Source organism: Bos javanicus, chromosome 15 (genome assembly GCF_032452875.1).
Source record: "Bos javanicus breed banteng chromosome 15, ARS-OSU_banteng_1.0, whole genome shotgun sequence".
Classification (NCBI taxonomy): Eukaryota; Metazoa; Chordata; class Mammalia; order Artiodactyla; family Bovidae; genus Bos; species Bos javanicus.
In genome coordinates, this window is record NC_083882.1 from 44,432,225 (window position 1) to 44,576,403 (window position 144,179).

The 144,179-nt window shown below is 45.4% G+C and overlaps 2 protein-coding genes and 1 non-coding gene across 8 annotated transcripts; 2 read left to right on the top strand and 1 right to left on the bottom strand.

The window, feature by feature from the left end:
* Positions 1-21,175: 21,175 nt before the first annotated feature.
* On the top strand, positions 21,176-82,985 carry RIC3 (RIC3 acetylcholine receptor chaperone). Of its 6 annotated transcripts, none has more exons than XM_061380499.1 (6): positions 21,176-21,384; positions 55,366-55,592; positions 56,769-56,844; positions 59,058-59,151; positions 69,413-69,561; positions 80,758-82,985. In XM_061380499.1, exons 1-6 carry the CDS (start codon positions 21,261-21,263, stop codon positions 81,153-81,155), a joined length of 1,068 nt encoding a protein of 355 aa, XP_061236483.1. In that variant the 5' UTR covers positions 21,176-21,260; the 3' UTR covers positions 81,156-82,985. The 6 variants fall into 6 exon arrangements, with proteins under 6 accessions (XP_061236483.1, XP_061236481.1, XP_061236484.1 ...); XM_061380497.1 differs by having other exon boundaries at positions 21,181-21,384; positions 80,719-82,985; XM_061380500.1 differs by having other exon boundaries at positions 21,181-21,384; positions 69,416-69,561.
* A 2,792-nt stretch (positions 82,986-85,777) lies between these two features.
* TUB (TUB bipartite transcription factor) lies at positions 85,778-111,355 on the bottom strand. Its single transcript, XM_061380494.1, has 12 exons — positions 110,998-111,355; positions 101,948-101,999; positions 101,335-101,491; positions 98,205-98,348; positions 96,852-97,019; positions 95,492-95,619; positions 94,858-95,055; positions 94,484-94,596; positions 93,507-93,624; positions 91,175-91,273; positions 90,790-90,961; positions 85,778-90,343 (listed from the first exon to the last, which is right to left on the bottom strand). The coding sequence occupies exons 1-12, from the start codon at positions 111,033-111,035 to the stop codon at positions 90,210-90,212; spliced, it is 1,521 nt and encodes a 506-aa protein (XP_061236478.1). The 5' UTR covers positions 111,036-111,355; the 3' UTR covers positions 85,778-90,209.
* A 30,709-nt stretch (positions 111,356-142,064) lies between these two features.
* Positions 142,065-142,137, top strand: TRNAE-UUC (transfer RNA glutamic acid (anticodon UUC)). Its single transcript has one exon. It is a non-coding gene; the product is annotated as a tRNA-Glu (tRNA).
* Positions 142,138-144,179: the final 2,042 nt, after the last annotated feature.

Here is a 144,179-nt window from a genome sequence, read left to right on the forward strand (position 1 = left end):
CGGTCTGTCCTGGGTTTCTCTCCCCTCACTCCTTACTTTATATAGTTGCTGCCTGAGGATGGATTCACACTCAAGCATGGAGGCAGAGGCTCAGAGTAGGAGCTTCGGGGCACGTGGCCCCTGGGGCAGAAGATGATGTCTGTCCCTCTGTCATGCCAGACCAGGCCAGGCAAGGGGCAGGGAGCCACAGGGTTTGACCTATCACAGGTCTGGAGGGAAGCCTACAAGGATGTGCTGCCTCCAGTCAGCCCACGGGCTGCCAGGCCACAGGTCCAGGCCCGTTCCAGAGCCAACTGCAGCTGAAGCTGGGAGGGGTGAAGCAGAGTGTGCCCCCGATTGTGAACTCTGCCAGGAAGTCAGGGGGGTCAGAGCCACACAGTAGAGCAGGAAAGAGAGGGAAGAGACCTCTGAGACTTCCCACAGCCCCCACTTTATGGATGGGAAAACTGAGGCCCAGAAATAGGGTACATCACACTAAGCTTTTGGATAAGAAGAGCTAGGAAACCACGTTCCTGAAGGATTCAGAGGACATCTAGTCTAATCCTTTCCTCTATGGATGTGAAAGTGAGGCCTGGAGGGGAGCAGAGGAGAGGGTTGCTGACCCACTCCAGGTTGCCCTGCTAGTTTGTGTCTGTCCTGGGCTTTTCTGTGCCCCAGCCTGCCCCAGGTGGAAGAGGTCAGCTCCTATTGTAGAAACTGCCTGAAGACAGGGGTCTCGGGGACAGGAGGTGGAAGGCCTCCTAGCCTACTGGGGAGGAAGAATGCTGAGGCAGCAGCCACCGCCGGCTGCCCTGTCCTGCTGTGAGTTCCTAGTGGTTTCCTTGCTGCTCAGAGCAAGGCCAAGGTGGGAGGTTTATTTATTCCTGTGCTTTTATTTATTCATCTTTTATTCATTCCCATCCTGTCAGTGTATATTGTTTACATTATAAATCATATGTATTCTCACACTCCCTCTTAAGGAAACGGCCCAAGAATACAGATTGTTGAAAAGCTGTGAAAATGGTGGCAGCTGCAGCACTCTGTCTGCATCCCCCTTAGGGGCTCCCTACAGGGCTGCGGAAAGCCGTCAGTATACCAGACTGAGGGCTGGGACCATCTAGGCCTCCCCAAGCACCCACTCAGTGCAGCATGCTCCCAACAGAGAATGCACGAGAAGGAAGAGGGATGAGAGTAGATGGTGGTCTGCAGGGAAACCCAAGGATGGCATTTTTCCCCATGCCTCCTTCCTGAGCTGGCCGGGTTGGGCTGGGGCACCGGCTGCTTGAAGCCATCTGGAGGAGTGAGCCACATCCAAGGTTGTCTATAGAAAAGCCTCAAGTCACCAGAGACATAGATTGCAAATGCCAAGGCCAAAGGAGAAGTAGATTTGTGAAGAAGAGATGGGCCTAGAACTGGTAACCTGGCAGGGCATGGCATTCAAGCAGAAGCAAGTAGGCACAGAAGCAGCAGGCTAGGGAGGGGTCTGCTCGGCTATCACACTTTGCATTTACAGACTGACTTGAGTGGAGGGACGACCTAAAGTTCTGGCCAGACTGGGATTTGAAGAACTAAGCTGAGCAAATGTGTCTTGCAGCTGTGAGACTGAGCAAATGGGACCTGTATCTCTGAGCAGGAAAAAATTCAGTATTTTAATTGCATATCAAAACATTTGAATATGTCTAAAGCTATACTCAGAGGAAGAGTCATAGCCTCAAATACATTTCTAGACAAGTAACTAAAAGCTATCACTACAGGCAAACCCTCAAATTGCAGTGGTTTAACACAATAAAGGTTATTTCTTGTTCACACTACACGCCTGTTTCAGTTACTTGGGGATGCAGGCTTTTTACAGGACCTTTTGTCTTGTTGCTGAGCCATCCAGAATACAAGGCCTTCAAGACTATGATAAAAAGCATAAGGAAGAGGAGGGAGAAAACATACTGGCTCAGTTCAAATAAAACATATATCACTTGTGCTCACAGTCCATTGGCTAGAGCTGCAAATCAAGTGGCTGAAACCAAACTTCAAGGGCTCTGTGATAGATGAATAGCATATATGTATCCAGCGAGCACTGTCTCAGCTACATGTTAAACAGTAGACAAGAAACAATTAAAATAAATGACTTAGGCATCCAACTAAACAAACCAAGAAAAAATATCCTAAGAAAAGTTGCAAGAAGAAATTAATAATAAAAGTAGAAATTAATTCATTAAGAATGATTTATTAACTGCCCAATTGACAAAAAGACTAAAATAAAATAATCAGGTTTAAAAAGAAATATTATACAAAACAGGGAAATAACCACAAATAAGTATAAAATTAAAGTAATTCTAATTTTTAAATGTTATAATTATATGCTATTATATTTTTAAAGTTGTGAAATTACTTCTAGAAACTATTATAAAAATTGACTAGCAATATAATAATCATAGAAAGTATTGAGAAAATTGTCAAAAAAGAGATTCTCCTGTATGTATACACACACTTGCATGTACACAGCTTCAGAAGTGAATTTTTTCCAACCTCTGAGGAACAAATAATTCTGGAGTTGAACTGTTCCACTGCATAAAAAAAAAAAGGAAGCTCCAGGTTATTTGTAACAAAGCTAATAAATTATTGATAGCAAAATAGGACAAGGCACAAAAACAACTATAAATTAATCTCACTTTTGAATAACAAAGCAAAAATCTTAAATAAAATATGAGCAAATAGAACTTAGCATATACTACACGATTATCAAGTGAAAGGCATGCCAAAAATGCAAGTGTGATTTTAAATTAGAAAATACAATTTACCATATTAACACATCCAGATATATGTTCTCAAACTAAAAGTTAGCATCATTTTTAATGTTGCTTACTGTTTGACAATAGAATAATTTCTATCAAATTAAAACTAAGACCAGAATATACTCTAATACTACTACTTTTTAGCACTGTTGTGCAGTTATTGACTAATAGAAACAGATTGCCCATCTCCACTTCACTTAGTGGCTCTTCTGGGGTTTTATCTTATTCCTTCATCTGAAGCATATTCCTCTGCCACCTCATTCTAAGTTGTTATTTGTATTTTTATGTCTGTGGTAGGTCAGCTCTATTTCTCGTCCTTGGAAAACTGGCCCTCTGTAGGAGGCATCCTACACATCCCAGCAGTGCACTCCCCTCTTATCCCCCAAGCTATATGCTCTTGGGCTCCCCCTAAGAGGGCGATGTGGGTCCTTCTCTTGTGCTGGGCAGACTATGTGATGTGGGTGGTCTGGTGGGCTTGGTTGACCCCTAGTCTGGTTGGTTGCCAGGCTCTGCCTCCTATGCATGTGGCTGGCTGCTGTTTAGCAGGGCCTGGCCACAACGTGGCTTGTTGTGGAACGTTTGGGGACCCTGGGGCTAGTACGGGCTCACTGCTAGGCAGAGTCAGGGTCCTGGAAGACTTTGGGGCTGCTGCCCACCCACTGGCAGGTGAAACCAGGGCCCCGAGTTAGTGCAGGACTACTGGCAGGCAGAGCTGGTTCCTGGAGTCTGGCTACAAGCCAGGGATTGCTGTTGTTCAGTTGCTCAGTAGTGTCCAACTCTTTGTGACCCCATGGACTGCAACATGCCATGTTCATCATCTCTTGGAGCCTGCTCAAACTCGTGTCCATTGAGTCAGTGATGTCATCCAACCATCTCATCCTCTGTTGCCCCCCTCTCCTCCTGCCTTCAGTCTTTCCCAGCATCAGGGTCTTTTTCAATGAGTTGGCTCTTTGCATCAGGTGGCCAAAGTATTGGAGCTTCAGCTTTAGCATCAGTCCTTTCAACGAATATTTAGGGTCGATTGCCTTTAGGATTGACGGCTTTGATCTCGCTGCTGTCTGAAGGACTCTCAAGAGTCTCCTTCAGAACCACAATTCTAATTAGGCCCTCCTGGCCATCAAAGCCACGTGTCCTGGGGGTTCCTCCCCTCCCCGATGCCAGACCCGCAGGCTGGGGAGCATGACATAGGGCTCAGAACTCTTACTTCTATGGGAAAACTTCTGCAATATAACTATTCTCCAGTCTGTGTATTGCCTACCTAGGAGGTATGGGATTTGACCATATTGCAAGTGAACCCCTCCTACCATCCCACTGTGGTTTCTTCTTCATATTCTTGGATGCAGAACATCTTTGGGGGCAGGCTCCAGTCCTTCCATCAGTAGCTGTTCAGCAGTTAATTGTCTCCCTGGTGTGTTAGTGAGAAAAGATGAGCCCAAGTTCCCTTAACTCCACCATCTTTGGGGGCTAGAATTGACCAATACAAATAGCCAAGAGAAATTAATACAAGATAAAATTGGAAAGAAGAGGTAAAATTATGGTTATTTTTAAACAATATGAAAAATCCAGACAATTCAATGGAAACAAAAAATGGTAAATGACAATTAGAAAATTGACATATAAAATCAGATTTTTCCTATGTGAAAAACAACAAGTTAAAGAATAATACCAGGGAGTTCACATTCAAATAATAACAAAGAAATACATGTAAGAGAAAATATTCCGAACTATAAACTTCACCTAAGGAATTAAAAGACTAGAATGAATGATACAACTAGTATACTGGTATTTGGCTGGAAAAATTCAATTTTATAAAGATGATAATCATTAATAAATGAATTTATACATTAATTGTGATACCAATCTAACAATCAGTTTAGAAAATGATTCTAAAGTTAATCTGGAAAAATATAAGAATAGGCAGTAAAACTCTGGATAACAAGAGAAAAGAGAATTAATCAGCTCTACCAGAAAATAAAACATAAAGCTTTGGTAAATAAAACAGTACACTACTGGCATAATAGACGATCATTGGCCCAGAATGGAGAGTCCAGAGAGAAGTCAAAATATATATCTACATTTATAGTAAAGCATTTTGAATCAATGATTAAAATATTGTATTATTCAATAAAGAGTGCTCATCCACTAGCTAGTCTTTTCTTGGGAGTGGGTGGGGAGGAGGATGGGAAGAAGAAGCAGGATTCCTGCCTCATTCAATTAGCAAAGTAAATTCCAGGTGGATCTAACATAATTGTGGAGCATAGAATCATAAAAGTACCAAGAGGAGACATGGATGGATGCTTTTCAAATTCTTAAAGTGAGGAAAGCTTTCTTAAGCATATAACCCCAAAGCCTTAGATGAAAGTCTAATAAATCAGGCTATTAACAAGACAAAATCTATTCTTCAACAAAATCTGGTTATTTCCAAGTAGCATAGTTTGGAGTGGATATTAGCTTTCTTCTTTGTACCCTGCATTGTTTCTTAAAATAGACATATATCAGTTTTATAAAAACAAAATCCCTATCTTTAAAAAATGATTTACTTTTTTTTTTTTTTAAAGATCAGATCAGATTAGTTGCTCAGTCGTGTCCTACTCTTTGTGATCCCATGCTATGAGTTTATCTTTGTGTATGGTGTTAGGAAGTGTTCTAATTTCATTCTTTTACATTAGCTATCCAATTTTCCCAGCACCATTTATTGAAGAGGCTGTCTTTGCCCCATTTCTTGCCTCCTTTGTCAAAAATAAGGTACCCATAGGTGCATGGCTTTATTTCTGGGCTTTCTGTCTTGTTCCATTGGTCTGTATTTCTGTTTTTGTGCCAGTACCATACTGTCTTGATGACTGTAGCTTTGTAGTATAATCTAGAGTAATGGAAATAAAATCAAAAGTAAACAAGTGAGACCTGATTAAACTTAAAAGCTTTTGTACAGCAAAGGAAACTATAAGCAAGATGAAAAGACAACTCTCAAAATGGGAGAAAATAATTGCAAATGAAACAACTGACAAAGGATTAATTTCTAAAACTATACAAGCAGCTCATACAACTCAAAACCAGAAAAACAACCCAATCAAAAAGTGGGGAAAAGACCTAAACAGACATTTCTCCTAAGAAGACATACAGATGGCTAACAAACAAATGAAAAGATGCAAACATTGCTCATTATTAGAGAAATGAAAATCAAAGCTACAATGAGATATCACCTCACACTGGTCAGAATGGCCCTTATCAAAAAGTTTATAAATAATAAATGCTGGAGAGGGTGTGGAGAAAAGGAAATGCTCTTGCACTGCTGTTGGGAATGTAAATTGATACAGCCACTATGGAAGACAGTATGGAGACTCCTTAAAAAACTAGGAATAAAACCACCATAACCCAGCAATCCCACTCCTAGGCATATACCCCAAGGAAACCAAAATTGAAAGAGAAACATGTATCCTATTGTTCACTGCAGCACTATTTATGATATTTAGAACATGGAAGCAACCTAGATATCCATCGACAGGTGAATGGATAAAGAAGTTGTGGTACATATATACAATGGAATATTTCTCGCCCATAAAAAGAAACACATTTGAGTCAGTACTAATGAGGTGGATGAACCTAGAACCTATTATACAGAGTGAAGTGTGTCAGAAAGAGAAAGATAAATACCATATTCTAACGCATATATAAAGAATTTAGAAAAATGTTTACAGGGCAACAGTGGAGAAACAGACAAAGAGAATAGACTTATGGACATGGGGAAAGAGGAGAAGAGGGTGAGATATATGGAAAGAGTAACATGGAAACTTACATTACCATATGTAGAATAGATAGCCAACAGGAATTTGCTGTATGGCTCAGGAAACTCAAACAGGGGCTCTGTATCAATCTAGAGGGGTAGGATGGGGAGGGGATGAGAGGGAGGTTCAAAAGGGAGAGGATATATGTATACCTAAAGCTGATTCATGTTGAGGTTTCAGAGAAAAGAGCAAAATTCTGTAAAGCAATTATCCTTCAATAAAAAATAAATTTAAAAAATTAAAAAATAAAAACTACAAACAATTAAAACAAATGATCACTTTGAAATGTCAAGAATTAAAAGCAACCATATAAAAAATGAACTCAAAATAGGTAATATACATAAATGTAAAACTATAAAACATATAGAAGAAAACAAAATCTGCTTGACCTTGAGTTAGGCAAAGAGTTTCTGATATAAAATCCAAAGGACAACCCAGAAGAGAAAATATTGATAAGTTGGACCTTATCAAAATTAGAAACTTTTGCTCTGTAAAGGATACTTTTAAAAGAAGAAAAATATCAGCCACAGGTTGGCATAAAATATTTGCAAATCATATACCAGATAAATGGCTTGTACCCAGAATATGAAAAGAATTCTGAAAACTCAACAGTAAGAAAGCAATATAATTGTTTGTTTAAATGGCAAAAGTTTTAGAGAGACACTTTGCCAAATAATCACATGAAAGGATGTGCTTTCAATACCACTAGTCATTAGATAAATATAAATTCAAAATATCATGACACTCTAATATATACAGATTAGAGTGCATAAAGTTAAAAAAGAAAAACTGACACTACCAACTTATGATGAGGCTGTGGAGCAACTAGAATTCTCATACATTCCTGGTAGAAAAGCAAAATAATACAACCTTCTGGAAAACCTAGTGTAGCAGTTTCTCAGAATCCCATTTCTTTGTTTTTATCATAGAGAAATGAAAACCATGTTCATACAAAGACCTGTACAAAATTGCTTATAGCAACATTTCTTAATCACCAAAAACTGAAAATAACTCATGTCCTTCTATGGGTAAATAGCTAAACTGTGCTATATCCACATAAGAGAATACCACTTAGCAGCAAAAAGCTATGAACTATGATACACACACCAACTTGGACGAATCTCAAATGCATTTGGCTAAGTGAAAGAATTCAGTCTCAAAAGATTACTGCCTGGTTGCATTTATAAGACATTCTGAAAAAGGCGAAAGCATAGAAACAGAAAACAAATGAGTAGTTGCCAGGAGAAGGTACAGAGTGAGGATCTGAAGACAAAGATGCAGCACACGGGGATTCTCTGGAATGCTGGAGCTGTATCCCGAGGTGGCGGTTAGAAGAATCTACATTCCCTGGTAGCTCAGACAGTAAAAAATCACCTGCAATCTGGGAGATCTGGTTCAATCCCTGGTTTGGGAAGATTCCCTGGTGAAGGGAATGGTAACCCACTCCAGTATTCTTGCTTGGAGAATGACATGGACAGAGGAGCTCGGCAGGCTACAGTCCATGAGATCGCAAAGGCTCAGATACAGCTGAGTGACTAAACACACACACACACACACACACACACACACACACACCCCTGTAAAAACTCATAGGAACAAAAGTGAATTTTACATCTGTCAATTTTTAAAAACAAACAAACCAACCCAGTGATTCAGTTTTCCACATTCAAAGCCCTGATGGAAATGAACGGCTGTATCAACCCAGAAAGTGAGGGAGAGTATAAACATCTATAGGGTACCAAGACTTTATAAAAACACGAGACTGTCTCCTTGTGGTGGCAATAGCTTATCCATCCACATAGCTGCATCAGTTTTATAAGAAAAACAAAAACAAAAGAAGACCACCCAAATAATTACAATTTCAAAAAGTACGAAAGCAAGGGCTATTGAGAGTTTCTGCTACTTACCAGTTTTGGCACCCAATTTATTTCTTCCTTTTGTTTTGATCACATAGTAGTCAGAATATTCTGATGCTAGAGGAATGTAGTGAAAATGACAATATATTTTAAGTTCACCTTGCAACCTCAGGATAATCTTCAATTAACCCGTTTCAGAAGCTTGAAAGTAAACAGTAGAAAACTTTTTTCAATAGAGAATCACCAAAGTTATCTGTTTGCATTCCTTATTGAATAAAGTGTCACAAATGAAGAACTCCAAACTTATCATTTTTATGAACACATTTATAAGAAGTCCAAATATATTTATATCAGTGGCAGAAGAATGAAGAATCTTTATCCTCAGGCTATACTTCTTTAGAATGAGTTAACTTGACAGTGCTCATTAACACATCAGAAATTGTCATTGTATTCAAATTTAATGTATACTGCATTCAAGTCTGTTCTATTCTCAAATAGTCAAAAATATATTTAAAAATAAAATTCAGAACACACATCGAAGGAAGCCCTGCAGCACCTGAATTTCTACAGAACATCGTTATAAACCACCCAGCCACAGCACGAGGGCTTCCTAGGTGGCTCAGTGGTAAAGAATGTGCCTGCCAATGCAGGAGACACAGGTTTGATCCCTGGGTAGGGAAGATGCCCTGGAGAAGGAAATGGCAACCCACTCCCATATTCTTGCCTGGAGAATCCTATGGACAGAGGAGCTTGGCGGGCTACAGTCCATAGAGTTGCAAAGAGTCAGACACGACTGATCATGCACGCATGCCTCCCAACCCCCACCCCAGCCACAGCATGATACACACCATTTGAGTCAAACATGAGAATGTGGATAATCAATCATTCACTGTAAACCTGTTACCACTTTATTTACTCGGTTGTGGTTTTCAACTGGTATATAATAGGCATATAAACTGATTTCCAGTCAATTTAGGAGTTTTCCCAAAACACATCTTCATTCATTCATCCAAAGATTACTGAAGTTTACCATGTGCCAGGTACTGTTCTAGAAACTGGTTATGCAAAAGCAAACAAACTCCCTGCCCTCATGCAGCTTGTAGTCTAGAAGGGAGGGGCAGGAGACAGCTGAAAGTATTTATAATAAGCTGAAGAATGTGATAAGTTAATGTGATAGATTGAATGTGCTCACTGGCTTCAGTCATGTCCGACTCTATGCAATCCTATGGACTGTAGCCCGCTGGGCTCCTCTGTCTATGGGATTCTCCAGGCAAGAATACTGGAGTGGGTTGCTGTGCCCTTCTCATAGACTGAATGTGTCCCCCTGAGATTCATATGTTGAAACCTAACCCTCTATGTGATGGTATTTGGAGGTGGAGACTTTGGGAGGTAATTAAATCATGAGGGTGGTGAGTTTCATTAGTGAGATTAGTGCCTTTATAAAAGAGACCCCCAAAGAGCTCCCTTGCCTCTTCCTCCCTGTGAGAACACAGAAAAGACAGATATCCATGAACTAGGGAGCAGGCTCTCACTGGACACCACATCTGCCAAGGCCCTGTTCTCAGAGCTACAATCTCCAGAGCTGTGAGAAATAAAGTTCTGTTGTTTCTAAGTCTCTGGAACTTTCTTATAGCAGCCTGAAAAGACTAAGACAAGTGCCATAGAGGAAAATAAAGCAGAACAGGGGCTAAGGAGTGTTTTACTTTAAAAGGATTGGCCAGGGAAAGTCTTACTGATAAAAGTGACTTTTGAGCATAGACTTGAAGGAGGTGAGGGGTCAAGCCATGCAGATATCTGGGGCAAGACCATCCCAGCAGGGAGCATGGGGCAAGGGTTCAGGGTGACACTACCCAGGCACACGTGAGTGACAGCCCGGAGGCCAACGTAGCTGGTAGAGACTCTCAGGAGATGTGCTCAGAAAGGTGAGGATATTTATGAACCCGGGCTGCTTGGGACCCCTAAGCTCATAGCAGGATCCAGTCCCTCTCTTTGCCTCTTCCCTTGAGGGGTCACCATCTTCCCATGCATTTGGGAGAAGCAGAATTTGTCTTAAGTGCATTCTTGACCAGACACACTGCAGCCTGCTTCTCTGCATTCACCTGACTAGCCTGCAGCCCTGCAGGCTCATTGCTTCAGGTCACCTTGGCTGTTGTTGTTTAGTCACTAAGTTGTGACCAACTCTTTGCAATCCCATGGACTACAGCCTACCAGGCTCCTCTGTCCATGAGATTTCCCAGGCAAGAATACTGGAGTGGGTTGTCATTTCCTTTTCCAGGGGATCTTCCAGACCCAGGGGTCAAAATCACGTCTGTTGAGTCTCCTGCATTGGCAGGCAGATTCTTTACCACTGAGCCAACAGGGAAGCCCTTCCTGTCACCTTAGCTGTTGGGATTAGAATTCTCCCCTGATACAATGTTGCTACCTCTGCTCTGGCCTTACAAAATGACAGTCCCTGCTCAAAGTGGGGCACAGCATCAATGACACAGACATGGTGTGTCACAGACTTTTCTAAAGGCTTGAAGAAATCATAAGAGGAATCAGTGCAGGAGGAAAACTAGGATATCACCATACTAAATCCATAGTCTACCAGGCATCGCCCGTCCCAGGAGTTTTTTCCCAGCTAATTCTCTATTAACCCAAGCTCCTCCACAAATCACCAACCTTCAAATATTGTTTTCTTTTACCCAGACCTGAAGCTATAAAATTCCTGTCTTTGGGCCACTAGAAAGAGTCCCAAATTTTACAATATAGCAACCTCTCATTGAAAGAAAATACCACTTGAATTTATTCGGAGAAGCCGAATAAATAACCTGCTTGCAGGTTGGACTTTGAATAATAATTATAGGCTGCTGTTGCTAAGTCGCTTCAGTCGTGTCCGACTCTGGGCGACCCCATAGACGGCAGCCCACCAGGCTCCCCCATCCCTGGGATTCTCCGGGCAAGAACACTGGAGTGGGTTGCCATTTCCTTCTCCAATGCATGAATAACAATTCGTCTTTATTGTTTCAACTGAGTTCAGACTACTCTCTGGGCCTTGCCTGTGCCTAACTAAAAGTTTCATGGAAGCATTTTTCCTCTGCCAAGATCAAGTCTTCTGCCATGCCCAAAACACACACACATCTGCTGGCAACTTTTCTAAAAATGGCAACATTTTACTTCTAGGATGCTTGATACAATTAAAACCTGTTATATGTGATGGAAAAGAGAAAAAAAGTAGCAGCTGCATTACTAAACATTCAGAAAACTAAGATCATGGCATCCGGTTCGATCACTTCATGGCAAATAGATGGGGATACAGTGGAAACAGTGTCAGACTTTATTTTTGGGGCTCCAAAATCACTGCAGATGGTGACTGCAGCCATGAAATTAAAAGACGCTTACTCCTTGGAAGGAAAGTTATGACCACCTAGACAGCATATTAAAAAGCAGAGACATTACTTTGCCAACAAAGTTTCGTCTAGTCAAGGCTATGGTTTTTCCAGTGGTCATGTATGGATGTGAGAGTTAGACTATAAAGAAAGCTGAGCGCCAAAGAATTGATGCTTTTGAACTGTGGTGTTGGACAAAACTCTTGAGAGTCCCTTGGACTTCAAGGAGATCCAATCAGTCCATCCTAAATGAGATGTCCTGAGTGTTTATTGGAAGGACTGATGTTGAAGGTGAAGCTCCAATACTTTGGCCACCTGATGCAAAGAGCTGACTCATTTGAAAAAACTCTGATGCTGGGAAAGATTGAAGGCAGGAGGAGAAGGGGACGACAGAGGATGAGATGGTTGGATGGCACCACCGACTCAGTGGACATGAGTTTGGGTAAACTCCGGGAGTTGGTGATGGACAGGGAGGCCTGGTGTGCTGCAGTCCATGGGGTCGAAAAGAGTCGGACACGACTGAGCAACTGAACTGAACTGAACAGACCATTACTAAAATGTTTTAATTTCTCTTAGAAGGAAAGAAGAATTTTTAGGTAGAAAGTGTCTTTATATTTTTTTGGATGCACTGTTTGGCATGTAGGATCTTAGCTCGCCAACCAGGGAGCGTGGAGTCTTAACCACTGGACTGCCAGGGAAGTTCCCAAAGTGTCTTAATATATAATACTAATGTATTTGTCTTTATAGCAGTGCAATCATAAAACATAGTTTAAAAATTTTCTTTGGCAGATGGGGCTTTCAACAGTCCTGCTGTAACCATGCAGCCAGTCAGAGCTGCCATGACTTGAACCTTAACTGGGCATTCATGCTGAGAAGTTTGTCTAAACCATTCAGATCTGGTAACAAAATGACAGCAAAACCAATGTGATCCTTAAAAAAATAGAATAATATTTAATTGCTTGTTGTCAGTGATCAATAAGAAGACATTAAGGCTATAGTTATTGATTACATAAATATCTCCCAGTGAGAGAGAAAGTGCACATCAATCCAATCAAGTTATGAAAGAAGACAAAAGGGAGGGAATTAGCTAGAATTAAACTGACTTCTTTATGACTCCTTTCTAGGCTCTAGGTCATTGATCCATAGTCATTTCTGGAAGCAGGTTAGACTTTGAATAATAATTACAGGCTGCTGCTGCTAAGTTGCTTCAGTCGTGTCCAACTCTGTCTGACCCCATAGATGGCAGCCCACCAGGCTCCCCCATCCCTGGGATTCTCCAGGCAAGAACACTGGAGTGGGTTGCCATTTCCTTTTCCAATGCATGAAAGTGAAAAGTGAAAGTGAAGTTGCTCAGTCGTGTCTGACTCTTAGCGACCCCATGGACTGCAGCCTACCAGGCTCCTCCATCCATGGGATTTTCCAGGCAAGAATACTGGAGTGGGTTGCCATTGCCGTCTCTGAATAATTATAGGCACTTAATAATAATAGCAGCAGTCATGGTAGTAGCATTTAAACTGAGGCAAGCTCTATTCTAAATGTTTTGCATGCAAAGTCACTTGTTGGTTGCAAGAGTCATAGTACTTTCAGTTTCAAGAGATGGAAGTCCAACTCAAGCAAGCTGAACACACACTAAAATATTGGTTGATATTGAAGGAAGGGTTCAGGACAGACCAAGAAATCAAAGGAGGAGCAGAAGCAAGGAGAGTCCTGGGGCAGAAGCAAGCTCAACACCAGTAGGTTCACTTGCTATCCTCCCCATTTCTGCCCATTTCCTCTGGTTTCACTCTCCTCCTTCAGACAAGCCTATTCCACACAGTGGAGAATAGTTACCTGAAAACTCCAACTGTGCATCTATCTTAGTTTGGGCTCCCCCAAAGCAGACCCTGGGGCTTCCCTGGTGGCTCAGAGGTTAAAGCGTCTGCCCACAATGCGGGAGACCCAGGTTCAATCCCTGGGTCGGGAAGATCCCCTGGAGAAGGAAATGGCAACCCACTCCAGTATTGTTGCCTGGAGAATCCCATGGATGGAGGAGCCTGATAGGCTACAGTTCACGGGGTCGCAAAGAGTCGACTGAGCGACTTTACTTCACTAAAGCAGACCTCAAGGCAAGAGTTTGGATGCACTGTTCTACTGGGGAGATGATCTCAAGAAGTGTCATGAGGGAGTGGGGAGGTGAGACGAAGGAGGAGAGCCGCCACATGCATGTGTGGATGAGCAGTTACAGCTGGGGATGGGAGCTCTCTAGCAAACCTAGCTTGCTCCCCAAGCCAGAGAATGGCCTTATGCAGAGAGACGCAGAGATACCCAAATGGTGTATAGGAACTTCAGCAGGTGACCTCGAGTCACCGTATCAAGGGATATGGTGGCACACTTGTAAGAGCCACAACAACTCTTTCCAGTGCCATGGCCCCCAAAGCAGTGTGGAACTGCTTCTCTTCCAGGTCCAGGCCCAGCGAGCCCTGGAGGAACCCTGATCTAGCTGGCTTAGGTCACACGCCCACGATGGACCAGTCACAGGTCCAGCAGAGGGCTGCGTCCTAGGAAGGTGAGGAGCTTCAGCTGTTGGAATGGGAAAGGTTTCCTTGGTCCTCTCCTCCATCCTCTTCAGTTACCAAAAGCCATTCACTACCCAAGGACCAGGTCATGAGGAGAAAGTCAGACAGGCGCAAAACTGCCTGGTTCTCCAGGTTTCACCAACTTGATCTCCCTGTAGAAAGAAAACAGTCATTATCAAAAAGCCAATTGTCATTCTGCCTCTTTAGAGAAATTCCCATTAAAGATAAAGCAAATTTTAATTAGATTAAGTATCCAATTACTGTAATTACATTTTTTAAAAATTCACATCATGAAGATGACCCTTTTTAAAAGGGTTACAGGAATAATTAGTGTATTCATATTAACTAAAATGTATTGGATAATATTTATACCCAGAAGACAAAGTACATTACACACATTTCACCTTTGGGGAAAGCCTGCAAATGTTTTGGCAGTGGCATGAATATTTATAGGCGAGAGTGTGCTTTAGCAAGATTATGTGAGGAAGCATTTAAATGCTCACCAATTTTTACCCAGGGGTAAAGTATACAGAAAATGTAATGCACAGATTATGGATATGCAAAGTGTGACTTTAGTGGGGAATTTCTATCAGTTTGCTTAATTAGTTGGAGCCAAAGACTATTTCTTCTCATTGAAGGCAGAGAGGCCCAAGGTATCCAACTGTGACCTCTCTCTGCTCTGTGTCACCAGAGGCAGGGGCCAGTGAGGAGCACAGACGGCAAAGCAGTAAGGACATTCTCACCTCGACCCCTCGCCACCAGGAAGTACGGATCTTCATGTCCTTGACCTTGACCTGCGCAGTCCCATTTGGGTAAAGCTTCAGGGTGAGGAATATGGGCCTTCTAGAAGCTTCCTCTTATACATTTCCCTCCAAAACCATCTACGCTTTCCTGATTCCAATTTGTTTTCACTGGACTCACTCAGAGCTGTAGCTCCTACTGCTGTTTTTGTCTCACGCACAGTTGCCTTCCAGGCTCCATCACATTTGTTAGCTCACAGGAGGGAGGAAGACGAGGGTGATGGCATAGACTCCATTTCACAGGTGAGAAAACTGGGGCTCTGAAGCTTGGAATAACCCCCAGAAGTAGCTGGAAATAACCACAGAACTAACCTTGAAAGGGAGCTGCCACTGGCCCCAGACCTGTAGGGCCTCTGCTCTGCCTTTAGGAAGCTACTTAGGGCCTCCACCAACTGCAGGAATATCCACTCTGCTACCACTTACAGCCATCAGAAAAAACAAGACAGCCCAGAGACAACCCCAGTGGCCCAGTGGTTAAGAATCCACCTTCCAATGCAGGGGACTCAGGTTCAATCCCTGGTCAGGAAACTAAAATCAGCCATGGGGCAACTAAGCCCACGTGCAGCAACCTCTGAGTGCACGCTCTAGAGCCCTCATGCCACAATGAAAGATGCTGCATGCCACAAATAAGATCCGAAGCAGCCAAATAAGTAAATATATGTATATATATATATACACATACATACACACACACATACATATATATATATATACATACATACATATCGGAGAAGGCGATGGCATCCCACTCCAGGACTCTTGCCTGGAAAATCCCATGGACGGAGGAGCCTTGTAGGCTGCAGTCCATGGGGTCGCTAAGAGTCGGACATGACTGAGCAACTTCACTTTCACTTTTCACTTTCATGCATTGGAGAAGGAAATGGCAACCCACTCCAGTGTTCTTGCCTGGAGAATCCCAGGGATGGGGGAGCCTGGTGGGCTGTCGTCTATGGGGTCGCCCAGAGTCGGACACGACTGAAGCGACTTAGCAGCAGCAGCAGCAGCAGCATACATACATATTTTAAAAAGCAGCCCAGGCATTGATGTTTCCTCTCATAGATAACTTCCAAGCTGAAATCTGGGTTCATCTGACTGGGAAACAGAGTTATGTATCTACACCCCAGTGGCCAGGGGAAATACAGTTTGTTGGATTCAACATTGAGAAAGCGAGGTTCTCAATGTGGATAACATCTGACAAAGAAAGGGTATTCAAAAGGTGTTTATCAAATCTCCTTATCCCTGATAGAAATGTCACCCATCTCTAAATGCCCTGGTCCAGTAGAGCCTCTTGTGTGTGTCCTGTCCCATCTCTTGCCTGCCTCCATTAGCCTTTCCATTCTGTGCTGTGGAGTTACATGCTTTGCTCCCTTCTGCTCAGTGTTCTGGATATTTGGGTATCACTTCCCTGCTCACCACCCTGATTTCTGCCTTTAATAAGGTCTATGACTCTACAGTGGGGCTGCCATGGTTCCTTATAGGCTCTTTGAAATTGTTTTCAGAGGCCAAGGTATAGCCTTGGAATCTCCCCTGGGACAAAGAAGCCGCAAAAATAGAAGAATTACATTTTCAGAAGTAGCCAAAGTCACTGTATTAAAGTTCCCCAGAGAAACAGAGCTAACGGTATACTCCTCAGTACATATTTCACTCTGACTCCATCTCCTATCCTTAACTTCCCAAACTTGCTCCTTACTGTGCTTTCTGGATTCAAGATCTGTCATCAGAAAAAAACCAAGTTTGAAAATCACTAATATAAGTCATAGAAGTAAGTCAACAGCTTATTGACAGCAGGCTAAACATTAGGCTATGATCAACAACTATGAATATGACTTCAGGCTGAGTGACTTTTTGATGTCCCTCATGGAGGAACAGTTCAGGGTACCTAGGCGAGCTCAGTTGGAAGCAGCTGCAGTTAAGTGGCTCTAGCTGCAGGGCCTTGAGGGACTTATGTCAGGGAGCCCTGCCGGTCATCACAAAGCAGAAATGAAACAGATTCCAAGGAGGAGGCAAAGAGAGGTCCCCTCTTTTGTGGCCTAAGGCTGAGACAGCCCCTCTTAACCACTTACTGCACATCAGAGGAAGGCAGGTTCTCTTCCCTGGATCTTGTGGCCTATGAGCAGTTTGTTTCTCTTCTGAAATTGGGTGTTAAGAATGACGAAAGGAGATAAATCAGGAGTATTGGGAAGGTAGTTATCACGAAGGTAAGAATGCCAGCAACATAGGAGGAGCTGCTAGGGAACAATTTACAAGTTCCTCAGCAGTGAGATTGCAGGTGAAAGGGAAAAAAGTTTGTTCTCTGTGTAAAACCATGAACAATAGAATTAGTTACTGACAGTGCTTCCCAGGTGGCATTTGTGGTAAAGAACCCACCTGCTAATGGAGGAGACTTAAGAGATGTGGGTTCAGTCCCTGGGTGGGGAAGATTCCCTGGTGGAGGGCATGATAACCCACATCAGTATTCTTGCCTGGAGAATCCCATGGACAGAGGAGCCTCGGGGGCTACAGTCCACTGGGTTGCAAAGAGTTGGACACTTCTGAAATGACTTAGCATGCATGCATGCGGGTACTGATAAGAACTTGCATGTATTCAGGAAGTTCTGTATAAACGTCAATGTATTTTTGTACATAAAGCACGTAGAAGTATGCCTCTGAGTGGTTACTGCAGCCACTGCTTGTTGTTGTTTAGTTGCTAAGTCATGTCCAACTTTTTGTGACCCCATGGACTATAGCCCACCAAGTCTCTCTCTCCATGGGATTTTCCAGACAAGAATACTTGAGTGGGTTGCCACTTCCTTCTCCAGGGGATCGTCCTGACCTGGGGATCGAACCCACATCTCCTGCATTGCATCCTTCACCACTGAACCACCAGGAAAGCCCACCACCACTGCTACACGTCCTCTAAAAACCAACTGCAACTCCTTAAAAGAGAAGGTCATCTGACTGCTCATTATACTCTCTGTTCCTGTCACCTTCCAGTGTCTTCATTCATTCAAGACTTTAACACCTGAATCACTGTCTTCTTTTCCATCCCACTTTTGTCATAATACTTGGTAACTTCAATAAAAGGGTGTAACCCAAGTTTCCATTGTGGCTTATCATTTACATGAGCATTCTGGCTGATCTTATCTTCTCCCAGACTTCATTTACAATTGATAGACTGATCATTTCTATTTTTATTTCCAGTCCAAACATCTTTTCTGAGCTTCAGACCCATCTATCCAACTGGATAGCTACCTCCAGGCTCCTCTGTCCATGGGATTCTCCAGGCAAGGATACTGGAGTGGGTTGCCATGCCCATCTCCAGAGCATCTTCCTGGCACAGGGATTAGACCCACAAGTCTGCCTGCATTTGCAGGCAGATTCTTTACCACTTGTACCACCTGAGAAGCCCACCTGGACACTTCATGGACCCTCAAACTCAACTCATCAAAATCTGAACTCTCACAAATTTCTCACAAATCTGATTCTTCTGCTCTCAAAATCTTATTATATGAAGTCAATGTCTATCCAATCACCCAAGCAAGAATTTGGGGGTAATCTGAGATTCCTCTATGTCTCTTAGAAGCTATATCCTATCAGTCATCACCCTCCTAAGATGCATCTGCTCTCTGTGAGCCCAGAGCTTCTCTGGTTCCCGAAAGCAAAACTGGTAGTTAAGAGAGCAAGTCCTGGAGTAAGCATGCATGCCCAGTCATGTTCAATTCTCTGTGACCCCATGGAATGTAGCCCACCAGGCTCTGTCCATGGCAATTTCCAGGCAAGAATACTGGAGTGGGTTGCCATTTCCAGGAGTAAGCCTGCCTGGATTCAAATAAAAGCTTCCAATGTATATTGTGCAGTTGTGGGCAAGTTACTTCAGCTTTCTGTTCCTTAGTTTTCTCATGCGTAAAGTGGGTACATAATAATATTTCTTACTTCATAAAGTTAAGAGAATCAATTGTTATGATATGGAAAATACCTGGACAATAGGAAATGCTCAATAACTTTTAGTACTATTGATGACATCAATAACGATGATGCCCGAGTGATGATAGTAGGGGCATCCCCCTGGCTGCAATAATTGAGGATTCCGACTTGGAGGATATCAACTGCTTCTTCACAGACTTTCAATCAATCTTTCTTCATTCAATCCCACTCCACATCTTTGTCTTTAAAGGAACTCAGTGCTTTAAATTCCTAATACTTTATAGGTTCTGAAAGCCAAATTGGTTTGCTTCTTAGAGTCTTTCTCTCTGTAGGCACTTCACTTTTTATTCTCTAAACCTGCACTGTTCAATATGGTAGCCTCTAGGCATATGGCTACCAAGTCATTGAAATGTGACTGACTATTGTTACACATGTGGAAATAATAATATTTGGGATATTTTGGGTTAAATAAATTAATTTCACCTGTTTATTTTCACTTCTTAAATGTGTGGCTACTAGAAAATTTTAAATTATTGATTGAAAATTTTGTTCAGGTTTTTAATCCAAACAAAGTGTTTGACAAACCCAATACATAAGTAACTGGCATTTTATTTCTATTGGATAATGTTGCATCTTATAAATATTTTGACATCTTTATCTGCTGTCATGTTTTCTCCCATCCTCTTCAGTATTTTAGTTGATACAATAAACATTTTGACATCTTTATCTGCTGTCATGTTTTCTCCCATCCTCTTCAGTATTTTAGTTGATACACTTTTTTTTTTCATTTTTGAGGTGTCTGGAGAAAGCAAAGATAAATGGGTGTGTTCCATCTGCCATGCATGTGTGCACATGAAGTTGCTTCAGTCGTGTCTCTTTGCGACCCCACGGACTATAGGCTCCTCTATCCATGGGATTTTCCAGGCAAGAATACTGGAGTGGGTTGCCATTTCCTACTCAGGGGAGTTTCCTGACCCAGGGACCAAACCCGCATCTTTTGTATCTCCTGCATTGGCACGAGCACCATAGTGGCACTCCGGCACCACTAGGAGCACCTGGGAAGCCCTCCATCTGCCATGTTCAACTGGAAATTATGTCTAAGCTTCTCATAACCTAGTTCCTGCTTATATTGTCTTATCACTTTATGTCACTGACCCTAAATGAATTACAACCAAAATGAATTACTAATAGTTTTCACAGCACATAAGGAAGCTTCAAGCTTTCACGTCTTTGCTTTCTCTGCAACCTTTTCCTGGACTATCCTTCGAACTCCTCTCACCTGTCTGCCTAGTAACTTCCTCATTCTTTAAACACTCACTCAAATTTCACCTATTTTAAAAAGCTCTTTCCTTATTTCTCCTCCTTTCAGTTGAACTGAGTGATCTAGAGTCCAGAATATTTGCTGCATTTTCTTGTTTCTATGACTATCTACCCTATAGGGAACCTATTGTATTCGTAAGAACCAAAAGAATGTTTGTTAAAGAAATTTATAAGGACAGTAACAAGAACTGTGGGGACACAGAGGAAAGAGAAGCTGGCTAAAAATGTTTCATGAAGGCAGTACTTTTCAGCTGTTCTTCAGAGAAGTTTTTAGCAGTGGAGATGTGTTAGGAATTTTCCAGGCAGTGTGAACAGGATAAGCAAAGATTCCCGGAAAGCAAGAAATATGTTAGGGAAATAGCAAATGATATAATTTGAGCATTGGTAAAACCACATCAGGGAGGGCCTTGAAGTCACAGAAAGCAGTTGGACCTTTCTATGAGGATAAAGGGGAGTTTTTCAAAGATTTGAAGCTATGGAGAGCTTTAAACGCATTACACCTGAGTTTTAGTATTATCACCTTGGGCTTCAGATGGAGAATGGATGTGCGGGGTCTTCCAGAGGGGCTGGAAGCTTAACCAGTTAACTGATGGGCGGTTAAGGAGGGGAGTGAGCAGTGTGGTGATGAAGATGAAAAGAAGGGCGCGGCCATCCGTAGTTTAGGTGTAGAACGCCCCTGTGGGCGTGGGTTACAGGGAGGAGTTTCTAGCTGGAACGAATGAGAGGGCGCGGGTACCATTCAGCGCACCTGGAGACCGCGCGGGAGGAGCGAGTCAGCCCCACGCGCCGTGCTCGCGTGTCCCTCGCGCGGCGCCGTCCGCGCAACGCTCGGTGGGGTTGGCGGAGGCCGCGGGCGCTGCGGTTCCGGTTCCGGCGAGAGCCCGCACCTGCGGCGGGGGCGGGCGGTCATGGCGTACTCCACGGTGCAGAGGGTGGCCCTGGCCTCGGGACTCGTCCTGGCTGTGTCGCTGCTGCTGCCCAAGGCCTTCCTGTCCCGCGGAAAGCGGCAGGAGCCGCCGCCGGCGCCCGAAGGTAAGCGCAGGCCGGCTCCCCTACCCCGAGCCGCAGGGCGAGCACGAGCGCCTAGAGCCCTGCTGGAGGGAGGGCGGCCGCGGGGGTCCCCGGCCCCGCGGAGTTTGGGAGGTGCCAAGCGCCAGGGTTCTCTTGGCCCCAGCGGGCAGCGGCCGGACCAGGTCCCTTCAGGCCTCCCCTGCAGGAGCGCACGCAGACGAGCCTGGACGCACTGTCCGGTTGCTCTCACCTCTTCCCCTCGCTGGCCTAACTCGACTAGTCACTATCTGCCCAAGTGCTTTGAGTCAGGAGGGCTCCCACTTGAATTCCCCTTTTTAGGGTGTCCGTGTGCTTTCTCTCGTGCTTTCGAATGGAATAGTTGGACTGGGTATTGTTAACCTTAATTTGTTGTGAATTTTCAGTTTGGTGTCAAGTGCTCACTGCTTCAGGCTCTTTTGGTGCCTTAGTAAATATAACGTGAAGATTTTAATAATCCGAGTTTCAGTTACTGAGATGAACATGGTTCTGCCTTCCCGTTACGTGAACAAGTATTTGTTAATCCTTTGTTACTGGCATGATGTATGTGGTGGTTAAAAATCCACCCTGTGGTTTGCATTCTGGGGCTTTTGCATAATGGGTGAGTGTGACAGGGCAGGAATGCCAAAGGCTGGGAGAAGAACTACAACAGTTCTCTGTAGATTGTGAAGTTCTGGTAACTTTTTTTTGGAAATTGTCTGTGTAACATCCTTGAGACACGGTTTTACAGTTTTCGAGCTTCCACTAATATTCAACCTGTTGATGTTGGACAGCTCCTTGAACTGAAACTCATTTCCCTCTAATTTGTGCACATTGACTAACTCCACCCTCTTGTACATCATAGATTATAAATACAAGAAATGCAAAACACCAAGCTCTAGGGGTGAAGGGCAGATCCAGCCCAGCATTCTGTTCATAGACTTTGCTTGATAATCTTTATGTTTGTAAAACTATCTCCCTGGGAGAAACTTCTTCTTAAAAAAAAAAAAAAAGCAAACTACCTCATTTGTTGGGTTTTCTTTTCTTTTTTTTCCCCTTTCTGTCTTATTACAAAACTCCAAAGGTTTTACTCACTTTGTCTAATGGTGAGGAAGAGTAAATTCACGATGACCCTAAGCGGTTAAAGATTCGTCTACAATAGTGTCTTACCACGTAAAATTTTCATCATGCTGAATTGTCTTGAAAGTTCTCTTCAATTCGAGTGGGAGATACTCTTCTAAATGTTGTGTAGAGAGACGATCAGAGATGGCTTTTTCTCCTAAGAGCTCAAGTAATAATAATCAGTGTTCTTATCTTAGAAATTTTGCAGTTTCTGTTCTCTTCATTCCTGAAGTGTTAATTTCTTTAGCATCCTTCTCATTGCTCAGCTTAAATGTTATCTCCTCAGAGACTTTCCCTGATGACTCTAACTAAAGTCACTCTTTACACTCCCATCATTTCCTATTCCTGTGCTTTATTTTCTCAATTGAAGGTGTTATTGTATCATATGACATTTTCTTTTATATTTTATTAGGTTGTTTTTTTTTTTGTCTCCACTTTGTAGAGTGTAAGCTCCTGAGGGCAGGCAGTTTGTCTTGTTTACCGCTGTTTAGCAGTTGGCATATAATGGACAGTATTTTTAAATGAATAAGATGCTCTTTTTGCATTCATTATCAAAGTAGTACAATCTAGGTAAAAGTAAGTTAGTGTTAGTTTTTCAGTCATGTCCAATTCTTTGCAACCCCATGGACTGCAGCCTGCAGACAGCCCCTCTGTCCATGAAATTCTCCGGTCAAAAATACTGGAGTGGGTGGCCATTCCTTTCTCCAGGGGATCTTCCCCACCCTGGGATTGAATCCAGGTCTCCTGCATTGCAGGCAGATTCATTACTGTTTGAGTCACCATAATCTATGTAAAAACCTACCTTAACTGACGTATTCCAGTAACTGAAATTTGCTAACTAAAATCCTTGTCTTGGTACACTGATATTTTAAAAACGGTGACTTCTAACCATTATTGGGTTATATACCCATTTGAGAATCTAATGAAAATTATGGATTTTTCCCCCAGGAAAAATGCCTATACTTTTTGTACATACATCGAGAATTTGAGTATCAACTCAGAGAAACCACAGAATCCAGAAACCCCTGCTCTGAAGAAAAGGATAGCCCTGATTATTTGAAAATTAGTGTCATCCGTGTCTTAAAATTTGTGTCATTATAGCTTCCACCTCTGCCCATTGGGATATATGAAATGAGCATTGTCCCTTTCCCACATGACAGCCATTAAGGTAGTCTTTAGCAAATATTTATGATGTACCCTTTAACATAGCTTACACACAGTATAGAAATACTATTTAATTCTTTAAAAAAAAAAAAAAAAAAAGAGCCAAATCCCTGCCTTGAGGAACTCACAGTTTAGTAGAGGGGAAAAGACATTGAATAAGTGCAAAAAAGTATCAATTGCAGATACTCAAATCCTTGCAGGGAAAGGAGGAGACACATGTTAGAATGGTTAGTTTTATTGGTGTCTCAAGAAAGGTGTTATGGAAGAGAAGAGCCTTTTTTTTTTTGGTAATAGCTTTCTTGAGATACAGTTCACATACCATGCAGTTCATGTATTTAAACTGTATGACTGAATCAAAAGATACTCAACATCGATTATTATTAGAGAAATGCAGATCAAAACTACAATGAGGTATCAACTCACACTCGTCAGAATCAGTTCATTTCAGTCACTCAGTCGTGTCCGACTCTTTGCAACCCCAATGGACTGCAGCACTCCAGGCTTCTCTGTCCATCACCAACTCCCGGAGCTTGCTCAAACTCATGTCCATCAAGTCGGTGATGCCATCCAACCATCTCATTCTCTGTCATCCCCTTCTCCTGCCTTCAATCTTTCCCAGCATCAGGGTCTTTTCCAGTGAGTCAATTCTGGTCAGAATGTCCATCATCAAAAAATCTGCAAACAATAAATGCTGGAGAGGCTGTGGAGAAAAGGGACCCCTCTTGCATTGTTGGTGGGAGTGTAAACTGATACAGTCATTATGGAAAACAGTATGCTATGCTAAGTCACTTCAGTCGTGTCCGACTCTGTGCGACCCCATAGACGGAGCCCACCAGGCTCCCCCGTCCCTGGGATTCTCCAGGCAAGAACACTGGAGTGGGTTGCCATTTCCTTCTCCAATGCAAGAAAGTGAAAAGTGAAAGTGAAGTCGCTCAGTCGTGTCCGACTCAGCGACCCCATGGATTGCAGCCTACCAGGCTGCTCTGTCCATGGGATTTTCCAGGCAAGAGTACTGGAGTGGGGTGCCATTGCCTTCTCTGGGAAAACAGTATAGAGATTCCTTTAAAACTAAGAATAAAACTACCATATGCATAAGGATGCAAAGCAACTGAAACTCTCATATTGCTGTTATCGATGTAGAATGGTACAACCACATTGGAAAACAATTTGGTAAATGCATTTTAATAAAATTAAACATATGCTTCAGTTCAGTTCAGTTGCTCAGTTGTGTCCGACTCTTTGCAGCCCCATGAATTGCAGCACTCGAGGCCTCCCTGTCCATCACCAACTCCCAGAGTTCACTCAGACTCACGTCCATCAAGTCAGTGATGCCATCCAGCCATCTCATCCTCTGTTGTCCCCTTCTCCTCCTGCCCCCAATCCCTCCCAGCATCAGAGTCTTTTCCAATGAGTCAACTCTTCGCATGAGGTGGCCAAAGTACTGGAGTTTCAGCCTTAGCATCATTCCTTCCAAAGAACACCCAGGACTGATCTCCTTTAGGATGGACTGGTTGGATCTCCTTGCAGTCCAAGGGACTCTCAAGAGTCTTCTCCAATACCATAGTTCCACATTAAAAAAAAACAAAACTACCATATGACCCAACAATCCCACTACTGAGTGTATGCCCTGAGGAAATCATAATTGAAAAAGACACATGTACCCCAGTGTTCATTGTAGCACTATTTATAATAGGTAGGACATGGAAGCAACCTAGATGTCCATCAACATATGCTTGGGTAAAGAAGCTGTGGTACACATACACAATGGAATATTACTCAGCCATAAAAGGACACACAGTTGACTCAGTTCTGATGAGGTGGATGAACCTGGAGCCTATTATACAGAGTGAAGTAAGTCAGAGAAAAGCAAATATCATATATTAATGCATATGTATAGAATCTAGAAAATGGTACTGATGAACCTATTTGCAGAGCAGCACTGGAGACACAGACATAGAGAACAGACTTGTAGACACAGTGGGGGAAGGAGAGGGTGGGACACGTTGAGAGAATAGCATGGAAACATATACACACTACCATGTGTAAAATAGATTGCCAGTGGAGATTCACATGTGACACAGGGAACTCAAGCCCGTGCTCTGTGACAGCCTAGGGAGGTGGGATGGGTGGGCGGTGGGAGGAAGGTTCAAGAGGAAGGGGACATGTGTATACCTATGACCGATTCATGTTGATATATAGCAGAAACCAACACAATATTGTAAAGCAATTATGCTCCAATTAAAAATAAATAAATTTTAGAAAAAGCAGTAGCCATTTGCAGCAATATGAATGGACCTAAGAATATGCATAGTGAAAAAAGTCAGAGACAAATACTATGTGGTATCACTTATGTGTGAAATCTAAAAAATAACTCGAATGTGTATGCAAAATAGAAACAGAACCACAGATATGGAGAACAAACTTGTGGTTACCAAACAGGAGAGGAAAGGGGGGAGGGGTAAATTAAGGGTATGAGATTAACAGATAAAAACTGCTATGTATTAAATATAAAATAGATAAGCAACAAGGATATACTGTATAGCCTGGGGAATTATAGCCATTTTCTTGTAGAAAACCTATAATGGAGTATAATCTGCAAAATGTGGAATCTTGAGCTGTACACCTGAAATGAATATAATATTGTAAATCAACTATGCATCAATAAAAAAGTAAGCAAGAAAAGAAGTGTGTGAATGGTTTTCAGCATGGTCACAGAGTTGTGCAACCATCGTCACTATCAATTTTAGAACACTTTATCATTCCCGCTCCCCCCCCCCCCCGAAACCATCTTTAGCCATCTTTAACCTCTTTAGCCATCACCCATTAACAGTCCACCACCCTGAGCCCCTTCAGCCTTCAGTTCAGTTGAGTCATTCAGTTGTGTCTGACTCTTTGCGATCCCATGAACTGCAGCATACCAGGCATCCCTGTCCTTAGCTCAGAGCAATCTCCCTGAGTTTGCTCAAAGCCATATCCATCAAGTTGGTGATGCCATCCAACCATCTCATCCTCTCTCGTCCCCTCCTCCTCCTGTCTTCAATCTTTGCCAGCATCAGGGTCTTCTCTAATGAGTCAGTTCTTCACATCAGGTGGCCAAAGTATTAGAGCTTCTTAGGCAACCATTAATCTGTCTATAGATTGGCCTGCTATGGGCATTTCATGTAAATGGAATCATACAATATGTGGTCTCTTGTGACTGGTTTCTTTCACATAGCATGTTTTCAGGTTTCATCCATGTTGCAGCATGTATCAGTGCTTCATTACTTTTCATGGCTGAATAATAATCCATTATGTGGAATATTCCATCTACATTTTATTCATTTATTAGTTGGGCATTTGGGGTTTTGATGATTATGAGTAATGCTGCTATTAACATCCATGTACACATTTTCGTGTGGATATATGCTTTGATTTCTCTTGAATATATGCATTTGGGAAATGTGAACATTTTAGTGTGGCTGGAACTAAGAGTGGAATTTTGCTCATATTATTACTCTATGAGCAGTTTTGAGGAACTGCTAGATTGTTTTCCAAAGTATCTATCATTTTACATTCCCACCATTAATATGTGAGGGTCCCGGTTTCTCCATATTCTCTCTGATGTTTGTTATTGCCAGCCTTTTTATTATAGCCATCATAATGGGTGTGAAGTGCTATCTTTTTTTTTTGTATTTCCGTGATGACTAACAACTTTAATATATTTTCATGTGTTTATAGGTTGTTTGTGTAACAATTTAGAGAAATGTCAGTTCAGACTTTTGCCCATTTTTAAATTGGGTTTCTTGTCTTTATTGTTGAATTATAAAAATTCCTTATGCATTTTAGGTACAAGTTCATTATCAGATATGTGACTTGCAAATATTTTCTTCAACTCTTCACTTTCTTGATGGTGTCCTCTTAAGAAAAGTTTTTAATTTTGATGAAATCTAACTTATTTACCGCCTTCTCTTCTTGATGTCAGACCTAAAAAAATAATTGCCAGATCCAGGGTCATGAAGATTTATGTCCATGTATCCAAGTTTATAGTATTTACTCTTATATTTAATCCTTTGATCCATTTTGAGTTAATTTTTGCTTTTGATATGAGGAAAAGTCCAACTTCATATGGATATACAGTTATCCCAGCATCATTTGTTGAAAAGAATATTCTGTTTACAATGAATTGTTTTAACACCCTTGTTGAAATTCAGTTGACTAAGTGTGAGAGCTTATTTCTGGACTCTCAATTCTGTTCCATTGACAAACATCAGATATAGAATATATACCTGTCCTTATGTCAGTACCACACTGCCTTGATTACTGAAGCTTTGTAGTAAAATTTTGAGATCATGAAGTGTTAAGTCTCCAAACTGTGTTCTTTTATTATCAAGGTTGATTTCTGAGTGCTGTGGCTCAGGATTTCCATACACATTTAGGATTAGCTTGTCAGTTTCTGCAAAAACCAGCTGGGATTTTGATTGTGTGGAACCTGTAAATCATTTTGAAGAGTATTGCCATCTTAATAAGTCTTTTAATCTATGAATAGGATTTTTAAAATTTTATTTAGGTCTTTAATTGATTTCAGGCTTCCCTGATAACTCAGTTGGTAAAGAAATCCACCTGCAATGCAGGAGACCCCGGTTTGATTCCTGGATTGGAAAGATCTGCTGGAGAAGGTATAGGCTACCCATTTCAGTGTTCTTGGGCTTCCCTTGTGGCTCAGCTGGGAAAGAAACCCCTTGCAATGTGGGAGACCTGGGTTTGATCCCTGGGTTGGGAAGGTCCCCTGGAGAAGGGAAAGGCTACCCACTCCAGTATTCTGATCTAGAGAATTTCATGGACTGTATAGTCTGTGGGGTCGCAGAGAGTCAGACACGACTGAGTTGACTCTTGGTAGTTTTCAGTGTACAAGTCTTCTTTTGTTAAATATATCCGTAAGTATTTTATTCTTTTTGATGTTACTGTAAATTGAATTATTTTATTAATTTTAAGACTATTCATTACTCAGTTTTAGAAACACAATCTTTGTGTATTAATACTGTATTCTGTAGACTTGCTGAATTGTTTATTGGCTGCAATAAATGATCGTGTTGTCTGCTGCTGCTAAGTCGTGTCAGTCGTGTCCGATTCTGTGCGACCCCGTAGACGGCAGCCCACCAGGCTCCTACATCTCTGGGATTCTCCAGGCAAGAACACTGGAGTGGGTTGCCATTTCCTTCTCCAATGATCGTGTTGTCTCCAAACAGAGATTGTGTTACTTCTTTCTTTCCCATCTACATGCTTTTCTTTTTCTTGCCTAACTGCCTGGGCTAGAACCTCTAGTACAATGTCAAATAGAAATGGTGAAGAGTGAACATCCTTGATTGTTCCTAATCTTAAGAAAGCTTTCATACCATTAAGGATAGTGCTAGCTATGGATGCATTAATAGAACGAAAGAATTTTTAGAAGGGGGTCTGTTGAGTATTTTATTATGAAGGGATTGAATTGAATTTTGTCAAGTGCTTTTTCTGTCTATTAAGTGACCATGGGGTTTTTGTCCTTCATTCTATGGATATGATACATTACATAATTGATTTTTGGATGTTAAAACCTTGCTTTTTTTTTATTTTTTCTGTTTTATTTTTTTTTTTTTTTACTAAATTGAGGAGGTAACTCTAATGTGTTTTTATTAGCCAGATTAACAAGGATATTTCAGGCAGAGAGAACACAGCAAAATCAATACCCAGAGCTTTGAAATAGCTTTAGAGTTATAAGAGATGAGACAAGGGGCCAAACTGTAAAGATTTTTTTCACGCCATACTTAAGGAGTTTGGATCTTATTCTAAAGATCTGTGAGGCCATTATGAGTTTGTTAGTAGAAAAGAAACTTACAGTCTGAAAGGACATCTTGGCAACAGTGTAGGGGCTGTATCAGTGAGGGTTTCTTCAGGGAAAATGTTGCAGTAGTCCTTTTGAGACGTCATGAACATCATTGAGGCAGTGTGTTTGGGCTCATCAGTTTAGGATTCTCATGGTAAGTAACAGAAAATTCAGCTGAGTTGTCAAGTTGAAAGCAGGATGTATTGACTAGTGCACATGAAAAGACTTTGTGTGAGAATTGGCTTCCTGTGTGGTTTGATCCAGAGGTTCACAGTCCCATCAGGGCCTCTGTCTGAGTTTCTTTGTCCTTTTTACTTCTGGGTTCCTTATGTTGGCTCTGTCCCCTGGCTTCTCTCTCAGGCTAGCAACACTAGTTGCAACGATTCCAGATATCACTTCCCCACATTTAATTGTCCAGAGAAAGAATGCTTCTTTTCTTTTGAACTCTTCCTTCACTCCCATCTCACTTTTATCCGCCCACCCCCAGTTCTTTCCCAGTAGTTCCAGCTAACATATCCACCCATCTTACTGACTTGAGTAAAGTTATTTGCAGTGCTCTGGGTAGAAAGAATATGCTGATCCACTGTGGAGTTGAGAGTGGTTCCCAGAGGGAAATAGGGATACTGGAGGAAGAAGGAGTAAATGGAGCAGGGAAAGTGTCCACATTGAACAGGAGGGAAAAGAACAATTTTCACAGACATTTTAAACTAGAAGTGGAATGTGAGGCAGAGGGAGGCATCTTGAATTATTCTCAGCTTATTGGCTTAGGTGACTATACCATGTATACTTTTACCAATATAGTAATGAAGCAAAACAGATTAAAGGGGAAAGACAAGGAGTTCAGAAATTTGTAGAGTAGTATCACATCCCCTTTTTCCATCTTTTTTCATCTGTGACATCCCTAGGTCCCACATCCATTCCTCACGTGATGTAGTCACAAGTATGTAAGTTGGCCCTCTCAGAAGGCAAACAGTAGCAAGTGTGAGCCAGTTAGCTCATGGAAGAGCAGCCTATTGCATCCCCCATCCCCCTTTTTAGGGGGTTCCCTGGTGGCTCAGCAGTTAAGAATCTGCTTGCCAGTGCAGGAGACTCACTTCCCAACCTGGGGATAGATATTGGAGCAGGAGGAAGTGGCAACCTGCTCCAGTATTCTTGCCTGGAGAATCCCATGGACAGAGAAGCCTGGCAGACTACAGTCCATGGGGTTGCAGAGAGCTGGACTTGACTTAGTGACTAAATGCATATCCCCCTTTTAAAAATTCTTTAGTTCTATTAATGCATCCTGGGGATTGCTTTAGACTTTGGGTGTTTTACTTGCTGATTTTGCTGTGTATTAGAATTTTAACTTTTTTTTTTTTTTTTAAAGGAGGTACTCCTATAGGTTTGTCCATTTTGTACATTCACTTGGTGTTTTGGAACCAAATAGAGAAATATAGCTTTCCTTGTTGCATTTGATCAAATTCTGGATCAATTTGATCCAGAATTCTAGCCTCTTTTTTCCAGAACATTTATTGTTTCATTAATTGTATTTGTTTTTACCGTCTCTCTCAGCTATATATCATTCTTGATTTTTAAAAAACCTTTTTTGTTAAAGACATTTTCAAACGTAAGAAAAAGTGAAGAGAGTAGTATAATAAGATGAATCCACATCATTCTTCTTCAGCAGCCATCATCTTGTATCATGAATATCCCCACTTACTTTCCCCTCTATGCAAACACCAAATCCCAGACATTGGGATTTCATTTCATCCTTAAGTATTTTTGTATACATCTCTAAAGCATAAGAAAATAAAAATTATTTTAAAAATATAGCCGCAATATCATTATCACACCTGAAAGTCAGTAATTCCTTAATGTCATGAAATCAGTATTCAAATTTCTCTCAGTGCCTCATATTTTTTTTTCATGATTTCACCCTTGATTGTGATTCGCATATCTTCTTGATCATTCACATTATCCAAAAAAAAAAAAAATCTGTCCGTCTTTTGAAACTGCTCTTAAGATCACCCCATTCTCTTCATGGAAACCCATTTGTGTACAGTCATTAAACCAGTTGGTTTGATTGCTTTATTCCATCTTATTCTGCCCAATATAGGCTTATCTGCATGCTTCCTTTCTTCCCCCTTCATTGTATTTTCAACGTAGAATCCATACTAACCCTGTTAAAGCTTAAGTCTCCCTCCACAGAACCCTCCAATGGCTTCCTGACTCACTCAGATGAAAAGACACAGTCTGTACGTGACCTACTGCTGCTGCTGCTGCTAAGTCGCTTCAGTCGTGTCCGACTCTATGCGACGCCATAGATGGCAGCCCACAAGGCTCCCCCGTCCCTGGGATTCTCCAGGCGAGAACACTGGAGTGGGTTGCCATTTCCTTCTCCAATGCAGGAAAGTGAAAAGTGAAAGTGAAGTCGCTCAGTCGTGTCCAACCCTCAGCGACCCCATGAACTGCAGCCCACCAGGCTCCCCTGTCCATGGAATTTTCCAGGCAAGAGTACTGGAGTGGGGCGCCATTCCCTTCTCCGGTACGTGACCTGCAAGGCCTGCTTAATCCTCTTCCTGTTGCCCTTTTTCCCATTTTGCTTTGGCCGCACTGGCCACCGCCTCACTATGGTTTGAACGTTCCAGCTGTGCTCTCGCCTCAGGGCCTTTGCATTGGTTGTTTCCTCTGCCCGAAATGCTCTTCCTTAGATAGCTGTGTGCATTTCCTTTATCTGCTTTACATCTTAACTTAAAAGACATCTCCTGAGCCTTCTCTGGATACTCTTGCTAAATCTTTACTTTCCCCCAACACATCCTATCCCCTTTGCCTACTTCGTTTTTTCTCTTAGTATTTATCATTACCTTGTGTATCATCTCTTTTCTGGTTGAGATAGGAGGCTCCATGAGGGTCAGGATTTTTGTTTTGTTCATTGCAGTATCTCCAGCTTTAGATCAGGCCCACACGTAGTAGAAAATCAATTAAAGAATTTAATCAATAAATTAAAGAATTAGAATTAAGTGAATTAATGAATTCGCTCCCAAGGATCAGGGTTTCCTCTGTTAGCATTTATAAGCCATTATTGTTTAGTTGCTAAGTCATGTCCAGTTCTTTTGCAGCCCAGTGGACTGTAGCCTTCCAGCTTCATCTCTCCATGGGATTTCCCAGGCAAGAATACTGGAGTGGGTTCCCATTTATTATTATTTATGGCTGTGTGAATTATTGTGCATCCATATGACAGACTATTATGATTCTAGTACGTTATATTCATGAACTACTTTTTTGTGTGTGTGGCCAGGTTTTTTTTTCTTTGAAATCAAAATATCGATTTCTCTGGAATCACTAAACCAGTGGTATTGATTTATAAACAGGGTGGACAATACAAATACAGAATAAATTATACCCAAATTTGAAATCTGGTACTGTGCACCTATTTTTTGAGACTATTTTAAGTATAGTTGACTTACAGTATTGCACTAATTTCTGCTGTTCAAAGTGATTCAGTTATACCTGTATCAGTTCAGTCAATCATGAACTGCAGCACGCCAGGCCTCCCTGTCCATCGCCAGCTCCTGGAGTTCACCCAGACTCATGTCCATTGAGTCGGTAATGCCATCCAACCATCTCATCCTCTGTTGTCTCCTTCTCCCCCTCAATCTTTCTCAGCATCAGGGTTTTTTGAAATGAGTCAGCTCTTCGCATCAGGTGACCAAAGTATTGGAGTTTCAACCTCAACATCAGTCCTTCCAATGAACACCCAGGACTGATCTCATTTAGGATGGACTGGTTGGAGAGTCCAAGGGACTCTCAAGAGTCTTCTCCCAACACCACAGTTCAAAAGCATCAATTCTTTGCCACTCAGCTTTCTTTATAGTCCAACTCTCACATCTATACATGACCACTGGAAAAACCATAGCCTTGACTAGATGGAGCTTTGTTGGCAAAATAATGTCTCTGCTTTTTAATAGGCTGTCTGTGTTGGTCATAACTTTTCTCCCAAGGAGTAGGAGTCTTTTAATTTCATGGCTGCAATCACCATCTGCAGAGATTTTGGAGCCCCCCAAAATAAAGTCAGCCACTGTTTCCACATCTATTTGCCATGGATTGATGCGACTGGATGCCATGGTCTTAGTTTTCTGAATGTTGAGCTTTAAGCCGACTTTTTCACTCTCCTCTTTCACTTTCATCAAGAGGCTCTTTAGTTCTTCACTATCTGCCATAAGGGTGGTGTCATCTGCGTATCTCAGGTTATTGATATTTCTCCCGGCAGTCTTGATTCCTGTATATACATTTTTAAATATTCTTTTCCTTTTCAGTTTATCCTTGGATACTGAATATAGTTCTGTGTGCTGTAAAGTAGGACCTTGTTTATCTGTTCTGTGTGTAATAGCTTGCATCTGCTAGCCCCAGCCTCCCACTCCATCCTTCCCCCAACCCTCCCCCTCAGTAACCGCAAGTCCGTTCTCTATGTCTGTGAGTCTGTTTCTGTTTTGTAGATAGGTTCACTTGCATCATATTTTGGATTCCACATGTAAGTGATATCATATGGGGTTTGTCTTTCTCTTTCTGAATTCACCTAGTGTGATCATCTGTAGGTCCACTCACATTGCTACAAATGGCATTACTGAGTAGTATTCCGCTGTATATGTGTACCACGTCTTTATCCGTTAATCTATCAGTGGACATTTAACTGGTTTCCACGTCTTGGCTCTTGTGAATAGTGCTGCTATGAACATAGGGGTGCATGTATGTTTTTGGATTAGAGTTTTGTCAGGATATATGCCCAGAAGTGGGATTTCTATATTTCAGATATTTTCTCCCATTCTGTGGGTTGTCCTTTTTATTTATCATTTCCTTTGCTATGAAAAGGTTACAGGTTTGATTAGATCTCATTTGTTTATTTTTGTTTTTATTTGTGTTGCCTTGGGGGACTGACCTAAGGAAACATTGATACAGTTTATGTCAGAGAATGTTTTGCCTGTGATCTGTTCTAGGAATTTTATGGTGTCGTGTCTTATGTTAAGTATTTCAGACATATTGAGTTTATTTTTGTGTATGATAAGAGAATGTGTTCTAACTTCATTGATTTACATAAGGCTGTCCAGTTTTCCCAACACCACTTGCTGAAGAAACAGTCTTTTCCCCATTATTCTTGCCTCCTTTGTTGAGGATTATATATAGTGAAGTCGCTCAGTCGTGTCCAACTCTTTGCGACCCCATGGGCTGTAGCCTACCAGGCTCCTCTGTCCATGGGGTTTTCCAGGCAATAGTCCTGAAGTGGATTGCCATTTCCTTCTCCAGGGATCTTCCCAACCCAGGGATCGCATTGTAGACAGACGCTTTACCCCACCAGGGAAGTCTGTTGAGGATTAATTGACCATAAATGTGTGAGTTTCTTTCTGGGCTCTCTATTCTGTTCCATTGATCAATGTGTCTGCTGCTGCTGCTGCTGCTGCTAAGTTGCTTCAGTCGTGTCCGACTCTGTGCGACCCCATAGACGGCAGCCTACCAGGCACCACCATCCCTGGAATTCTCCAGGCAAGAACACTGGAGTGGGTTGCCATTTCCTTCTCCAATGCATGAAAGTAAAAGTGAAATCACTCAGTTGTGTCCGACTCTTAGCGACCCCATGGACCACAGCCCACCAGGCTCCTCCCTCCATGGGATTTTCCAGGCAAGAGTACTGGAGTGGGGTGCCATCGCCTTCTCCAATCAATGTGTCTGTTTTTGTGCGAATACTGTGATGTTTTGATTACTGTAGCTTTGTAGTATTGTTGGAAGTCTAGGAGAGTTACACCTTCTATTTTGTTCTTTTTCCTCAAGATTGCATTGGCAATTCTGAGTCTTTTATGGTTCTAAATAAATCTTAAGATTATTTGTTCTAGTTCTGTGAAAAATGTCATGGGTACTTTGTTAGGAATAACGTTAAATCTGTAGGTTACTTTGGGTAGTATGGCCATTTTAACAATATTAATTCTTCTATTTCCAAGAGCATGGGATATCTTTATGTTTCTTTGAGTCATCTTCAATTTCCTTTATTAATGTTTTATAGTTGTTAGTGGGTAAGTCTGTCACCTCCTTGCTCAGATTTATTCCTAAGTATTTTATTTTGGGGAGTACAGTTTTGAAAGTTATACATGGATATCACCAGATGGTCAACACCAAAATCAGATTGATTATATTCTTTGCAGCCAAAGATGGAGAAGCTCTATACAGTCAGCAAAAACAAGACCAGGAGCTGACTGTGGCTCAGACCATGAACTCCTTATTGCCAAATTCAGACTTAAATTAAAGAAAGTAGGGAAAACCACTAGACCATTCAGGTATGACCTAAATCAAATCCCTTATGATTATACAATGGAAGTGAGAAATAGATTTAAGGGCCTAGATCTGAAGATAGAGTGCCTGATGAACTATGGAATGAGGTTCGTGACATTGTACAGGAGACAGGGATCAAGACCATCCCCATGGAAAAGAAATGCAAAAAAGCAAAATGGCTGTCTGGGGAGGCCTACAAATAGCTGTGAAAAGAAGAGAAGCGAAAAGCAAAGGAGAAAAGGAAAGATATAAACATCTGAATGCAGAATTCCAAAGAATAGCAAGAAGAGATAAGAAAGCCTTCTTCAGTGATCAATGCAAAGAAATAGAGGAAAACAACAGAAGGGGAAAGACTAGGGATCTCTTCAAGAAAATCAGAGATACCAAAGGAACATTTCATGCAAAGATGGGCTCGATAAAGGACAGAAATGGTATGGACTTAACAGAAGCAGAAGATATTAAGAAGAGATGGCAAGAATACACAGAAGAACTGTACAAAAAAGATCTTCACGACCCAGATAATCACGATGGTGTGATCACTGACCTAGAGCCAGACATCCTGGAATGTGAAGTCAAGTGGGCCTTAGAAAGCATCACTACGAACAAAGCTAGTGGAGGTGATGGAATTCCAGTTGAGCTGTTCCAAATCCTGAAAGATGATGTTGTGAAAGTGCTGCACTCAATATGCCAGCAAATTTGGAAAACTCAGCAGTGGCCACAGGACTGGAAAAGGTCAGTTTTCATTCCAATCCCAAAGAAAGGCAATGCCAAAGAATGCTCAAACTACCGCACAGTTGCACTCATCTCACACGCTAGTAAAGTAATGCTCACAATTCTCCAAGCCAGGCTTCAGCAGTATGTGAACTGTGAACTTCCAGATGTTCAAGCTGGTTTTAGAAAAGGCAGAGGAACCAGACATCAAATTGCCAACATCCGCTGGATCATAGAAAAAGCAAGAGAGTTCCAGAAAAGCTTCTATTTCTGCTTTATTGACTATGCCAAAGCCTTTGACTGTGTGGATCACAATAAACTGTGGAAAATTCTGAAAGAGATGGGAATACCAGACCACCTGATCTGCTTCTTGAGAAATTTGTATGCAGGTCAGGAAGCAACAGTTAGAACTGGACATGGAACAACAGACTGGTTCCAAATAGGAAAAGGAGTTTGTCAAGGCTGTATATTGTCACCCTGCTTGTTTAACTTATATGCAGAGTACATCATGAGAAACGCTAGACTGGAAGAAACACAAGCTGGAATCAAGATTGCCGGGAGAAATATCAATAACCTCAGATATGCAGATGACACCGCCCTTATGGCAGAAAGTGAAGAGGAACTAAAACGGCTCTTGATGAAAGTGAAAGTGGAGAGTGAAAAAGTTGGCTTTAAAGCTCAACATTCAGAAAACGAAGATCCTGGCATCCGGTTCCATCATTTCATGGGAAATAGATGGGGAAACAGTGGAAACAGTGTCAGACTTTATTTTTCTGGGCTCCAAAATCACTGCAGATGGTGACTGCAGCCATGAAATTAAAAGACGCTTACTCCTTGGAAGGAAAGTTATGACCAACCTAGATAGCATATTCAAAAGCAGAGACATTACTTTGCCAACAAAGGTTCGTCTAGTCAAGGCTGTGGTTTTTCCTGTGGTCATGTATGGATGTGAGAGTTGGTCTGTGAAGAAGGCTGAGCGCTGAAGAATTGATGTTTTTGAACTGTGGTGTTGGAGAAGACTCTTGAGAGTCCCTTGGACTGCAAGGAGATGCAACCAGTCCATTCTGAAGGAGATCAGCCCTGGGATTTCTTAGGAAGGAATGATGCTAAAGCTGAAACTCCAGTACTTTGGCCACCTCATGCAAAGAGTTGACTCATTGGAAAAGACTTTGATGCTGGGAGGGATTGAGGGCAAGAGGAGAAGGGGACGACAGAGGATGAGATGGCTGGATGGCATCACTGAGTCAATGGATGTGAGTCTGAGTGAACTCCGGGAGTTGGTGATGGACAGAGAGGCCTGGCGTGCTGTGATTCATGGGGTCGCAAAGAGTCGGACACGACTGAGTGACTGATCTGATCCGATCTGATTATTATTTTTTACATTCCCTTTCTGATATTTCATTATTAAAAGAAGTACATCTGATTTCTGCATGTTAATCTTATGTCCTGCTACCTTGCTGAATTTCTCAGTTCCAGTTTTTGTATGGAGTCTTTAGGGTTTTCCATTAATATATATAGTATCATGACATCTGTATATAATGACAATTTTACCTCTTCCCTTCATTTGAATACCTTTTATTTCTTGTCTGATTGCCGTGGTAGGACTTCCAGTACTATATTGAATAGAAGAGGTGAAAGTGGGCATCCTTGTCTTGTTCTGGATTTTAGTGGGAAGGCTTTCTGCTTTTCACCGTTGAGCCTTGTATTGGCTGTGGGTTTATCATAAGTAGCTTTCATTATGTTGAGGTATGTTCCCTCTATACCCACTTTGGTAAGAGGTTTTTTTTTTTTTTTAATCATGAATGGATGTTAAATTTTGTGAAATGCTTTTTCTGCATCTGTTGAGATGATCATGTGGTTTTTGTCTTCTCATTTATTTGCTGTATCACATTGATTTGTGTATGTTGAACTATCCTTGTGAACGTGGAATGAATCCTACTTGGTTGTGGTATATGATCTTTTTATGTGTTGTTGAATTTGGTTTGCTAAAATTTTGTTGAACTTTTGCATCTATATTCATCAAAGATATTGGCCTATAATTTTCTTTTTTTGGTGGTGTCTTTGTCTGGTTTTGGTATAAGGGTGATGATAGTGGCTTCATAGAAAGAATATCTTTGGGAGTGTTCCTTCCTCTTCAGTTTTTTGGAAGAGTTTGAGAAGTTCTTATTCATATGTTTGGTAGAATTTGCCTGTGAAGCCATTTGGTCCCAGACTTTTGTTTTGCACAGAGTTTTTAAAGATTCTATTTTACTTCTAGCGATCAGTCAGCTCAAATTATCTATTTCTTCTTGATTCAATTTTGGTGAGCTATTTATTTCCAGAAACTTACCCATTTTTCCTAGGTTGTCAAATTTGTTGGCATATAATTTTTCAAAGTATTCTCTTAAGGGTTTTTGTATTTCTGCAGTATTATTTGTTAAGGCCCCTTATTTCTTGTTTTGTTCTTAGTGAGCCTGGGCAGAGGTTTGTCAGTCATGTTTACCCTTTCAAAGAACATGCTGTTGGTTTTACTGATTTTTTTTCTTTTGTTTTTTTTTTTTAATCCCTACTTTATTTATTTCCTCTGTGATCTTTATTTCCTTCCTTTTACTGACTTTAGATTTTGTTTGTTCTTTTTCTAATTCTTTTAGTGAAAGGTTAGGTTGTTTATTTGAGATTTTTTTGTTTCTTGAGGAAGGCCTGTATCACTATGAATTTCCTGATTATCACTATGACTTTCCTCTTAGAACTGCTTTTGCTACATCCCACAGATTTTGTATGGTTGTGTTTTCGTTGTCATTTGTCTCAAGGTATTTTTAAATTTCCTCTTTGGTTTCATTATTGGCCCGTTGGTTTTTTAGTAGCTTGTTTTTAGTCTCTGTGTAATTGTTTATTTTCTCATTTCTCTTTTCTGTGGTTGCTTTTTAGTTTCATGACACTGTGGTCAGAAAAGATGCTTGAGACAATTTCTATACTCTTTAATTTGTTGAGGCTTATTTTGTGCCCTACTATGTGGTCAGTCTTAATGAATGTTCCATGTGCACTTGGAAGAAATATGTGTTCTGGTTTTTTGGATATAATGTTTTGGAAATTTCAACTAAGTCTAACTAGTGTATTGCATAATCTAGGATCTCTGTTGCCTTATTGAATTTTTTGTCTAGAAGATCTATCCGTTGATGTGAATTGTGTTTTAAAACCTCCTACTATTATTGTATTCCTGTTATTTTCTCCCTTTATGTCTGTTAGAATTTGGTTTATGTATTTGATGCATATATGTTAACAAGTGTAAATTCCTCTTTTTGTATCGATCCTTTTATTATTGTATAATGTCCTTTATATTCCTCTGTGGCCTTTGTTTTAAAGTCTGTTGTGTCTGATATGAGTAGTGTAACTCCCACTTTCTTCTCATTTCTGTTTGCATGTAATATCTTTTTGTGTCCCCTCATTTTCATTTTGTCTGTGTCCTTTGCCCTAAAGTGGGTCTCTTATAGGCAGCATATTGTAGCTGTTGTTTTTTCAATCCAGTCTGCTACTCTGTGTCTTTTGATTGGAGCATTTAGTTCATTGACATTTAAGGTAATTACTGACAAATATGAATTTGTTGCATTTTAAGTTGTATTTTCCTGTTGATTTTATATTTATTCTTTTTCTTTTTTCTTTTCCTTTTGTGGTTTGATTTTCTTTTGCATTATACTTAAGTTTTCTCTCTCTCTTTTTTGTTTTTGTGAATGTGTTATGTGTTTTTGTAGTTATTCTGTTTTTCAAGTATGTTAATTCCATCCTTTATCTGTGTACTTTAGACTGGTCATATAGGCTCAGACACACTCTAGGAAATGAAAAAGAATCTACATTTTTTACTCTTCTCTTTCATTTTGTGATTTTGATATTTTCTTGTACATCTTCGTATTCATCCATTTGTTTTTCATTGTGGTTATCATCACTTTCACAGAAATTTTGAATTTTTAAAAATCTGTACACTGTCCTTATTTATCTTTTTTAAATTGTAATATTGAGGTTTTTTTAATTAAAAAAATTTTTTGACCATACTGCACGGCTTGCAGGACCTTAGTTCGCCAAACAGGAATCAAGCCCAGGTCCCAGGTGGTGGAAGCCTGAAGTCCTAACCACTGGCTCACCGGGGAGTTCCCCGTGTACTGCTTATTTATTAGGTGATTTGCTTTCCAAATGATGTAAATAAGTGATTTAGGTGATTTTGTCTTTCCTATATATTTATAACTTCATTTCTATTTAGAGAGGTTCTTTCAATATTTCCTTTAGGATAGGTTTAGTATTGCTGTGTTGTTTTTATCTTTTGCTTATCTGAGAAATTCTTTGTCTCTCCGATTCTAAATGATAATCTTGCTTGGTAGAGGATCCTAGTTTGCAGATTTTTCCCATTCAGAACTTTGAATATTTCTTGCCATTCCTTTTTGGCCTGCAACATTTCTGAAGAGAAATCAGGTGATAGCCTATGGGAGTTCCCTTGTAATTAACTCCTTGTTTTTTTCTTGCTACCTTTAGAATCCTATTTTTAACTTTTGAAATTTTTATTATTATATGTCTTTTTGTAGGTCTGTTGGGGTTTACCTTGTTTGAGACCTTTCTGTGTTTCCTGTACCTAGATATCTGTTTCCTTCTTTAAATTTGGGAAGTTTTCAGCCGTAATTTCTTTTAATACATTTTCATTCTCCTTTTTTCTTTCTTCTCATGACAAGTTCTAAATAATATGCAAAAATTGTATGCTATAAATAAAAAGTAAAGATGTGTTCACTCTGCATAGTCACTAGAAAGAAGCAGATCAACATTTTAACAGTGGTTATTTTAGGAATTATAGGTGGTCATTATTTATACTTTTCTGTATTTTTTCAGTTTTCCATAGGTATGCATTTCTTTTACAACCAGAAAAAAAAAGTTTCTTCCTTCTCATGTCCACTCCATAAAAAAGAAAAGAATCATTTTTAGCATTGAGCCCAAGAGCTACACAAGATGTTCACTTCTCTATTAGTTGAAAAGTCCACTGTCCAGCTTCTGCTTTTTGCAAACTGGAACAATAGTTTATCTATTGCCATTCGTTCAAAATTTTTCTTTACCAATTTAATTTCTAAATTTTTTTTTTTAGTTCAGTGACCTTATTTGCAAGTTTTACCAGTCTTCCTGGAGGAAATTATTTAGTGAATGCATTTGAACTTATTTTCCTCACCCATCTGGGACATTTTCCCCCTCTATAATTGTTAATTCTCTTCCATTTAACCCTAAATTCATATCCTTTGATAGAGAATATGGAAGTAAAATAGAGATTCTGCTTTCTCAGCATTACATTTTATCATCAGGTAAATTTGCTTTTTTTTATTGGAGGATAATTGCTTTACAGTGCGTCGGTTTCTGCCATACAACAACATGAATCGGTTTTGTGTATATGGGCTGGGCTCCCTGTGTTACGCAGCAGCTTCCCACTAGTCATGTATCTTACACATGACAGTGTGTATAGGTCAGCGCTACTTTCTCAGTTGGTCCTGCCCTCTCCTTCCCCTGCTGTGTCCATAAGTCCATTCTCGATGTCTGCATCTTCATTTCTTCCCTGTGAATAGGTTCATCCATATTATTTTTGTAGATTCCATGTATATGCATTAATATGTGATACTTGTTTTTCTTTTTCTGACTTATTTCACTCTGTATAACAGGCTCTAGGTTCATTTACCTCACTAAAACTGACTCAAATTTGTTCCTTTTCATGGCTGAGTAATATTCCATTGTATATATGTACTACATCTTATTTATCCATTCATTTGTCAGTGGACATTTAGGTTGCTTCTATGTCCTGGCTGTTGTAAATAGTGCTGCAGTGAACATTGGGGTACATATATCTTTTTGAATTGTGATTTTCTCAGAGTATATGCCCAGTAGTGGGATTGCTGAGTCATGTGGTAGTTTTAGTCCAAGTGTTTTAAGAGATCTCCATGGTATTCTCTGTAGTGGCTGTATCAGTTTCTATCCCCACCAACTGTATAGTAGGATTCCCTTTTCTCCACATCCTCTCCAGTGTTTATTGTTTGTGGTTTTATTTTGTTTTAAATCTTTTTATTTTGGGTTGGGATATAGCCAGGTAACAATATGGTGATAGTTTCAGGTGAACAGTGAAGGGACTCAGCCACATGTATAGAGGTATCCATTATTCCCCAAACCCACCCCCATCCAGGCTGCCACATAACATTGAGCAGAGTTATATGTGCTGTACAGTAGGTCCTTATTATCCATTTTAAATATAGCAGGGTGTACATGTCTATCCCAAGCTCCCTATAAATTTTGTATTTTCACTCTAAAAATACCCCTTTTGCTTTTGCTAGCCTTTTGTAAACTTATTTTGAACCTTGGCCTCCTTGTGTGGTTCTTCCAAGTCTTGCTACTCTTTCATTCTGATTTCTTGTGTGTTCTTCTATTCATCTTCTGTCTTTTCTTTTAGAAGAACTACCAGTACATGTTTCCCAGGAAAACAGTAGTTTTCTGTTTCTGTACCAGTTTCTATACCAGAAGTACTGGTAGCTCTTCTAAATATCCAAGCAAAAGTGCATTTCAAGAGCTTTCTTCTTAGAGTTTCATGCCATGGAACTATATGGCTTTATTTTTAGAACTTCTTAATTCTGCCTTACTAGAACCTGTGCCACATAACCCCTACATTATTGCCACAAATTCTAAGATGGGACGGTCTCTTTTTCCTATGGTTCTCCTTTCATTTCATCAACCAGTTTCTTCTTTGGCCAGAATAGCCATTCTCCTACTCATCTTAATCACCCGTGGAACATGAAAATGTCAGCATACTAGGTCGGGGGCTTGTCAGTTGCTCCCAGTTACCTGACTAAGACTTTGCACAGGTGCCAGAGTGTTTGACGTCTTCCACAGTGACAGAGTGCTGCTTCTGTGCTAGAGTTGACCCCAAGAGAGTCCTGCCCTCCGTCTCTGTTGGCTGGGGCCCATGGCGCTCAACAGTAATGTCACACCTGGCATCTCTCCTGCTGACCCTGCCTGCCTGTTTTCCATTGAGCATCTCACTTTGAATGCCTATAAACAGGGTTCCTCACCATCCCCTCCTCAGGAACCCTGTTTCTCTGGAATAGTTCAGACTCCTCTCATCCCCGGGTTCTCCTCAAGTGAGTCCTACTCACTGACTCTTAATCTCATGTATACATATGTTAGGTACGTATATAACATTGACATAGTCCTACTCACTGACTCTTAATCTCATGTATACATATGTTATGTACGTATATAACATCGACATAGTCCTACTCACTGACTCTTAATCTCATGTATACATATGTTAGGTACGTATATAACATCGACATAGTCCTACTCACTGACTCTTAATCTCATGTATACATATGTTATGTACGTATATAACATCGACATAGTCCTACTCACTGACTCTTAATCTCATGTATACATATGTTAGGTACGTATATAACATCGACATACATACATAATTGTAAGTGCCTGAAACAAATTATTTTGGTCCCTTACTTGTTCTTCTCCTAAGGAAACATCAGGCATCTACTCTGAAAGTGTACACAAAGAAGAGAGGAGACAATTTGAGAGACTGTGAGTGCATATGAATTAAACACTTTTTCAAATTCAAAAACTCAGAGGTGTGTGGGTGTGGAGCACCTTGATCAGTCACCCTGACAGCTGTTTTCTTTTCTCAAAACTGTGAAGTTGAAAACACTCAGGATAATGAAGTAAACGTTTAACCTTGAGAGTAACTGGGCTGGGTCTTGAGATTCCAGAAAGGGCCAACAGGCCTGTATAAGTCATTCAGATCAGTTCAACAAAGTGTATAGCATGTGAGACCCAGAGCATGCCCTGTAGGCATAAAGAAAATACTAGACTTTTATTCAAGAAGTTCATAGTTTATCCTCCAGCCAGGGTACCAGGAGTGCACCTGTAGTTGAGTAAATTGGATTTATTACCTGTTCAGCAAAGGAAGATGTGTACCATGATGAAGCATGCAGTATCTCAGCAAGAAGAGTGTTAGAAAAGTCTTACTGTAGAGATTGAGGCTTGTGGTAGGTGATTTTGAAGAAGGTTCAAGGACGTGGGGCTTTGCTATGAATTGGGTGCTGTCAGAAAGTTGGGTGAATTCTGTGACTGTGTGTCTTAGTAGAGTTTATGTAAAGAGAGATATACCTATAATTAACAAAGTGGCAGCAGTCAGCAGTCACTCATCATCTAGGAATAGGGGCTGTTTTATATATATATATATATATATATATTTCTTTGGGCAGTGTTTGTGTTTTATGTGTGTTCAGACATTACAGAATGTTATTATTTTTTTTTTTTTTTGCTTTGATCCATCATGGTCACAGAATGGGCTTGTCTGCTGTTGATGTCTGAAATTGCCTACAGTTAAGAGAACACCAAGCGCTAACTGTGAGTGCCAGGCCAGCTGGTAGCAACACCAGATCTTTTCTTGTTCTCAGATGTGGTTTGTAGGTTTCGATTAGCACTAACTAAAGTTGAGTAGAAATGGTACTTAGTGGGAGTTGTTACCCATTTCTGTTCCAGTCCATTCAAGTAGGACCTATAAGACACAAAATTTCAATATAACTCTTGATTAAGGCCAGGTGTGATAAGTGTAATTAAAGAAGTTCAGACAGTGTATTCTTAGCAATGGAGATGATAAGAGAAAATGCTTCAGGGACAAGGGCAGCATTTGGCCTGGGCTTAGAATAGGTTGGATTTAGGTATGTGAAGTTGGACGGAGAAGCAAAACCATTGGAATAAGCAGATTTTGGGGCTAAGAGGCAAGACATCAGAAGGCAGGCTCAAAGCATGGTGAGAAGTCTAGTTTGGCTGAATCGGGGGTATATAATGGGAAAGAAGTGTGAAGAGGTACTTTTGGGCTAGATTATGGAATTTGGTTGTTTAGGAGTTCAGGTTGTAAGGAGGGAAGATCAGAATTTGTTAAGTACCTACTGTGTGTGCTGGGTGCTTTGTATATGTTATCTTATTTAATCTGTAACCCTTGTAACAACTCCAAGAAGGAGGTCTCATGATAGCCATTCTACAGATGATGAAACGAGCTCTAGAAAGGTTGATTTAGCCTCCACTCAAATGTTGGGTGCACAGTGAGAATCTCTGACTAAAGTGGTGGTTCTCATTTTACTTCCCTCTGCCTCCTCCTGCATGATGCAGTCCCTTGTCGATAATGGGAACCATTGAAAGCTTTTGATCAAAGATATGGCAAGACTAGTTAGAATTTTGCTTCAGGAAGATTACTCTGATAACAAACAGTAATGGTTAACATCTATTGAGTATGTGGACCAGACCCTGTGCTAAGCAGCTTAGACCCACAAATATCTCCTTTAGTTACATGTAGTATGAATTGGGAATGGAGAGGTTGGTAAGAGATGAAGAAAGAAATCTGACTAAACAGGCAGAAAACATTAAGGAAGTGGTCAGCAAAGTAGAGTTAGGTAGGAGGGGAATGTGACAAGATGGGCCCTCCGAGGAGACTGGTGAGAAACAGTCAGCTATTGTTGGAGCCGCCACCTTAAGTAATGCTGAATTAAATATGGCCTCGAGAATGTCCTCAGTATTTCAGGAGAGGCTTTCATATCTTAAAGGACTGGCCATTAAGACCTTTCTTGTATTGTGGTAATCAGAAATATAAACACATCCAGTTCTTTATTGATTTACTTGCCCTGAGAATGAAATGCTGCAGATGGTTTAATGTTGCTTTCAGAAAGCTCTTTTGTTAACAGTGCTAGAGTTTCTGTTTTTGTTTTTAGCAGTGGGGCTGGTTATTAACAAGGGAAAGTAGAGCTTCACTCTGTAAAATCCATTAAGTTTTTAGTCAAGCTTAAATGATTTGCTAAGTGAAATTTTAATAATTAAATAAACCTAAATATGGGGAAAGCTTTCAATAAACAATTGGGATTTGGTCAAGTCCACTTTATAGAATACTTAAGTACATATAGAGATAGGAAACACAGCTGTTTTCTATTTTGGAAGGTCTGCAATTTTAATGTTCTGACATCTTTAATGTTCTGATCTCTCTAGCTGTTTGTTTTAAAGCTTTTTTTTTTTTTTTTAAATCACAAATCCCAGCTTCCTAATTTATCCCTCTCCTCCTCCCTTTCCCTTTTGGTAACCATAACTTTTCCTATGTCTGAGTTTCTGTTTTATAGATAAATTCATTTGTATCTTTTTTAAAGATTCCATATATAACTGATATCATATGATATTTGTCTTTGTCTAGCTTTTTTCACTTAGTGTGATAATCTTTAGGTTTATCCGTGTTGCTATAAATGGCATTATTTCATTCCTTTTTATGGCCAAGTAATATTTCATTGTGTATATATTGCCATATACATGAGATTAGTATGTGCACACTGCTGCTGCTAAGTTGCTTCAGTCATGTCCGACTCTGTGTGACCCCATAGACGGCAGCCTACCAGGCTCCCCGTCCCTGGGATTCTCCAGGCAAGAACACTGGAGTGGGTTGCCATTTCCTTCTCCAATGCAGGAAAGTGAAAAGTGAAAATGAAGTTGCTCAGTTGTGTCCAACTGTGCAACCTGATAGATGGCAGCCCACCAGGCATCCATCCATGGGATTTTCCAGGCAAGGGTACTGGAGTGGGTTGCCATTGCCTTCTCCAATATGCACACTACTATATATAAAATAACCAACAAGGACCTACTGTATAGCACAGGGAACTATACTCAATATTTTGTAATAACCTATAAGGGAAATATGAAAGTGTGTGTATATGTGTTTATATATATATACACACACATATGAAACTGGTTCACTGTGCTGTATATCTGAAACTAACATGACATTATAAACCAACTATATTTTTAAAACCCACAAATCCTTCTATAATGTAGCTGTAAAGTAATTTTAATATTTTGTAACATTTGTAATAGTGGAAAATTGTGATATAGATATATAAGGAGATGCTATAAAGCAGTTTGAGTGAATGAACTAGAGCTACGTATATTGATCTGGTTACATTTCTAGGTCAAAATATTAATCCTCACCCAGAAAAAGCAAAAAGAGTTGCAGAAACATCAGTACAGTGTGATACTGTAATATAAAGGTTTTTTTAATTGTTAAAATATACATGACATTTATCATTTTAACCATTAGGTATACTGTTCAGAGGCACTAAGTATATTCACAGTGTTATACTACCTGTATCCATTCATCATATAAAGTTATTATATGATGTATATTATAATATGATATGTATATGTATATCATATGTATATGTATATGTATATCATATGTATATGATAATACTCAGACAATATTGTGTATTGTTCATGGATGTATACTTGCATAGTGAAGCCTAAAAGCATACATTCTGATAATAAGAACTAAATTCAGAGATGTGGCTATCTCAGTGAGGATGGGAGGAAGAGACACAAGGGGCTCCAGTTAACATCTGGTGGTAGGTAGTAATACAAGTGCTCATGTATTATCATCTGTAGTTCTTTTTGTATACTTTCGGTCTTTTCTTTAAATTTTTTTCTTAAAAAAATCATTTCAACCAGACATCTCCAAGTGTTTGCTTGCCATTGACTTTATAGGCATCCTGGACTGTTCAGTTCTAAGAAATATGGTGGTACCAAGATCTAAGAGGTCAGGTTACTCCCTATTGAGAACAGTTAACTTTATGGAAAAATCTATTCAGATTCAGCATTCTGAACTTAGCCTGCCATCTCAAGTGTACCTTTGGTTACAGGTGTCAGGGGTTATAGATCCAAAGCCTAATTGACTCTACAAAGAAAAGAAAATACAGGAGGAGAGCAGGTTTTGAAAGGTGAAAACGAATTTCATTTCATAGCTTTGAGTTGATAGACACACCAAAGGATATATACTAATGGGATTCAGAGATAAGAGATAAGAGCTTGGAGGAAAGGTTAGAACTAGAGCCTGTACATTTTGGAAATTATAATGTATGCTTTGAGAATGAATGAATTTACCAAAGGAAAAAGAATGAGGAAAAAACAAAAGATGAAACTAAATCTTGAGGAGAGAGGATTAAAGAACAGGTGAAAGAGATGGAAAGAAATAGGTTGACGGACAAGTCAGTGGGCCAAGATCAGGAGAGTGATACGCCACAGATGTCAAGGCAGGAAAGTTTGAGAGATTTGTTCAGATTAATCCAGTATTTATTGAACGACTGCAGTGATCATTTTTTTGTGTAGCAGAGGAATCTTATCAGTGAGAATTGAGTAAAAGCCATTGGACTTGATAGTTACGGTATGTTACCGTGTTGCTGTAACTATACTTCTTGTCTATAATCTCTTTAAATGCAGAAGTTCTTTTTATTTATTTTAATCTGTGTCTGGCATATTGTTAAGTGTTCAGTAGTAAATATGTAAAATGTTACATTGAATATAAAATGCACAGATTTATCCTAGGACATAAAATATGTTTTTACCGTGTAGCGCCTCTCTTCCATTGCTGTCAATTCCCCCTCCTGCCTTTGAAAATAGTATTCTCTACTTTTTCAGTGTTTTTCCCTAGGGATCTTAGTTCCCCAGCCAGGGATCAAACCTGTGCCCCTCATAGTGGAAGCAGAGATTCTTAAGCACTGGACCACCAGGGAAGTCCTTTTAGTGCTTCTTTGATTCTAATTGTAATCTCCAGTTTGTGTATGCTAAGTTGCTTCAGTCACGTCTGATTCTGTGCAGCACTATGGACTGTCCAGGCTCCTCTGTCCATGGGGATTCTCCAGACAAGACTCCTGGAATAAGCTGCCATGTCCTCCTCCAGGGGTCTTCCTGACCCAGGGATCGAACCCACGTCTCTTAAGTCTCCTGCATTGGCATGCAGGTTCTTTACCACTAATGCCCCCTGGGAAGCCCATAAACACCAATAATCTCCTTTAAAATCAGTTTTATTATGTTTCCCTACTTCTGGCCACATCCTTCAGTGTTGCTTTTTAAACCCCTGTATTACACTTCTTTCTTCCTCCCGTTCAGTTCAGTTCAGTTCAGTCGCTCAGTCGTGTTCGACTCTTTGTGATCCCATGAATCGCAGCACGCCAGGCCTCCCTGTCCATCACCAACTCCCAGAGTTCATTCAGACTCATGTCCATCGAGTCAGTGATGCCATCCAGCCATCTCATCCTCTGTCGTCCCCTTCTCCTCCTGCCCCCAATCCCTCCCAGCATCAGAGTCTTTTCCAATGAGTCAGCTCTTTGCATGAGGCGGCCAAAGTACTGGAGTTTCAGCTTTAGCATCACTCCTCCCATTACTCACCCTTTAACCCAATATAAACAAGACAAATCTAACAGTCACGGCTGTACAGAGGTGGCATGGGCTTCCTGGGGGGCATATTGAGTTTTCTGTTTGGTATTTGGCAGAATCATGACCGCCGCTTAAGGGAAGTTGAGGGTATTGAACACAGGTGGTTAGATAGCTCTTTTAAAAAATGTCAGCCTTACTGAGATATAATTCACATACTGTGTTGCACAATCAGTGGTTTTTAATAATAGTCACAAAGTTGTACAACCATCATCGGAATCAATTTTAGAACATTTTAATCATCACCCCTCAAGGAAAAATAAAACCCATACCTGTTAGCAGTCACTTTGTTTTGCTCCCTCTCTACCCTCCCTCCCTCTCTCCACCAAGCAACCATGAATCCACTCTGTCTCTGTGGATTTGCCTAATCTGGACATTTCATATTAATGGAATCATATGTGGTCTTGCATGACTGACTTTTTTCCCTTCACTTAGCATTATGATTTCAAAGTTCATCTCATACTGTAGCATGTGTCTGTACTTCTTTCCTATTGTATGGCTGAGTACTATTCCATTGTATGGATATAGCACATCTGTTGATTAATCAGTTGATGCACATTTTACTGTTACAAATAATGCTGGCTTTAAACATTTGTACATAAATTTTTTGTGTAAGCACATTTTGGTGGCATTCTGGCGGCGGCAGCCTGAAGAGGCTGGGTAGAATTGCTGGGTCACAAGGAATTGTTTACCTTTTTGAGGAACTGCCAGACTATTTTTCAAAGCAGCTGCATTATTTTACATTCCCATCCAGCTGAATATGATAGTTCCTTTCTCCACATCCTCCCCAACCCTTTTTATTATCTTGTCTTTTTGATTATAACATCCTAGTGGGTATAAAGTTGTATCTGATTGTAGATTTATTTACTTTACATTTCTTTTTCTTATATATTTGGATACTTGACCTTTATGAGATATGATGTTTTCTTGCACTTAGTGGATTGTCTTCACTTTTTAAAAATGGTGTCCTCTGCAGCACAAAAGCATTAAAATTTGATGAAGTCCATATAATTTTCCGTTGGTTGCTTGTGCTTTTGGAGGCATATCTAAGGAAGTGTTCCCTAATATAAGGTCACAAAGATTTATGTTTATGGTTTTTTCCTAAGACTTTTATGGTCTTGGCTCTTATATTTAAGTCTCTATTTTGAGTTAATTTTTAGAAATTTAATGTGGTGTGAGGCAGGGGGTCCAACTCATTCTTTTCTATGGATGTCTTGTCCCCATAGCACTTTTTGAAAGATTGGATGGCTTTTCAGGCTCCTTCTGAGTCTGAAGTTTCTATGATCCTTTGTATCATAGTGATTTCTGTTACTGCCATTATTATCCAAACAGATGTACAGTCAAGATTTCATATGTTGGCCATCCTTTTCCCAAGAATACGTTGTGTCTAAAAGCAGGGATAACTATTATTAGTCTCTTATCAGTTTGTTCTAGATTTCTCAGTTGCTTTCAAGTCTGTCCTCCTCTGACTTTTCTGATACTGGTTTGCTTCTGGATGCCTTTGACCAGCTAAGGGTTTTTTTTTTTGTTTTTTGTTTTTGCTCCTTTTGCACATAACTTTCACATATCCCTCCACCGTTTTTTGGCATGGGGACTGTTCACTCAACTTAATTTTATTTATTAGCTGTGTCATTTAGATAGCACAGGGTTTCTTCTCAAGCCTAAATACAATCAAATAAAAATTCCCTCTGGATGTGCCACCAACACCTAGAATTTAACATGTGCAAATAGGTGTTCAGTCTTCCCCTAACCATAAGCCCTCTCAGTTTTCCTCATTGTTCTCTCTTGGTATCTTAAACCAACCTTTAAGTTTTCTAAACTGTCCCCCTCATTCATTCTTAAATACTGCAGATCATTACAAGGTAAAAGCCCTTGGATCCATTCTTTCCTTTCTATAGGTATAGCTGTCACCTTGCTGATTTTCTAGACCCTAGTTTCTGTGTTTGGTCTTTACTCAACTGCTAGAATAATCCCCCTCAAACACCCTTCTTGTTAAATCGCTTCCCTGATCTAGACCCACAGTATTGAATCTGTATGACACAAGTTAGCATTTAATCTACCTGCTTTCCTTTCCTTGCCTCTTGTTGCTTCCCTAGAAGGACTTGGTAGTTGGCCTTGTTTATTCTGTCTTTCTTTGTTCTCACCCTTTTCTCATTGCACACATTCCTCTTCTCCTAGTGTGCTTTTGCTTCTCTTCTCTTCTGAACCTCATTCCCTCCAATGATTGATCCCATCTGACTCCTTTCCTTTTTTTGGCATTCTTTCAATACTTAGACATTTAGTTTGTCTGGTAATAAGATCCATGATACTCTGTTCATTTTTTGCTGTTTGTTTTGGGTATACTACTTTTTAAAAGCCTTGCTTCATGTGGGAACCATTGTTTCTGTTTCATTTATGTCTCTCCTCCTTTCCTACCTACAGTACAGAGTAATAATAGCTGTCCAGTACATCTTCTTGGTTGATGGAGCTATATAAGTTTTGGGGGGAGGGAAATGTGTGATGTTTTGCATCATCATCGTTTTTCAATTTTAGAAATGCAAAATAAAGCCTTTTGTGCCATTACTTGGTTTTAATTTTTTATATTTTGTTTTATGCCAAGTTTTGAAAATGGTGTTCTCAGTACAGTAAGATGGAACTCAACAACATATTACTACAGACAGTAAATCTACAGTAATCTCCAGATATATCAGATTCACTCAAGAAGATGGTTAGCTTTTTGGATGCTGGCTAAGTATTTGTTCTAAGTGCATGATAGCCTTAAAGCTAGTAGTCACCATTTAAACTATTAAGATCCTTGACAGTTTAATAGCAAAATAGTCACAAGCACCCAGAATAAACTTCCCAGGTGGCTCAGTGGTAAAGAATCTACCTGCCAATGCAGGAGACCTGGGTTCGGTTCCTGGGTTGGGAGGATCAACTGGAGGAGGAAATGGCAACCCACTCCAGGATTCTTGCCTGGAGAATCCCATGGAGAGGGGAGCCTGGCAGGCTGCAGTCCATAGGATCTCAAGAGTCGGACACGACTGAGTGACTGTGCACATGAGCACGGCACCCAGGATAAGGGGTAGTGACCTGCTGTCTTTCTTCTATTGTCTGAAGCTGTGGTTTTGTTGCTGACCTCCTCTTAAAAAGAAGCATTGCTTCTCATAATTTCCATGTCATCCAAAGTCATTAATAGGAGGGAAAAGAGGATCATTGGGGTGGAGCTTGTCCAAGAGAAGGTACAAAGCAGAGGGCAGCTCCTGGCCAGTGGCTAGCTGTCCACTCTGTGCCTGCCCACTCACTCTCTCTCACCTCAGGAGCAGCAGGTTGACTTAAAGATAGTCCTCAGTTCATCACATCTGATTAACATAGTCAGTGCAGGCTTGCTTTCTTCATTATTTTCTTTTTAATCCTTTACCTTCAGTCTACATGCCTGTTCCTTTCTCCTGTTCATATGCACCCACTCTAATGTGTCTGTTTTATGTTCTTATGCCTACATATTTGTTTGAAAGATAATGTAGTATAATTATGGTGTGTCTTTAGCTTACACATGGTATTTGCTTATTTATTGTTTAACTCAGTGCTGTGCTTTTAAAAATATGTTCATGCTTCTGTAGGTACATCTAAAGTGTGTTTTCTGAAAGCTACATGAAATTCCATGTTTGTATCTACTCCATTTTGATTTTACATTCTAACAGTTATGGAGATTAAAGTTCCTTCAGGCTCCCTACTACATCATCACAGGGAACATTCTCACACAAGTCTATAAAGCCTCTTGCTTGAATTCAGATATAGACAGCCTTATCTGAGAATTTCTCTGGAACTTATCCATCAGTGTGGGATCACTGGATCATAGGATATACCCTTAACATCACTAAGTACGGCCGTGTCACTAATAGAATGCCTGCATCCGTGTACACTCTTACCCATAGTGCACGAGCGTGCTTGCTTCCCACATCTTGCCAGTACCTGCTATTACCCACCATTCTGATTTTTGCCCTTCTGATAGGTATAGTGCTATCTCATTGTTTAAATTAGTATTTTTCTTGTTGGTTTTACTTTGATCATCTATTAATATACTTGTTAACCATTTGAGCTTCTCTTTCTGTGAGTTCCCTACTCATATCTTTTGGGCATTTTTCTATTGGGCTTCCTCTGATGTTCATATTAAATTGTAGGAATTCCTTGACTATTCCAGAGGTTTAATGCCTTGTCAAGTTTAGATACTGCAAAAGCTTTTCCTTCTGTGTCATCTGTCTTAACCCTGTTCATGGTATTCTTTATTAAACAGAAATCCACAGTTTTATTGAAGTCAAATCCACCAGTTTTTTTTTTTTACCATATAGTCTGTATTCTCAGAGCCTGAATCAGGAAGTCTTTCTGCTCCTTAGTCTTTTCTGTCAGTGGTTTATCCACAGAAGCCTGTTTACATGGCTTTTGAAGACATGACCTTCCTTTCTTTCTCACCTATGACTTGGAGGAGGCTTGACAGTTGGTGTTTATGTTTGGTTCCCCGATGGAGGAAAACTGTGAGAAAATTGATGTGCGCTCCTTTCTCTAAGCCCTGTTCTTCCACCCACAGAGATGAGCCCCTGTGACCCTGTTTGTACTACACGAATCCTGTCTGCTCAGCTGCCGCTGATTGGAAAGTGTCACATACCTACCCAAGCTAAGCCCTCACAATCTTCCTGCAGGGAATTTGGAGTTATGACCAATCTGCTGACCCCTTGAAGGACATGCAAATTGAAGGGTTTGGGGGTAAACATCTTCATGTTCAAGGAGAAGCTAGTATAAAGTAACAGAGAAAAAAACAAAGTAACAGGGAAAAAAAGCCTTCTGGCCCCATAGAGAGGGGGAATGATTGAGGTACAGTGTGAGAGGAGCTGTCTTGAATCCTGATGGCTTTCCTATTTCCAGTTGTATTCTCTTCTGAGACCAAAATTATATATATTGCATTTCCTTACATGTATTAGTTGGGGTGGCTAACTGCGCTAATAGATAGACTCTACAGTATATCATGGCCCTAACACAATAGAAGTTTATTTCTTACTCACATGAACAGGTCCAGATGGTGCTAAGTTGGTGGGATGGCGACAGTGGAAGGCTCTGTGCCACACAGTTATTCAGGAACTTGGGTTGATAGAGGCTCTGCCGTTTTCAACACTTGACTCCCAAATGCCTCCCTAGGTGTCAGCATCCAGCCTGAAGAAAGGAAATGAACACAGAATTCAATACATGAGAAGTTGTATAGCCCAGGCCTTGAACTGGCACCTGTCATTCACTTTGCTTTGACTGGGTCTCATTCACATGGCCATATTTAACTGTATGGGAAGCTGAAAAATGTCATCTACCTGTGGACCAAAAAAGGAAGAAAAAATGGGTTTAGTGAACAGCTAGAGATTGCCACATAGTGTTTATTACTCTAGTGATACCTGTAAATCCTTATAATCAAGTTCCAGTTTTTTCTTAAACTTGTTTGAGTTGGCTTCTATTATTTGTATCTCAGTATGTGACGTGTTTCAAAATAGCTGTATTTAAAATAGTAGAAGAAATAAAGACTGATTCATCTATTTTCTCAGGGAAGTTGGGTCGATTTCCACCTATGATGCATCAGCAGCAGGCACCCTCAGATGGCCAGACCCCTGGGGCTCGTTTCCAGAGGTCTCACCTCGCAGAAGCCTTTGCAAAGGCCAAGGGATCAGGTGGAGGCGCTGGAGCAGGAAGTGGTGGAAGAGGCCTGATGGGGCAAATTATTCCCATCTATGGTTTTGGAATTTTTTTATATATACTGTACATTCTGTTTAAGGTAAGTGGAATCATCCTGATTGTATTACATCAGTGAAAATCTATTATCATCATAATGAGAATCATTGTCAGCATTAAAACCCTTTGTATTTCAGAGCCCTTTTTCAAATCTACCGTCTCTTTAAATTTTGCCTCTTCTTTAGAAGATACTTAAGATAGCTGTTATCTCAGTTTCATAGATGAGAAAATCTTCACTCAGAACCCAAATAATTTGCCCCAGAATTCACAACTAAAAATGTAGAAGCAGGGCTTGAACCTGGATCCTTCTAATTCCTAATCCATTGAGCAATAAAGTTCAAAGCCTACCCTCTTGCTGCCCTACCTGGTTTTTTGACTGGGCATCTTTGCAAGCTGTAAAGGCATAAAGAAGTTCTAAGAAGAACTTTATCATTAGGGTTGGCATTGTGATTTCCAGGTAATCACTGAGGCCAAATAGTGACTGTGCCAACACCACTTTTTCCTCCTTTTACCAGGAGTGCTATTTTTAATGTCAGTTGGAGTAATTCGCTCAGTCGTGTCGACTCTATGACTCCATGGACTATAGTCTGCCAGGTTCCTCTGTCCATGGAATTCTCCAGGCCAGAATACTGAAATGGGTTGCCATTTCCTTCTCCAGGGGATCTTCCTGACCCAGGGATTGAACCCGGGTCTCCTGCATCGCAGGCGGGCCCTTTACCATCTGAGCCACCAGGGAAATCCTAATAGTAGTGGTTCTCCTGAAACAGAACTGCCACATCCTGAAACTAAGCCTGATATTTCCTAGTTCTGAGGAGACATGATTTGGGTCCTTTTGAAAGTAGGCTCCTAATTAAGTTCCATGTCTAGGCAGGCCACAGGCCTTAGCGCTGCAAGCAGAGGAAGCAGATTCTTTTTGACCTCCTAACTCGAGTACGAGGTCACTTTTCTCCTGCCTAGGAATTCTACTGGCAGCCTAGGTTGAGTCTTCAGTGAGCATGGGCAAAGCACATGACTTGTGAAGAGAGTGTTTTCTTGTGCCTCAATAATTTTTTACTTGGGAACCTTCTGTTGGCTTTTGTTTTTTGAGGTGTTTCTCTAACGTTGCTGCTTGATTTGATTTCTCCCAACCTTTTTGTTTTTTTTTAATTTAATATGAGGGGTTCCGTGACTTTGAGGTTCTGAGCTGCTGTTGATATGCTGTACCTCCTTCACTTCTCAGCTCTCAAGGGGGAAAAGTACTGCAGAGGATCGGAAGTGCTCTACTGCCACACCTGGAAACACCCACAGGAAAATTAGTGAGTGCCCTTTCAGTATTTCATAAGTTTCATTGAGTCAGACAGCTGTAAAGCAGCCAGAGTGACAGTCTGTGGATATGCCTTAAAAGCATTTCTCAAAAGTTGTCCCAGTTTAATCGGATGGTGTTTTTACCTTAACTGGCTTCCCTGGTGGCTCAGATGGTAAAGAATCTGCCTGCAATGGGGGAGACCTGGGTTCAATCCCTGGGTCAGGAAGATCCCCTAGAGGAGGAAATGGCAACCCACTCCAGTATTCTTGCCTGGAGAATTCCACAGATGGGCTGTAGTCCATGGGGTTGCAAAGAGTCGGACACGACTGAGCAACTAACAAACACACACTGGGAATTCTCAAAAGTTTCCATGTTGATATTGGGCTTTTAAGGGACAGACAGTTATGCAAAGTACAGAACTGTCAGTTCATTTTTTGTTAACATATATTACAAATTAATATTTTACACTTAGAATGGGTTTCTTCTCATTTCCAGACTTCAGAATATTGGCAGCAAATCTCTTTATTTCACATAGAGGAAAACTGAGGCAGTGAGATCAAGTCAGTTGCCAAAGTAAGTTATTAGATCTAGGGATAGAGTTTAATACTTCTGACTCTTGAAACATGATCATCAATTATTTATGGACCAACTAGCATATTCTATGCTCTCTGGAAAAATGAAATGTATATGGCATGACTCTTCACTCTGAGAATTTATAGTCTAGGATGAATGTTAGGAAGATACAACTGGTGAAAAGTTTATTGCCTAGAAAAAAGGGAGTTGGTGAAAGCCTTCTGGGAAATCGTGTCTAGCTGTGGAGGAGGCCTGATAGGGAACTTGAGTAAGACACAGCCTGAAACAGGGCAGCTGTGTGAAAGAAGGCATGAAGAGTAGGTCAGTTAAGCTGTATTGTTGAAGGCCTTGGAGGCCAAACTATCCTGTGGATACTGAAGCCTCATCAGAGGTTTTTTAAAAGAAAGACATCATCAAAATGAAGAAAGGCTGCGCTACTGAAGCATCTGCCCTCAGCCATAGTTGCTGTTTGTATTTACTCTAGAGTCACTATGAAAATAGGTATCCCAGTGGCTTCTGCATCCTGAAATCTTAAATATTCAGATTTAAGTGACTGTAATCCTTGCTGTATTCTTAATTGAGATAGTGTCTAACCAAAAGTGATGGTAAACACATCATAAAATTTTTGAAAAAGATTTGTGAGCTAAAGAGTAACAAATTCATAATGTCACATAATGCATTTAAAACAGAAAGAAGTAAATAAAATGAATTCCTAAGAGCAGCTGTCTTATGATGTAGTAGCAGTTGTATCAACTTTTTACTCTTTGATTTTGAATCATACACAAAATAAAAATAACCCAAGCATTTACATGGCACAGGTGTTAATTGGATGCAGAAAAATATGTTATAAAAGTACTAAAAAGCACTTGAAATGTTATATTTTATAGTGACCCTCTAAATATATCTGTGTGGGATGACACTCAGATATGAAACAGAATGTCTAGATTATCTACATAATGAACAACATTTTATTTTCCTGTTGCTTTAAAGTTTATTTCATGTACTGATTGAGTGATTTACTTTTTTGTTCTCCTTTTAGGACCTTAGCATTAGTTTCAGTAGATGTGCTCCTTTCTGACCTTTTTTGAGAAGAGGGCAAGGTTACACAGTTCAAGCACAGATGACTGAAGTGGAAAACCTGGGGCATGAATGTGTCAGACCTAGTTCAAGTCTTTTTCTTTTGAAGAATTAAACTGTTATCTTCCATATGTCTTCAGATCTTAGGTACAGATGAAACAGTGCTCATTTCAAGGCTTTAATACCTTTTCTGAAGACCTTTACCAGATTTGGTACTTCATCCTCAAGTATTATTTGAATTAGAAAGATGATGTTTACCTTCATTTCTTCTTGGCTGACTGTGTAGGGCTGTGTTTTTCACTTGTAGGTGTTTCTTTGGCTGGTCCTGCTGTATTTCTGTGTGTAAGAGCGGGTGATTTATTCATCAGTTTCTCAACGTGTATCCTTTATATCTTGGTACCTAGACCTCAGTACCCTTTGTGTCCTGATTGGATTAGGTGCACAGCCTGTCAGGCTCTTCTCTGAGTCTCAGGACCAGCCTGGATTATTGTAGAATGTCACAGCCAGCTGTGTTTCAGAAAAGAGCTTAAGGGGTTGTATATGATGGTTCTCAGATTGATGCTTATTTTTCAGCCAATTTTGAGCTTGTTCAACTGCAAGAAAAACTGAAGGAAACAGAGGAAGCCATGGAAAAATTAATCAACAGAGTGGGGCCTAATGGTGAGAGGTATGTTTTCACATAACAGGGATCAGACTGTTGCCCATTTAGAGAGTTAATTCAAAATTTTATTTTTCTTTGATTTCTGGCCCACTTGATTTCACTTTATATTATTGTTATTATTCATTTGCATATTATTTTTCATTTAACATTTCCATTTTCACACTTTCAAGTGTCATTTTCAAAAGTATATGTTCTCTGTTGTGCAACGTTACTGTGAGAGGGAGTAAATTTGTGAGTGGATGCCGCAAGGTAAAATGACTGGGTTTTAAGGAAGTCATTTCCTAGCTGTCTAAAAATGGCATTATCTTAAGTAAAACAAGAAAGCTATTAAATAGTGTGCTTTCTATTTGAGACAAAATGGAGGAGCCCAGGTATGCTCAGAGTAGGCATTTGCTTTTTGTTGACTGTGCCAGAACAGAACTGGGTGTGTGAAGTAGGTGTCAGGAGCCAAACTAGCCCTTTAGGATGCACCATGGCGCAGACACAGTCCTTTTGCTGCAAGGCTGGCTGAGGACCTGAAATGGTGGCTTTGGGGATTAGTGGAAGTTGGCATCAACTAAGAAAACGCGGGTGTAGGAACGCGAGAGAGGAGAAACCAGAATGTGAAATTGAGGACAGAGGGATTCGGTTCATGCTAGGCCTTCTGACAAGGCTGGGGTAGGAACTGGGGTGAATGGCATGCAGGAGGTCCCATGCAGGAGGATGTCTTGAGAGGTCCCTCCTGTAGACTCAGGGGCTCAGTGCAGAGTCTTGGCCTCAGAAAACGGCTCTACCTTGGCCCCTTCTGTTTGCCATCCATGGTGCTGTTAGTGCCCCGTACTCTTTTTCCCTGCTTTCTGGCTCCTGCCTTGCCCATCTTTGGCTGGATATGAAAAAAGTAAACATCCTCAAATTATAGTCCCTTGGTTTGGCTTTTCCCTGCAATGTCTACATTGCTGCTGAAGTGACCTTTTTAAGAGTGATCCCTGCCTAGCTGGGCCCAGCACCCTTGACCTTCTTTTGGCCCAGAAAGCACAGTGACCATCTGGCCTTCTCCAAAGCAGTTGAGGTAGGTGTACATATCTATACATGAGTATATCTGTGTGAGTGAGTAATACTATTTGGTATTATTAGCAGTTACTAATAACCAAGCTGTAAGCTAAATACGTACATTATCTGTTTCAATGTTTCGTATGAATGTGACTAAACTAGTTTGTGCAACTATGTGTTTCTGGCCTTTTCTGCTCTTCCCCTATACCACTCAGTCTGGGTGGGCAAGTACCAGACTTTTATAGACCCTTGTTCCTCAGAAAAGATCATACCCCGGCCTGGTCTGTTTGAAGCCCTGCTGCCGCTGCTGAGTCGCTTCAGTCGTGTCTGACTCTGCATGACCCCATAGACGGCAGCCCACCAGGCTCCCCCATCCCTGGGATTCTCCATGCAAGAACACTGGAGTGGGTTGCCATTTCCTTCTCCAGTGCATGAAAGTGAGAAGTGAAAGTGAAGTCACTCAGTAGTGTCCAACTCAGCGACCGACCCCATGAACTGCAGCCTACCAGGCTCCTCCATCCATGGGATTTTCCAGGCAAGAGTACTGGAGTGGGTCGCCATTGCCTTCTCCAGTTTGAAGCCCTAGGCAACACCTAAAGGTCAGAAAACTATCAGTGAGTATCTGTGGGCAGGGCCTCCTACCTGGGAGACCCAGTCACTTGGCCTTGGGATAAAAAACTACGTGAAGATATTTTCTCACTATTATTCACTGCTGTTCAGACTCCCTTATCTCAGATCAAATAATGCTACCATGCATCCCATCTGTCCCATTGTCCAGGCTAGGGGTGCAGTACTGTGACTCCTAACTACTGTCTGTCCTCCTTGTGCCAGCCAGCATTGCGTCTCCACATTTCATGTGCAAAAGCAGAGGAGTTGTGTGTCTCCTCCACCACCCTGCCATCACCATTGCATATGGAGTTGTGCCATGACCACTGTTTGTGGGGCAACAGGCCCTAGCTCAGAGTATTTACTCCTTGTCATATGCTGGAGTGGGGACTCTCTGAGGACACTTGGATTGCACTGCCTCATGTCAGCGGTTGTGTAAAATAAATATTTCCACAGTACCTATCAGGAACCAGGGATCAGCTCTCCTTTCACTCAAGAGAGCATAGCTTGTGTCTCCCTTTCCCAGATCTCATTTTCCAGTCCACAGGAGGTGACTTTCTCTCTGAAACGCCTTAATCTAAAACCCTTTATCCTTATGGGTAGGCCCTATGGGTCTTACATCTTCAAAATTGCAAGGGCTAGGTAGCCACATGTTTTATATTCTTGTCCTTTTTATATTTAAATCCTTTAACCTTAGTTTCTGTAGCATTTGTTCTTTTACAAGTCTGTGCTTCTAGGGTTATTAGAAGAGCCCAAAATAACCCAGTATTTTTTCTATCAGATCAAGATTTTGTCACATTGCCAGGCTTCTGGGGGTCAAGGAGAGGATTGAAGACAAAGAAGACATGTTCATTTGCAGCCTTCAAGTCCTTTTATATAATATCACTCCATAACTGTAAGATTTTACTTAAAATTCCCAATATATGCCACTTCTAATACTTTACTTAGTGCTTAGGAAAGAATCAAAATATGGGAAAACTTTTCAGACAGCTTTCCCCTGTGAGCAATATAAGTCTGCACACATTTTAAAATAATTAGGCCTCCTAGAAGGTTGGTATTGAGCCATGTTATGTCTGATATTAAGCAAACTCTCTAGTCCTGGGACACAAAGACTAAGGAAAGGATCTCGGAACCAGAACTGAGGTGTCCTTATTTCTGTCCTTGTGATCAGCAAAATTTCCTTCCTGGAGCAGCATATTCAGCTGTAATTATTTTCCTAGAAGCATGGAGTGCCCCGAGAGGAGACATGAGGGTGCAACCTCTGGCAGCAGACACCTTGCCAGGCATGTTGTATATGTGGGACTGCACGTTTCTGGCAGGCATCGTTGGGATATAAACTCTCCGAGGACAGGCTTAGTCTCTTGTCTGTTCACTGCGTTCACATAGTAGGTACTAAGTAAATACTTGCCATTGAAAGAGTATATAGTCACTTTTGAGGTGAGCATTTGTATTTATCATGGTAGAAGAGTAAATCCTACCCGTTCCCTGTTGACATCCTTCTCTTCCTTTCCTGATCTTTGTACTCAGAGTTCTGTAGGACATGTCACATAGATAGCTGCTCTTTTCCTCATCAGACAGTAAATGTCCTTTGAGTGAATGAACATCCAAAACAGAGCTCATCATCTGCCCACAGATGAGCCTATTCTACCTGTAATGTTCCCCGTCTCAGCAAACAGCTCCACCAGCTACTTAGTTGCCCCAAAGAGAAATTAAATGTCATCTTAGATTCATCTTTTCTTCACTTCTCATATCTCATTAATTACCTGTCCTGTCATTTCTTCCTGGTTAATAAGTGTCTCCTTGCAAAACATTCTAAACTCTGCCAGGGCAGGAATCCTTCTTATTCCTGGTGCCTAGCACAGGACAGCAGTAGGCTCTAGAAAAGTATTAGTTGAAATGGAAGAATGAGTGAGAGAATGGAGAATGCCTTAACTTTTTCCTTAAAGAAATTGGTGTCTTTTAATTTTTTTTTTTTTTTGGTCCATGTTGTGTGGTATTTAAGATCTTAGTTCCCTGACCAGGGATTGAACCTGGGTCCCCTGTATTGAGATTATGGAGTCTTTGGACTGTCAGGGAAGTCCTGAGAATGCCTTTACTTTTGACGTAGGTCAGAACTAACTCATGTGGTTTCTTTTCCTCTAATTTGCCTCCCTTCACTTTCTGCTTTCCAAACCAGTGGATTACATCTTTCAGCCTTTCATTAGGTCCCTGTTGCTTTTGATTAAGAGTAGAATGTTTTACATGACTTACATAGTCTGGGCTCTGCATACCTCAGTTGCTTTATCTTTCCCCATTACTCTTTCTCCATGTCTGTGATCCAGCCACACTGAGTACGTGGTTTTCCTCTGAAGTACCTGTGCATTTTTGCTTCTAGGACTTTGCATATACTTTTTTCCTTGGCTTGTGTGTTGCCCCAACCCCCTCCCCACAGACACTTATTTTATTTCTTAGTTGTCTTAGAGGTCTCAACTTAGTCATCATTTCCTCTGAGAGCTTTTCCCTGGACCCACAACTTGGTTAGGTGTTCCTCCTACATGCTCCCAGGCCACCTATGTTTACTGGATATTGTAAGCATCGTGTTACTTCCTAATCTTTTGTTAACTTTTCTGGCTTCCCTAATGCCTTATAACCTTCTTGAGAATAGGGAATTTTCATTATTCAGACTTGCATTCCTAATGCTGGCACATTTGACAGTGTCTGTACATGTTAAAAGAATGAATGAGGTGGATGTAAAGAAAGTACTTTAAAGCAGACATTTTCAGCAACAATTAGAATATTTTTGGTACCTATTTTGATTTGTACAACCCTCTATGGTTGTCAGTTGCAAGTATTATTTTCTCTGTAAGGCACTGCATCTTAGAGAGAAGAGGTGTGCTCTAGGAGTGTGTATTAGTTTTCTGTGGCTGCTGTAATGAATTATCCTGACCTTAATGCCTTAAAACAACACACATGGTTATCTTAGAGTTCTGTATGTTAGAAGTCTTGCATTGGGCTAAAATCAAGGTGTTAGCCAGACTTTTCCCTGCATTCTAGAGGTTCTGGGATACAATCTTTCCTCGCCTTTTCCAGATTTTAGAAGCTGCCCATATTCCTTGGCTCATGAACTCTTTACTTTTCACAGCCAGCAACAGTGAGTTGAGACTTTAGCTTCTTCTGCCTTCCCCTTCTACTTTTAAGGACCTTCATAAATGCATTGTGTCCTCCCAGATAATCCAGAATACAGCCCAGACTGGTAGGAATATTATAGCATCAACCAAAATAAAGCACAGAAGAATGAAGATAAGGCTTTGCAATATGAGTCATGAGTTCAGCTTTGAGTATGGTTGAAGAAACATCAGAGCATCCGTGTATTGTATATGGATGGCTGAGTCCCTTCACTGTCCACCTGAAACTATCACAACATTGTTAATCGGCTCTGCTGCTAAGTTGCTTCAGTCGTGTCTGACTCTGTGCGACCCCATAGACAGCAGCCCACCAGGCTCCCCCATCCCTGGGATTCTCCAGGCAAGAACACTGGAGTGGGTTGCCATTTCCTTCTTCAATGCAAGAAAGTTAAAAGTGAAAGTGAAGTCGCTCAGTCCTGTCTGACTTCGCGATCCCATGGACTGCAGCCTACCAGGCTCCTCCGTCCATGGGATTTTCCAGGCAAGAGTACTGGAGTGGGGTGCCATCGCCTTCTCTACCCCAATACAAAATGATATGTTTGAAAAGAAAAAAAAATAAACAGAACGTCCATGTATGATATATAGCAGCAATAGTAAATTGGGGTATTGTGGTCAGAACAAAGGACTCAAGTTCGGAAGTGTCCATTTGGCTGGGAGTATGAGGGGGAAAAGATGAGATTACCAAATCCTTAAAGCATGTTATGGCATGTGGCCATTGCCAGCAGTCTTCTGCTGGTCTGATTTCTTTTCTCATTTGAGTGATGTTGTAAGACACTGTTTCATTCTGTGTTTAACTCTTGGATTCAGAACTTGATGACTCCTCAGAGTTTTGAAGCATTCAAAAGTCTGAGTTGTCTCCCAACTTGACCTTTTATTTTTCTAACGTCTTGGAATCAGCCATACCCAGCCTCGCCTAGCTCACCTGTTCATGCAGTTGCTAATGATCCTGGGCCACTAGGACATGGTTTTGAAGGGTGAATTTAAGATTAGCTTTAGTATAGTGACAAGGCCTTCAAGTAGAAATGCCCAGGAGGTAACTGGAGTTATGAGACTGGCCTTTGTGTGAGAAGTCAAGATTAGAGGTAGAGTCTGAGCATCATGTATGTAGAGGTGATGGTTTAGTCTGTGAATTGGGTCTGCTTCCTGAGGACATGCCTATAGGAGTGGATAAACAGGAGCCCTAGGATTCAGCCTTCAGGAAAACCATGTTGTAGGAGGAGGACATTTCAAGGAGAAGATGGGCTGTAGTACAGAGAAGTCAAGAAGAATGAAATGTGATAAAAAGACTTTTGGACTTAAGAGTAAAGTGGTCGTTGGAGAATTCCTTAGTGGTTCAGGGGTTAGGACTCCATGCTTCCATTGCAATGAGTACAGGTTTGATCCCTGGTTGGGGAAATAAGGTCCTATCTGCTGTGTGACAAAAGGGACAAAAAATAAAGTGGTCATTGATTTTCACAAGGTTTGGTAAAATGATGGAGTGGCAGCCAGATTTCAGGGAGGTAAAAGAAAATGGATGGTGAGGAAGTGGGGACCAGTCAAGCGAACACATTTATTGAGCACTTAAAATGTTCATGGCAGTGTGCCTATACTGTAGTGAACTTATCTCTGACATCCAGGATTATCAAACCAAATTGAGACAATGAGGAATCCATGAAAGTGCTTATTGCAGTAAATTCAGAAGATGTAAAGTGGACCATGATTAATTGCCTAATGCATGATGCAGACACTGAGTACATTTGAGGACACTTTAGTTTGGAAATCTCTAAGCAAGCTTCTCTCTCCTGTTTCTGCTTTTCTTAGCCTACCCATATCCCTTTAAATTAAGGGCTCTGATTTTCCGTGAATTAGAAAACAAAGTCAAGATTGTTGTATTCAGTAAAAATCAGAATGTACTAAGTACAGTCCAGAGAAGTACATGTGCAATGTGTCGTGATAATCACGTAGGCTGTTTGAGCTAAGGGTGACCCAGCTGCCCCAGAAGCCTCCCACAAAATGAGTTGTCATAACAATAAGAGTTAGGGGTTATGGAACAGATGCGTAGTTAAGGTGATTCAGGTCTCCTCTGCTGATGGAAAGTATAAAGCAGCTGTTCACATCCATATAGAACAGACAGGCTGTCCTCAGTTCATGGCTTTGAGACCATTTATTGTAGAAAAAGTGGAGCTCCTGGGGTTTTTATTTTCCTCCCACTGAGATTTGTAAAAATGTTGCACCTGCATTTTCCTCAGTTAACATCTTAATGTTGACAGGACAAGCAGTTTTTTTCTTCTTCCCTGTTAGTCATTAAGGGTAACATAATGTAGGTTAAATGTAAAAAGAAACGTAGGCTCGGGACTGGGAAAGACTGATGACACCTCCATGAGGCTGGTACAGAATATATCATTTCTTTCCTCTTCATGGGTGTTATATTGACTTCGAGTGCTTTGGGGTTTTAAGAGGAGAATAAGTAGCCTCTGTTAAATCCTGCCAGTAGATAAAACTGGTCCCAAAGCAGACAATTCTCAGTCTTCTGAGTGGGGCCTTGCCTGCCTGTCGATACGACGCAGCGCTTCCCTCTCAAATAGTCACATGTTATCCTTGAGCCTCATCTTACTCATGCAGGCATTTCCCCAGAGCCAACACAGCTGAATGAGGGGGTCACATACAGGTTTTCTAAACTGTGGAACTTGAGCACTGTGCTTCAAGAATTGCACCGAATGTTATTACAACTTAGGAGACTAGTTTTAAGTAGAGTGCTAACATTAACTAACAGTGAATAAATATATAATTTCTTCTCCATGGGCCATTTCCCCAATTCCTTTGGTCTAGATGATTTTTCAGAATGATCCAACTCTCACATTTTAGGATATGTCTTTATTTCTGCACAAGTAGGTTCAGTCTGGCAATTCTAGGGTTGGTCTCAGATCAGATCAGATCAGTTGCTCAGTCGTGTCTGACTCTTTGCGACCCCATGAATTGCAGCACACCAGGCCTCCCTGTCCATCACCAACTCCTGGAGTTCACTCAGACTCACATCCATCGAGTCAGTGATGCCATCCAGCCATCTCATCCTCTGTCATCCCCTTCTCCTCCTGCCCCCAATCCCTCCCAGCATCAGAATCTTTTCCAATGAGTCAACTCTTCACATGAGGTGGCCAAAGTACTGGAGTTTCAGCTTTAGCATCATTCCTTCCAAAGAAATCCCAGAGCTGATCTCCTTCAGAATGGACTGGTTGCATCTCCTTGCAGTCCAAGGGACTCTCAAGAGTCTTCTCCAACACCACAGTTCAAAAGCATCAATTCATCGGCACTCAGCCTTCTTCACAGTCCAACTCTCACATCCATACATGACCACTGGAAAAACCATAGCCTTGACTAGACGAACCTTTGTTGGCAAAGTAATGTCTCTGCTTTTGAACATGCTATGTAGGTTGGTCATAACTTTCCTTCCAAGGAGTAAGCGTCTTTTAATTTCATGGCTGCAGTCACCATCTGCAGTGATTTTGGAGCCCAGAAAAATAAAGTCTGACATTGTACAGGAGACAGGGATCAAGACCATTCCCATAGAAAAGAAATGCAAAAAAGCAAAATGGCTGTCTGGGGAGGCCTACAAATAGCTGTGAAAAGAGAAGCGAAAAGCAAAGGAGAAAAGGAAAGATATAAACATCTGAATGCAGAGTTCCAAAGAATAGCAAGAAGAGATAAGAAAGCCTTCTTCAGCGATCAATGCAAAGAAATAGAGGAAAACAACAGAATGGGAAAGACTAGGGATCTCTTCAGGAAAATCAGAGATACCAAAGGAACATTGCATGCAAAGATGAGCTCGATAAAGGACAGAAATGGTATGGACCTAACAGAAGCAGAAGATATTAAGAAGAGATGGCAAGAATACACAGAAGAACTGTACAAAAAAGATCTTCATGACCCAGATAATCACGATGGTGTGATCACTGACCTAGAGCCAGACATCCTGGAATGTGAAGTCAAGTGGGCCTTAGAAAGCATCACTATGAGCAAAGCTAGTGGAGGTGATGGAATTCCAGTTGAGCTGTTCCAAATCCTGAAAGATGATGCTGTGAAAGTGCTGCACTCAATATGCCAGCAAATTTGGAAAACTCAGCAGTGGCCACAGGACTGTATAAGGTCAGTTTTCATTCCAATCCCAAAGAAAGGCAATGCCAAAGAATGCTCAAACTACCGCACAATTGCACTCATCTCACACGCTAGTAAAGTAATGCTCAAAATTCTCCAAGCCAGGCTTCAGCAATGTGTGAACCATGAACTTCCTGATGTTCAAGCTGGTTTTAGAAAAGGCAGAGGAACCAGAGATCAAATTGCCAACATCCGCTGGATCATGGAAAAAGCAAGAGAGTTCCAGAAAAACATCTATTTCTGCTTTATTGACTATGCCAAAGCCTTTGACTGTGTGGATCACAATAAACTGTGGAAAATTCTGAAAGAGATGGGAATACCAGACCACCTGATCTGCTTCTTGAGAAATTTGTATGCAGGTCAGGAAGCAACAGTTAGAACTGGACATGGAACCACAGACTGGTTCCAAATAGGAAAAGGAGTTCGTCAAGGCTGTACATTGTCACCCTGTTTATTTAACTTATATGCAGAGTACATCATGAGAAACACTAGACTGGAAGAAACACAAACTGGAATCAAGATTTCCAGGAGAAATATCAATAACCTCAGATATGCAGATGACACCACCCTTACGGCAGAAAGTGAAGAGGAACTCAAAAGCCTCTTGATGAAAGTGAAAGAGGAGAGTGGAAAAGTTGGCTTAAAGCTCAACATTCAGAAAACGAAGACCCTGGCATCCGGTCCCACCACTTCATGGGAAATAGATGGGGAAACAGTGGAAACAGTGTCAGACTTTATTTTTCTGGGCTCCAAAATCACTGCAGATGGTGACTGCAGCCATGAAATTAAAAGACGCTTACTCCTTGGAAGGAAAGTTATGACCAACCTACATAGCATGTTCAAAAGCAGAGACATTACTTTGCCAACAAAGGTTCGTCAAGTCAGCCTAGTAGCGTATTTTTCTCTCATTGAGGCAAGTGCTCTAGCACGTTTTCTTTTGATGACATTACTGCAGAGAAAAGTGGCTTGTAGTAATGGAGTAATGTAAGTAATGGTGAAACTGCTTGAGGATAGGGAATCGGGGCAGTGAGGTGTACTGTGAAAGAATCTGAAGGCGGAGACTTCTGGAGTCTTGTCCCAGAACTGACATTAAATCATTCTGGGACCTCGGACAATCACTTGCTCTGTTCTGGGCCCTAGTTTTCCCATTTATAAAATCAAAACATTGAACTAACATCTCTGGTTCCCATCTGTGCAGTTCCAGAATCAACTCCTAGAGTAATTATCTGTTGCTATTGAACTTCCTATTCTAGAGTCCAGACAGATCATAGTAATGTTTATGTTCATCGCCTAGGAGTATTTGCTACTAACTAGCTGGATTGTCTGCTGTTTCTAAGCAGAGCACAGACTGTGACTTCTGACCAAGAAAAACGATTGCTGCATCAGCTCCGAGAAATCACCAGGGTCATGAAAGAAGGAAAATTCATTGATAGATCCACTCCAGAGAAAGAAGCTGAGGAGGCCCCTTATATGGAAGACTGGGAAGGTAAACAGTGTTTTCTTATTTCTTTGTTAACCATCAGTCCAGAAAAGAGACCAACAGACTTTTTAAAATAAGCTTTATTACTGAGTTATAAGATATACACAGTTCATCAATTTTAAGTGTATGGTTGGATAAGTTTTGACAGATATATAGAGTTGTATAATCATATCACAGTCATGAAATAGTCATGATACTTCCATCGTCGCAGAAAGTTACCATTGCCTTTGCTGCTAATCCCCTTCTGCCCTGGCAACAGCTGAACTGCTTTCTGTCCCTCTAGCTTTACCTTTTCCGTATAAATGGGTCATCCTGCACATGTTCTTTTGTATTCTGGCTTCACTGATTTAGTGTAATGCTTCTGAGCTTCATGTGTTGAGTGTATTAGCAGTTCTTTCTTCTAATTGCAGAGTAGTGTTCTGTTGTCTGGGTAGAGTTTGTTTCTCCATTCACCAGTTTAGGAACTTTTGGGCTGCCAACTTTGAGCTATTATGAATCAAGCTGCTGTGAACTTTTGCATACACATTTTTATTGGAACATATATTTGTATTTATTTTGGTATATCTCTAAGAATGAAATTTTTGGGTTTTATATGTGTGTGTTCAACTTTGGAAAGTAGGTTGATTATTCTAAAATTGTTCTAAAATTTTGCTTTCCCATTTTGCAGTGTATGAGAATTGTAGTCACTCCACATCCCTGGTATCACTTGGCATCATCAGTCTTTTTAATTTTAGCTATTCTACTGAGTGTGTAGTGGTGTCTAGCTTGTGACTGTGGTATGGGTTTCCCTGGCAACTAGTGGTGGTGAACATCTTTCAGTACTTATTTGTCGTCTGTGTGTCTTTGGTGAAGTGTTCGTTCACACTGTGTGCCACTTTCTTGAGTTGGTCATATTTGTATTGAGTTGCAAGAGTTTCTTCTATATTCTGGATATAAGTTGTCAGTTATGAATTTTGCAAATATTTTCTCTTGATTTGTGATTTGCCTTTTAATTTCCTTAGTGGCATCTTTCAAAGACCAGAAGTTTTTTTTTTTTTTTTTTTTCATTTTGATGGAGTGCAGTTTATCATTTTCTCTTTTATGATTCACTTTATTTGTGACCTTTTAAGAAATCCTTGCCTTACTCAAAGTTACCTAAGTCTTCTGCCTTCTTCTAGAATTGTATGGTTTTAGCTCTTACATTTAGGCCTGTGATCTGTTTTTTAGTTTTTATATATGGTGTGCAGTATCAGGATGAGGTTAATATTTTTCCATATTGATATTCTATTGTTCCAGTTTATTTTGTTATATTTAATTATCTTGGTGTGTTGGTTGGAAATCAACCAACCCTTCCCTTTTGGAAAATGGAAAAATCATTTAACCACGTATAGGTGGGTGTATTCTGGATTTTCTGTTCTGTTTCATTGATCTTTGTGTGTATACTTATACTGATATCACAGTGTCTTTATATTGTCTTGAAATCTGGTAAGGCAAGTTCTTCAGCTGTTTTTTTCCAAAATCATTTTTGTAATTCTGGGCCCTTCACATTTTCATATAAATTTAAAATCAGTATGTTCAGTCGCTCAGTCATGTCCGATTCTTTGTGACCCCATGGGCTGCAGCACACCAGGCCTCCCTGTCCATCACCAACTCCTGGAGTTTACCCAAACTCATGTCCATCGAGTCAGTGATGCCATCCAGCCATCCTCTTCATCCCCTTCTCCTCCCGCTTTCAGTCTTTCCCAGTATCAGGGTCTTTTCCAATGAGTCACCTCTTCGCATCAGGTGGCCAAAGTATTGGAGTTTCAGCTTCAACATCAGTCCTTCCAATGAATATTCAGGACTGATTTCCTTTAAGATTGTCTGGTTGGATCTCCTTGCAATCCAAGGGACTCTCAAGAGTCTTCTCCAACACCACAGTTGAAAAGCATCAATTCTTCAGTGCTCAGCCTTCTTCACAGTCCAACTCTCACATCCATACATGACCACGGGAAAAAACCATAGCCTTGACTAGACGGACCTTTGTTGGCAAAGTAATGTCTCTGCTTTTGAACATGCTATGTAGGTTGGTCATAACTTTCCTTCCAAGGAGTAAGCGTCTTTTAATTTCATGGCTGCAGTCACCATCTGCAGTGATTTTGGAGCCCCCAAAAATAAAGTCAGCCACTGTTTCCACTGTTTCTCCATCTATTTGCCATGAAGTGATGGGACCAGATGCCATGATCTTTGTTTTCTCAATGTTGAGCTTTAAGCCAACTTTTTCACTCTCCTCTTTCACTTTCATCAAGGGGCTCTATGTTACTTTCTACAAAAAAAAAGCCTGATGGGATTTTGATTGGCATTGTATTGATTCTTTAGATCAGTTTGGAAAAGTTGACATTATAACGATAAATCCATTAACATTTTTATCTTTCCATTTTTAGATCTTGAGTTTCTCAGCAGTGTTTTATAGTTTTCAGTATTTAGGTCTTGTACATGTTTTGTAAATTTATCCTTAATGTTCATATTTTTGATATCATAAGTGATATTTAAAATTTTTTAAATTGCTTATTGCTATCTGCGTAGAAACACTATTTTTGTTTTCTGATCTTGTATCCTGTGACTTTCTTAAACACAAAGTAGCTTCCTTTTTTTTTCTTCAGATTTTTTAAGATTCAATTTCTTTAAACTTGCTATGTAGACAGTCTCAAATTATTTATATAAGACAGTTTTACTTCTTTTTGCTACATAGGTCTTTTCTTTTTCTTGGCTTACTGCACTGGCTAGAACCTCTTTGCACAATATTGAACAGAAGTGGCGAAAACAAACATCCTTGCTTTCCTGATATTAGGTAGAAAGTGCTCACACATTCTCCATTAATATGATGTGAGCTCTTGGTTTATCATGGATGTTCTTTTTCAGTTGAGGAAGCTTCCTTCTAGTTTTACTTTGCTGAGAGTTTTTCATAATGTATGGGTGTTAAGATTTTATGAATGCTTTTTGTTAATCATATGAACTGATCATATTATTTTTCTGTTTTGGTGACTTAAGTTAGTGAATTATGCTGATTTCTTTTGTAAAGAAGAGTTTGTGTAGGATTACTTGTTTGTTCCTTAAATGTCTGGCAGATTTCTCCAGTGATACCATCTGGGCCTGGAGTTTTCTTTGTGGCAAGACTTATATGACTGAATTTAATTTCTTAACATGAATTGCACTGTATCAGTTTATTTCTTCTTGAGTGAACTTTGATAGATTGTATCTTTCAATGAGTTTACATATTTTATTCTCATTATCAAATTTATTAGTATAAAATTATTTATAATATTCCCTTATTTATTTAACATGTGTAAGGTCTATAAGGATGTGTCCTATTCTTCTCCTGATATAGGTAATTGGGCCTTTGTGTAATTTTTTTTTCCTGATTAGACTCATTAGAGGTTTATCAACACTGTTGATCTTTTTAAGAACTATACTGTGGTTTGGGTTTTTTATTTCCTATTTCATTGATTTCTATGGCTCACTTAGGGTTTGACATTCTTTTTCTAGTTTCTCAAGGTGGAAGCTTAGATCCTTGATCTATTTTTGGCCATTGTTTCATTAATGAGATAGTTCTCTTGAGCTTCTGTGCTCTCTTGATTCTCTGGTTGCATGTTTGTTAGATTTTTTTATATTGTTGCACAGATCACATATGGCCTCTTTTTTTTTTTTTTCTCTTCAGTCTTTTGTTTCCACCATGCTTGATTTTGGATCGTTTTCCTATGTCTTCAGCTTTATTAATCTTTTTTCCCAGTATATAATCTGCTCTTAGTCTCATTCAGTGTGTTTTTAATCTCAGATATTGTATTTTCATCTCTAGAAGTTCTGTTTGGGTTTTTTTATGTCTTTCATCTCTCTCATATATTCATATTTTCTTCCACCTTCTTGAACATATGAGACATATTTATAACAGCTTTCTTAACAGACTTGACTGCTGATCTTATTTTCTGTGTCATTTCTAGCTCTCTTTCTAGTTATTGATATTTTCTCCTTGTTATGGGTCCTCATTTCCTGCCCTTTATGCATGCCTGGTAAATTTTGATTGGATGATGGGTACTGTGAGTTTTACATTGTGGAATGCTAGATTTTGTCTTGGTACTTTAGTGTTGGACTTCTTTCTAATACACAGTTAAGTTACCAGAAATCAGTTGGATCCTTCAGTGCTTGTTTTTAAGGTTGCACCCCACTCCAGTACTCTTGCCTGGAAAATCCCATGGACGGAGGAGCCTGGTAGGCTGCAGTCCATGGAGTTGCTAACAGTTGGACACGACTGAGCGACTTCACTTTCACTTTTCACCTTCATGCATTGGAGGAGGAAATGGCAACCCACTCCAGTGTTCTTGCCTGGAGAATCCCAGGGACAGCGGGGCCTGGTGGGCTGCTGTCTATGGGGTTGCACAGAGTTGGACACGACTGAAGCGACTTACCAGCAGTAGCAAAGTGGGTCCAAAGCAACCTTTATTCTGTGGCTAATTTAGCCCTGTTAGTAAAGTAGCATCTTTCACTGGTCTCTGCGTGATGCTTCACAAGGTCTTTCCACTTTGGCTAGTAAGGACATGAACTGTTCCCAGCTGTGTGTGAGCTCCAGGAATTTATAGGCCTAATGCTTTTAGCATTTCTTTTCCTGGCCCTGGTTGGTTTTATCCCATATATGCACAGATCCGAACACAGTTAAAAACATTAGGAGTTCCCTCTATAGATCTCTGGAGCTCTCTTTGCGAAACTCCTTTCCTTCCAGTATTTTTCCCTATATATTCTCACTGCTCCGGTCTCCCTGACTTTGCGTTCCAAGCTCAGTGAGACCACTGGGCCCTGCTTCCCTTTTCTCAGGATCCATGACTACTTTTGTTATTAATGTTTGAAAATTGGCTCTTCATAGATTTCATTTGATTTTCTAGTTGTTTAACGGGGGAATCCTCATGCCTTCATTATTGCCAGAGCAGAAGTAAGAGCGTACATATTAACATCAGAATAACCCTAGGTATATTAAATAGTAAAGGATGGAGGGGAGGAACCTTAAAAACTAGAAAAAAATAGTTGTGAATAGGTATTTGCTCTTAGCAGGAAAAAATTTCTTGAGCATAAAAGCAGTGCAAGATCTGTTCATCATAAAAACAGAAGTTAGGACTAGAGGGGAATTTCTTCAGCTTGATAAAGAGAATCTATGAAACCTACAGTTAATGTTACATTTAATGGTGAACAGTGAGTGCTTTCTCCCAAAGACTGGGAACAGGCAAGGATGACTACTTTTATTCAGCATGGTGCTGAAAGTTCTAGGTAGTACAGGAAGGAAAGGAAAGGAAATAAAAGGCCTGCTTGCAGGTCACATGATGGTCTGACAGAAAACCCTGAGGAATCTATTTTAAAAGCTAAAACTGATAAATGAGTTCAGCAAGGTAGATAAACATACAGAAATCAGTTGTATTTCTGTACACTAGAATGAATGTGCTGGCATCAAAATGAAAACTTTGTAATCATTCGAAAAAATGAATGACTTAGGTATAAATTTCACAAAACATGTACAGGATTTGCATGCTGAAAAACCATACAACACTGATGAAAAAATCAAAGATCTATTAATAAATAAATGGGGAGACATACTGTGTTTTTCTCACTTGCATTCATTTCACATGCTAGCAACGTGATGCTCAAAATCCTTCAAGTTAAGCTTCAACAGTATGTGAACAAAGAACTTCCAGAAGTACAAACTGGATTTAGAAAAGGGAGGGGAACCAGAGGTCAAATTGCCAACATCCACTGGATCATAGAAAAAGCAAGAGAATTCCAGAAAAACACCTACTTCTGCTTCATTGACTACACTAAAGCCTTTGTGTGGATCACAACAAACTGTGGAAAATTCTTAAAGAGATGGGAATACCAGACCATCTTACCTGTGGCTCTTGAGAAACCTGTATGCAGGTCAGGAAGCAACAGTTAGAACTGGACATGGAACAATGGATTGGTTCAGAATTGGGAAGGGAGTATGTCAAGGCTATATATTGCCATCCTGCTTATTTAACTTATATGCAGAGTACATCATGAAAAATGGCGTGCTGGATGAAGCACAAACTGGAATCAAGATTGCCAGGAGAAATATCAGTAACCTCAGATATGCAGATAACACCACCTTTGTGGCAGAAAGTGAAGAGAAACTAAAGAGCCTCTTGATGAAGGTGAAAGAGGAGAGTGAAAAAGCTGACTTGAAACTCAACACTCAAAAAACTAAGATCATGGCATCCTATCCCATCACTTTATGGCAAATAGAAGGGAAAACAGTGGAAAGTGACAGACTTTATCTTCTTGGGCTCTAGAATCTCTGCAGATGGTGACTGCAGGCATGAAATTAAAAGATGCTTGCTCCTTGGAAGAAAAGCTATGACAGACCTAGACAGCATATTAAAAAATCAGAGACATTTCTTTGCTGACAAGTCTGTATAGTCAAAGCTATGGTTTTTGCAGTAGTCACATACAGATGTGAAAGTTGGACCGTAAAGAGGGCTGAGCACCAAAGAATTGATGCCTCTGATCTGTGGCGTTGGAGAAGATTTTTGTGAGTCCTTTTGGACTGCAGGGCTTCCCTGGTGGCTCAGATGGCAAAGCATCTGCCCGCAATGCGGGAGACCCAGGTTTGATCCCTGGGCTGGGAAGATCCCCTGGAGAAGGAAATGGCAACCTCTTCCAGAATTCTTGCCTGGAAAATCCCATGGACAGAGGAGCTGGTAGGCTATAGTCCATGGGGTCGCAAAGAGTTGGACATGACTGAGTGACTTCACTTTCACTTTGGACTGCAAGGAGATCAAATCAGTCAATTCTAAAGGAAATCAATCCTGAATATTCATTGAAAGGACTGATGCTGAAGCTGAAGCTCTGATACTTTGGCCACGTGATGTGAAGAGCCAACTCATTTGAAAGACTCTGTTGGCTGGGAAAGATTGTAGCAATAAAAAGGAATGGACTACTGATAAATGCAGCAGTTTGGATGAATTTCCAGATTATGTTGAATTAAAAAAAAACCTAATTGTAAAAGGTTATTATGTAATGTGATTCTATTTATATAACAGTCTTGAAATGGCAAAATTATAGAAATGAAACTTGCCAGAGGTTAAGGAGGGAATTAGGGGCAGGAGGGAGTAGATGTGGCCATTAAAGGGCAATATAAGGGATCCTTGTGGTGATAGAAATGTTCCTGTATACTGACTATATCAGTATCAACATCCTGGTTGTGACATTATAGTGTATAGTTTTGTAAGGTGTTATCACTAGAAAAAACTAGATAGTACATGGGGTTTCTGTATTTCTTATAACTACACATGAATCTACAATTAACACAAAATTTAAAAAACTAATTAAAAAACAATGCAAGAAATTATAAGGGAGGGGATAGTATAACATAAAACTTATATGGTATACATAAAATTTTTACTTTCTGTAGATCAGACAAGGTTGAAAAGTTTTCAGAACCAACACTAAATTGGAAAAATATCTGTAACAAATATGACTGGTAATTAGCGAAGAAGCTGATATCTTTAATATATAAAAAGTTCTACAACTAATTTAGGAAACACTGATATCCATATAGCTATGTGGTGCACAAAAGAAAAAAATTCAACTGGCTCACAAAACAGAAGAAAAATTATTTCATTCTCAGTAGTAATCAATGAAATGAAAAATGGTATTATTTATTTTCTTCCAAATTGCAAATCTTCATTATATAACATGTTCCCAAATAAGGTAAAATTATTCTTATTTATTTTCTACCTACTACTTAGGTTTTGTTGAAATTATATAGAGTTTAAGCTCCAAATGATTTGTGTAGCTTTTAAAGATATTAGCCTTTTCTAAGAATTTAACAATGTCATTAAATTTCTAACCACATTATTAATAATTATTTTACATTGATAATTCTTACAGATTTCATCTTTTACCACTTTCTTGTATACAGTATCTTCTTTCTTTAATTTAAACTTTTGATTAATTTTTGTATGTCAGAATACTTCCTTAAGGCCCTCCCCCAGCTCCCCCAAAATAGAAGGGTATGCTTTCTAAGTATTGGACTTAACCATTTTTCATCTTGATACAAGTAATTTTTTGGATGGATATAAAATTATATGATCATTTTTTGCCTTATAAGTTTTCCCTTATAAGTCTGAAAACATTGCTTCATTCTCTACTTTCATTTGATGTTGAAAATGATAACTCTTATCCCAGTCTTATTCTTTTTCTCAATGGGCATCCTGTTTTTGGTTAGCTAGTATCGTTTTCTTTCTGGAAATTCGTATTCTTTTTATATTTAAAAGTTTGAATTTGTACAAGTTCATCAGCATATATCTGACTGTGTATTAATGTATGGATTTTTCAAAGTATTTTTACCTAGCATTTATCCATCTGAAGACTTGGGACTTTTTTTCAACTCAAGAATATTTTCTTATAATTTCTTTGATTATTGCTCCCATTTAATCTACTGTGCCCTCTCACTGTAGAATTGTAGTAATTCTAAGATTGGATCTTGGATAGGTCTTCCGTGCAGCTTATCTTTTTTCTCATAATTTCCATTTCTTTGTCATATTTATCTTTGTCCTAGGAGAATTCTTCACCTTGAACTTCTAATAATATATTAATTTGGTTCTCAGTCATGTCTATTTCAACCTACTCTTTTCTTCCTTATTCAGGTTAATTTTTTTTTTTTTTTTGCAATTAGGATTTTCAGTTTCTGACAGCTCTTTCTTATATTCTGTTTGCTCCTTTTTTTATACTGAAGCCTGATTGGTTTTATACATAATAACCAGTTGAATATTACTGGAAATGTCAGTTAAAAGCTGACTGACCTTAACTCCTGTTTCCTGCATTGACTTTTTTAAGGGGCTCTTTACATGGTTTCGGAGAAGGCAATGGCACTCCACTCCAGTACTCTTGCCTGGAAAATCCCATGGATGGAGGAGCCTGGTAGGCTGCAGTCCATGGGGTTGCTAAGAGTCGGACACGACTGAGCGACTTGACTTTCACTTTTCACTTTCATGCATTGGAGGAGGAAATGGCAACCCACTCCAGTGTTCTTGCCTGGAGAATCCCAGGGACGGGGGAGCCTGGTGGGCTGCCGTCTATGGGGTCGCACAGAGTCGGGCACGACTGAAGCGACTTAGCAGTTGCAGTTACATAGTTTGCTTAGTTTGGTTCCCATTTTGAACTGCGGACTTCCTCGTAGGACCAGTGAGTTTTTGTTTCTTGCTTATGTTTTAAGTTCTTGCATAATCAGTACGTTGGCTGATATGGGCTACTCAAGTAGTTATGAGAGTCACTGTTTGATTTTCTTCAGCAGGCTTCCCCATCATAAACCAAGGCAGATAGTCATGAAACTCCAACATAAGCTTTGTTCTTGGTGTAGGGAGAAGGCAGAAACATGCCAGAAAACAGACTTCACTCTTAAGCATTCAGTGGCTAGGAGCTAACTAGAAGTGGACCTCCCCAGCCTCTGCCTTTGACCAAAGAGACTGTGAGGACCTTGGGTAGCTAAGCTCCAGTTCACCCAGCATACTGTCCACAGTAAGTTAAACCTGGGAACTATCAGACTGCATTGGTGAGATTCTTGACACACTACTGTAGTGCTGGTGAGGATGCGAGAAGATGGAGTTTTTTTTATCACTGGTAGGACTAAAAATTTATACCATTCTTCTGGAAAGTAATCTGGCAGAGTATAAAACAGGCTTTTAAAATGTCCATCCCGTTTGGTCTAGTTTTCATATTTCTAAAAGTCTATCTTAAAAAAATAGGGAAATGGACATGGATTTATATTCAGAGATCTTAACTAATATGAAACTTATAATGGAAAATTGGAAAGAATCTGAATGTCTTACAGAAGGGGCATGGTAAATCATGTCAGTTATGTAGCTGTATGATGGGATATTTTGCAGCGAACTTTTAAATGCCTAATAATATGAAGAAGTACTCATTATATAATGTTGAAGGAAAAGAATCTGGGTACAATATTTTATGTACAGTATGATCCCTCTTTGTTAAAAAAGAGAAAAATATATGTTATCACTTGCAGTGATAAAAAGGCCAGAGGTGGCACAACACATTGTTATCAGTGATGGGATTCTAGGTGATTTGTTTTCTTTTTTAAAACTTGTCTGGGTTTTTCAGATTTTCTACAATAAGCCTGTGTGACTTTGTTTTTTCCCTCTTGATCATAAATGTTGTAAAAATGTGTCTCCACACTCTGCATGGCACCAAAAAAGACCCCTACTTTTCAGAATTTGTAGGCAAAAAAAAAAACGGTTTATGTTAGGGTTCAATTTGCCAATTATCATAATGTGCAAATGGGTTTTGGATTCTCTGGCTTTCACGTTGTACGGTGAGCACGGCTGCTGTTGCCAACACCGGCATGTGAGCTCCAGCACGGCCCATCTGCTGCTTAGGCTCGGCTTGGCTGACACAGATTTATTTCATTTCATTCTTTAATTTGGCAGCATTTTCTCTTTTCTCATTATCATTGCTGGGATTCATTTTGTTTACCAGTTTGCTGTTTTCTTTTGTTCCCTGTCGTGAAGACGAAGAAGCCAACAATGGGAATTCTGTCTTCTCAAAATGCAGTCTTTGTCCTTGGGGATCTTGGGCATGTCTTGCTAAAGTGCTCTCTATTTCTGACACTTGCAAGCCATTTCTATTGTTTTGATTAGTAGAAGGCTTTGTGGTGTATTTTTCAAAGAGCTCAACATTCCTTTCCTCCTCCCTCTACCTCCCACCCCGCCCCTGGGAAGCTTTGGAAATGGTTCCAGATAGAAATTATAAACATTAGCCTTGAGCTATGCTTTCCCCATCTGGTGTTTGGCACTTTTTTTTTTTTTTAAACTGAGGATCATGTTGTTTGTTTAATCTTCATCACTACTGCAGAAGCTTGAGGTGTGAGACTTACACTCTGCCCCAAGCAACCTGCACTTGAGAAGGGATTTTCAGCTGAATTGGTTTGTACTTCATAGAGCTGGTGGACAGTCAGCCGGATCGCCAAGAATTTGCTCAAGTGAAACTTGAGAACTGTTAGTCATCTTAGAAATTTCTTGAATGGATTTGTTGGGATAGGATGGCTGCTGCCTTGAGAAGCCTCTTTGAGCCTGACACTGTTTATTTGGAAGAGACATTCTTTGTAAGACTTTGTGCTACTTTTTTCTCTAGGTTATCCCGAAGAGACTTATCCAATTTATGACCTTTCAGATTGCATCAAGCATAGGCAAGAAACAATCCTGGTGGATTACCCTGACTCAAAAGAGCCCTCTGCTGAAGAAATAGCTGAAAGAATGGGAATGCTAGAAGAGGAAGAATCAGACCGTGTGGGTTGGGCAATGCCTACTGAGCCCAGAGCTCAGGAAGATAATTCTGTTACCTCATGTGACCCAGAGCCAGAACCATGTTCCTGCTGGTCTCCTGAAGAAGAGGATCCCGCCGTCTTGGCAGAGAATGCTGGATTTGGTGCCAGCAGTTACAGTGAGCAGGAGGAAACCACCGATGAAGTGTGGCCCTACGACTTGAGAGGTGAAGGGTCAGGCATCAGTGCAGATAAAGCGGATCCAGGCGGCATGCTGAGGAAGCGGCATCCCCAGGGTTTAGAGTGAGAACGGTCAGTCCAGGACCATTACTGTTGTCCCAAGGTGACCTTTCTCTCCTCTCTGATTTTATCCTTGGCCCTGTGCCCTGTACTTCATTGTCCGTGTTTAAGTATCATAGCCAATCAGGCCACTGCCATGGATATCATGTATCCTTCCTGGTGCTTGCACACCTGTCACCTTATAAAACATCATAGAAATTAGTATGAACACAAGACAACCTCCCTCTTTCTCTTCCTTCTTTGCTCCATCAGAGATTCGATCCACTGAGTAATTTTTGATCTATCATAATTACAGATGGGACCACTCAGGGCAGAGGTCTGACTCTCCATGTTAGAAGTAACAGATGGTTTACCTGTGATGAACATCAAATTACACATATGAGGACTTAAGGTTGCAAGAGTGAAGATTTCAGAGTCCAGGGCGCTTTATTCTGTGGGCCTTGAGCAGGTTAGTGGTCTGCTGGGTTCAAGGAGGAGAACATTTTGTTTGTGGGGATGGTGGGGCCAGAGTGGGGACTCCTGCCTGAGCTGAAGTCCCTTACAGCGAGGGCCTTTTGCAGAGCCCCGAGGCTGCCTCAAACCTCCACTTTTCTCCAGCATAGAAGACTCTCACTGACCTGAGAATGAGCCCAGAGGCTTGCTAGTAATAGTAGTAGTAGTGTTAGACACTCAGTTGTGTCTGACTCTCTGTGACCCCATGGACTATAGCCTGCCAGGCTCGTCCGTCCATAGAAATCTCCAGGCAATAATACGGGAGTGGGTGGCCATTTCCTTCTCCAGGGACAGGCCGGGAAACAGTTTTTCTCTAATAATGCCTGGATCTTTAGCTTCCTTTGTCCTTGTTCTGCTTAACAGAACTGCCAAACATAGAAGCACCTTCATACCTCTGGTCTTGTGTGGCTAGAGGAAGCTTGAGATAGAGACTTTAGTCCTTACCCTGTGGAGCCAAGGTTTGAAGCTTCAGGAAAGGCTGCTGAAGGGTGGAAGTCCTGCCATGAGATGCTCACGGGGCCGAGGGGCAGCTGACGGAGAGTAAACCCACGCACTGACAGGTAGTCCTTGCTTAGATGCTGTTGCTGAATGTTGTGCCCTCTGGGAAATTTGTTCTTACAACAAATTAAAACAGAAACGAGGAGGATTGAACTTGTAGACCACGTGCTGTCCTTGGTCTAAGGACTTTGGACCCAAGCTATTGGGTCCCTATATTGTAGGGACCCAATATAGTAGTGCCTGGGAACAGACCATGTGTTCCATATTTGGATCTGAGTCTATTGAGAAAGTTGGGCAAAGTGGGAGGTATTAGGACAGGGAGGACTGTGACCAGACCCAAAGCCTAATTTCTGAGCTGCCATCTGTCATGTGTCTCCTTGAGGTAAGATGTATTCTGTATAGTAAGGATGAGTGCATTCAGTTTACTGGTAAGACCTGAGAGTTTCAAGAGGACATATTCGCAAGGACCACGAAATGTGGGAGACTTGAAAACTAAGACATCGTGTAAAGGTGGACCTGGCTTTTAGAGTTCCACTATGCCTGGACTGAGTCCGAGGCCAAGGAAATATTTAATACCTGTAAAATCACACATAAGCACACACTGCTGTCACAGGTACGGGACCATATTAAGATCATGTGTCAGCTGCAGCTGTGCATTTTTTGTTAATGACTACAGAGAAAAGTCAAGGAAGACTGAGTCCATAGGAAGCATATTGTCTGTCTCTGTGTGGAACATTGGATTCACTTGTAAAGAAAGGAGTTTAAAATGTCCTGAGAACAATCTAGATGTAATATAATGCTGAAGGTGAAAAATAACATAGGTGCTCTTTCCTGTTTCGATAAATTATTTGCCGTGTTCTCTGTCTCCATTCACAGTGGGGGGCTGATTTATGAGGAGAGTTCTGGGCCTCTGGTTCAAGTTTCTTTTTTGCCTTAGGATATGATTCCCTTATTAGAGGTGGATATTTGTTTCCTTCTGCTTATTCTCTCATTTATTCATCTTGCAGACCACTGCTCAATTCCTGCCTTTGAAAAAAAAAAAACAGTTGAATATGAGAGCCTTATCCAGTTTATTTTTTAAAATGAACTGTGAACTGTAAAGGGGCTCAAGATGGTGAGTTCTGCAGGCAGAGAAATATTGGTCACGGTCCCATACTCGTCTATCCTGGTTGTAGAATCTGGCCAGCTCCTTAACCCCGGGAACTTTGGCTTCCTCATTGCTAAAGCTGGGGAGTCAGAGTCCAGGTCTTACAGGGTATGAGGATTAAATCACAGTCACGGAGATTAAGTGAAATCATCATTGCCTATAAAGCAACATTGGTCCTGTCTCATGTAGGATGACCACTCAGCAAGCGGTGGCTACTTTATTGTGCAAGATTTTATGCTGTAATTGCGATACGGACCCAAATCCATATGAGCACAGAGGAGGAAAAGGTCACTTTTGCTAAAGGACTTCCAAGAAACTCCACCCTCGGAGATGGGTCTTGAGGGATGCTACGAACTTCTCCAGATGTGCAAGGAAGAGAAAGGATACAGTTGGCAGAAAGAGTGGTGGTAGAGCAGTGGGTGTGAGAGTAGATGGATGTTCAGGTATTTTGGTATTTGAGGCTGGTATGTAAGGTGTCACATAACCAGCTCTTGATTTGGAATGTTCATCTCTGGGGGCAATTGGCTTGTAGAAACAGTTCTGCCCCAAGTACTGAGACCTCATGATGATTCTTGCTGCCCTGATTCTTGGTGGGCTTATATAACAGGAAACCATTTATGTATTTATATTTTAAAAAATTTACTCTTCAGTCATTTCAGATTAGGCAGTTCTTTTTGGATTTTTCAGAATTATGTTATTCTTCAGGGATGAGATTATATGTATATATACAGTCCAGGAGGACCAAAGTCATGGGCCTGGCTTTTGTCATCTCTCTTCTCCGGGTCTTCATTTCTCCAGAAATGATCTGGGTTGAGAACTGGATCAGCCCCCTGGCACTAGGTCTGCAGTGACTCCTGGGCACCGTGGCAGAGCACAGAGTCACACCTCTGGGGTCAGAGAGTTGGCCTAGGAGAGAACTGCATCACGCAGGGCCATGCTTAGTAACTCAGGTGGGTGATCTGGCCTGGAGGGGCCCTTTCCTGGTCAGACCAGGCGCACAAGGAGAGCACTTCCCGAGCTCCAGGACTAGTGCTGTGGGAGCTCGGGAGCCAGGGTCAGAGAGCTGCAGTGAGGAGCGGAGGCCCGTGTGGGCTCTCGAAGAGCTGCCTGTGAGCACCCCATGCACCGTCCATGGCCTGGGTCATCCAGCGACTTGTAGTCCAAACTGGGACACTTTAGGAAAAGGGAGCTTTAATAATAATTACACCAGGATAATAGCTGTCAACCAGGACTCTCCATGGACCCTGTCCAGAGCTGTTAAAGAGATCATGTTTAACCTGATCACTAAACCACAAAACCATCTTCCCTTTTTTCATAGTAGTGTCCTGCATATGCTATTTCCCAGAGGCAAGCCATGGAGAGAGGCCACAGTCCAGGTAGGTTCTTGATCTGGGGTAATAAACCAACACTACTCATTACCACATTGAATTCCCTCAACCCAGAGTACATTCCAGAGGAAAGTCGAACACTTCAGCTACCCAGAAAGGAGAAAAACCAAGTGTCACAGACTTTGCCTTGATGATTTTCATACAAATCTTTCTAAAATGTACCTAACGTTAGGTTTTTCCTTTCCCATTTTCTTATACAAATTAAATAGGCCAAATTTCTTTATCTTAGACTACTCCTTAACTTCTCTAAGTACCAGTTTCCTCAGTTTTGAATTGAGTAGCTCTCCAGTTTTGAATTGGGAAGCTCTCCCCTTGCAGAGCTGTTGGGATGAAATGAGATGGTATATATAGCATCTGTCCAGGGTAGCCAGTGCTGGGTGCTCAGGCCAGTGCCATCAACAGCATAGCACTCACCAAGTTCCTGTGCTGCCAGGCAGTTGGACTTGATGCTCCAAGGCTATCCTGACTGCCAGGAATGGCCCAGATCCCAGGTCCTGCAGTCACTGGGTGACTTCAGTTTTGACCTCCCCATGTAGGACCAGACCTGTAGCTGTCAGGCATAACTGCAGCCTCCCTTGCTCTTGACTTCAGATCTGCCACAGGCTGAAAAGAAAAGCATGTAGCATGTCCAGGTTCTGTTCAAACAGGTTGGGCTGCTCTGCATATGGCTAGAGGAACCCAGTGGCTAGGTCTTCATGTTATTTCTACCACTTTGGCCTTCCCTGCCTTTTTTCAGCTCCACAGCCCTGCGTGTGTTCCTCTGGGCCAGGCCCACAGGGTTTACTCAGAAGCAGCAGCCTGCTCTTCCAGCTGGCACAGCTGAGCCTGCAAAGGATGCGCTAACTTAGTACTTCCTGTCCTTGCCCTTCCCAGCCTGTGTGTGTGGGTTCTGACCATCTTTAAACTTGAGGAGCACAGCCAGAAGGAAGACAGTTTCCTCCCACAGGTGACTGTTTCCAAACCAGCTATGATCCCCTTGTTACCACCACCCTCCTGCCCTCCCCTGAGGCTCTTAGGGCAGAAGGAATGAATGATGTAGAAAAAAAACTTCTAGGTAAAGAAACATGTTTTCTCTTTCATAGGGGGAAAAGAAGTGCACAGCAGTGTTGAAACAGTTCAAGTTTAATTTGTTGATATATGGTTTGTACTTAGACAAACATTAAAGTTCTACAACATACATAATGTCAACATGGGAAAATACCACCTTTGTCATTGCACATACCAATAAATAAATACATCTGCTCCAGAATACCAAAGAGTTTATTCAAAAAATCACTTAATAAAAGCACAGTTTTGCAAGTTTGTCTAAAACTCGATAATTTTGAACAAAAATAAAATGTCTAACCACTCCAAAATAGGAAAAGACAATCTTGTGCAAACAGACATACACATTCTAGGCATTATGCAAACTGGCTAAATGTACGCTCTCAACAAGAGAAGTGTCACCATTCTAAGTCCCCTTTGTCACCAAATGCAGGACTAGGGAGGCCAGAGTTGGGCTTCCCTTTCTATGTCACTCTGTTACTCTCTAGGAAACTCTGGATCTCAGCCTAATCTCCAGCTCTGCCTGGATCTTGAGAGGGAAGCAGGGAGGAACGAGAGAACAGAGGAGGAAAGAGGTGTGACATCTTTCTCAGGAAAGAAAAAAGGCACAGTGATGAGCCAGAAAGTGATGGAGCAAGGACCAACCTTCATTCAGCCCGAATCCTACCGCAAGCTGTGACAGTCTAACCTTCTCATTCTGTGAGAAAACGGATCTAGAAAAACCCCACGGTTTACTCAAAATCACTTGATTACTAAGTGCTGTAGTGCTTCCTGTAAGAACCAACTTGCTTCTCAACCTGGTTGGAAAATTCAAAAACCAAACCTGTCCTAAAACTTCTGTTGGACTTTTCCCCCCATATCCTGAGATGAAAGAAAACTGCAAAACTAGAGGCATGGAAGGACAGATGACCAGTAAACTCAAAAACAAGAGCCCATAGTTTGGCCTGTTGTGGGGGCTGCTCCAGTTCTCCAGGCCAGGGCCCAGGGCAGTGTAGGGTCGCGGCGCTGGGCCCTGAGTGCCAGGGAGTCAGGCCCCCCTTAGCGCTGGGCGTCAGAGCAAGCGGCCTCCTTCAGCTCTCTGGAAACGTGCTCTGAGCACCCCCTGGCATCCTGAGGTGACAGAGCTATCTCAGCTGGGGTAAGGAATGGTAGAGAAGGGAGGGCCAGGGACCCCACCCTGGAGATGGAATTTGTGCTTGCGTTAACAGAGCCGTGGACACGGCCAGCCCACCCACCCCCCTCACCTACTGTAAGGAAAGCACAGGCATCTTAGTTTGAAATCATCACTGGCTTGTTAAGTTCAGAACTACCTCTGAGTATATGGTAAATTCATTTAGAGGTAAATGCCCCACTATTTCCAGAGGGGAAAAAAAAAAGACATCTGCTTCTACAGTTTTGTTCCTTTTTGTCACTGCAGGAGGCGGGCCCCAAAGGTTCTCTTCTAGCCTGTGATGATAACACTCCTTGGCTTCTAACACCTGTCCTCAGCATGGGTCTGAACCTCACATGCTTGTTCTGAATTAGTGTCATGATTTTTAAGGCACATTCAACTAGAATAAGTTCAAATTCACCCAAAGCACGCATGCAACACACCAATTTCTCCAGCTAATGCAGAGTGGAAACTGAAGAACTAAACTTTTCTGGATAGCGTCTTCCCAATAAGAACGTCCGGAGAAGGGGTTGGTACTTTCCCAGGTACGCTTTCTGATCAAAGGGCATGAAATGAAGGAACAAAATCCACAGGTGATCACAGCTACATCCTCATTCCTTTCCTATTCATCCACAGAAATATGATAATAGGAAACCTTGATTGTTCACCGATTGCCCTTGGCCCCAAATACAGAGACAAAGAGACAGACACAGAGCACCTTAGAGCCAGAAGGAAAGAAAAGCCAGGACTGGAGAAGAGTTAGGGATGTGAACCTTACTGCTCTGCAGGACTGTGTAGGGGCAGAGATGGGGTGTAGCCCCAGGAGGAGCTGGCAGCAGGAGCAGTTACAGAGGAGCTGCCTAAGGCCCCAGCTACCCAACTCCCGTGGGGCATGCTTGCTCCATCACTAAGTTCCCTGCCCAACCAAGGACCATCTGGGCAGTGGGTATGAAGGGCAAGGACTCTTACCGTGTGAGAGACTGAGCCCAGGTGGTCTCCAGGGGTTCCAGCAGCTTTAGGAGTCTGGGCCCATGGTTAAACCAGCATCACCCAGAATGGGGTCTTAAAAAAGACCTTATGAGGCTGGGTCTCCAGCAGGTGATGAGTGCTCTTGCCTGTCACTCAGTACCTAACAGCGTTTTGTCGTTGAGCTACCCTTTGCCACACCCAGGCTGGAACTCTGAGGCCACACTCCCGACCCTAACGAAACACCCGTCAACCCATCCTCTGTGTACTGGAGGAGTAAGCAGGCGACACGTTTTCCATCGTATGTCTAATGAATTCTCCACTCTGCCTCCAGGATCCTCCATCTCACAAAGATCCAGAATCAACCTTTCTACCTTAAAATCACTGACCCAGAGAAACAGCTTGACTAGACATTAGGGGTAATCTCGCTTCTGTCATTCCAAATGTCAGCAGGTCTCCAAAGTCAAGACAGGAAGAGCCAAGCTGGGACTATGGAAAGGAGGGGAGCACAAAAGTATTTCCCTGGGAAGCGGACCTGCTCCAGGACAGAAAGTTCCAGTGCCCTCAAGAAGGTCCCAAGTCAGAGTGGTCTAGGAACCAGACCATGTTAACAACCAGAGATGGATGCCCCAGGTGTGGCCAGGTCCCTGCTAGGGCAGGAGGCCTCGCTTTAAGCACTCAACGCATGAAAACCTAGATTCCTAGGAAATGAGAACATCCTAGTTCCACTGAAGTCAAAACAGCTCCACCACCTCACTCAGGGCCTTCCTAACATGTTTGAAGTATGACTCCTAAAAAACCCAACTTCTGTGTAGTCTTTCCAAGCACATCCATCTACTCTGAAGTGAGGAACGACTCTCGCTTGCTTTCCATTGATTTCTGATCTCCATCTGGGCCAGCAGCCTCCATCAGGGTGAATGACACATACGCCAAGTGTTCCCAAGTCTGCAGCGTAGATGGTGCCATCCAAGGAGGAGGGTGGCAGAGGGAGAGGTCAGGCCACTCACAACTACCTGTCACACCTGGATATAAAACTGGGCTGCAGCCTTGCTGAAGCCTGCCCTCGGGGAGGCGGGGGGGTGGGGAGGGGGGTGGGGGCAGACACAGGCCAGTCCTGATCAGACGGCTGTGCAAAATCAGACAGCTTTCAGCAGGGAACTGCCTGGTTTCCCACTGAAATGGCCTCAATCTCACCACCTCTTGACATTTCTAAGTCTGGAATCAGGTGCATGGGCATGCATATTGTGCCCCAGGAAGGCCAGAGACAGCAGTTTTTTGGGAGGAGAGTGGGAACAAGGAAATGAAAGGAGCTGAAACCCAAATTCTGCCCTTAATCAGCCAGGTGACTCCAGGCAAGTCCATCTTCTAGGTGATCTCTAAGGGTTGGTCCTGCCACCTCTGATCCCTTGTGGTTCTAACATGTCTCCTGCTCTCCTCACCCTTTCCCATTCCCAGCTCACAACTACACACACGCCCTCAGTGGCCACAGCCCAGGCTTTACTGTAGGGAGCTGAAGCACAGGCAGGAGCCCCAGGCACACTTCCCTGTGTGCAGTCTGGGGCTGGCATCTTGGGGTTCCCTGGGTCAACCGACAGGGCTCCTGGACAGCCCTGGCCCACGTGCCACCTGTATGCTCAGTCTGTATGGATCCTACAGACCCTACCTGCTAAGACGTTTGGCCTTGGGGGCCGGCCTCCTGCCGCCTCTGTGCGCACAAAGAAATCCTAAAGAAATCAAATGAGCCCCAACTGCAGGCCGCCAGCCAATTCTCACAGCCACAGCCAGGCCCTGCAACCCTGACGGGCCTGCCCCTCACCTTTCCACCCCAATTCCTCCCAGGCCTGGCGGAGGCCAGCTGACGCTCGAGGACTTTCTGCAGTTGTAAGAGCCAGGCTCAGCTACCCAAGCCTGTGCTATGTAAGCTGTTGTGCCCCAACACTCGCACACGCTCTCACACACTCACACACTCACACACTCTCACCGAGCCCCTCACTGCTGGGGCCCGTGGTCATCGGACCCCGGGCTGAGTGGACGCTGGGCCGCAGCAGCCCTGCCTTGTGCTTCCTCTCCCTCTCCACCTCTTCACGCCTCCCCTGCTGACGGGGCTGCTCCGCTTGGCAAAAGGACTGCAGCAGGACACGAACCCGAGAGTGGGGGCACAGAAAGGATCTGTGCTGGTCCCCTCGTGCCCCCCACTCCTCTGCCTCAGCAGCAAAGGCAGAGGAGCCCGTTCCCGGATGGCTGAGCCCGGGGCCCACCGAGAGCCACAGGTTCACCTGGCAGGGGGCCTATGTACAGGGGTCAGTGGGGCTGCTCCACAGGCAGGCGGGCAGCGCCACTCCAGGCTGGGCCACCCCAGAGGGCACGAGGTGGCCTCTACTCGCAGGCCAGCTTGCTGTCGAAGCTGGACAGGGCAATGGCAAAGGCCTGCAGCGCACACAACGGGTAGTTGTAATCCATGGTGAACACGTCCTCTGCTACGCGGCCAAACTGCATCACGATGTAGTCCGCTGGAGACAGGCAGAAGTGAGGACACAGAGAAGGGCAGAACAGGGATGCAGACGGACAGACGGACACCCAAATCATGGGGAGAGAGGCCAGAAGCAGAGATGCCAAGAGGATCCCAGAGGCGGCAAAGCACAGACCAAATGGGAGCAGTGGCAGGAGAGATGGAGCAGGTGAGAAGATGCAGACACACAGCAGGAGATGGGGAAGGAGAGGAGGCCGTTCAGAGGGTGCTCCCCGCCTGAGACTCTGCCGCGCGCACAGAATCCAGGGTCAGGGCTCCAGGGGAGGCTCCTCCAGGGCCTCCCAGTCATTAAGGTCACAAAGTCCTTTACCAACCCAATAACCCACGTCCTTAAACTCTGAGCTCTACAGGCAGGGCTGAGTGGGCTGAATCCTGAGCTAAGGGCCCCGGTGTCATGCAGTCGTGACTCAGGGCAGAAACACTCACGGTCATTGCCGTGGATGATCTGGAAGTTCTTCACCGAGGCCTGAGTGACGCGCCCGTGGAAGTTGAGTACGTAGGACTGCGTGTCGTCGTTCCAGACGGGCGTCTTGTTTTGCAGCTCGATGATACTCTCTGTGTTCTTGTTCTGCCAGCGCGCTAGCAGCGTCTCATGCTCCTGGGAGGGCAGCCTTGGCTGAGCCAGGTGCGGGCCTTGGCCCCATGACCGCCCCAGAGTGATCTGCCCCGGGGTGGGGCTCCTTAGATCTCCCTAAGACCCCCAGGGCTTCTCATACTGTTTACACATGCACCGCCGCTGGAGCTGTGCCCTCAGAAGTGCATGCAGAGGCTGGGAGGAGGGGGACAGCGGGTGGGATGGGTGGAGACTCACGTTGCGGGGCCGGATGGAGACTCTCTCATGAACCATGGTCATGCCCGGGACAATCACACTCATCTTCCGAGGCCCCTTAAAACCTAAGACGTTTGTCTCCTGGAAAAGAGAGAGAGAAGCTCGCTCAATAGTGGCCATCTGAAGACACTACCTACCTGCTGGACAGACTGGAGGAGCGATAGAGATGAGCTAGTCAATCGCCACTCGAAGGTACAGGAGGCATCTGTAAACTTACCGTGTCCAGAATCGGCTCCTTAATCTCCACTTTGCCCAAACAAGCTGCTCTTACCATCTTCCTCGCTCCAGTGAACGGCATCTCCATTCTTTCATCTGCTCAAACTACCTGGAGTCATAACTTAACTCCGCCCACCCTCACATACCTCTTCTAACCTATCAGCAAATGCTGTCAGCTCTTCCTTCAGGTTATACTCAGAATTCAACCACTTTTCAACCACCATCATCTCTCAGCAAGAGCACAGGACCAGCCTTTAGCTGGACCCTGCATTTCCTCAGCCCCCACCCCACCTCCTTGTCATCTGTTCTCCACACAGCACTGAGCGGTCCTGGTGAGTCAGGTCATTCTTCCCAGTTCACTCAGTAAAAGATGGCGGTCTTACCTCGTGCTGCAAGGCCTCACGAAATAGGGCCCCATCACCCCCTCCTCTCTTCACCACCTACTCTCTGCTACATTCCCTGTCCTCCTTCTGCTCCCCTGACATGCCAGCATTTTTGCTCACCATCTCAACACCTGCACAGTCGGCGCTCACTTCCTTCTGGCCTTTACCCAAGCACTACCTCAGTGCTTGGTAGTGCTTGGGTAAAGCACTACCTCAGTGAGGCCCTCCCTGCCATCCTTCCTAAAAGAATATTCATAGCCCTCTTCCTCTTCCGGCGTGCTGCGGTTCATGGGGTCACAAAGAGTCGGACACGACTGAGCGACTGAACAGAACTGAGCCCTGTTCCTGCTTTATCCTTCTTCAGTTCAGTCGCTCAGTCGTGTCCGACTCTTTGCGACACCAAGGACTGCAGCACGCCAGGCCTCCCTGTCCATCACCAACTCCCAGAGCCTACTCAAACTCATGTCTACTGTGTCAGTGATGCCATCCAACCATCTCATCCTCTGTTGTCCCCTTCTCCTCCCGCCTTCAACCTTTCCCAGCATCAGGGTCTTTTCAAATGAGTTGGTTCTTCGCATCAGGTGGCCAAAGTATTGGAGTTTCAGCTTCAGTATCAGTCCTTCCAATGAATATTCAGGATTGATTTTCTTTAGGATTGACTTTGGGATTCCTTTAGGATCTCCTTGAAGTCTAAGGGACTCTCAAGAGTCTTCTCCAACACCACACTTCAAAAGCATCAATTCTTTGGCGTTCAGCTTTCTTTATGGTCCAATTCTCACATCCATACATGACTACTGGAAAAACCATACCTTTGACTAGATGGACCTTTGTTGGTAAAGTAATGTCTCCCCTTTTTAATATGCTGTCTGGGTTGGTCATAGCTTTTCTTTCAAGGAGCAGGTGTCTTCTAATTTCATGGCTGCAGTCACCGTCTGCAGTGATTGTGGAGTCCCCCCAAAATAGTCTCACTGTTTCCATTGTTTCCCCATCTATTTGCCATGAAGTGATGGGACCAGATGCCATGAATGTTATGTAACTGTTCTATATCTTTCCCCCCCACTCAGGGTTCAGGTCCCAGAAGGGTACATCTTTGTTCACTACTGTCTCTCAGTGCCTCAAATGGCACCTGGGGCTAAGTATCACTTCAAGAGATTCAGACTGCCTCCCCAGAGCTGACCAGCAGGTGGCACCACTGGATCATACGAAACAGCTATGAAGTCCCAAGCTAATGGTACCAGTCCCTCATTTTGAAATTAGATGGAGAAATTCCTTGTGTTTATATCCCAGTTCGGTATCTATGAGCTGTGTGACACTGGCAAGTGACCCAACCTCCGACCTTCAGTTTCCTCATCTATATAATAAAGAAGATAGGCTTGAGTTCTTAGGTTGAATATTCAGTGAGATGTTTATGCAAAGGGCCTTACAATCCATTTAGGAGCTGAATACTGGAGGGAAGACTGGAGGGTTGCACCAACATGAACCCAGGCCTCCTGCCTCCTCCTTCCCAGGAGGCACCCAGGCTGGGCTGCAGAGAGGCAGGCCTAGTTCCCAGAACTTGCCCGGCAGGTGGTCAGCTGTGTTCTGTCCCAGGCAGGGGCCACTCCACTGCCCTCCTTCTCTGCCCACAAAAGTAGATGGAATAGGCCACAGACAGGTAGCAAGTCCTGAGTGTCATGTCTAGCTTGAAGCCCAGAGACCCAGGGCCCACGACTCACATAGCAGACAGCAGCCAGCTCCTGACGCAAGGTTCCACTTTCCAAAGTAGAGGCTGATGCTTTCTGAGGGTTGACTCCATTGTCATACACGGTGAACTTGGTGCCCATGAGGTTGGACCTGAAGGACAGATACAACCATTGTAAGGTCGTGCATCCTCTGTCCCTGGGCAGGGAGTAGCTCAGAGGCTATCCTAGGGAAGGAAGACTTGAGGGGACCTTTGTGACCTTTGTGGGCAGACAGCAGCGGACCTGGGGGTACACTGTTCACAGAATCATCTCAGAAGGCGCTTCATGGACAGAAGGCCTCGACTTGCTCCGAGTTTAATCAAAGGGCATCTCAGCTGAGTTCAGGGAAATCGAAGTTCCACAGAAGGTATCCCTGGAGGAACTGGAGTGGCCCCCCTCATGGAAGGTGAGCCACCACAGGGGCACCTGGCAAGACTGCAGAGGGGACTCAGCACCCCATGGAGGGTGGAGACGATCCGCTCTGTCCCGTCGGCCTGGGAGTTATGGTCCAGCCCCATCTCCAGCTCTAAGCTTGAGTTATGCTCCCGAATCTGCCACACTTCTCAGCACGCCCTCCCTCACCTGAGGCCTAGCTCAGAGCCTTCGCCCCACCCCTAGGTTGCTTCCTCTTCCCTCAAGGGCTCACTCCTGCCCCTTGGCACCAACCATGAGACCAAGGCGGCTCTTCCAGGGTGGCCTACATCATCCCTGACATTGTGGAGTTTGACTTGTCCCCCCTAGTGGGCCTGCGCCCCCTCTACCTGGGAGCAGCTTAGGGTAGGATGAGTGAGGCTCATCTTCAAATCTGGCTGTAAGCTAGCACAGATCTGAGCCTGTGGTTGATCTGATGGACAGAGAGAACCCTGGGAGAGGATCCAATGCTTGACCTCCTTCAGGGGCAGCAGCAGCCCTCTACAGAGCCTGCCCCAGCCTGCCCCACCCCCGCTGGCCTCCTGGGGGCGCGCTGGTACCGCAGTTTCCCGATGTAGCTGTCCCCTCCTCTAGACAAGTCTGTAGGGTCCACGGAGATGAGGTAATTGGAAGTTTTACTCTTCTTTCTCTTCCTTCCCGCCAGGAGGAACACCTTGGGGAGTGGAGCAAAGTCATGCATGTTCCAGGCCCAGCCTCCAGTCCACATGCAATCCCAGGACCACTCACACAAGCGATCCCCTCGCTTCAGCTCTTGAACATACACATGTGCACACATATGCACCAATGGGGACACAGGCTTCTGTCTCTTCGGAGGAACTGGCAGGTCAGTGCTGGAGCTGAGGCTTCCAGTCCCACTCCAGCCCCCAGGACTTCAAGCCCACAGGATGAAACTGCACATCCAAGCCAACCTTACCTTCTTCCCGTCCTCACGGTCCAGGTGCAGGAAGTAGGTGGGGTACATGCCCCGGTCCATGCCCTTCTTGTCCCGTGTGATGCGGCACTTGATGGTGATCCCCTGGGGGGCCGGCCTCAGGGCAAACTCTTCGAGATCCTGGACCTCAACATCCACCGACGGCTCGGGGGCTGTGGGGCTGGGGGCCGAGGCTGCCTCCTACCAAGGAGAGAGGAGGAGCCTAAGACCCAGGCAGGGACCCCGAGCTGCTGAAATTGATGGTCTGGAATCCAAAGCTGCCCCCATATGGTGGTGGTGGGAGACAGGGCTGGCACCCTGGGATGTGGGCACAGAGATCTTGCCCCTGGGCCAGCAGCTGGCTTCCTAGCTGTTCCTTCAGCTCAGCACCCCAGGGTAGGGATGGAGGGAACAGGCAGGCTCTCAGAAGCCATGCTGTCCAACTCCAGCTCCCCCGCCCTCTGGCTTGACTGAAGACTGGGAGGACAGAAGAGCCCCAGGGGAAAAAACTCTTGACAGGCACCTCGGCCCAGCCCTCGGTCCAGGAAAGCCAACTCCGCCTCACTTCACTTCGTTCCCCTCCCACCTGGGTGGCACTGCTGTCTGCCCTCCTGCTGAGCAGGAGCTCCTCACTCACCCTGGTGGACTTCCTGCTCGTGGCGGAGCTGGGGCGGGTGTTGCTATTCAGCTGGGAGGAGCTGGAGCTGTTCTCGTCCTCCTCCTCCTCCTCCTCCTCCTCCTCGAAGCTCATGCTGCTGGAGATGCCTGGGCCAGGCAGAGGAGTGGGAGGGGACGAGTGGTCACACAGGCACACCCAGTCACTCACCTGTCCACTGGCTCCAAGTCACCCATTCACACAACACACACGGACACACACACGCAGAGTGGCACGTACACACGTACACACACGCAGAGTGGCACGTACACACGTACATCCACGCACTCCCACGCACACATTCAGATGCACACTAGGATACTCTCTCTCTGGTGCATATGTGAGCTGGGGCTGGTCACTGTCCCCGGGTGCAGCCCCCCGCCCAGCCTCAGCTATCAGACCCTATCTGACAGCCAGGGTGCCCTGTCTCCTGGGTAGCAAGGCCTGAACTGAGCTGGCCCTGCCTGGGAGCCTCCGTCTCTGGCCTCAAGTCTACTGGAGGCCTTGGCTGGCAAAACCTATAAAATCTCGAGTAAGGCCCAACTCCTCACTCAGTCTGATGCTCAGGGCCCACCAATCCTCTCCAAAGAAAGTGAAAGTCGCTCAGTTGTGTCTAACTCTTTGCGACCCCATGGCTCCTCTGTCCACGGGGATTCTCCAGGTAAGAAGACTGGAGTGAGTGGCCATTCCCTTCTCCAGGGGATCTTTCTGACCCAGGAATCGGACCAGGGTTTCCAGCACTGCAGGTGGATTCTTTACCAACTGAGCTACCAGGGCGGCCCATCCTCTCCAAAACCTGCCCTGTCTACATGCCTTCACATCTTCACCCCAGCTCAACAGCCCTTCCTCCAGGAAGCTGTCCCTCATGCAACGTCTCAGAACGTGTGCACTGTGGGCTCTCCCTACACCACCTCCCTGGGGCAGAGCTCACTCTCTGGGCAGCAGGTCTCCTGGGACGGTATGCCTTGCCTCTCAGCCTCCTGGCCCTGCTCCCTCTAGCTCAACAGAGTGGGGACATTTTGTAAGAAAAGAACTTTCTCAGAGGGACAAAAGGGAAAGGAAATCTGTCCCCACACCTGGGCCTCCCTGTGGGCAGGAGATGGGGACGGGGACCCAGGGCTGGGTTGTGGGCTGACTGGTTCCTTGAGCCACACTTCTCTCCCTCAACGCAGCCTTCTCAGGGGTCCCTGCCCAAGCTGCTCACTGGTCTCCAAGTGTGCCCCCAACCAGGGCCTGGGAGGAGCTGAAACAGACACAGGAGGACCATGCTCCCTGAGAAAGGTGCACCGGAGAACCTGCGGCTGAGCTTTGGGGGGTGTCTCTGGACCCCCACGGGGCTCACCCTTCCTCTGCATCGTGGCACGGATGTCCTGCCCACCGGGCCGTGTGCCGCCACCTGTGGCCGTCTCCCCCGCGTCCTGGGCCTGGTCCGACTGGCCCACAGTCAGGATCTGCACAGGGCCTCGGGCCTCAGACTTGTCTTCAGCCAGTGCTGCTGGCCCGCCGGAGCCTGCAGGCCATGGACACTCCTGAGTCCCATCCAGGGGTGTGGAGGGGGCGGGGCAGCCTGGATCCCCAGGTGTCCAGGAAGAGGGTGAGGGAAGAACGGGGACACCTCTGAAAACTTTATTTGAAAAACCAATTTTTAAAAAAAAGAATGACCACTGTCAGCCTCTTAATGATGGATGAGCTAGGAAGGGGCACAGGCTCCATTTCTTCTGCTGTCCCCCCACATCTGCGGCTGAGGGGGGCACTGAAATGCCTCGCGTCCCTAGGCAGCCGGCTCCAGGTACATGGTGAGCAGGACAGGAGGGAGAACGAGGCCGGCTCCAACACAGCGAGGCCACCACTCAGCTCGGACACGGCCAGCTCTGCACTCTCAGTGCCGGCCTTCTCTCTCACATGCACACACAGACTCACACACATCAGTGGAACGCACAGGGCCCCTGGAAAAAGACAGGTCGGCACACACTCGCCTTCCCAAACGGAGGAGCTCCCACCTCCCCCATCAACCTTCCTGCGCAAGTTGCCACAGCTTTGGGACCAGAAACAAGGCCTGGCCCACACACCTGGGCTTGGCCTAAAATGCTGTAGTCACTCCACAGGCCCTCGGACCCAACACACCACTGTCGACCACGACATGGAGGCCTGGAAGCCCCAAGGGTCCAAGGCTTGAGGAGTAGGCTGGCCAGCAGAGACGGGACTCAGGGCAGGGCCACTGTAACTGGCCTTGATCTCCAGGGATCTTTTCTGGAGAGGGAGGAGCAGGGGGAACAGATTGGTCTGCGGGTCAAGAGGAAGGAAATGGGACCGGAGAAGTGAAGAAGCCCACAGGACGACTGAGCACTGCCCAAAGGGGAAACAGGCTGCCCGGCAGACACTTAGGCTCCCAGAGGAAGTGTCCTGATCAGGGTGGAGGTGCTTGGGCGGGCGGGGAGGGGCTTCCTGGGCCACAGCTGAGCCGGACTTCACATCCTCGGGCAGCAGGAGAGTCTTGCCCATGCCCACGGGCCAGCCGGTCCCACATGAGCAGGAGGAGGCCGGTGAGCCAACTGGGGCATCCTGAGTGCCATTTGGGGCTCTCCCCGAGGACTCTCACCCAGCCCCTCACCCCCAAGTCTGGAGGACAAGCATCCTGCCAGCCCCACAGTGGGGGCCGGGCCTCCCGAAGAGGGGGCAGTAAAGGCAAGCCAACCTTTGTGCTTCCCCTTCCTCTCCTTCCTAGAGGCCCCGCCCTGGCCCCCTGCCGCGGCGGCCGCCTTGGTTCTCTTGGCTGAGGCTGGTGCTGTGGGGTGGGCAGTTCCCAGGGGCACACTGGCAAGCGAGTCGGCCTCTTGAACTGCTCAGGAGAGGGCCGGGGAGAGAGGGGGTTGGGGGAGAGAGAGAGAGAAATGCATACAAGGTGAGACCAGAGCTCCAGCACAACACTTCCCAGCTCCCCCACCAGGGCCTCTGTACCATCATCCCTCCAGGCAAAGGTGTGCAGGGCAGGCCAGGCTGGAAGGAGGTGGCACCCCCTACCCCAACCCAACAGGGTGCTAAAGTCAACAGCCTGGTCTGGACCACGACCACCCCAGAAGCAGAGCAGTTGGGGAGGCAGAGGGAGTGTGCCTGCAAGAGGGGCTCACCAATGATGGTGGGTGAAGACAGAAAAGGCGGCAGTGTCCAGAAGAGACCACAGTGAGGGTGAGCACCCCAGGGACTGCACTGCTCTCCTGGGACAAGCCCTCGAAGCAGAATAAATGGATCCCAAGAGCTGCCTGCCGAGTGCAAGGTCTCGGAAGGGCCACCACTGGGGATCTCCACCCTCTCCAGGCATCAGAAGCCCAATCAGTCAAGGCCCTTGAGTGGCTTCTCACTGCTCTTAAGATGACGACCAGTGTCCTCCCACAAGCCTGGCCTTCCCCTTGGCCTAACTGTGCCCTTGTCACCTGTTGGGCATCCCAGGTCCCAGACACACCCCAGACTCCCTCCTGCCTGCCACGGGCCTGCTCTTGCCGTCTCACCACCTGGAGTGCCCTCACCACACAGCCCCCGCTCCCACTAACTCCCATCAGCCTGCGAGTTCCAGCTCAGACGTCACCTCCCCAGGGAAACCCTGCTCCGGCCACTACTCTGCCATATACTCGCCGAGCTTGGCTTCCTTCCGCAACCCACACCTATGACAGTCTGTTTCATCCTCTCCCTGCTCCTAGATCTTAAGGTCCATGAGAGAACAGAGACTGCATCGGCTTGTGCTCACGCTGGACCCCCAGCCTCTAACCCAGAGCCTGACACAAACAAGCTCTCAATAAATATTTAAGAAATGGATAAATATATACATGAATGAACACAGCCAGTAGGTCAAAAACTCTCCACTGGGATAAAATGCTGGTTCTGATTTATCTCATCTTCTTCTGGAGTTCCCTAGTTGCTCATATGGTAAAGAATCAGCGTGCAATGCAGAAGACCTGGGTTCAATCCTTGGGTCGGGAAGGTCCCTTGTAGAAGGGAATGGCTACCCACTCCAGTATTCTTGCTTGGAGAATCCCATGGACAGAGGAGCCTGGCAGTCTACAGTCTATGGGGTCGCAGAGTCAGACACGACTGAGCAACTAATACTCACTTTTTCACATCTTTCTCTGGGAATGATCCCTGTGTATTTTACATCAACAGCCAGCAGAGGGCAGAGCAGAGGCAGCAGAGGCTGCAGGGGGCGTGGCTCCTGGAAACCCGAATCCCACATTGGCCAGCCTGGTGAGCAGCCTCTAGAGCTAGGGAAGCCTGGACCTGAGGCGCTGCCCTCACCCCGCCTGGTCTGGAGTCTGGGCAGGGGACAGCATTCAGCTGACTGGACCTGGGAACACAGCACAGCTGCTCCAACCTTCAAAGCCCTGGGACAGAACTTTCCTCACTTTACAGGGAAGGAAACAGACTTGAGAGGGTAGGCAACTGGCTCACAGTGACAAGTGAGCAGGTGACCCACACGACCAGAAACTCTCGGACTTTGGCTATGCACTCTCAGAGGCGCTGCGGTCTTTCTGCAGGCCTGGCCCAGCCCAGCACACAGTCAGTGCTCGTGAAATACCTGCCAAAGTGACTGCACAGATGTGACCTGCCAGACTGTCTCAAAGTCTCAAGATGTTGGCTCTGGCACAAACTGGCAGGGCCTGAAGTCCCTGGAGCAGGCTCCCCTGCCACGGGCAGACTCAGATGGCCAGGTGCCAGGCTTGGCAGAGCTGGGGCGGTGATGCTGGGCTCCAGTGGATGCACACTGAACTCCACCAAACCCAGAACGGCGGGGGGCCTTCTCTGCAAGACACTGTGGCCGCCCTTGGGGCAGCACCCACGGACGAGGAGTGAGGGGAAGGCTGCCAGGTAAGGCTGGGGCTGGGGGCCGTGCCGGCTGGAGCAGCTGAGGCTGCCTCCCACAGACCATCCCCTTCTCTAAAGGGCTTCTGAGGTGGAGCAGACACATCAGCTGCGGCCCACGTGCTGAAGTGAAGCGCACACGGGGGCATTACTGTGAAGGAGCCCCACGGCGAGGCAACTACCAGTCGTCTGAAGTGGCTGGAGGCCGCATATGCATATCCCGAGGAAGCCCGGAAGGAGGGGAGCCTTCCAACTGCAAAGCCAGAGGCCTGCAACCTTCTTATAGTCACTTGTCGACAGAGGAGCTGCCGTGATCACTGGCCACCAGCAGGGGGCAGTGGGGACTGAGCCTGAGTCCTCCTTTCAGGCTCAGAGAGACCCACCCTCTGCCCAGCCTGGGGTTCTCAGCAGAAAGGAGGGTCCTGAGCACTGGGATGAAATCGAGGCGTCCCTGCCCCCAGGATGAGCCGCAGAGAATTCCCTTCCCAGGAGACTCCACTGAGAACCAATGTGTACACAGCTGGGAGCTGGAGGCTGCTGGTCATCATGGCTCCATGCAGGGACCCGTGGGCCAGAGGCTGGGCGCACTGAGGGTTTGGGGAACCCAGGAAGGGGAGGCGACAAGTGTCTGTCTATCTGTGACAAGAGGCATGGGTGAGCAGCATGTGAGATGGAGTCTTCTCGAGAGACAGAAAGCTGGCGGGGAGCAGACTGTTCTGCTCCTGAGAGGTGCCTCCTGCTTTCAGGGAAATGTTCCAGATCAGAAACCTGGGCTTTTGAAGTCCCAGGCCCAAAAAGCTGTACCTTCTGGCCCCACACCTGGCATGGGAGCCCAAGGCTCTAGATCCCAGCCTCCCTCTGCCTGTCCCACCACTCTGCCCACTGGGCACCCCCAACAGGATGGGCCCCTCAGCTGTCCAGGCCAGCAGGAAGTCCCTGAGGGCCCCCGCAAGCAGTCCCAGGGTGGGGTGTACCTTGGTAGCCGGTGCTGCCGCTGAGGTAGGACTCCACCAGGGGGGCCTGCTCCTCCGACTGCCGGGCCCGCCGGCTCCTGGGCCGCCCGTCGGCATTGGCCTGCACCATCAGGGGCTCCTGGCGCTTCTTCTTCTGCTTCTGCTCCAGCAGGGCCCGCTACAGAGGCAGTGGACACACACACGGGTTGGCGGGCCCTGAGAGAGCCGAACACCTCCCCAAGGGAAGGCGCCCAGATGAGGACTTGGGGGACCCTGCTGTCTCCGTATGGTTCCAGAGGTCACAGTGGGGTCCACGGCCCACTCTGGCCTTGTGCCCCAGGACTTGGGGTCCAAGGGAGGCAGGCACGTATCAGTCCAGGTAGTTGCCCTGGCAGGGTCACAGCACAGTGGCCTGAGCTGCCTCCCAGCAGGAGCCTTAGGTGCCAGGGTGGTGCTAAGCTGGTGAAGGAGAGAGCTCACCACTTCTCCCTGGGAGGGCCCCCTCTCTCCACCACACAGAATCACCCAGGAAGGAGGACCGCTCCCCCACCCCCTGCCCTTGGAGACCCCGCCCAGACTCCGGCCTGGATGGCGCGTGCTGGCCGCCCTCCCACCTGCCTCCAGCCTCACTCACCTGCCTATCAAGCTTCTGCTGCCGCAGGTTGCTGCCCTCATCATCTAAGACACTGCAGGGGGAGAGAGGGTCACTCAGGGCTGGCCTACGAGGAGCCAGGACCACCCAGAGCCCTCTCCCAACATATCTGGGTTCTTTAAGCTCCTCCCATCATGGCTGCTGGGCATGGGTCGGGGCAGAAGGGTGAAGCTATATTCTGGGAACTGGCTAGAGACATAGACATGAGCTGTCTTTCTGCTACTTCAGGGACTTACCTCCTACTGCGATCCCTGCTGCCCAAGGACTTCCCAGTCTACCCCGCCCCGGTTAACTGAGGAGGAAACTTTCCCGTTGGGCCCATTAGGGCCCGGCCTGACTGAGATCCAGGGGGCATCAGTCACAAGCCGGGCCCCAGGCGGGGCTTCAGACCCAAGAGCCTGCCCCTCTGGCTCAACCCCTCCATCTTTCCATCCTTCTGGTGGAGGCTGGATCTTCTGGGGCAGACTCTCGCCATCCATTCATGAGCAACTCCTGGCTCTCCAGGTGGTAAAGCGGAGCTGCTGACACTGCCCACCTCCCTGCCCCACTTCAAGAGGACCCCAGGATTTGGAGAGTGAAACTGAAACACCAGCCAGTCCCTCCAGGCACGGTGAGGGCTGGGTGCAGATGTGTGCAGGGCGGACACAGCACATCGATGCACAGCCCAGCAACCAGCCGCTGGGTCCTTCCTTGGCCGCCTACACGGAGTGGGTGGCATCAAATCCTTGAGTCCTTTAACTAAGGTCGTGGGACGGGCAACCTCATCTCACAAGGACTGGCCCTGCCTCCAAGTAAGGCAGAGCATGAGGAGGGAGCGCCAAGCACTTAAGCTTTCTTTCTAGTCTAACACATGCATGAGACCTAGACCCAAGCCTGTAGAGCCAAGGTCAGGCCAGCTGCATGGGGGTGGGGCTGGAGCCTGAGGATGCGAGCTCTGGGAACCCCCAGACTGCCCTGGCCCCCTTATTCCAGAGCCTGCCACTGAACCAGACCTTGTGTGGGTACCTGCACAGGTGTGTCCAAGTGTGCTGGGTTTGTGTGTGAGGCTGTAGAAGTATCTCATGTGTGCGCACACTGGGAGATGTCCACATGTGTAAGCATGTACCTGGATATACATGCATGCAGACACCGTGTCAGAGGTGGGTGTCCTGAGCGCAGCCAAGCACGGTCGCACGTAAGGAAGTCACATCACCCTGCAGACAAGGTGAGGTGATCCACCTCCTCCTGACAGCAGCAGCCCTTTCCAACTGGAACAATCATTGACCTGAAATGTCCTTTCAGCTCAGCAAACTGCTTGTGCTGCAGGGGCTGGCTGGGGTTGGTGCGGAGTCCACGGATTGCAGACGGCCCACCACCCAGCCCGCTGGCTTCACCGCCTCCCTGGCCACGACCTGTGAAGACTGCCTATTTTGAACTAGCAGCTGTCCTACCTACTTGACATCTGGGAAGGACTTGCCCAATGCCCATGGGCTGCTCTACACACAAGAAGAGCCCGATTGTGATCTGGGGCCCTTCATAGAACAGCCTCATTCACCAAACCCTCAGCGGCCAGAGCACAGGAGAACACACTACTCAGACATGCTTCTAGTCAAGGCCTCAGTCTCCCTAAAAGAGCCTGCCTGCCTAAGAGCACGCAGCTGCACGTGGGCCTCCCCAAGGGCAATGCTAGGCCCAGAGGACAGGGAATAGCTCTGAAAAATCCCAGCTGGCTGGACAGTGAGGGTCCCGTCACAGGAGGCCACACACAGGACAGACAGGGCAGACGGTGAGCAGGGTGCCTGGGAGTCCAGCCAGGTCCAGAGGCTACAACTCTTCTCCTGTCTCTCTGCCTCCAGCCAATGGCCTGACTGGAGAGTTCAAGGGCCACACATCCTCAAAGGCTCAGTGTACCAACACCACTGTCCTCATGGTCCATGGTGCTACCTGGCCGAGAGGAGCAACGGGGCCTGAAATCCAACTGTGCCCTGCCCTCCATGCTCTGTGCCTTGGCACATGTGGGGCAGCGGGCGTCTCAGGCATGTTGGCCACCTCTGCAAGGCTGTGCTGCCTCCCCTTCCTGCCAGCAGGAGAGGCTGTTTCCTGGCTCACCGGGATGACGTGAGCCAGTCATCTAGGTCATCCCTGGCCCTGGGCTTGGCTGAGCAGGACACAGGCAACTATTTCCATGGTGCTGACACCATGCAAGGAGCTGACGTCTAACATGAAAGGGCAACATCCTACTGAGAGGTAAGCTCACACAGGCAATGCCACCTCCAAACTGCGGATCACAGTGGTTGCTCAGCTGACAAAAGGTGGTTCCTGCCGCTGTGGCCTCCTTGCCCAGTGCCCCCCACCCCACCCCACCAACCTCATCCACGTGGGGAGGACATCTTCCTAGCACAGGCACTGTCCCACTGCCATGGACTTTCCACTCCGTTCCATCACTTCCTCTTCCTCTGTCCCCACCTCCATCCCCCAATGGGGGAGAAAGACAAAGAGTACGACTACAGGTAGAATGGACTTAATCACCGGCCTTCAGAGAAAGATCAATGAACGCAAGGGTGAGGCTTCTGAAGAGATTCCAGAAACTCAGATACCCCAGAAGTGCCTGGAGAGCCACCCCCCTCCTGAGTGGAGGATGCAGGTGAGTGCGGGATGCAGGGCAGGGGGCGGCAACCGGGGAGAAGCAACACGTGCCTGGTGAGCAAGACCCATCCAGGAGGGCCGACAATCAATCCAGCTAAACGAGGAGGCTCTGAGAGCAGGCAGCAGCCCGTGCAGGGCAGCAGGGTGCTTTCTGAGAGCCACAAAAGCAAAGGGTGGACCACATCACCTGGCACCCGCCAGCTGGTAGTGGGTGGTGTTTCTGCCTGACAACAATGTACCCGGAGCACACAACATCTGTCGCTGGTGAATAACAAAGAATCCCCTGCACACAGCGCAACAATGACAACAATGGTGGCCGTCTCCAGGGAGAGCAGAACCAGAACTCCTCTCTCACCCCGAAAGCAGCCCAGCCAGTCCTCCCTACCTCACCTCCCCCAGACAGCCCTGCCTCCCACAACAGAACCTCTCCCAGGCATCTTCTTTCCTCACTCCCCGGCCTGCCTCCTTCTGCCTCTGTTCTAGACAGCACTAAACGATAACCATGAAAGGAGACAGTAATGGCCTTTTAATGACTTGGGCTCCAATTATGGAATCACTGCCAAGCCCAGGCTGCCAGCTGCAGCCCCGCCAGGAGACTCGGACAGGAGACAGGGCACTGATGGATGGGTCTTCCAGCTGACCCCGGCGGCTGCTTCACGGCGGTAACCAGAGGGGCCGGGGAAGCACTGGCCACTGGCTCGTGAAGGCCAGAGAAACCTAGTCTGCGGTATCCATCCATCCATCTGCTCTGCCCAAGGCCAATCAAGTGACCCCTGAACCTCCCAGGAGACGGCCCCTCCACATCCCCCAGCTTCAAAGCCGCCGGACAGATATCTGAGAGTGAACCATGTATGACAGCAAGGGTCAGGGACACTTCTTCCAGGGGCTGGAAAAGCCAGACTTGGCCAACGTCGCCAGGAACCCAGGTCCCCCCTCTCGTTAGACCCCACCTCCATTCTCCGGCTAGTCCACCAGAGCCGACCAGAGGCCAGGCCCTCCTCGGAGCAGACCCAGTCTCCAGGCCCACTCCCTGCCCTCTGCTCCCTTTCCTCCCGCTCAGCCACAGTGGGGCCTGCCCTTGCTGGACTCGGGCCGTCAGGCAAGTGTGTTGGCAGGGGAGGAAAGACCACCTGCTTGGCTGTGAACTCTGCCCAATGCTGGAACTTCCCCACTCCCCAGCACGTCCAGACCTGTGGCTTCTGTTGCCCAGTGGCTGCTTGGAACATTGCGGGCAACATGGTGGAGGTGGGAACAGAGGCAACCCCAGAAGAGAGAGGACCACTACTCAAAAGAGCCAGCCTCCCAGGATGAGGCTTCTCCATGCCAGCCACTGGCTCCCAAACTTACCAGGTCAGTCCCAACTGCTGGGGACACTCAACCCTGACTTGATAGTTCAGACCTGCTGGGGAAGCTGCCCCAGAATCAATTCCCCACCTCACACTTTTCTTTTTCAAAGCCAATGACACATGGGATTCTAATGCTCAGCCATGCAAATACAGACCAGGAGTCAGAGCTTGCGATCTCTAAAGAACAAAAAAGAAACTGAGAAGTTGCTCTAAGGCTGGAAGCATGCAAGCACAGTCTTCTGTTCAGATGCGGGAAAACATTATAGTGTGCAGAACAGGGTGGAAGGGGTCAACTGAATATCTAGACAGGATGTGACCATTAGGAGCAAGGCCAAGTACGCTGGTAGGTCAGGACACATGTCCTCGGGCCTATCAGAAAAGATGGGAGGACAGTACAGCCAGGCCTCCGCATGGAGCTGCAGGGACCGGTGACCCTACCACATGGGCAAGACGAAGCCATGCCCGTGGCGTGCTGGGTCAGTCAGATGATAAAGGTGTTGGCAACAATCGGTCATGTCATCATCAAAGGAGGTTTCTATTAATAGCACCATGCTTCTCTTGGTTAGCAGGTTTTTCGATGACCTGACACAAGGCAGGGCTCTGAGCAGACTTACAGGTGAAACGTAGAAGAGATACTAACTGTCCACTAAGAGTGTGAATTCAGAAGACCCTAGAAGCCTAACAGGAAGTGGTCAAATCTTACAGGTGGGTCCCCAAACACCCCGTCTTCCCACACAGGCAGAATGGAGAAGACAGGGCTTGACATCAGCCTGATGAAAGACTCCGCAGTTTTGCTCACAGAGGCCTTGAGAGGAGTGGTCAGTATCAAAGCCATCCCCCGGGGTGGTAGGGCTGGAGGGCAGAGGTCCACTGTGAGGAAATAACACCTCACTCTGCTCGATGCTGGACATCTGGACAGGCCACAGCCAGGACGCCGCCTGCGGCTCCAGGAGTTGGAGGAGGGCAGAGACCAATCTGAGCGCATCCACAGGCTCCCTGCTCCCTGGATCGTTTGTCAACTTTGTGCTCCTGCTCCCTCCACCCCGGGCAGCAGCAAGACGACTTCCCAAAGACGCTCGGGGTGGGAGAGGAGAGAAACTCCATGTGGAACTACGGGCAGAGGGTCTGCTCTTCCCTCCTGCGGCCAGAGGCAAAGCAGCGGGCCAGAGTCCGGGCACCTCTGAGGCAGAACTGAAAGTCGGGAGTCTTGCCTAATGAGCAGTCATTCCTCTCCCCGAGAAGCGGAGTGAGAAGGGCAGTACCAGGAGGATCTTAATGAGGACCAAAGGAGGGGAAGGGCTTCCTTGGTGGCTCACACAGTAATGCAATGCAGGAGAACCCGGGTTCGATCCCTGGGTCAGGAAGATCCCCTGGAGAAGGGAATGGCTAACCACTCCAGTATCCTTGCCTGCATGGACAAGAGGAGCCTGAGGGGCCACAGTTCATGGGGTTGCAAAGAGTTGGACGTGACTGAGCGACTCACACACAGAACAAGAGGAGGGGAAACCCAGAGACAGGAGTAGGCTCACTCTAAGGGAGAGTTTTCTAATGGTCTCGTCCATCGGAAGTGAGGCTGCTGGCAGGGATGCTGAGGGGAGCGTTCACACAGAAGACTGGGCAGTCTGTGAGGGCCCTTCTTGCCTGAAATTCTCCTTCTCTGACCTAGAGCTGTGCTTTGCCAGTAGCACTCAGGAAGCCCTGTTTTGAGGGGAGAGTACTGCAGCCCTCAGGGGTGCTGAGAAGCCAGGTGTGGGGCCAGGAGAGCCGGGAAGTCCTACAGTCTACCGGGGAATGCCACTTTGATTCAAAGCAATGGGCACCGTGTCCATGCACGGTCATGCCAGGCATGTGCCAGGCTCTTCAGGTGCATTCCCCACTCTCCAGGAGTTCATGGCCGGTGAAGGAGGCGCCAGGCAGCGGGCACAGGACGGTGCAGACAGAGCACAGAGGACAAGGCTGGTCATCACTCCCTCCCTCCAATACACCTGCGGCCAGCAGGCTTTCCTGACTCTCACTGCTCCTCCTTCAGCCCATAAAACGTAAAATCGTGAACCAGGGACGGTTAATACTCCTCAAGAACACAGGTGAAGGAAGAATGGCAGAAATAAAAATCAGTAGTAGTAATAATATGGAAAGAAAAAAAAACCCAAAAAGTTATAACAGTTGTTACACTTTATAAACTAAATGGCTCCCTTCTAAGTCAGAATGTGAGGTTAATCCATGATCATTACAAATTGAGTCACAATTACCCTTAAGAAGATTAACACCAGCTGTCACAGCTTCAAAGAAAACGCGCCAGGTCTGGGCGATGCAGGTGCAAACCACCACTGAGGCAGCAGAACCCCCACCAGGAGAGCTAACAAGATATCGACCCACCTCTGGTCCCCAAGCCAGATGATACCCTCCAGTTCCGACATGCTGTGACACGAGGGAAACCTCACACCAAAGCACGTGCACACCCGCCTCTCCCCCTCATCTCCAAGTGCATCGCCTCACCATCTTCTGCCCCAGTTTCCTCTGTGATCAGGCAGGCATGTGGCTATGACTGCGATCAGCAGCCCTGTGAGTGCAAAAGGCAATTTGCATCTGCTCCTCTGAGCCAGATCTCCTCATTCTGGAAGTCTACACCCAAGTTCAGTGCTTTCTGAGGCTCACAAAAGCTCAGAAAGACCCCAGCAAGGTGGGAGACACCGACAACTTCTAACTCCAGCTCACCTCCAGCTAGACACCTACCCTCCCCACCACAGAACAAGAAAGAGGGTGGCAGAGCGATGGGACGGTGGACAAGGCAGGGCTGCAAGGGGGCCAAGATGTTCCTCGGGGCTGGGCTTCAGGGTGGCAGGATTCTGTGCTCCAGATGGAGTGTGTGGGCTCAGGAAAGGAATGAGAGGATGGGGTAGTTGGGCCTGAGCTGGGGCAAGTGCCAAATCCCTCTCTGCAGGATGCCACTGCCTGGGACTCGTGGGAAGACTGAGCACTCCGGGAGACAGCCCCACCTCCCTAGTGCCCTCTCCCCCAGAGGCAGGCTTAAGCCTCCCCAGTATGAGGCTGACTTTCTCTAAGACCTGAGCGCTCCCTTCACGAGTTGCTGTGGTTCTTGGCTCCTGGGAGAGGCTTCCTTGAACCACGATCTGGCCTGGTCCCCAGCCTGCGAATCCTAAACATGCCATCACATCCCAGCTCCACGCGCTACCCCTTTTCTCCCTTCCTCGTCAGTCAGTTTGTGGCCACCAGCCTGCCATCAGCACCCTGGGCAGGTACTTCCACCGCACTCATAGCCTCTCATCTCACAGGTACTGCCCAGGCATCCCTGCTCGGTGGTTAGAAGAGGTTAATGACACTCTGTGAGCTGCAGTGTCTTGTAGAAAGCCCTCAGCACACACGTGTCAAGAAGGCCAGGATGCTCCAGAAACTACTTGCACCCCCAGCCAAGATGCCCTGTGCGGGGTGACAACCCTTCTGAGTCCACAGAGCCGCAGTCCCTTGATGGGACTATCTCCTGGTCTATATGAGACTGCAGTGTGACTGCATATGTTCACAGGAAATCCTGGGTTGATGTGTGTGTGTTGGTGGGAGGGGCACCCACAAAAGCTAACTTGGGAAACCCTGAAGCCCCCAAAGCAGCTGAGATTAGAGACCACAACAATTCTCAAAAGAAACACTGAAGTCTCAGGCCAGGGACAGGTGCTTGTTTGTAGCAGGATCTACTTTTAACAAGCCTCAGGCAGTTTCAGCTGATTTCAATTTGGATGCTGTCTGGACAGACTCATCGCAGAGCCCTGTCAGAATTATTTTCTATCAGTGACTGGAATCAGGTCTCTTTAAGAGCAGGCTGTGTTACAGGCAGGTCTGGAGTCTGTGCCTGCCAGCCACAAGCATGTGCACCTGGGCTGGCAAGAACATGGTGGACCTTAGAAGTCCAGCACCCCTTTTACACACATGCCTCTCAGGGGAGGCCTGGAGATAGCCCCGTAGCCCATGGCAACCAAGGAGCCAATGGGTGGCCAAGGATCTAGTGCTGCCATGGCGATGAGCTCTTTTCCAGTGGTAATGGAGAGAATGGAGTAGAGTGGATGGGGAAAGGCCTGCACCTGTGCAAGCTCCAGAAACCAGCCCCCCCCCACCCCAACCTCCACACAGGCGTGAACACTCAGCTGTCCTTGGGACAGACCACAGCATCCGGGAACACAGGCAGGCCATGCTTCCCTGAGTGTGCCCAGGGTTCCTAGGTTCGCTCTCTTGTGCATGTGAAGGCAGTTCTCATGTACTGAGTTGGTTTGTATGCAGGTGTTTAAACCAGTTAGCAAGTGGGTTTCTGTGTCTTTGATAGATACCAGTGGTACCTGTGTGTGGGTAGTGGGAGGCAGGTATTCCACCAAATACAGGATGTGTGTGTGTACAGATAGACAGGAGTACACCTGTGTGATCCCGAGAATCAGTGAGTGTGTGTGTGTACACGCGCGCAGCAATACATGGAGCATGAATATAGAAGCAGCCTGTGCTTTAGGTTCAGAATGGCCGTCTCCAGGAATTCATGCTCTGACTGTGTGAACCGACCAGCAGGAGCGTCTTTGGTCCAGTGGACGTCCGATGGGTGCATGTCTGCAGATGTATGTGTGTGTGCACGCGGCTATACTGGTGTGTGACCAGTATGCTGGGCCTAGGAGGGGGCTCAGCACGGTTAACTCCCTCCCCAGGCAGCCACATGGCGCTGCCCGCCCCAACAAGGCCCATACAGGCCCAGAGAACTGGCCTCTTCCAGCAACGCCGGCCGATAAGTGGGGAGGACAGAGCAGGCAGGTTCACTGGGGGGCCCCCAAAGTTGGGGTAGGAAGGCCCAGCGTCTCTAACCCGCGCCCCTAGGGTAGGGCCAGATGGGGAGGGTACAGCTGTCCTGCGCCCCAGCCCTGCATCCGCAACCAGCCCTGCTCCCGGAGTTCGAAGTGGTGGGCATCCCGACCCAGCACCCTCGACCCTGCCCCGAGCCTTCAGCACTGAAGGGTGGTGGGCTAGTCCCGCGCCCGGGGTGGGGAGTGAAGGTGGGGGCCGGCGCCCGCGTACCTGTAGGGAATCCAGTCGGAATGCGGCTTGGAAGTCATGTCTCTCGGGGGCGGGGCGCCAGCTGCGGCTCGGAAGGCCGGGGCCCTTGAGGGCCGGCGCGGGGGCCCTGCTTAGCTTCCGGGCCGCCCAGGGCCGCATCCTCCCGGGCCGGGGCGCTGGGCCCCGCCGAGGCCCGCGCTGCACGCCAGGGCCCCGGCCGCGGGTTCGGAGAACGACTGCTTGCGCCGCGCGATGGGCGAAGCGGCGGAGCGCGCGGGGCCGCCACGGGCGTGCGCGCGCGTGGAGGCGGGAGAAGTCGCCCGCACCGCCCCTCGCCGCCAGAGGGGCTGGGGCCCGCGCCGGGGGCCCGGCCTTGGCGTGGCAGCGGCGGCCCGCCCCCTCCTCCCTCGCTCCGCCCCGCCCCCGGCGGAGACCCCACCCCCAGATCGGCTCCGGCGTCCCAAACGCCCCCGCCCACCTCACAGAAAGCTCGGGTCCTCCGGCTCCGCGCAAGTGAGAGCGCCTGCGCCCACTTTGGGTGAATAGAGGCGCTGCCACTGGGCGGGTCCCCGACCTCCAAGCCTCAGTTTCTCCTTCTGTGAAACGGGGATAATTCTAACACCTACCTACCTGAACTACCTATTTCCGCTAAGGGATGGGAAACCGTTGCTTAAATGGGGTGAGGGAGAGAAGTAGAGGGTGGGATCCAGTTGTGTAGGAAAGGAATGATGCTCCAAAAGACCGAAAGAGCTCCAAGGGGACCTTCAGGTGCCGAGCACGGAGGTTGGCCTTTCCCCTTCCAGGCAGCTCCATCCGCCTCCCCGGGGAACCTTCTTCGGTTTTAGTAAAGGAGGTGTCTTCCCACTGCGGAGGAGTCCTTCCCCTCTAAGCTATAGCCGTCAAGACAAGGATAACATTCAGTCTAGTGCATCCTTAGCCCTTAAATTTTATATTACTTAATCTCCACAGCAGCCTTGAGAGGCAAGTAGTTGCTGCTGTTTCCCAGAGAATAAAGCTTCGGGAAGGCTAAGATGTCCAAGGACAGAAAGCTCCCAGCGATCTGGCTTTAAAGGACCCAGCGTCTCTGTCTTCCAAAGCCCTAAGGACCACACCTAAACGGAGGCAAAACCTCTCAACAAAGATAACCTTACAGTCTCTGAGCACTGAAGTGGTTCTGGCTGTGACGAGCACCGAGTTCAAACCGTGTTGAGGTGAAGGGCAGCCAATCCACAGTAGGACTGGCTGAAGCTGGGGGAAACCCGGGGATCGCGGAGGGGTCTCCACACTGCAGGTGGGTGTCCTCACGTGCACCGCTGGATTGGGCAGCGCCATCCCCCAGCCAGGCCAGGGAAGTGTCCGTGACTGCCTGGCTAATGGCGAGAGCCTGGAAGGGCAGCCCGCTGTCCTTCCATATAGGAGGGCCCCTACAGCCACCCTGGGTCCACAACCAGGAGCCCCCATCTCAGGACTCTCCCCACTATAAAAAACAGTAACCAGGATCTTGGTGGGGTGGGGTGGGGGGCGTTTGCTGAGCATCAGGTGCCAGCTGTATAATTTGTGTAATCCTCACAACCACACAGTGGTAGGTGCTCTTATCATGCCCATTTTGTAGCAGAAAAAACAGACACCGAGAAGACAAAGATCTTGCCCAAAGTCACACACCTGTCAATGGTGAAGCCAGGATTCACACACCAGTGCCCACAGCCCTTGTCCTTAGCTTCCTCCTGCCTATCACAGTTCTTGCAGTGAGCATGCACACACACACACACACACACACACGCACGCCACCTCCCTCTTCAGGCTTCTGGCGCACAGGTCAGTCAGATCCATCTCTGTCTACTGCAGCATCAATGCTCGCCAAAGGCTGTGACCTCTGATTATTTATCAACCTCCAGAGCTATCACTGTCAATGAGAACAGAAAGCAGACAAAAAAAAAAAATTCACCCCAGAGTAGGGTGCAGGGGCAGAAGATAGGGTGGTTTCCTTGTCTGCTGGGACCCTTGGCCTGGGCCTCTGTTTTCACTCCTGTCAGGTTCTAGAAGGGCTGCAGAAAGGGGCTGGTCCCTGCCCTGGAGACCAAGGCAGCACAGCAAATCACTACCCAAGGCCTCTATCTGTCAGGACCTGTGGACGGAACACCGCCTAGAGGCAAGAGGTCAGTACCACCCTCCAGACCACTAGCAGCTACCAACCACTTTAGAGATGAGCTGAGAAGACTGCCTCTTCAAGAACTTCAGGCTACTTTCCTCCTTTTTTCCCAAATTATCTGACACCTTAAAGCAATCAGAATCAAGTTGGAAGGTCTCAGGAGCCTGGAGTAATTGAAACTATTAAATAGACACTTTAAGTTCTGTCCTAAGGGAACATAAACTGGAGGCAGAGTGAGGTGCAGAAAAAAGACAGTTCTCCATGTCTCTTTCTGTGGAGGCTGTGTGCACCCATGGGATGTGGGGGAGCCAGAGGGGCTGTGTGCCATGTATGCGTGAATGTGTGTGTGTAAGGTATCCCTGCAATCATAATGGGCCTGCACAAGAACATTTGTTAGTTGATATGTTGATGTGTGTGCATGAGGAGGATCTAAGCATGTACTTCTGTGAGTTCTACAGGGATGTGTGAGTTTCACACTCAATTCAGAACTGGTGATGGGTTTTGCTGCTCAGATGACTTCCCTGGTTGACATTTTAAGCGTATGCCCTTGGCTTCTACTAAAAAACCACTCCAGAAAGGCATGAGAATATTGTGCTAAACTGTGGTTAAAATACAGCTGTGCTGTACAGTGACCCTTGAAGAAGTACCTAAGCTTTTTAAATTTAGCCCAGGAACAAGGGTATCTCTACTGAAACAGAGCAGCCCACACGCCCTCACCACCTGTCCCATTCCTCAAAGATGAGGTATTTGCTGTGAATTTAAATTCTCCTCCCGGCATGTTAGGCATTTTCGAACATAGTCATGGCTTGTCAAGGGAGAGGAAGAATACATCGGGACAGAAACAGCCTGAAGGAACCTTCACCAGCTGCCACCCACCTGGAAGGGACCCTAGCGCAAGTTCCCCTCAGTAAGGCTTGTTCAGTTAAGGAAGAAGGTGAGCATGTTGGCACCTTGCTACTTCCATGTGGAATCTTAAATTTTCTGTTCCTAATTTAACAGTTTGAGTGTGGGCCACCTTGCGTCAATTTTGGAAGCAAAAGGATATGAAGAATAAATGAACATGGATTCAGATTGGGCACCAAGTCCCAAGGTGTCCTCCCGGCTTCATAGCTTGGCACAGTACCCTTGTTTTCTGAGGGAGACAGTACAATCGACCAAACATCAACTCGACCCAACTGGGCTCAAGGGTCCTTGCAGCAATTCAGCAGGTGTCAGGCTCAAGCCTGCTCTCAGGGAGCTTTCAGTTTGGCAGGAGAGACAGAAAGCACCAACGTGCCGGTATCACAGTCCAGGTATACAAAGTGCTGGGAGCAGCCAGTGATTCTAAAGGGAGGGACATCAGGTTAGGATAACCTGGGCCTTGAATTGGGCCTTGATGGATGAGGAAGTTTTTTGTTTTTGTCAGCCAGGGAAGTCCCCAGGAGGGTTTTGATAGACAGCTGAGGAAGGAATGGGTGAAGTTTAACAATTCCTGAGAGTCTATGACTGGCTTGGCATGGTTCTGGGCTCTTTTACCAAAGGGCATTCTAGACAGAGAGGATGACATGAGCAAAGGCAGGGATGTGAGAGTCTGTGACCAACGCACATGAAAATCTAAGTGCAAATCACCTACTGGGGTAGTGTGTAGGTGAGTGGTTTGGTGTGGCAGAAAGGCCTAAAAAGTTAAGGTAGGACCAGATCACATGGTCCTCAGAGCATCCGACTGGCGGGCTTGGATTTTATCCTGTAGCCAATGGGGAACCACTAATGGGTTTTAAGCCACGGGTAATCCAATCACTGTGGACGGTGACTGCAGACATGAAATCAGAAGACAACTGCTTCTCTGCAGGAAAGCGATGACAAATCTAGACAGTGTGTTGAAAAGCAGAGACATCACTCTGCCAACAGAGGTCCATACAGTCAAAGGCTACGGTCTTCCCAGTGGTCATATATGGTTGTGAGAGCTGGACTGCAGAAGGCAGAGCGCCAAAGAATCGATGCATTCAAACTGTGGAGCTAGAGAAGACTCCTGAGAGTCCCATGGACAGCAAGGAGATCAAACCAGTCAATCTTCAGGGAAATCAACCCTGAATACTCACTGGAAGGACTAATGCTGAAGCTGAAGCTCCAGTATTTTGGCCACCTGATGCAAACAGCCGACTCATTGGAAAAGTCCCTGATGCTGGGAAAGATTGAAGGCAGGAAGAGAAGGGGGTGTCAGAGGATGAGATGGCTGGATGGTATCACCAATGCAATGGACATGAACTTGGGCAAACTTTGGGAGGTGGTGAGGGCCAGGGAAGCCTGGCTTGCTGCACTCCATAGGGTTGCAATGAGTCGGACATGACTGGGGGTGCAACTGAACAGCAACCTGCCCACATGCACCTTTTAGAAAAAGAGAATTGGGAACAAAATGGGGGATAAAGAGAGACAAGCCCAGAGGTACTGAAACCTGCTAGATGATGGATGGGGAAGTCCAGGGCAGAGATAAAAGGCCCTACACCCGGGACCAGTGCTTTGCAAAGCTGTGGGGCAGACATCATGGCAAGATGGCAGCACATGTGTGGGCAGCCAGAGGAGCCCTCTGAAATTCCATTCAAACTGCAGAATATATGGAGACCACTGCTCCATTACACATGATTAAAGTGAGATAAATAGGCTTACTGATGTCTGTGAAAAAAAATGTAGGGTAACCACTCATAAATTAAAAGCAATATGTCTATTTTCCAAATCACTGCAGAAGAGAGTAGCAAATAAAAATCTTCAGAACAACAGAAATGGTCACAGTCTAGGGACTTCTCTGGTGGTCCAATGGTTGAGCCTCTGTGCTGCCAAGACAAAGAATTCCGTTACTGATTGGGGAACTAAGATCCCACATGCTGCACAGTGCAGCCAAAAAAGAAAAAAATGCTTATAGTCTAAGGGAAACATAAACCTCAAAGTATAAAACAAAGTAATAGGAAGAAAACCAAATGTAACGGTGAGGAAGTCAGTGTAAATGAGTGCCTATAAGACTGGCAGACGTGACTATCATTTGTGGAGGATGCTCTCCATGCTGGGCACCCTCTGTGTGTTTCATAAAAGCAAAAGGGTGATGAAATGGAACTGTGTGGTTGAGGCTCCAAGGTAATCACATTCCAGGGTGAGGTGGGGCACCACCAAATGTGACATGGAAAAGAGGCTGTATCATGAGCTGGCACATCTCTGATATATATAAAATAGGCTGAAAAAAAAAGGTTATTGGAGGTTCAACAGGAATTTTAGGAAGAGCTCCCAAGGTCCAGTGAGCCCTGAGTAGGAAGGGTGGAGAGTACTATGTCCTTCATCTCCAACCTGAAGGGTGGAGCTTGATGGAAACCCCTATGAGAGCTTAGTGATCGACTCTTTGCAATCCCATGGACTGTAGCCCGCCAGGCTCCTCTGTCCATGGGATTCTTCAGGCAAGAACACTGGAGTGGGTTGCCATTCCCTCCTTCAGGGAATCTTCCCAACCTAGCAATTGAACGTGGGTCTCCTGTGTTGCAGGCAGATTCTTTACTGTCTGAGCTGCCAGGGAAGCCCAGGATGGGGCCACAGTGCTGGGGCATCTGAGTCACACCTGCCCTGATGGCTGAGAGGGTGCTGCTGCCCCAGGGTCAGCCTGTGCTCTCAGGTTAGTGGGGGTGATGGATACAGTGTGGGCCCCTACACAAGGAACAGGTGTGATTGTCTTAGATCCGAGGCCAGAGGGCCCCCTTGTTAGGGGAGGCCACAGTAGGGGAGGGGATGAGTCCAGCTGCTTTCCCCGGGCCTGAGAATGGGGCCATAGGGTGAGCCATAGAGCAGAAGCACCAGCCACATCAAAGGAGCTGTACTTGGGAAGACACCCCAGTGATGGAATGATTGCCAAGAATCCACAAAAACACCCCACACAGAGAGATAGCCCAGAGAGTGTGACACCAGCTCATCAGAATATCGTATCTAGTCAGGGGAGAACTTTCCTCTCGTCTCCTCTCCTTGCTTTGTACCTTCATCTTGGACCCTGGAGAGGGTCAGAACTGCTGAGTGGACCCTTGCCTACAAGCAGCTGGCTTGAAGCAGGCTGGGGTGGACAAGAGAAGCTGATGTTATGCCGGAGTTCCAAGATTTTTTTAATCACAATAGATGGAACAGACTAATGGCTGACAGGACCACCTTTGGTTACCTGCAAATGGCCAGAAAAGTCACGGACTTACCTTCAATTTCATCTAGGTTTTGGGGAGGGGGGAACAGCATCGAAGAAAAAAATTAGAGACCACGGGAGACAAAAATAAAGTTGGCTTTATGATTCCATCTCATGAGTCATGCCTATTCAACCCAACAGCTACACATGGCTTCTCTCATCTAATCCTCACAACAACACAATGAGGTAGGTACTATTATTATCCCCATTCTGCAGATGAAGAAACTGGAGGTTACATAACCTGCTCAAAGCCCCACAGATAATAAGTGAAAGAGTTCAAACTCAGGCAGCACAGAGTTCTAGAGCTCACAGCTCAATGGCTATCATTTAGAGAAAACCCAGTGATGAGGGCTTAGCCCTTTGACTCATTAATTCCTGTCCTAGAAATTCAGCCAAGGGAAACATGCACTGGAGCCGAAGTTGATGTACAGAGATAGTCATCCCAGCTTTATTTCTATGGGGGAGATTGGCAGGAATTGGGTGGATGGGGGTGGGGTAACAAAATGTATGTCATCTGGGACTTGGTTAGGTCAACGATTCTATGTTCACAGGATGGATCTCAAAGTATCCTTTAGGAGGAATGTAACTACAGAGCAACAGGTTCATGAGGTAAGGTACAGTATCACAGGAAAGTATAACATCCTACAAAGAAGCTCCACACTAACACATGCACACATGGTCTCAGAAAAAGTTGCCCAGGCTGAGAAAGACACAGTCTAGTCCATTGCAAAGCCACCCTAGGAACACCTTCCAGGTGCTGGCTTCCGCTTAACTCTAGCTTGTGGCTCCTTGGATATCCTGTTGACCCCTCCATAGCACAGACAGCACCCTGCCAGTGTGGTTAGGGAGGCAGGCAGTAAACAAACACTTGGTACACAACGGGTTTAGGGAATTAATAAATAATATTCTTAAAGCTGTACAACTGAAATAGCCTTCATCGTCCTATGTAGTATGATCTGTTACCAAGATGGCACCCAGGTGGCCACTCTCCAGTCCACGTGGGCATTAAAAATGTTTGCACCTTTGAGCTAGGTATTAGATGATTTATCTTGGACGGGGTGGGGAAGTGTGGGAAGGAGGCTTAATACCTGCTCTTGGCCCAGTGTACCAGCTCTGCTCTGAGGATCTGCTGAGCATCTTCTGCTCCGAGGACCCAGACGTGGGTGGGGTGTGGCTGGGGGACCCAGAGCCAAGGCACAGGGTCTCTGCCCACTTCCGCACAGGGCATCCAAGGAGCAGGGGCTGAGGTTAGAAATAGGGAAAGACTCTGAGGAGGAGCAACCAGGCCCCCGTGCTCAGCCTGCAGGAGGGGTTTGTTTTATCAGTGTTATTGAATTTGCAGATAAGCAACAATGAATTAAGCTGATCAGGAAGAGAGGGAGCGAGTTCTCATTTGTTCATAATGCAAGATTTATCTAGCAGAGCTCTCTCCTTTGTCAAACAGAGAGCCACTGCCTTTATATCCTCCAGCAAAGAACATTTTATTTTGTAACCTTTCAGAAAACCTATGAGTTTGCGGTTTTGACCTTTTTTTTTTTTTCCCCCTCATCTAAGAAAACCATGGTTATTTAAAATGTGAGATGCATTTTAAACAACCCTACTCTGAATGTGCTAACCCATCTCTCTAGCAAGAGGAATCAGACCCTGAAATGCAATTTAAACTATTTGCAAAGTTTATTACCCCTAACATACCATCTTTTCGCTCCATGGCCCTTCTCTTTTGCTGCTAATGGTTCATAAATATCAAATTCTAATCAGATTCTAAAGCTACCAGGTCACTGAAGCAGCAGTGTCCTCTAAGGTAAGAGCTATGGGATTGGAATAAAGCTGGTCTACATTTCTGGCTCAGTTTTCCCATCTCTGAAATGGAGAGAAAAGTCACCAAGACCTATAGAGGCAGCAGGTATAGGAGAAAGAACACCAGACCCAGAATTCCAGTCCTGGCTTTGTTATTAATATGCTGTGTGAGTTTGAGTGAGTATGTTGCCTCTCTGTGCCTCAAGAAATTCAGGGAGTGGGATGTTCTCCAAGGCTACCTTCCAGCACTACACATCTCTCTGATATTTTAACTCCTTACAGCAGGGCTGTTAGGAGACAAAAGAAGGTGATTAGAATTTGTCCAACTCTGAAATAAGGATAAAAGTCTTACATTTTATAAAAGAAACACACAGCAGTGAAAACACACTAGACTTGAACTGAATTCTTGTCTTCTCTGTGCTGTTAACTCATTGGATAGCCAAGGACCACTTGCAGGGCTCGCCTCAGTTTCCTCATCTGTTATGTGGGGACAATGCACATCTTGCCTACCACATAGGGTGTGAGAGACTGAACACAGAGAAGGAATGTGAACCTGCAATCACTGTTCCAAAGCACCACGGAGATGTGACAACACATAGTAATTAGAGCTTCCACTTATTGAGCCCTGGTGTGGAGCCAGCACTGTGCTGAGCGTTACCTGTATTATCTCATTGATTGCTCACAGCAACCCTGAGGAGCTATTACACGAAAGGAAGCATAAACTCTATGGGTGGTCACAACAGCAAGGATTTACTAGCTTTGGTGGAAGCCTGGGCTTTGGGGCCTGGGCCCATCTCAGAGGAGGATGAGAACAGGCAGTCCCAGCAGCTGCTGCCCTGCCTGGGCTCTGCGGGGAGGAGAGAGCCACTCCACCTCAGCATCTCTGAGCTCTGGGCAGCTCCTTCTAGACTTCCTCAGTGAGACAGTGCCCGGGGCTGGTGGGGCTGGTGGGGCTGGGTGGGGCTGGTGGGGCTGGTGGGGCTAGGTGGGGCGGAACCCACCTATGCCTTTCTCCAACTCCAGGCTGCTCCTGACCTCTCTGCATCTCTCTGCCTGATTCTCAGTCTTCCTCCCAGGCCACCCTCCTTCACATCTCTGCTGCAGGCACCATCCCCCTGCTGCTGCAGAGCCGGCCCCTTCCACGGCCTTAAGGCTGGCATGGGGCAGGTGGCAGGGAATGAGGGGCCCTGCTCAGCAGGACAAGGCCCTGGATTTTGGCTTGATCTTCTCAGGCCAGCTGGCTCTGTCCAGGCCCTCATACTCATCACTACTTCTGGGATCTCCTTGGAGATGGGCAAGCTGGGCTGGCCCTCAGAATGGGCTTCAGAGGTCTCCTCTCCCAAGCAGGCAGAGTTTGGAGAGGTGTTGTGTGTTCCTCTAGCTCATGTCACCCTCCACTCTTCTCCAGCTTCTTGGAACACCTGATCCAAAATTCCACAGGCCTCCCTGCTGGGTCCCACCTCTGCATACTTACACCTCAGCCTGTCTGGTTTTCATGGGTGATGGGTACCCATTTCTCTAGCTCAACCCAACCTATTTTTTACTTTGCCCCATCCCACCTCTTGGCTCTGACACACTGTAGGATCTTCCTGGGGACCCCCACCAGAGCAGGTGCCTGGACACTTGCTGATGCTGTTGGCTGACATCCTCGCTCATCCAAAGATACTTTTAGTATCTTGGATGTTGGAAGACCTGAATCTAAGTCCCTGGTCTCCTTTCATGACCATTGACAAATCTCTTCCCAGTTTTCCTGGCCTCAATGTACCGATCCGGAGAAGGCAATCACAACCCACTCCAGTACTTTTGGCTGGAAAATCCCATGGACAGAGGACCCTGGTAGGCTGCAGTCTATGGGGTCACTAAGAGTCACAACTAGGCAACTTCACTTTCACTTTTCACTTTCATGCATTGAAGAAGGAAATGGCAACCCACTCCAGTATTCTTGCCTGGAGAATCCCAGGGACAGGGGAGCCTGGTGGGCTGCCGTCTATGGGGTCACACAGAGTCAGACACGACTGAAGCAACTTAGCAGCAGCAGCAGCAGCAGCAGATGTACCAATCTATAAGATGAGGGGACTGGATTAGATAATGTCTAAGGCCCCCAATATCACTGGATTTCCAGTATCCAGGCCCCATCTGACAATTTACATGAAAAAGATGCACATTTCTCGCCTCCCACTCTAAATGCCCTGGGAGAGCTGAATAGGGAACACTCAGAGCAGGTTCACTTGGCTCTCACACCCTTAAGCAAAAGTATAAAGAGCAGAGACCATATCCCTCACCTGGCCACACACCCAGAAGATACATGGGAGATTCAGAATGGACCCTGGCAATGGATCTGAATTCTTTCCTTCCCCAGAAAACGAGTAGAGGTGATAAGCATGTACAAATAACTCAGTAGAAAAGTAAATAGGCAAGTCCCACAAAAACTCCAAATGACCACAAGTACATAGGAAAAACTGGAACCATGATATTTCCTCCCACCACCCTACCACATGAAATCCATCACCAGGTCCTGTGGCTATGAGCTCCTAAGTATCTCTTCAATTGGTCCCCTTCGTCAATCTTCCCACCATTTCCAATGCCACCACCCTGGTCCATGCTACTTCATCTGAGGTACATGGGATCACCTGTGCGCTTCAGGAGTCCACTCTGGAGCCAGATCTGTGGCTTCAAACCAGGCTCTGCCACAGACTCCCTGTGTACTTGGAGACTTAATAGTTAATATACAGAAACCACTCAGAACAGCGCCTGGCATGTTGTAAGGAGATGTATGAGTTAGCTGCTATTACATAATGAGCTGCACCCTCTTTCCCTCTGGCTCTCCTGCAGTCTGTTCTCACATGGCATTGAGAGTGATCTCTCCATAATGCAAATCTACCATTGCACCTGCTGCGTTAAATCCTTCACTGACTTCCCTTGCTTGCAGACCAAAAAAAAAAAAAAAATGTTTAAGTGTCCACACAACAGAACAAGTTTCCATTCTCCAGCCATACTGGTCTGCTTTCAGACAAGCCAGGCTCACGCTCTCCCAACCTCAGCAGAGGCTGTCTCTTAGGTCTAGAACCTACCTCCCACCCTCCCCGCTTCCAGTTCAAGGCTCTATTGCTGAGACTGAGGGTGATGGTTCAAATGGGATGCAGCCAAACCAACTACCTCAATTTTTAAAAGTTCCTGAAGGCAACACTGAGGAACAGTCATTCAGTTCAATTCAGTCACGCAGTCGTGTTCGATTCTTTGTGACCCCATGGATGGCAGCACACCAGGCTTCCCTGTCCATTACCAACTCCTGGCACTTGCTCAAACTCATGTCCATAGAGTCGGTGAAGCCATTCAACCATCTCATCCTCTATCATCCCCTTCTCCTCCCACCTTCAATCTTTCCCAGCGTCAGGGTCTTTTCTAGTGAGTAAGTTCTTTGCATCAGGTGGCCAAAGTACTAGAGCTTCAGCTTCAGCATCAGTCCTTCCAATGAATATTTGGTACTGATTTCCTTTAGGATTAACTGGTTTGTTCTTGCAGTCCAAGGAGTCTTCTTCTAAGGAGTCAAGAGTCTTCTTCAACACCACAGTTCAAAAGCATCAATTCTTCGGCACTCAGCTTTCTTTATAGTTCAACTCTCACATCCATACATGACTACTGGAAAAACTATAGCTTTGACTAGACAGACCTTTGATGGCCAAGTAATGTCTCTGCTTTTTAATATGCTGTCTAGGTTGGTCGTAGCTTTTCTTCTAAGGAGCAAGCATCTTTTAATTTCATGGCTGCAGTCACCATCTGCAGTGATTTTGGAGCCCCCCAAAATAAAGTCTGTTACTGTTTTCATTGTTTCCCCATCTATTTGCCATGAAGTGATAGGACCAGATGTCATGATCTTGTCTTCTGAATGTTGAGTTTTAAGCCAACTTTTTCTCACTTTCATCAAGAGGCTCTTTAGTTCTTCTTCAGTCATTAGTCTACTATAGTAGACTATATATTAGCCTATAACACTCCTTAGTCTACTATATTAGAAAGTAGAGTCATAATTTACATTGTTGCAAATGGGATCAACCCAGGGATCAAACCTGCAATAATTTACATTATTGCAAACGGCACTCTGTACTGGGTTCTTGAGAAAACTAAAGTGGATCAATGAGAAAATCTCTAGAATCAGAAAGTTCAATAAAGTCACCACATAAAAAGATGAAAAGAAAATACTCAATATTTCTATTATAATTATAAAATAATAATCATTTACAGCTTGAAAGATCTCTCATCTACAATGGAAAGATTATGTGTGAAATGTTTTAAAATAATATTAATGAAACTTATTTGTGATCCATATGAAGAAATTTAGGCAATATAATTGAGATTTATAAAAAGAACTTGAATGGAGATTCCTAATATATTCCTACCTGATAAGAAGAGTATTTTAAAGATAGCAATTTTTCCTAAATTAGACTTCACTTAATTCAAAGCAAAAATTGAAGGGAATTTTGAAACTTGATAATGTACAGGGATTTCTTAAGATTCCCTTAGGTGATGACCTGAGGAAAGGAGGGCACAGGCCAAGATGGTCTACGAACCAGGCTTCTAAGACAAGAAAGGCAAAGTAGTCACTTTGCCTTGATGACTAGTGCCAATCAGCAGTGTTCCTAAAAACAGGTCATCAACAAGGATTTTCTGTAGAGCCCAGGGAACTCTCCTCAACACTTTTTAATAACCTACATGGCAAAAGAATCTGAAAAATAATAGATATATGTATATATATATATATATACAACTGAATCACTTTGCTATATACCTGAAGTGAATATAGCATTATAAATCAACTATACTCCGTTCAAAATTCTCCAAGCCAGGCTTTAGCAATACGTGAACCATGAACTTCCAGATGTTCAAGCTGGTTTTAGAAAAGGCAGAGGAACAAGAGATCAAATTGCCAACATCCACTGGATCATTGAAAAAGCAAGAGAGTTCCAGAAAAACATCTATTTCTGCTTTATTGACTATGCCAAAGCCTTTGACTGTGTGGATCACAATAAACTGTGGAAAATTCTGAAACAGATGGGAATACCAGACCACCTGACCTGCCTCTTGAGAAACCTATATGCAGGTCAGGAAGCAACAGTTAGAACTGGACATGGAACAACAGACTGGTTCCAAATAGGAAAAGGATTATGTCAAAGCTGTATATTGTCACCCTGCTGATTTAACTTCTATGCAGAGTACATCATGAGAAATGCTGGGATGGATGAAGCACAAGCCGGAATCAAGATTGCCAGGAGAAATATCAATAACCTCAGATATGCAGATGACACCACTCTTACGGCAGAAAGTTAAGAAGAACTAAAGAGCCTCTTGATGAAAGTGAAAGAGGAGAGTGAAAAAGTTGGCTTAAAGGTCAACGTTCAGAAAACTAAGATCGTGGCATCCAGTCCCATCACTTCATGGGAAATAGATGGGGAAACAGTGTTAACAGTGGCTGACTTTATTTTTCTGGGCTCCAAAATCACTGCAGATGGTGATTTCAGCCATGAAATTAAAAGACGCTTACTCCTTGGAAGGAAAGTTATGACCAACCTAGATAGCATGTTAAAAAGCAGAGACATTACTTTGCCAACAAAGGTCCATCTAGTCAAGGCTATGATTTTTCCAGTGGAAATGTATGGATGTGAGAATTGGACTATAAAGAAAGCTGAGTGCTGAAGAATTGATGCTTTTGAACTGTGGTGTTGGAGAAGACTCTTGAGAGTCCTTTGGACTGCAAGGAGATCCAACCAGTCCATTCTAAAGGAGATCAGTCCTGGATGTTCATTGGTAGGACTGATTTTGAAGCTGAAACTCCAGTACTTTGGCCACCTGATGTGAAGAGCTGACTCATTTGAAAAGACCCCGATGCTGGGAAAGATTTAGGGCAGGAGGAGAAGGGGATGACAGAGGATGAGATGGTTGGATGGCATCACCAACTCAATGGACAAGGGTTTGGGTGGACTCCAGGAGTTGGTGATGGACAGGGAGACCTGGCGTGCTGCGGTTCATGGGGTCACAAAGAGTTGGACATGACTGAATGACTGAATTGAACTGATACTCTGACATAAAATGAAATTTTTTTTAACAAAGAGGATTCCTAAATTTTGTCTTACAAAGCAGTTGGGTCGCTGATAAAATTAGGTGTCCATTCTGTACCTCAAGTAAGTGCTTTTAAGGGTAACTGGTTAATAAGAGGTGAGATGTTAGTTTTGAGGTACCAACTTTGAGAGAGTGGGCAGTGAGAAGCAGACTCCTGCACCAGAGCACAAAGACCTCAGGGTGCAGACAGACTGCGCCCCTGCCCCCTGCCGAGGAGGTGGGACGGTTGCAGGGCTGGCGGTGCAGGTTCAGAGGATGTGTGGGCTGGGCCTGCTCCCCCGACTCCCCACCCTACACAGGAAGCTGCCAATAGGCTCCAGGTCTCAGGCAAACCCATAGTTGCCGAGTGATCTCCCGCACCAGCTACACCCACCCCGAGGAAGCACATCTATCACCGTGCGGCCCTCCTGCCCTGCCTCCCAGGACAGGAGGTAAAGGGCAGTGGCAAGGGGAGTTGGTGTCACCACTTCCTTTTTTGCCTATTTTATCCAATCAATGGGCCTCTTTTTCATTTTCAGAGCCGTGAGTTGAGCACACAATTCAACTGATCTGTGTTGATGCCCAAGATTAGGGCAGCCTGGGATAAACTATTTTCCTGCCCTTGATTCCCCTAGGTAACCCAGGTAAAAATTATCTGGAGGCAAAGAAAAGTAAGAAAAGCAAAGAAAATTCTGATAATGATGGCTAATGAGAGGAGGACCAGTCTGACTAGATGTTAAAATATATTATAAAGCAATACCAACTAAAACAGCATGCTGACAGATAGGAATCTCACATGAAATGTCAGTGGACAAAGACAAGCAACAAAGAAATATACCCCATTTTCTATAAGAACTTAAATATTACCCCAAAAGTACTAAACAAGAAAACAGGAATGCAAACTTGTGATGACAGCTGTATAAAATGAAGTGTACATGGAGTTATCTGGAAGGGAAGAGGGAAACATTCCAGAGCCTTGAGATTTTGGCTGATTTTCAGTGGAAGGAATTGGGGTTACCACAGCACAAAGTTTATGTAGAGAAAGAGCAAAGAAAATAAAAAATCTAACAGTTCAGCAAACCAGGAAGTATACTGGGATCTGAATTCTAGTCACAACTTCTCACTGATGAATGGCCTGGGACTAGGTCTTCCCCTTTCTGGGCCTCAGTCCAACAATTCAAAGATAAAGGATTAACATAGATGACCTCCACTGGCCCTTCCAGCTCAGCCATTCCTCTGGGATTGACAATCTGGGAAATCATCCCCCATTTCTGGTTTCTACAGCAGGATATGATGGGAAAAAAAGAAAGACCCTCAGACCTTTCCTGATCCAAACTGCTGAGTGACACTGGAGGTTGGCTCTATTCATCTGAGCATGGAGACTCCCTCTGCAGCCAGCCCTGTTAGTCTCTGGCACCCAGAGATGAGTAAGACATGGTGCCAGCCTATGAGAATCACAGGGCAGTGGAGGACACCGGTGAACACAGACACAACAAGTGATAATCCTGAGCAGAGTGAAGGTCTGGACCAGTGGGGTCCAGCGTTGTGGAGGCATAGGGGTGGGCAGTAGAGTCTGGCCAAGGGTCAGGCAGAGCTTTGCAGCAGAGGCACCACTCAGGCTGGATGGAGGTTTAATGAAAAGGAGTAAGGGAGACTCAGGAGGCAGGAGAGCACTGGGGTGGGTGGGTGGCGTATGGAATGAATGGGGTTATTCGGGGCCAGGCTGAGGTCTTGAATCTCTTAGCAGCAATAGGAAGTTGGGGAGACACATGGTCCCGCTTGTAAGGCAGATCACAGGCAGCCCTTGGAGCAGGGTCTGGGGTGAGGCAAGAGGGATGCAGAGATACAGGTGAGTGGGCTCTTCAACAGCGCAGAACAGAGGGGCCTGGCCTCTGGCTGAGAAGGGGACCAGGGTGAGGGGCACAGCTGAGGTGAGCCCCCTAAGAAAGGGCTTGGGTCAGGGCGCACAACCAGAGGGAAAGCAGAGCCTTTGGAGATAGCTTCTGAGGCCAGGCTGCCTCCAGCTTTTGTGTTTGGAGTATTTTTTGTTTTGGGGTTTTTTTTTGGCTAATAATCCTGGCTCTGCCGTTTAGAGTCAGGAACCCTGAACTATTCATGTAACCAGTCTCATCTCAGTCTTCTTATCTGCAAACAATTGCAACTATTTCTTAGGGATTTCAGGAGATTAAGTGATTTAATAAATGAAAGCCTTTGGAATAGTGCCTGACATAGTAAGTGCTCCATGAGAGGTGATGATGACAATGAAGATGACGGAGGAATGGCTGGAGGTGGGCCAGGGATCCCCACAGGAAACACAGTGGGAGAAGAGGTTTGGGAGGGGGGTTGGATATGTGAGTTCCAATTCAGATATGCTAGGTTTGCATGTCTGCAGGACACACATTTTCGGTAAGTGGAAGAGCATACACAGAGGATGGGCCAGGAGATGAGTTCAGGGAGTCTTGAGGGAGGAGGCTGAGGGAGAGAGGGCAGAGAGGTTGCCCCAGGGGAAGATGCAGAGAAGAGGCTGACGGAAGAGGGGGATTTTGTGGGGGTGAAAACCATCCGAGTGAAAGCTCCCAGGGCAGGGATTTCCTCAGCTTTGCTCCCCAGATTATCTCCGTTACCTAGGGCAGTGCTGGAACAAAGCAGATCAATATTTCTTTGCTGGGTATATAAATAAAGATAATCGTCCCTATCCACTCCACAGATTTTCTTAGGCACAAAGTAATACAGAAGCTGCTACTGCTGCTAAGTTGCTTCAGTCGTATCTGACTCTGTGTGACCCCACAGACGGAAGCCCACCAGGCTCCCCCGTCCCTAGGATTCTCCAGGCAAGAACACTGGAGTGGGTTGCCATTTCCTTCTCCAATGCAGGAAAGTGAAAAGTGAAAGTGAAGTCGCTCAGTTGTGTCCGACTCTTTGCGACCCTGTGGACTGCAGCCTACCAGGCTCCTCCGTCCATGGGATTTTCCAGGCAAGAGTACTGGAGTGGGGTGGCATTGCCTTCTCCGAATAACAGAAGCTAATGTTTATTAAACATCTACTATGTGCAAGGACCTGTGCTAAAAACCGCATCTACGGGGTCTCACCGAGTTTTTATGGTAGCCCTACACAGGAGGTATTATCAGTGTTCTCATTTTACAGACCAGGAAACAGGTTTCAAAGGTAAAGCAACTTGCCTGAGTTCACACAGCTAGGAAGGAGCAGACAGGGTCCAAACCTGGGAATCTGTGACTCCTTGACACTGGCTGAACAGGATGGGAAACTGGGAAAGGACAGCCCATCAACAGCCTCATCGCACTAACTCCCAAGTGCCCCATAAAGAGTGACAGTTCCTGGATCTTGCTGGAGGAAGGGGGAGGCAGAGGTACGAGCCAGAGATGCAGGACCTAGTTAGTGTAAGACTGGTGGGGTAAGGCCATCAACAAACGAATATCTTATGCAGCCAGATGCCGGGAGGACAGAGAAATCAGATCAGGAAATCAGAGTGGAGCTGCTGGAGTAAGAGGTTCAGAATGAAGGGCAGAAACAGAGAGAGGGAGGGGTCCTATCTTCACGTGGTGATGGCTCTGTGCATGTGTGAGTGTGTGTGTGCTGGAGAGAGGTGATGGGCTACACAGTTGCCCAGAGGATCCTGGCAGGTCCAGACAGGTCCAGGGGTGTCCTGGGGGGAAAGGGACTGAGGGCCATCTGCCAAGTGCAGGTACTGCACACCTGAAAGGGGCAGAGCTTGTGCAGGTGGCTTCACACCCCTTCAGAGTGCTTTTGTAACCACTGCTGAAGTCCTCAAATACCAGCAGTTATTACTGGTGTAATTTACAGGCTAGTTCCTAGACCAAGGAGTCCAGAACCAGGGATCACGTCTGATTCTGGCCCCTGCTGCGTGCCCAGTACAAGCACAGCACCTGATAAACGAGCACATTTCCAGAAAGGGATACAAACAGTCACATAGGCTAGACTTGCCCTGGATCTCCAACTTGCAGGTGACAGGCTGGGACTCAGGACCCTGGAATCCTCTTGCCCCAGGGCTGTGGTGCCCAGAGCAGGGGTCCTGGAGGAAGTCTGAGGCAGCTTCAACCAGACTCTTCCCAGAAGTCTGGACCCTCTACATGGTCCTCCTGCCTCCAGAGAACAGTCCACCCCCTGGTCCCCTGTGCATAGCAATGGACCAGGCCTGGGATCAGGGCTCGGGCACAGGCAGCTGACCGCACGGAACTGCCTGCCCCGCCACGTCCTGACCCCATGCTGGGCCCCTCCTGACTCCTTTGCTGTGCTGCCTGCCTGCCTCCGGTGATGCTCCTGCAGGGGAAAGGTGGTTCCGTGCTGTGCCAAGCAAGACCTCAGCCCAATCCTGGTGAGACCTGCTGGCTCTGCCACTCTGGGAACTCCTGGTGTGAAAGAGAACTGCTGAGAGCCCACTTTGCCCCTGGCAGGACCCTGGAGTCCCACAGGTCCCGGGCCTCAGGGCAGCATCTGGCTGTGCCCTCCCTCCTCAGCCAACTCAAGGATAATACGTTAGCCACAGACTACTTAGCTACAGCACCAGCTGGAGCACTCACCACCATGCATATACTTGTTCTCTCTGTGACCCCGGGGTCACAGAAGTGTCAGCAGTCACAGAAACCACACTGTCACATATGAATGGACCTACTATATGCATGGCTGGTGTGAGTGCTTTCCATGCATCATTGTGACTCCTCATGCGATTCTGGGTTCGAGATGTTAATAAACCCATTTTCAGATGAGGAAACAGAGGCTCAGGAACTCGCCAGGATTTAACCATCCACTGGGCTAAACTCACCATAACCCGCAGGTCAGATTAACCCAGAAGCTGAGATTCTGTTCCAGCTCTGCTCCTGGGCTTTGCCAGTGCACATGCTGTCCCCTCCCCTCCCCCCACCCCGGGCCCTCCTGCTGAGCACAGAAGCACACCTGAGACACACATGGCCCAGCTCTAGAAGCTAAAAGAAGCAAAAGGAGGGAAACCGGCATTTGTTGAGCAACAGCTATCTGTGCTGAGCACTTTCATTCATTCCTTTCTAATTCAATTCTTTTGAATTCCTCTGTAATTCAACCACCCTATAGTGAATATCCCCATTTTACAGAAGAGGAAGTGGAGGGTGGGAGATGGTAAACTAAAGTGACACAGAAACACACAGCACCAGGGTCAGACTCGGTTATCCGAATCTGAATCCACATTTCTGCTGCACCAAACCACTTCTCGGCTCTGTCTAGTTGCCATTTGGGGGTCCTGGGGCCATGTCTCGCCTGTCCATGATCATCTGCTCCAGCCCTACCCAAGCCCTGGGTCCATGAGCATTAGGCCAGGAATGAGAGGGAAAGGAGATTCATTTCTGGCCCAAAGGCCGGAGGACACAGAGCCCAGGACGGCTCCCGGCTGCACCCCCTCAGCTCCATGTCCATGAGCCAGGCCTTCTCTCAGCAGATCCAAACCCAGGTGCTGGGCTGGAACACTGATCCTGGCCAGCTTCTGCCAATTCCCCTCCAAGAGGCCGGCCCCTGTGGTCTGTATCACACACTGGCCCTGTGTCCTCCCCTCCCCCAGCATCCCGCTTCAACACAGACAGGCCCTTGGTACAGGAACTCCCAGATGCGCTTGGCTCACAAACGGTCCCGTAACTCCATCCTACCCAGGACACCCTTGAATGTCCACGTGTGACTGCGTTCTCAAATTTTCTCAGTACTTCGACATTGTGACTGCCAGCCTCACACTCTAGTTTCCGCTGCCCACCAGTCAGGTCTGCCTGGACTTATTCTCCTCCCTCACTCAGGCCTGTTCCCTCTGAGATCCCAGGGTGTCCCGTGGCCCTGCCCACAACGACCACAGCACCCAGTTGCCATCACCGGGTTTTATGCCCTCGAACCTCACTGTCTCTGTCTTGAGAGCCCCTTACGTCCCTGGCGAGCCCTCCTGACATGTGCAGGCCACAGTGCTAGACTTTGATGTGGGTCAAGGCTCCCTAAGACTGTCCCAAACTCAGCAAGCCTGAAGCCCAGCCAAGGCACGGCAGCCCAAAGCTTACAAATGTTCCTGGCCTTACCCAGATGGCCTCGCGGGCCACAGTCAAAGCCCTGGCTTGATAGGCAGTGGACAAACTCCTGGTGTAGCTCCCCAGGGGTGGTTGAGATCAAACAACAGGCAGGTAGACCACAAAGCCCAAGCAGAGTTTAACCCCAGGACCACAGCCACAAGCACAACGTGGCAATCTAGGCACCAGAAGGCCACAGCTGGGGCAGGCAGCTATGGCTCAGTCCCAGAGCAGGTGGAACTGGGATCCCGGTGCCCTACCGCGAGGGGCAGAAAGACGAAGTCTAGAAAACCAGCATTTTCCATTTCTCAGCCCTAGTCTAACTCTTTGACTCAGGACTGATCCCACCATAATCCCTGCCTATCAGGTTCTTAGGGTCCTTCAGAGAATGCTCAGCTCCACTGATCATTTTGGGAATACATATGGGAACAACTTTACTGCATGGCTCCTAGCCAATATGGCAAGACAGGAAAAATCAAATCAAAATAAAACAAACTCGTGGAGGAGGGAGGGTGGGGGAGGAATGGTGTGGGAATCTGGGATTAGCAGATGCAAACTATCACACACAGAATGGATAAACATCATGGGCCTACTGTATACACAGGGAACTATGTTCAATATCTTGCAACAGACCATAATGGAAAAGAATATGACAAAGAATATATATATTTGTACATAAAACTGAATCACTCTGTGGTACAGCAGAAAATAATACAACATTGTAAATGAACTCTATACTTCAATAAATTCTAAAAATAAAAAACAAAACATCTCCAAACAAATAAAAACAATGAATCTTACTACTGGAGGGCTGTGTAGACTGGCCACACATAATAGGCATCATGGTAAACGGGTTCAATATTTCCAGAGAACTATCTAGTAATATGTGACAAGAACTATAAAATTGTGCACATCCTTTGACCCAGTGATTCCGCTCGGGGATTGCTTCCCAGTAAAATACTAAGAAAGTAATTTGTACAGAGATATTCATAGCAGTGATATTTATAATAGCAAGAAATTGGAAAGGGCCCAAAGGTTCAGCCCTTGGGAAGTGACTCAGCAAACTGGGTCGGGTGAGCAGCTCAGAGGCTCCGCAGCCAGGAGGTGTGGACGTGCCTGGGGTCAGGGAAATGAACTTGCAGCCCTGGGCAGGCCAGATGGGAGGCGACCTAGCTCACAGCACCTCAGACTCCAGCTGTACCATGCAAACATCCAGTTAGTTACTTTGTGTTACTTTCACCTTGATTCAGTGAAGTCAGTAACCTTCACGTTAATCAGGAGAGCTTTTAAAGGTCATTTTCCAAAAGACATTAAAAATACTAAAATTGAACTCTACTGACAAAATTCCATAATGATCCTCGGGCATGCTCGCCTTCCAAGACAACCTCTCTCGAACCTCTATTCTCCAGTTTCTCTGCTGAAGGAGTCAGGCTCACAGGACCGGATGGGGCGGGGGAGTCAGGCTGGGGATGGAGGCAGTGCGGGGGCTGGTGTGGACCTGGGTGCCCTGGGCCCTGAGCAGGCTATGAGGACCACAAGCCTGGGCGTGAGGCCCCGGACACTCAGGTGCAGGAACCCCATTCTTTCAGGCTTCATCCTTCTCTTCCTCAGTCTTTTTCCCTCAAGGGCCCGCCATATGCACCATTCTTTCTCCTCTGGGCCTCAGGAAGAGGTTCCTGAAGAGGTCTTCCACCCTTCACGTGAGATTCTGGGTGACCAGAACGTCTCCAAGAGTCAAAGCCTGAGTATCTACGGGTGGCACTGTGGGCAGGGGCCTGCCTATGGTAGGACTGGGCCCGTGTATGAGTCCTCACCCAGCCACAGAGCTCCATCAGAATCACCTGAGGGGCTTTCAAGAACTAGACTCCCGGGCCCCAACCAATACTCTGTGGGAGTGGGGCCTGGGAACATGTATAAAGGGCCTGGGAACATGTATAAACTCTCCACAGGCCTGTATGAGGCAAATCACTGTCCTAGCGCCTCTCATGCCTAAGAAAGAAGTCACGGGCCTGTCTTCCTGGGCTCCTGGGTTCTCGTGGCTCTTATCTGGACCAAACGCCAGCTTGCAGTCAGCAGTCACGGCAGAGACCATAACCTCCCCACCTCCACACGACCCTCAAGGGAAAGCCCTAGCGCAGTAGCCTAGGACATCTCAGAAGGTCCTCCACAGGCCCCTGAAATGGGAACTAGGCTCCTTAGCTGTCCACAGACTAGTTCTCCACCCCCTGCCTTGGCCCCAGCATTGCACATCCCTGACACTGGCAGCCCCCCAGCTATCTGGGTTGCCCCATAGCAGCTGCAGCTGCTCCTGGTCCACTCCCACATCCCAGGGTGGGGCAGAGGGGCCTACGGCCCCACCCACCCAGTCCATACTTACGGAGTCATTTTATAAAGCTGCGTCCTCCTCTCAAACAGTGACCCTCCCCAGGCCCAGGGCCACACCCCGGCCACGGGCGTGGCCTGGGCAGACTCGGTCTCACTGCCCCCTGTCTCCACGACTCTCTTCAGCTTCACATTGGTGCTTGAGTCCCCCAGCCTGTTGTCAGAAACACCAAGAGTCGTCACCCCACCTCCATCCAACCACCCTGCCAAATGACAACTGCTGAAGTGGCCTCCATGGTCCTGGGAACCGAGAAAGCAGGGGAGGGAAAAGGGAGGGGTGGGGGGCTCATCCCAGGGGTCCTGGAGCAAGCTTCTGAGCCCTAGCTAGGACACTGAGAGGGTGACAGGGAGGAGGCCACTTCTGCTGAGCTCTCCCTCCAAACTGTTCCCAAGGTAGCAAGAGACCTGGGGACCCTGGAACTCCCCAAAGGCACAGCCTTCAAGCCTGGGATCCTGGGGTCCAATGTGGCCTGGTCTGGGCCATCTGGATGCCTTAGGAGGTAGGGGCAGGGGCAGAACCACCTTCCCAGCAATGGGAGGGCGGTACATGCTGGGCCATGAACTTGGGCTGAAGAAACAAGGGGCAAACAGGCATGAATGCTGGCCCCTCCCAGATGACCACCTCATGGCAGGATCCCAGAGCCAGGGTGTGGGCAGGGGCCTTCCACAGCTCAGGGGCCCTGCCTGGAGAGAGGGAAGCCAGGCATGGGCTTCTTGGGCTGTGAGCGCAAACAGGTTTGAAGGGTCTGGGTTTTCCCTAGGGGGCACTGTTAAGGCCATTTCTGCTCCTGTCTCCACTCATCTCCCTCCTGCACACAGGTCTAGGCCCAGCCTCCCTCCAGTTTGCTGACAGTGCCTAGCTTTGAGGGGCATTGGGGGACAGCTGGGTGAGGTGGGGAAGTCTTAACCAGTGGAGGTCTCCAGCACTCAGTGGGCATCATCAGGGAGACCAGACTTTAGGAAGAACCCAAGTGTTCTCCATCCTGTTCAGAGAATCCCTTTGGCGCTTCACAACCAACCTCACACTGTGCTGTCCGCAGAAGCTGTGGGGAAGGGCTGGTGTCACACAGACCCCCATGGAGGTGGGGCACTGATGGTTGAGGCTGGTGACCCACCAGCCAGGAGGAGGGAGCAAGCTGAGCTGCTGAAATTGCCCACAGCCACGCAGAGTCTTGGGTAAGCATGGGCATGACCACGATTGCGCTACGTGGGAAAACAGGCATCAAGGCTCACACAGTATCTGAGTGAGGCTATTTCGTTTCCTCATGGTGTTTTATTACCCTTCAGTCTCCACAGTGTCTGTGTGGATAAGGCTTCACAGACTTGGGATTCTCTGACCCAGTGGTTCCAGGTGGAAACCAACGCAGAGACTATAAAAGCTCTGGTGGCTCTGGACGAAGCTGGGGGAGGCCAGGGGCTGGAGTGCCTCACCCTCAGCCTCTCCCTCCCACTCCAAGGATGCCCTCGAGTTAGTTCTGGGTGACTCTGGGGCTTCAAATGTCATGTGAAAACCACTGGTCTGGTCCAACCTTCCCACTTTCAAATAAAGAAGCTGAGGCCCAGAGTGGGTAGTGATTTGTCAAAGGTCATACAGCAAGTTGGCAGCAGAACCAGGACTGGAGCTAGAACTGAGACCCTGAGACTCCTAAGTGCTGTGACCTCCTGCTCCTGTGGAAGGCAGCTGCCCGCCCATGGTTCTGAACTACTCTAGCCTCCTCCAGCCCCCTCTCTGGCTCTCTTGAATGGAGGGACCGGAGTCTGGGCCACCTCTTCCAGAAATAAGGCCAAGTCAGGCACCTGAGCTCCTGGCCCTTCAGGACTGGATCTGTTCTGTTCTGGACCTGTTCTGAGGCTCTTATTGTGTGTTCTCCCAGGGAACCTCTCCAATCCCACCCCAGGCCCCCATCTACCTTCTGGGGCTCCAAATCTATATCCTGCAGGTTCCCCTGAGCTCCAAGTGTCTTGGGGTCCCTCCAGAAGCACCCCAGCTCTCCAGGTTCAAAACTGAATTCATCTCACTCCAGACCTGCTCCTCCTCCTGTGTTTTCTGGCACCATGAATGGCCCTGCCATCTACCCATTCACCCCCAAACACCCAGATGCCACCCTAACTCATCTGTCTTTCACCTAGCCCTGTGAGTTCAACCTTCAAGGCCCTCCTATAGGTCCCTCTCCTCTGTCCCCCATGCTTCTTTCTGGGTTTAGGCCTCACATGACTCCAGCCTCCTTCCAGAATCCAGGACCTCCAGTCCTGCCAGCTCTAAGGGCACCATACTTTTCCAAAGTCAACCTGAGCACGTCGCCTCTCTGCTAACCAGGATCTTTCAACAGCCCCTCATTCCACAGGACAGAATCCAAACCCCTTGTGAGGCTATGTGAGCGGCTCCCTCTGCCTCCTGCTTCTCCCCGCCCTCCCCTCCAGGCTGGCCCACCTCCACTGTGCTCCAGCCCCCTCTCCCCTCCTCTGCCCCCATCAAGTCTCATTCCAGATTTCCCAGCATGACTTCATCTTTCTCATCCCTCTGCCTCTGCATGCACCCTCTTCTCTCCCCAGATCAAGACTTCTCCAAGTGTAGCCTGAGGGTCATGCCACACCCAAGCACACTGCAGACTCCTGGGCACCAGATTGCCCAGACCTACTGAAAGAGTCTCTGCCTGTTTAACAGAGAGCCCATGGGTACTGTGCACCCAGTACTGAGAAGCGTCTGTATCAGGCCAGCTGCTCTTGTCCCGGCTTCCCTCCTTCTCCAGCTGGGTGAGGGGTCTCCTTTCTGCCCTATGCTCTCAAGGGGGTGGCTGGCTGGGACTGGGTGTCTCCTCCTCTGGGCTGTAAGTTCCATGTAGGCAGGGACCATGTCCTCCTCTTCCTTGGGAATGCCCAGCACCTGGCAGAGAAGGGGCTTGGGTAGCTATTGCTGAATAAATGGGGCTACCAGGTGAGCCCCAAAGCCCAGGAGCAGGAGGAGGTCACAGCTGAGCTGGTGAGCTGCTCCAGCTTGTCTGGAAATCTGAGAAGCAGCTCCCAGTGTCTCTGAGGTTGCACCTGCACTCTTCCCCTCATCCCGTGTGCCATAAGGGAGATGTGTGTGGAGAGGGTAGGACCTACTGAGAGCTCCAGTGATGCTTAACACCCGGCTCTCCAGAAAATGTCTGCATGCCTACATACATAAGTTTATCATAAATTTTGCTGATATAAAGGATGTACAGCACATAATTTACAAATAAAAATTCCATATAGCCAGTTGACTGTCCCCCAAATTAATGCATTCATTGATTTCTTTTTTTTTTAATTTAATTTTATTTTTAAACTTTACAATATTGTATTAGTTTTGCCAAATATCAAAATGAATCCGCCACAGGTATACCTGTGTTCGCATTCATTGATTTCTGCTTTCCCCTTTAGCTGGAGCCAACCTATGATTACAGTGGCAGATGGTATAGTTCTGATGCACATGTTGGTTGATGATTTTGTTTAAAAAGTAAGATGAAAGTGAAACAACAAAGACGTGTCAAAACGTCAGCCATTCACCAGTGATTTGAGTGGCTTCTTTGCTGAATTGGTAAACAGTTTTTGAATTCTTAAAAAAAAAAAATTGTTCAATAGTTAGTGCTGTTGACAATGAAGCAGCCACAGACATTTCAAACTTGAAAATCTGATCTGCATTCATAAAACTGTTCTCCGTCCCTTTCTGAAGTCTAGACCATCAACAAAAGAATAAATCAAGTCTTAACTTGTAGCATCTGTTGACTTCTGGGGAAGGAATACTTGCATTCTGAGACATGATTGAATGTGGAGTGAGGAACAGATGCAAGGCAGTGCCTCGCAACAAGACCAGCCGTAAGAGTGGCTGGACTGAAGATGCAGTCCAGCGTTGGAAAAAAACTTACAAAGTGGGGAGTTTTGTGTATTTATCACCGTTTTTTAAAAAACATAATTTAACTTTACATTTATATTATTTAAGTTTCAATAACAGCTATATTCGGAGAAGGCAATGGCACCCCACTCCAGTACTCTTGCCTGGAAAATCCCACGGACGGAGGAGCCTGGTGGGCTGCAGTCCATGGGGTCGAGAAGAGTCGGACACGACTGAGCGACTTCCCTTTCACTTTTCACTTGCATGCATTGGAGAAGGAAATGGCAACCCACTCCAGTGTTCTTGCCTGGAGAATCCCAGGGATGGGGGGGCCTGGTGGGCTGCCGTCTATGGGGTCACACAGAGTCGGACACGACTGAAGGGACTTAGCAACAACAGCTATATTTAGCAGCTGGCTTACAAAACTTTTTCTTTATTGCACAATTGATCCTCATGGAGTGTGGGAGCCAGCTCCAGGACAATAACCCTAAGGGACTGAACATGACTGGCCATAACCCACCAGCACCAGGCCACCAGAGGGGCCAGTCTCCTCTCAACCCTCAAAAGTCTGGGTTGTGAGCTGCTAGGCATAGGGCCATGCTTATTTCCCTACTGAGCTTCAGGTTCCTCAACTTGGAGAAGGAAGACCATGGCCACCAATGCCTGTCCCTTCTTCACGCACTCTCCGCATTCTCACATGCTAGTTCATTTTCGTTACTCCTCCGACACACACTAACGGACACACCATGCATGCATGCAATCTGGATCCACATGTGGCCCTCCCCCTCCCAAGCCACATATACTAACATGCCAGCTCTTCTGGCACAGTCAGGCTCACACGTGTACAGCTGCCTCCCACACGCCACCTCGGACACTCCACAAACATACTTTGCCTCCAGCTCTATTTCACACTATCCATACACCCAACTGTCACACACAATACCCACACATGCATATGTACTTGAAATTCCTTCACGTACTTCATACGCGCATACCCTCCAACAAAGACCTGTCAGCTTCCCACTCAAGGCATTTCACACATCAATGGATACCATACTAGCTCATCACATACCTCCACCGTTCCAGACACACCACACACACTTCCTTCCCCACCGCACACACACACACACACACCATGCACACATGTACACCATCACCTGCCTCATCTCTTTTCATGATCACTTAGCACAGGCACTTACACCGGCCACCCCACACACAGAGCTCGTACTTCAGGCATCCTCATATCACCCCCACATTTCAAGGCAGGAGACTCCCCCCAACCCCTGCCAGAACTCTAAGCCCACCTCCTGGATCAATCATGAGGGTGACCCTGACATCAAGGGGTTGGAAAGCTGGAGGGAGCCTCCCTGGGGTCACAGCTCCATTCCTGGAGGTCAGGCCTCCTTGGGGCACAGGGACGAGGTGGGACAGGGAAGGGATGGACAAGCGCTGCTCGCTCAACACTTCTGGGTCCTTCAGACCCAGCCTCGGGCACCGCGGGTGGCTTTAGCAGCCCACCTCCTTCCTCTCTCCCCAGCACCTCACCTCCCAAATGAAGACACCCCGCCTGCTTCCAGAAACTCATCCTGTGCCTGCCTGGGGAAAGCCTCCCTGGGGCCTGTGGCCCTTGCTCAGGGGCAGTTAGTTCTGGGCTCAGGCTCTCCTGGGCTGGCGGGGAGAGATCAGAAGGCAGGAGGCTCAGGACCCAGGTGGGCAGGAGCAGGCGGCAAGGCGAGCAGGGAAGGACGGACTCCCAGCTACAAACTCCACAGATGCTCACAGGACTACGGGCCTCCCCTTCCTGAGTCTTGCCAGACTGAGGCTGTGAAAGAATCACATGCTGGCCTTGGCTGTCCCAACCCTGAGCTCCATCTGAAGGTCAGGCCCTGTCCACTCCTCCTGACCATACCCTGTGAACTCCTGCACTGTCCTTGCCACCTGGCCCATTATCAACGGAGATGAGTCTTGGGGTGAGAGGTCAGTCTCTTCTGTCATCATCCCAGGGTCTGTGTGGCCTGGGTGGGGGCCTCCCTTTGGGCCTTGAGGGAGGAAGAACCAGTGTCCAGCAGATGCCAGCTGGACTCCAGGTCCTATGATGGGTAGATGCTAGCACTTCTGCCTAGAGTGCTTCCAGCTCACTCTAAGAGCAGCCTTGGACACCCCTTCTTACAGCACCACCCAGTGTCAACCTAGAGTACGGCACCAGACCTTAGTAGACAATGATGAAGTGGGTACCTCTCTCTTTAAAAAGTGTTTCCCTCCCTTTCTCTCTCCCCACCCCTCTCTCTCATACATACACACACACACACACACACACACACACACACACACACACGCACACACACACCCTAGACTGGTCCCATCCTAATGCAGTCTGTTCTCTCTAGACTCTACATCCTGGTCCTCCCAGAAGAAGCCTCTAGGTTTCCATGGCAACAGTAGTTGGCTCCCTGATTACTGAGTTACAATGAGCCCTTCTCTCCATCTAACTTAGGAGGTTTCTAGGGGACACAGACTGGGAATCTACTCCTGGGCTCCAGATTCACCTTATGACCAGAGGCAAGACCCTACCCCTCAGGCCTCAGGGTCCCCTGGGCTCAGTGAGGATGAGGCTACACCCTGATCCTTCAGTTCTGACACACCTACTCCAGTTCTGACACACTGACTTACATAATTATCTTACATATCAGAAACATCTATTATAAATATAAAACAAGAGATTCTAGCCTATTCACATATCCATGAAAACTTCATAAAAAATGTCTCACATATACATGAAAACATACTAAAATTCTAAAAAAACACAAGAAATCTTACCTATACAAACACTCCTGATTTAAGGAGATGAATCCTCTGTTCCTGTCTGGTATTATCATTTTGGTATTCATGTCTACAAATGAATATATAGGTTTGATGCCATTCTAATCACAAATGCAGTTGAATTTTTTTAATTTAACAAATATATCCCAAAAGTCAACTGGAAAAAATAAGCCAATATCCCCAAGATATCCAAGAAAAATTTATAAAAGAACAAGAATAAGAAGGGACTTGTCATACCAGTTCTCAAACTGTACTAAAACTCTGAAATAACCAAAATAATGGTACTGGCTAGAGAATGACCAAACAGACTGATGCAGTGTGGAAAGAGACCCACGTCTGTAGAGGAAATTAGTTTATGATAAAGATGGCCTTTCAAAAGACTGAATAAATGTTGCACTATTTGCCAAATGGTTTAGAGTTCAACTTGCTATCTGGGGGAAAATAGTGTATCCCTACTTCATATCAGACATAAAAACAAATAACAGATGGATTAAGGTTTATGTAAAAAGGAAAACATTTCTACAAGGAAAAAATATTAGACAATAGTGTTCTAATCATGTGTAGAGAGTAGAGGAGCTGCTCTAAGCAAGTTCCTAAATCCAGAAGCCAAACAGATTTTATAAGGTTTGAAACAGCAGTCTTCTCATATGGCAAGAGACACTGTGACTGAAGCGAGTGCAAAGCTGGTGGACATCCAAGGGGTGGCGTGTCATCTATTGTCATATATTTCTGAATGATGCTCTTTCCATAAGAAATGTCTCACACTGATGTATCAGAGACCGTTAAAGACATTCACTCTTCTGAGCCATTAATTTCGCTTCTCTGAAGCTATTCTAAGAAAGTAATCTAAGTGAGCATGGAAATTTACAATAAGGACGTTCATCATTGAGAATTTAGAAACTATTGAAATAACCAAAACAGGAAAGTGATTAAATAAATTTCAGTAAGTCCATTAAAAAAGCTATTCTAGAGACACTAAAAGTTTTAAGTGTTAAATGATATGGGAAGACATGCTACAAGAAAACTTTAGATGTTAGTCTACACAACTTTGTGAAAAGGATATCTGCACACACGAACATATATAATTGTCTTGTGGATAAATTCAATCTGTACATTTTTTCAGATAATGCCCAGGAAGATTTTTCCCCCTAAAGCATCTAAAGAAAACTTAAATCCATTTTTCAATTAACAAACAATTTCTGCATAGCAGCAAAAACAACCTTATTTCTAGAATTTGCTCTGCTGTGTCCACAATTTGACTTCTACTTCACTCTGCAAAGCTTCTACTGTTCCCAGGGGAATGACAGTAACTTGTTCTGGGCATTGGCTACGCAAGGCTTCCCTCTCTCAGCCTGAATTTAAGTTTCTCCTTGTCACAATAGCTTTTCTTTGAAGAATATTAGTGCAAAGTTTATAAAATTGCATCCCCCACTCCCAAAGATACAAATGCTGCCAGTAAAGCAAGTGAAAATTAAGTGGTTGAGAGAAGCACAGGAAGAAAGAGCTAAGAGATGTAACAACAGCAAAGCATATATTTCCTTTAAGGTCTGAAAGTCAGACAGCGTTTATTTTTAATTGACAGACTTCACTGAAGGGGAAAACAACATAGTACTTTACTCTGGTTTTTATTTAACTTTATCAGATTTTTCTTTTGTTTTATGGTTTGGGGTGTCTATCTTTTTCTGTTTTTCTTTTTAAATGAACTAAGGGTTGCCAGAGGTGAACACAGAGTAAAAGATTAAAAAGAAATACATGAAGGGTGGGGATTCCCTGATGGTCCAGTGGTTAGGACATGGTGCTTTCATTGCTATGGGCCCAGATTCAACCCCTGGTCAGGGAATTAAGATCCCATAAGCTGCATATTGCAGCCCCCAAAACCAAAAACCATGAAGGAAAAGATGCTCAACTTCAGTATTCACCAAGGAAATGCAAAAGAAAACCCAAATGTCACACACTATGCACTCACCGGGATGGCTAAAATAAAAGACAGATTTGGTGAGGATGTGGCACAAGCAGAACTCATATACTGCTGGCAAAGGTGCATTTGTAGCGCCATTTTGGAAAACTTGGGCAGTATCTGCTAGAGCTAAATGTAAAACTCAGCAATTCCACGCCTAGGTACATACTTCACAGACGTGCAAATACACGTGCGGCAAGAGAAAGGTACAAGAAGTTCATAACAGCACTAGTCACAGTTGCCAAATGCTTTCAACTCCCTAAATGCCATCAACATTAAAATGGACATATAAACCGTGCTACAGTCACACAAATACTATACAGAAGCAATAAATGAACTACTAGAGAAGGCGATGGCACTCCACTCCAGTACTCTTGCCTGGAAAATCCCACGGACAGAGGAGCCTGGTGGGCTACAGTCCATGGGGTCGCGAAGAGTCGGACACAACTGAGCGACTTCCCTTTCACTTTTCACTTTCACACATTGGAGAAGGAAATGGCAACCCACTTCAGTGTTCTTCCCTGGAGAATCCCAGGGACGGGGGAGCCTGGTGGGCTGCCACCTATAGGGTCGCAGAGTCGGACACGACTGAAGTGACTTAGCAACAAAATACATTCTTAACACAGAAGAAGCTCACAAATATAATATCAGCAAAATAAGCCAGACTCAAAGAGGAGATAAGAAATTATCCATTTATTTAAATATCAATCATAGGCAAAATTATACAATTAATGGGGTTCTCACGGCAAGAATACAGATGCTGGGAAAAATTGAAGGCAGAAGGAGAAGAGAGCAACAGAGGATGAGATTATTGGATTGCATTACTGATCCAATGGACATGAGTTTGAGCAAACTGCGGATGAGGGACAGGGAGGCCTGGTGTGCTACAGTCCATGGGGTCGCAAGGAGTCAGACACAACTTGATGACTGAACAACAATAGGCAAAATTAACTAGTAATGTTAGAACTCGGTTTAACTGCTTTGAGCTTCCCTGGTGGTTCAACTGGTAAAGAACCCACCTGCAATGCAGGAGACCTAGGTTCGATCCCTGGGTTGGGAAGATCCCCTGGAGAAGGGAAAGGCTACCCACTCTAGTATTCTGGCCTGGAGAATTCCATGAACTGTATAGTCCATGGGATCGCAGAGTCAGACACGACTGAGTGACTTTCACTGTTAATTACTTTGGAGGGAGAAGTTACCAGAAAGGAGTTCAAAGGGAGTTTCTTGAGTGCTCTTGATGTTTTGTTCCTTGGTCTGGGTTTTGTTAACATAACTGTGTTCAGCTGTGAAAATTCATTATAAGCTGTGTCCCTAATAGTTGTGCATTTTTATGTGTACGAATATACACTTTAAAAAAAAGTTTAAAAAGAGAAATAAATCAAAATGTTAACAGGACTTGCCTCTAGGTGTTAGGATTATAGGTAATCTTATGTTTCTTCTTTATATTGTTTTATGTATTCCAAATTTACTACAAGGTTTTCTAATATTATTTTCCAATATATGTTCACACCACATGAGGCCACTATTTCTAAAAGGTAGTATAAAGTTGGTCTGGGAAAGAACCCCCACTTCTTTTCCTAAGGAGTATCTATTTCCTCTTTCCTGAGCCTGGGCTAGTGGTTCCCAAATCAGTCTAGACATGAAAGTCACCTGGGGAGCTGTTTAAAAATTCAGATTCCTGTACCTCCTCCCTGAGGTTCTGATTTAGTTGGTCTAGGATGGGTTCCAATATGGCACCCCTCAGGTTCTAAGGGACTAGGACGACCCACCACAGTGTCTGAACTGACGAAGTGTCATCTCTCCCTACTGGACAGGGGCTGGGATGAACTGCCTGGGGCACAGGTATTCCCCTTGGATAGTGCTGTGAAGTGGGGACCAAGCCCTGGGATTTGGGAGTTTCCTGGAACAGCGAGAGCTTGGAAAGC

What these genes read in the sequence shown, in the direction of transcription:
- RIC3 (XM_061380497.1), top strand. Translation starts at nt 21,261, where the DNA reads ATGGCGTACTCCACGGTGCAGAGGGTGGCCCTGGCCTCGGGACTCGTC. An exon ending in GCCGCCGCCGGCGCCCGAAG is followed by an intron (nt 21,385 to 55,365) that starts GTAAGCGCAGGC and finishes CTATTTTCTCAG; the next exon opens with GGAAGTTGGGTCGATTTCCA. An exon ending in TACTGTACATTCTGTTTAAG is followed by an intron (nt 55,593 to 56,768) that starts GTAAGTGGAATC and finishes TTCACTTCTCAG; the next exon opens with CTCTCAAGGGGGAAAAGTAC.
- TUB (XM_061380494.1), bottom strand. Translation starts at nt 111,035, where the DNA reads ATGACTTCCAAGCCGCATTCCGACTGGATTCCCTACAG. An exon ending in AGCAGAAGCTTGATAGGCAG is followed by an intron (nt 101,492 to 101,947) that starts GTGAGTGAGGCT and finishes CTGCCTCTGTAG; the next exon opens with CGGGCCCTGCTGGAGCAGAA. An exon ending in TGCCACGATGCAGAGGAAGG is followed by an intron (nt 95,620 to 96,851) that starts GTGAGCCCCGTG and finishes TGCCTGGCCCAG; the next exon opens with GCATCTCCAGCAGCATGAGC.